This window comes from Malaclemys terrapin, chromosome 7 (genome assembly GCF_027887155.1).
Source record: "Malaclemys terrapin pileata isolate rMalTer1 chromosome 7, rMalTer1.hap1, whole genome shotgun sequence".
Taxonomy (NCBI): domain Eukaryota; kingdom Metazoa; phylum Chordata; order Testudines; family Emydidae; genus Malaclemys; species Malaclemys terrapin.
The window spans coordinates 80,902,703-81,046,881 of record NC_071511.1 but is presented as its reverse complement, the minus strand read 5'-3'; the positions used below and the strand labels follow the sequence as shown (position 1 = coordinate 81,046,881).

Here is a 144,179-nt window from a genome sequence, read left to right as displayed (position 1 = left end):
CCGCCCCCTCCCCTGCTTGAAGCCTGAAGCAGGTAAGGGAAGGGGGGAGGGAGGGAGAAGGAGGCGCGGCCCGGGCTGGCCCCCGGCGGCTCCAGCCTGGGTCGGCTCGGGCCCTGGCCGACCACCCCCGGCGCACCCCCCGGCTCCCAGCCCCGCGGCCCGGCTCCCCGACCCTGGCCCGGCCCGGCTCCCAGCCCCGGCCCGGCTCCCGGCTCCCCGACCCCGGCCCGGCTCCCAGCCCCGCGGCCCGGCTCCCAGCCCCGCGGCCCGGCTCCCAGCCCCGCGGGCCCGGCCCGGCTCCCAGCCCCGGCCCGGCTCCCGGCTCCCCGACCCCGGCCCGGCTCCCAGCCCCGCGGCCCGGCTCCCGGCTCCCCGACCCCGGCCCGGCTCCCAGCCCCGCGGCCCGGCTCCCAGCCCCGCGGCCCCGGCCCGGCTCGGCTCCCAGCCCCGCCGGCTCGGCTCCCAGCCCCGCGGGCCCGGCCCGGCTCCCAGCCCCGCGGGCCCGGCCCCGTGGGCCCGGACCGGCCCGGCACTGCGACCCTGGCCCGGCCTGGCCCCCGGCCCGGCTCCCGGCCGGGCACCATGCCCCCGGCCCCGCACAAAGAGGCCCCGGCCGAGCCTCCCGATTTTCCCGGACATGCCCGGCTTTGGGGGATTTCCCCCCGGACGGGGATTTGAGCCCCCAAAAGCCGGACATGTCCGGGAAAATCCGGACGTATGGTAACCCTAGGAACATACTACCCTTAATATCAAATTCAAACTGACACTGAAGAAGGTTCTGCAGAAGTGAATCATTGATTTTACATTCACTGTCCTCTGTGGTCACTATAGTTGAGTAACTGGGTCCTGCTGATTCACAGAGGGCCGATCCTGCTCCCATAAAAGTTAACAGCAAAACTCCTATGATTGAACCCTATGTCCTTTGGTGGGATTCAGGGCATAAATTCAGCCAGAGCTGTCCGGATTAGAGCTCTGGTAAATATTTTCAAACCCTCTAGAGCTTTATATCATGTTGGGGGGAGAGGGGGCAGTGGGATTCCAGGAAATACTTGATAAGAATTTAAGCCCTGAGTAGGATACTAAGTATCTTATTGTTATAGAAGCAAAACAATGAGAACTTTTCCTGCTTGCACATGCTGATTTTTCCACTTATACAAATACTATTAATATTCATTTAAAATATAAACCAATTATTCCCCCATACATACCATGGTACATCTAGAGATGCCCAAAAGCCACCATAGCCCACATGGCAGTTACTCTGTGTGTATTTATACATGTATTTTTATTAATTTTCCTTAGCAAACATTGGAATTTATGCTGCAGAAAATGAGGACTCAAGTTATACATGTTGGACAAGGAATCTAAAATAAAAATAACAATTCTTGTGTGATGAATAAAAGTGAACAGCTGAAAGCTGTTGCCAGCAATCACTTTAACAATCAATGCAAGAAAGTAGTGACACTAAATTAGAGTAAATTTTCAATGACAAGGTGTTCTCTGTGCCCTTGAAGTCTGTGTCAACTAAAGTTGCCTTCATGAAATTTCAATATTGTTAGGCTCTTTGGCTGTTTTACATTAAATCAGAATAACCTTAAACAATGATCAAATCTGGGTTTTCTAAGAAGCCATGTTGTGAAATAATATGTATGCTATGAAGGGGGTATTACAGTTCAGGGTAACTGCACCTGTTTCCCCCCTCCATAGTCCCTCAAGGGAATCACAGTAGACTCCAGGCTCCTCAGCCATCACCTATCTCAGATAGAGACTGTCTCTCTCTCCCTCATGGCCGGGGTCTTTCCAAGCTGCATTGTGATATCCCTAGCAAGCCAGACTGCCTAAACAGGCTAGTGTCTTCACTTTGATTTCCTCTTTGAAGGCTATAAATAACTAATTGACACCAGTCACAACTCATCACACAGCTCTTCATAAGCAAGTACATTTATTCTTAAGGTGAACGAATAAAAAAAGTTGCTTAATGCGAGCTAAAAGCTTGCCAGAAGTCATCCATCAATCTCATGGAGCACACTCCCAACTGCAGGGTAGACATACCCTGAGCTTCAGCCTGGCTGCACTAACTCCAAACTCTTGCTGTCCAAAAAAAAAAAGTGTTCTGAAGTGCTCTTCAGCAACAAGGACAGAGCTCTTAAAGTCTTAGTATCCATATAAAATATACAGAGATTCAGCACAGTGCCACCAGTAGGATTGTGAAAGCTTACCAATATCAAGGTGAGTTCAAGGTCTAGCTCTATTACTGAACAGCCAGTTTAAGTCCAAGAATCTTCACAGCTGATGCAGTTAGCACAGGTTCTATAACAGCCAAAGATCAGCATTTCCTTGTGTGTACAAAACATAACTGTACTTCTTTACTTATTAAACTGAAACTAATTGAAACAAATTCTAACTCAATTTCATTTGTTTTCCATCTTATCCCTTATAAACAATGTAGCCATTGGAGTCAGGCAGCTCACAGTTCATGATGGATATAAATTATATTGGATAGATTCACTATGATACATTTCTTCTTTCTCACAATTTTCAGTGGGAAACTTAACTTGCCCCATCTTGCATGTACCACTATTTAATTACTGTTACTTATATAACTGATTATTTTGTACTTTCTTCCACCTCATAATATTTTCAGCTTTCTTAAATAAGATCTTATTTGGATTCTCTAGGTCTGACATGGTGTTAGAATAACTTGTCATAACTGCTTATATTGGTATATCACATTATGCATTCCAGCAGGCAGGATGCACCCTCCCAACCATATGTCATCCCTGCTAACTTCAAAAGGACAGTTCACTAAAATTGTGTGGTTGGCATTGTTTATCAAAGCATACTTCCTACAGTTTACATTGTTTGTATAAAAGTACAGGAAAGAACAAGTACATTGGCATTGCCTCTTGCCATGAGTAGGAGCATGTACTGAGAAGTTCTCACTAGCATAATTCTATTAATTTTTTCTTGTTTATATTCTGAGGATTACATTGCTCTAACTACATAAGAACTGCCATAAAGGATCAGACCAGTGGTCCATCTAATACTGGCCAAATGCTTCAGACAAAGAGGCAAGAAAGCCTATGATGGACAATTATAGAATAATCTGTTCTTAGGGAAGGTTCTCTCTGAACCATTGCTGTCATTTACTGCAAGTGAGAAAATTACTAGGTGCAGGCTATCATTACCTGACCATGCAAGAGCCTTTACTAGTGACAACACAAAATAAAAAAAGATTACTCATTTGAGTAAGGGTTTGCAGAACTGGGCTCCAAATTTATTCAGAAACTAACTTCTTTTCCAATTCATCATATTAATATTTTTCCTGTAAAACATTTTTTTTTTACACTGAGCATATGGATTTTCTTGAGTTAGAATTATTTACCAATTTTATTTAATTTGATAAAGATAATTTTAAAAGTATGTTTTCTCTTTTACCATCTAAATAACCTAACATGTATACAGCATAGAGTCTGAAAACTGTAAGAACAGGACCATGTTAAGATAGACATGGTATATAGATTCAACAGTGCCATGTAAATGGGGAACAAAAATGAGCACTATTCTAATTTAAATCAATTGTTAGACATGATTCATGGGGGGGGGGAGAGAAGAGGAAACTCTCTCTAATCCTCTAAGTCCTTGAAAAGGTAATGACTCAAGCTACGTCTACATTACCGTGGTAAGTTGACCTACGCTATGCAACTCCAGCTACGTGAATAACATACCTTAAGTCAACATACCTTAAGTCAAGTTACCACAGGGTCTACACCACAGGGGGTTTCAACAGGACTTACCTTACCCTTCTCATCATGGGTAGAGTACAGGGGTCAACTGGCGAACGAGCTGCTGTAGATTTGGCGGGTCTTCATTAGACTCATTAAATCAGCCGCTGGTGGATCGATCTCAGAGCATCGATCCCAGCTGTAGTGTATACATAGCCTTAGAATTAGGAGAAGTTAACCATATATCTAGATGATGGATTTTGAATGCTAAAAAGTCTAATGTTAGTTCTTCCCATTCAAAGATATTCAGCTAAAGCAAGCCATCAGCTTTATGTGTAACTGTAACTACAGTACTTAGAAGGCAACATCTCCAAAAGTGAAAAATACACATTTTTTTTCATTGTTATATTTTGTGCACATAATTAGCAAGCAGAATGCACAAATTATAGCACTCAAGTTATTTTTAGCAAGCATTATATCCAGTCTGAGATATAATGGATATCCAATCCAAGCAGAACTCTTTACTCTCACAACCAATTCCCCCACTGAGTTGAGCAGGGCTATTCAAGATCAGGTGTTTTTATTGTTTTTTGCAAACTTTATTAGCGTTATCGAATAAAGATAAAAATTATCATTGTCCTATGATCACATTGCCCCTAGTGAGAAACCACCAGTTCCACAGAAATTTAGATCAAAAACATAATTATTCCTCCCTATATTTGCTGTGCACAGGTGGCCTTCTGCACAAATCCACACCATCGCATGAGGGCTTTTCTGGATGAGGGAGAATCATCCATCTCCACATGACCATTGTCCCCTTCTCCTAGACCCTAAGAGAGCCTCCCACATGGTTGGAGTTCCACAGCTGTGAATAACAATGAGTGGGGCCAGGTTGGGAACAAGGTGACTCATTCCTACACACACACCCCAATCAAACCTCAAGGGGGAAAAAATCCTCTTTCACCCTTTGAGATGTCACTTAAAGGGGGTTCCCTCCAGTATGACAGCCTGGCTTAAGCCCTTGCAGCCTCACTCTAATACAGCTGCACTATCAGCAAGCCATGGGAACTGAAGAGCCAACATAGAGACACAGGGCTTCCATGGCACATTTGGGCAGATCCATATCTTCTATTCCATTGCAGACCAAATCCAAGTACCACAATCATGGAATGACTCAAGGGAAATTCAAAAATCAATATATTTGAAAATGTAGAAAAACATCCAAAAATATTTTATAAATTTCAATTGGTATTCTATTGTTTAACAGTGCAATTAAAACTGCATCTTCCTCTCTCCAGAGCCTGCCGCCCATAGGTATTTCAGAGGAAAGGACTAATGATCCACAAGTTTTTGTTCATTCATGAAGCCAAGATCAATCATTCAAAATCTGATGCCCCTGCCATTTATTAAGCCTATTTATATTGCTGGGACTGAGTAGTTTTTGACAGACAATATTACTAGCTCCTTGGGGCTAGATTCATCTAAAAAATAACAGTACTACTGTATATTTTTCATTTGTTATTAAATTAAACGAATCACCCATTAAACTGTGATAGGGTGAAACAAGTAGGCTTGCACTGTGATGGCAAGCTGAAGATTATAACCCTGTCCTAGCCAGTGTGAAGCACTACAACTTCTGCCACAGTTAAACACTTGTTAGTATTACCTTCAGGAAATCCTTTTGTCTTAACAGGATAGTTAATACCAGGATTTTGCTTTCTAATTTCCACTGAGGGTGGGTATATAATGCAGAAGCAAGCTTGAGGAATATAGATGGTATGTGTTTCAAAGTATGTTTAAGATTGGAAAATTGCCTAAGTAAAATGCAACTTTCCTATTCCACAGATCTTCAATCTTTGTGTATTCTGAATGAAATTTTCTACTCTATTTTACTGACAAAAATAAGTGTTTAGTACTTATTATTCCTGTTGGCCCATGTAGCCAGTACAGCTCAGCGAGAGCAAGAGAGAGTCTTTTCTGGAATCAACAGCAATTGAATTGTTAATGAATTTCCAATTACAGAAGCTTTACCTCAGGGCACAATGAAGTGCATGACCATAAATGCATCTACAATACTCTTCATATTGCATGGGTCAAGGTTACTGGTGATTATATGCCCACTACAAGAGTTCAGCTTGACTTTCAGATCTCAACTTGAGCTTGCAAAGCTGGCAATTTAACAAAATCCAAATTTTTATCTATAAACAGAGCATATTTGCTCCGGAAGTCGAGTGACCATGAATGTGGAACCCCAGAATGCCATTTTTACAGAGGTACTTTTGAGAGTGGAACTACACTTTATTATCTGTTAAGCATTGATGGTGTGATTGATGTTGCACAAAGCGTAAAGTCCTGCCCCAAAGAACTTACAATCTACAGTCCCAATTCAGGAAAACACTTGAATACCTGCTTAATTCCATCCCGGGAGAGCACTTAAAGATATGCTTAACTTTAAGCATGTACTTCAATGCTATTGACTTCAGGTTAATCATATGCTTAAGCGTTCTCCAAAATAGGAATTTTTTTTTTTAATAGGGGCCTAAAAGATATGACAAATAAAACCAGGTTAAATGAGAAACAGAAGAGGTGTTAATGTAGGACATTATTTTCTCTCTCCTCTAAATTCGGGGTAGTGGAGGTATTTGACTAAGTTGTGTGTTAGTGTTTGTATTGGTCAGAATTTGTGGGACTCACAAAAGATGTGAGTCTCTAGGAGGGACTGAAACTTTAAATTGGCTCTGAACTTTGATTCTACAGTTTGTCCTTTAGACACTAACCTGCATGAAAACTTTACCTTTTTTTTAATTAATCTGATCCCAGTCGACTCAAGCCTTATTGTCATGTTTGAAGGAGGTGACTCCTATTACCTCCATCCATTCAGGTGTAGAAGGCCACATCACACCACTTTTAACATTCAGTTCGAGTAGAAGGTAAGTGCTACTCTGTGTATGTTAGTCAACGAATCAGCTCAAGTACAGTTAAAAATCTGAATCCCTGTGAGCATCTTTGCATTTTTTTACCATATACAATACCTTGTTAAAGGTCCCTGGTGCATATGTGAATGTATGAGAATTAGACCAACAAGTATTATAGATTAACAACATTTAAGGAAGAAAAAATCTGACACGTTATGTGGTGGTCATAACTTTGGACAATCCTAAGTGAACTCTTCAAAAAATTAATCACCATTAAAAAAATTTATCGTGATTAATCGCAGTTTTAATCGCACTGTTAAACAATAGAATACCAATTGAAATTTATAAAATATTTTTGGACGTTTTTCTACATTTTCAAATATATTGATTTCAGTTACAACACAGAATACAAAGCGTACACTGCTCACTTTATATTCTTATTTTTGATTACAAATATTTGCACTGTAAAAACAAAAGAAACAGTATTTTTCAATTCACCGCATACACGTACTGTAGTGCAATCTCTTTATTGTGAATGTGCAACTTACAAATGTAGATTTTTTTTGTTACATAACTACACTCAAAAATAAAACAATGCAAAACTTTAGAGCAGGGGTCGGCAACCTATGGCACGCATGCCAAAGACAGCACGCGAGCCGATTTTTAATGGCACGCTGCTGCCTGCTGGAGTCCCGGCAGGCAGCAGCATGCCATTAAAAATCCTGCCCAGCCCGGCCCAGCCCCCCACCTCCCCGCGGGGGCAGGGGGCAGAAGCTTGGTCCTGCCGGCTCCCCTGCCTCTTCCGGCAGTGTGCTGGGTTCCTGCCCCTCCTCTGCCTCTCCGTCCCTCCCTCCCTGTCGGCCGATCAACTGATGGCCCTTGTGAAGGAGGGAGTAGGGAAGGAGCAGAGTCAGCGTGAAGAAGCGGGGGCAGGGCCTTAGGGAAGGGGGAGTGGAATAGGGACATATCCCCTCCAGCCCCCTGCCCTGACCCCCCCTCACACAAACCCCAGCCCTCTGCCTTGAGCCCCGCAGCCCCGCACACACCCCAGGCCCGTGCCCTGAGCCCTGTACCCCGTACCCCCCTCATACACACCCAGCCATCTGCTTGACTCCTTCACACACCCCCATGACCCCAGCCCTGACTCTGGCACCCCCACACATACCCATCCCCCCCACCCCATGCACCCCCCACATCCTGACTCTTGCACCCCCCACATCCCCACCCCCACCCTGAGCACCAAACGGGAGCTCCTACACCCCCCCACACACATTCCCACCTGCACCCCTCGCACCAAATTGGAGCTACCCAGGTAAGTGCCCCACACCCAAACCTCCTGCCCCAACCCTGAGCCCCCTCCTTCATTCTAGCTCCTGGCCAGACCCTTCATCCCCAGCCCTATGCTCAGTGCACTCCCACCCTCAGCTCAGTGCATAGAGAGGAAAAGAATGGGCCAGAACCAGGGAGAAGGTAGGTACCCACTGTATGTGGACAGGGCTGGGACCCCAGATCGGCAGCGGGCTGAGCAGATCTGGCAGCCGGGATCCCAGCTGGCAGGAGCCAGTGGATGGAACCCCTGAGCGGCAGTGGGCTGAGCCATTCAGCCCACTGCCGGTCTGGGGCCCCAGCCGCTGGCCCCGCACAGCCCACTGCCAGCCTAGGTGAAGAGAACCCCAGACCAGCAGCGGGCTGAGTGGGCCAATGGCGTAAGATCAACATTTTAATTTTATTTAATTTTAAATGAAGCTTCTTAAACATTTTGAAAACCTTGTTTATTTTACAATACAACAATAGTTTAGTTCAGGGGTCCCCAATGCAGTGCCCGCGGGTGCCATGGCGCCCGCCGGGGTGTCTAAGTGCGCTCGCGTACTGGCCAGCGGATGAGCATCCACCAAAATGCCGCCGAGAAGCAGCGTCATCCAGAGGCGTTGCCACCGAAATGCCACTGATTTTTGGCAGCATTTTGGCGATGACGCTGCTTGTCGGTGGCATTTCGGAGGCGACGTCTATTGACATTGCCGCTTGTCGGCAGCATTTCGGCAGATGCTCGTCCGCTGCCACGGTCCTCCGTGGCTCGTCGTCTGGCGCCCGCCAGACAAAAAAGGTTGGGGACCACTGGTTTAGTTATATAATATATTGACTTACAGAGAGAGACCTTCTAAAAAACATTAAAATGTATTACCGGTAAGCAAAACCTTAAATTAAAGTGAATAAATGAAGACTCGGCACACCACTTCTGAAAGGCTGCCAACCCCTGCTTTAGAGCCTACAAGTCCACTCAATCCTACTTCTCGTTCAGCCAATCATTATAACAAACAAGTTTGTTTACATTTACAGGAGATAATGCTGCCCACTTCTTATTTACGTAACCAGAAAGTGAGAAAGGCATTCGCATGGGACTTTTGTAGCTAGCATTGCAAGGTATATACGTGCCAAATACGAATGTTTAGAATATGTCCCTTCACACTTCAGCCACCATTCCGGAGGACATGCTTCCATGCTGATGACTCGTTAAACTTAATTAACGCATTTTTTTGTGACTGAACTCTTTGGGGGAGAATTGTAGGTACCCTGCTGTATTTTACCCTTATTCTGCCATATATTTCATGTTATAGCAGTCCAGGATGATGACCCAACACATGTTGTTCATTTTAAGAATACTTTCACTGCAGATTTGACAAAATGCAAAGAAAGTACCAATGTGAGATTTCTAAAGATAGCTACAACACTCAACCCAAGTTTAAGAATCTGAAGTTCCTTCCAAAATCTGAGAGGGACGAGGTGTGGAGCATGCTTTCAGAAGTCTTAAAAGAGCAACACTCTGATGCAGAAACTACAGAACCCAAACCACCAGAGAGAAAAATCAAACTTCTGTTGACAGAATTTGACTCAGATGATGAAAATGAATATGCATCCGTCCGCACTGCTTTGGATCGTTATTGAGCAGAAACCATCATCAGCATGGACGCATGTTCTCTGGAATGGTGGTTGAAGCATGAAGGGACATATAAATCTTTAGCGCATCTGGTATGATGATCTTGCGACGTCAGCTACAACAGTGTTATGCAAACACCTGTTCTCACTTTCAGGTGACATTGTGAACAAGAAGCGGGCAGCATTATCTCCTGCAAATGTAAACAAACTTGTTTGTCTAAGCAATTGGCTGAACAAGAAGTAGGACTGAGTGGACTTGCAGGCTCTAACATTTTACATTGTTTTATTTTTAATGCAGTTGCTTTTGGTACATAATTCTACATTTGTAAGTTAAACTTACAGTACTTATATTAGGTGAATTGAAAAATACTATTTCTTTTGTTTTTTTACAGTGCAAATATTTGTAACCAAAAATAAATATAAAGTGCTCACTGTACACTTTGTATTCTGTTTTGTAATTGAAATCAATATATTTGAAAAACATCCAAAATATTTAAATAAATTGTATTCTATGATTGTTTAACAGTGCGATTAATCACGATTAATTTTTTAACCGCTTGACAGCCCTAAGAAGAAGCTACATGTAGCAGAGAGCACTGAAACTAGGAATTCTGCAGTGAAGAAGGCATGCGTGTGATCAAGCAGGCACAGTGCCTAGTACAGTGAGGCTCCAATCCCTGATGAGGGTCCCGAGGCCCAACTACAAGTATCAAATAATAAATTAATAAAAACAACAACAACCCTCCCTCAAGATTTAATCATGATCCCTGGCAGAATTAATACACCACTCATTTCATTATCTTCATACAAACCCCTATCACCTTTGAAATACCTGTAATCGTTTTGCGATCTGGAACCATCCTGTATAAATAGGGCACTCGCATATCTACAACTACACTTCTACAGCAGCCATTTCTAGTCTTCCTTTGGTGCCTCCTACTTTAAAAGGCTCATGAATCTCTCTAAGATGTGTTAATTAACATCTTTTAAAGAATAAACACTTACCACAAACTCTAAGTACGTTACAATTTTAAAATCACAACATACAATTATCTTCAAAGACAAAAAGCCTTCCTAGCACCAGAATGAAGTCCTTCAATTCACATGCTCTGATGTTACAGTTACAAAATATGGCCTACATTAAAAGTATTTTGCTGCCTTCAGCACAATCGCCTTCTCTTTTCCATATTCAGTCCTCTTAAGTCCCCCACACCTTGCCCAGCCACCTTCAAGAAAATCTTTTGGAATCAGGAGCATCTCACAGCATCTATAAAAGATAATCAAATCCAATCTCTGTTGAACAAGGGCAGGAAATGAGTCCTAGAATCCTAGACCCCTCTCTGAGGTTGCCCTGACTCCAGTCCCCTCCCATTTATATTGGAAAGAAAATGTTAGCTTAAGTGAATCCCACAATAGCAACTGTTGCATTGTTTCATATATAGGAGAAAGGCAGTCTCAGATAGTGCTACATGGGTCAAAACCAACACCTAATAACAGTAATTCACTTCTATTTCAGTTTTCCATTCTGACCTCATAAGTCTTCAGGCCAGAGCAATCTTGTAAAATCCCCATGTTACTTTGGTCTGACTGTTACTGAGTCTTACTTTCTCTGATATGGTTCCATTGTTTCTAACATTAGCACGTCTTCTAACACAGCTTTTACTTTAGGTTCTCTGCATAGTCCTCTTCAAAGATTATTTCTGAGCTAACTGATAAGGTTCATCTATGTAAGGCTGATCCAGTTAGCATAGGTTGAACCATCCTGGAACAAGATAAATGAACAAAAAAAATAGAGAAGCAAATGGTCTTAGGCCACATGCCTTAAAGTAGGTTTTCATGTTGTCTTTTCAAGGACAGCTGATGGAGATGATCATCAAATACAGAGGTGCTTCTCCTTCTCCCTCTCCTCTCCCCACCCCCTCTCTCACACAAACACACACACCCTTAAGCGGGCATTAAAGTTTCAGAAAGTTATCTAATAAGAATGTCAACCCCTTCACTGGATCCAGAACAATCATTGCTAGGAGGTCACAACTATTATGCTTTATAGCAGTTCTAGAGCTGGAGTATTAGGAACAATCCAAAAGGTTAGTGTGTGTTATTGCCCAAACTCAGCTATATTCACAAATGGACTTAGGCATCTAGCCGACACTTTAAGTGACTAAGTCCAACATTTAGGTGCCACTGAGATCCTCAAAACCTTCACACAACACTCAGCTGCCACCTAACCCTGTAGGCACCTTAATTTCTGCTGCTTGACATGCACAAAACTTCCTATATCCTGCCACCACTGAGATGCTTGGCCCCAGAGTGCATGCCTAAGCCCCAGCAGGATTCTCAAACTAGATGTTCCCTGCCCATCTTGCCTGAAGGGTCCAATCCTATAGGTGTGCTCAGGGCATCACTACTGGATTGGGTCTCACACCAAAACAGCTGTGGGTGAGCTGATTGGGAATTTATGGGGCTGGCTGGCTGGCTAATGCATGTGTATGTCCCATTATACCCAATACCTCAGTGGTTAGATTACTCAACTGAGATGCGAAAGTCCTAGAGTGACCAGACAGCAAGTGTGAAACATCGGGACGGGGTGGGGGATAATAGGCACCTATATAAGATAAAGTTCCAAATATCGGGACTGTCCCTATAAAATCAGGACATCTGGTCATCCTAGTCCCAGATTTGAATCCCTAGTCTGCCCAGTTTGGAGCAGGGGTTTGACTCCAGGTCTCCCACATCCTGGGTGAGTGGCCTAACCACAAGCCTTTGGGGTATTCTGGGGTGGGTTTCTCTCAATCTTTCTTGCTGAAGATGTTACACTTCCTGTAAATCATGAAATAGTCTTTGGGCCAGGGAGAACAAGAGAGATATTGATACTATAGCCCAGCGGTTAGGGCATTCCCCTGAGATGTGGGCTTCTCTGGATTGAGCCTACTGATATTAAACAATAGCATTGGTGATTTCACACTCCATTTTTCTATGGTTTTTATTTGGAATCTTTAGAACTTAAGAAAAAGCTTCAATTTCCCCATACTAGTCAATAATGATAACAATAAAACTTTATGCCAAGAAAAGAAACCAAAGCAGTCTGAAGCAAGAAGGCTCTACATGCAAGAGTACTCCCACACATTCTAAATCTATGCACAGCAACTCCTTTGACATTCCTGTGTCCCACTCCTTTGGCAGGGAAAAAATAGGTTACATATAGCCTACCAAGTTTAATTAGAAAATGTTGTCAGAGCTTGTCTTGAGGTAATGCAGACATTGCAATTCCTTCCAGAACTGAGTTTACTACTTTACAATCAATCCTGTCTCAAAAGAAAAATGGAAAACAAGAGTCTGGTTAACAATTGTTAACTAGAATCTGAATGGAATATTGAGAGATGAGTCTAGCAATCTGACTGGAGGAGGCATGGGGGGCTATTAGCAATCTAGAAGTTACCCTATAGATGCTGTACTGACTGAAGCTGCATTGCTCATAAAGAAAAAAAATCTATATGCCTGTATTTATTTATTTTTATCTTCAGTTTTTAAAAGCAATAACAAACTGGGCACTGAGCATTTCTAGAGATTGATGACTAGCTGGGGTTTGAAATATCAACTCCTCTTAGCTAGATATTAATCCCTAGAAAATGCCCTGCACCTGAAACATTATGACTTAATTAATAGTTTTTCCTCAAGAACATTTATTAGGCTGCCTCCTATTGAATATTACCCATTACAATAAGATATTTCTATAAACAAGGGATAAAGAGAGTTCAAAACCTCCAAATTTATCATTTCAAAAAAGAAACAATTGTCTAGACTATCCGTTAATAATATACAGTATATCCTTGACAAGTAGTACAGTGGCAAGTTACTTGACATCTAATCTAATATAGCACCTATATTAAACTGAAAATAAGATTGTTACAGTTTGGGGAATCTATGTACAATTTATGAATGTTGGCTGTTTTTATGAAACTGCTGTGTCATTCAGTGCCTCACTATATATGAAGTCTGCCACATATTGTCAAGGCTGTATCACATATTCCCCAGACCAGGGATAATGGACAGTTGTTAAACCTTTATGGCTCCCATTCAAGTGGGAGCACCTCAGGACAAAGACTGCTGAAGCCTAGGGAAAACAGTCTGACCAAGTCTGTTTGTAGGGCTGGCATTTAGAGAAATGGAATTTTCCCAGGAGAATAAAGAAATCACGTGTTAACACTGAGGGCAAGTCTATGCTACAAGTACTGCTTCAGCTATGGCACTGTAGCACCATAGTATAGATGCTTCCTAGATTGACAGAGGGGGGTTTTCTGTCAATGTAGGTAACCTACCTCCAGGAGTGACAGCAGCTAGGTCAACGGAAGAATTCTGTTGACCTAGCCGGGTCTACCCTGAGAGTTAATTTGGCTTAACTATGGTGCTCAGGGGTGTGAATTTTTCACACCATTTAATGCCATAGTTAGGTCAATCTAGATTAATAATCAGTTTTACTCTTGTTGGAGTAACAGTATCATACTTAAATCAGAAAATAACCCAAAAAATAAGAGCAGCCAGGAATACAAATAATAATAATAATGTTAACAGAGAAGTGTAAATAACAGGCAAGATTCTCTCCTGCACCAGGAGTTCCATTCAGCCCAGGAGAGATGAGGGCATCAGGGAGCCAGTTCCAACTCTCTGATTCTTGAGCTAACCCTAGCCCAGACACAGCTTCAAGCTGCTACTGGGCAACTCTAAGTTGTGCCACTGACATCAAGTCCTTAATGGACCAGGCATCAGTGGAGGAATGCTGCCTTCCAAGTTCAAATTCTCAACCAGTTCTCCCTATTTGTCAAATCAAATCTAGAACAGCCTCTCCTCAAGTTGCTTCTTCCACCTTCTAAGAGAACTAAACAGTAAACCAGAAGGCTCACACCTTGGGATGAAGTTCTGGGAGAAAGTAAATTTAAGAGACAGGGGAATCTGAAACATCAGCCATGAGCACGGGGGAGAGGCAACTTGACAACAGGTTCCAGCTTTTATGAGAGAGTTCTAGACAAAGGGTCTGAGCCTTGAGACTGAGCCTTGAGACATTCCCCTCTTAGAAGACTAGGGCAGGGGCTGGACTCTGTTCAGACTCCAGAGGCTTAAAATGCCCAGGGATCCAGAAGTTTGGATTTCCTTCACAACAGTTGAGTTGGTGGACAGCAGGGGGCACGTGACTGGATCTGTGACAGATTCCATACTATACAGTAAATCAAGAAAATATAAGAGTTGTTGCACCACAATCCAGAAATGGGCTGCCCTCAAGAGAGTTTATAAATAACTCTTCACTTACTTAAAAATACCTGTAACAATGACAGCATAGGTCTTGTGACTCCATTTTATAAAACCTGTGTCAGGTGGATAATTTTACAATGGCTGAATTTGACACATTGATAATTTTAGATATTGCTTTCCAAATGAACATCCTAGTTTTGTTAATTTTCTGACGCTTCAAAAATCAGTTTCCCAATCAGCCTTAATTCAGCTATTTCCTAACTTTTGAGCTCTGTACTTTGCGGTCTTAACATTCTCCTAACATAGTTATTTTGAATGTAACATATATAAAGGGTGGTGTTGAGACTACCTTAATTTTTTCCTCACTGATCCATGAATCAGAAGACTGGGATTATGCTGCACTCTTGCATGCCTTTTAACTCAGGGAAAATGCCCTTGTTCTACAAAAGTACAGAAAAATATATTTACTCCTACATAATCTTCCCTGAATTTCTGTTCTATGCATAATCCCAAAGGGAGTACAATAGCAGAAGGGTGAAGAGAAACGAAGGGGGAAAAAGTAGCTGGCTGATAACACAGGTATTAACCAGGTCAACCTACACACATTGCACTGAAGGAATCTGCTGTTTGCTGACTCTTCACATAAAGACTCTTGCCTCTGCTATATTAAATATTTTATCAGTTCTTTGTTGGCTCTTTCAAGCAAATGTGGAGGACTCTCTTAGCAGGGGTTATGGAGACTTAGTAAATATTAAATTATACCTCAGAACCCTCTAGGGTCCCATCCAGTGGTGATGAGAAAGCAGGAATACCTATTGGCAACCTCGAGGAGAAAGAATTGGAGGCACCTTAGTTCAAGCAGCAAAGCCCTTGCAGAGCTTTCTTAACTGTGCTTCTGAAGCCCAGTTTGCCAGCAAGGCTGAGAACCACTCAGTTGCAAGAAGCCTCAGTCTCTCCTTATATGAAATAATATTTGCAGGCCTATTATCAGAGGGTCTGAAGAGTCAGTACTGCCATCTCCCAGTAGCAGGCAGCTGTCAGCACAAGCACCCAAATGCCATGGCTGCAGCACTGGGAACATTCACTAATTTCTTTCACGGCTATTGTCATAATACAATTTACAGTGACTAATTCCAGTCAGTTTTCCATCAAACATTGGTGATTTTGTTGTGGAATTTATGGGCCCCTAAACCTGTATGTCCTAGATTTCTGCACACTGGCTCCTACATCTTTTACCCAAGCACTTGAGGAACTAGAAGCCATGTGACCACAGTCTGAAGATAAACAGACTTTGCTGCTCATCTTTCTTCCTTCCTTCTCTTTTCTTGTTTTCCTACCTGAGATCTGGTGAGCTCTGCCTTCCCTGTCACACCTGCCTCCTGCAGACACCTGAGCTGACTGTTCTGAGGCAGCATCTCCTCCTGTCTGTGCAGGATAAAGAAGAGGCTCAGAACTTTCTGGAAGGCTGGATTTTCGCTCTTCTTTTTCTTTCTCTCTCTTCTGTCTGTTTGCTCTTTCACTCTCCCTTGCCTGGGTGTTTTCTCCCTTCATTTTTCCTTCTCCTCTCCCTTGTGTATGTTCTCAAACATTTTCTCACACACATCTGCCTCTCCCATCTCACACTCATCAGTGCTGGTCTGGGGCTGCTCACTAGACTCAGCACAAAGCACTGAAAAGGAATCAAGCTCTCTTCCTTTGACACATTCCCTAAGACCCCTGTCCTGTCTCTCTTTCCTCTTCTCCCCATTGTTCCCCCCCAACACACACACTCTCTCACCCTTTCCCACCCCCCATATATGTACTCATTCCTACCCCACATAATACAACTGAAACATATAATACAACTGCTTTCCCATGGGCAGGAGAGCCTGGAGCTAAGCCAAGCCAGCCCTGATTACAAGATGAGTCTCATCTGAGGAGGATCACATGCTGTAATATAAAAGGCAGCAGGAAGCTGCAGCTGCAATTCTGAGAGAGAAAAAGGAAGTAGAGATAGAGCGCTCAGCTTTTCCCAGAAAGGGCTGTAAACTAACAACTTCAGGTAGAGCAGACTGACTAAGAGCCAGCTGTGGATATGGCTAAAGGACCAGAGCTAAGTATGATGGGCTGAATTATGATTTTGGGCTATGTTGAGGATTCTTTGTCTTATTTTATGATTAATGACTCTGAAGTCTGCATGAACTTTATTTGAAATTAAACCAGTCCAGAAAGGGCCACTGTGAACCACAACACAGACTGACTGGAGTGTTAAGGAGCCGGTGAAAGAGAGCTAATAAGGTCAGGCTGCCTTTAAAACCACACCCTGGGCCAGCAGGGGGCACTCAATAAGCAGCCACACCACTACAGCAACCTTCAAACTTTAGATGCCTTAGATTTGAACCCTGAATGGTGTCCCTTCCCATCAACTCAAACTGCACCAATTACACTGTACACCTCTACCCCGATATAACGTGACCCGATATAACATGAATTCGGATATAACACGGTAAAGCAGCACTCCCAGGGGGCAGGGCTGCGCACTCCGTTGGACCAAAGCAAGTTCGATATAACATGGTTTCACCTATAACGTGGTAAGATTTTTTTGGCTGCCAGGGACAGCGTTCTATTGGAATAGAGGTGTACATATGTGGCAGTTGCCCTTCTCCAATATCCACATGTCAGTGTGAGGAGCAGAGCACTGTGGTGGTAGCCTTAGCAGTATGTGACCAGCACAAAGAGCATCCCATGACTGAGGGAGAGCCCAAAGCTCTTGATTTTAGCTTCCATACATGCTCTGTTACCAATTCCATCATTACAGATTAATTCCCCTCAGCAGATTAATGTTGCTCTCTTTCTTCCCTTTCACTGCTTGTCTCTAGCCAGTCCATTTTTAAGTTATTTACCTATCTTAGGTAGTATAGTGTGTATTTAACAAGAACACCCCATCGTACCTTTTATCATCTTGTCACAAAGCTGTAAGAGGAAACAGCAAAGCAAAGTCTATTAGAGCCAGCAGCTTCTTGTTGCAGACTGAAATGTATTCAATTATTTTCCGTTCCTACTGCAAGAACCTACTGATGAGACTTATGCTCACACAGTGGGGGTCGCTGGGTGGGAGGGAAACAGACACACACACACACACACACACACACACACACACACACGTATATTTGTAAAGGCAAGTTAACAAATACCAGCATTATTTCAAGTCTGACACTCCTCCTATACAATGGGATACTTTTTTCATTTGTGCATCCACATGATGAACTTTCATCTCCCTTGCCAAGTGTCAACACACCAGTGAAATCATCTTACTTGAGGATCTATACACTTGCAATCAAAAATATTCTTACATTTTTAATCTCTCAACTTCATTCAATACATAGAAAAGTTTTCAGATAAAGTAATAAATAATATAGGATTGTGATAGGTAAATAAATTTAGATCATTTATCTAAATAATTACTATGTTAGCATGCTATTGAACACCTGTGCAACTCTGAGGTTTATGATAGCACCAAAAATCTGAGTTAGTAATGAACAGTAATAAGTATTTTTATTTATATAGCACTTTTTATCCAAAAGGAACCAAAACACTTTCATGCTTCATATATGGAGTCAGTCATTTTTCCCTCCTACTAAAAAGAAGCCTCTTTCGGGAAAGTAATCAGCAATTATTGAAAGAAAACCACAGAGAGTAGGTAGCCAGAGACTCCCGCCGGTAGGGACAGAAGAAACAGCCAAAACTATGAACTTTGGAATTCAGACATTGAGAACTGTCTACAGTTCTGACTAAACTTTCTCTGCCCTGTGCTGATTGACTGTTTGCCACAACCCTGTAGCTTTCCTCCTCCCACTCCTTCAGGCTCTTCACTTCAAATTCACTCCATCCCTGTCCGTTCACCCCTCCTTCTCCTTCATTTTTCTTTCCATTTTGCTTATCCCCTCCTAAACTCATCACACACACACACAAACATTTGCTGCCTTCACATTGTTCATGCTGCTTGTATGTTCTACCATCCCCCTCCACCCTGGGTCTGTCTTGTCTTCTTAGATTGTAACTCTCTTTGGAGCAGGAACAGTCTGCTATTCTGTTTGCACAGTGTCTAGGACAACAGGTCCTCATTTTTGGTTGGCCCTTAAGCACTATTGTAAAACTGGATTAATAATTGGTAACTGCACCAATATTTCTACACAGTGGTTCAGGAAAAAAAGCATTTTATTCAACTGGAACCACACAGGAAACTGAGGAGACAGTATATTTACTTGGTTTGGAATTTGACCAGGACACCCGTCTTAACACTTTTACTCTTAGAAAAGGAGCTGTGGGATCTTTTATTACTATGGGTTGTCAGGAGCTTAGTTTTGTCACATGAGAGACAACACTACTGTTTATGCATTTCCCCTGGGGCAATGCAAGGCTATTTCTTCAGTACTCACTCAGTGAGAAGAAAGCTACATATTCAGGGTACATCTACACTACAGGGGGGAGTCGATTTAAGATACGCAAATTCAGCTACGTGAATAGCGTAGCTGAATTCGACGTATCGCAGCCGACTTACCCCGCTGTGAGGACGGCGGCAAAATCGACTTCTGCGGATTTCTGTCGACGGCGCTTACTCCCACCTCCGCTGGTGGAGTAAGAGCGTCGATTCGGGGATCGATTGTCGCGTCCCAATGGGACGCGATAAATCGATCCCCGAGAGGTCGATTTCTACCCGCCGATTCAGGCAGGTAGTGTAGACCTAGCCTCAGTCACCACTTCCTGCAGTACCTGAGCTTCTGAAGAGGTCTAGTGCAAGGCAAACTCTACATGGTTTGTGAGATCTGGAAAGTTCACAGCCAGGTGATTAGACTGCAGACAGTATTCATCCTCCTCCTTTGCATACAACTAATTTATAAAGTAGAACTAATTTTTACACAGTTCAAATTTTAAGGGAGGTGCTGGAAAGAATATGTAGTCTATTTCTGACCAAAGGAATAAAGGATATATCAAATGTCTACATGGTGCAATGTTACCTAAAACAAAAAAACTACACAGGCAAGAATTCTAGAATTCAATTACTGTATAAGTTAAAGAGAAAAACTGAGCAAATATAGGCAGGGGCCATAGCAAACAGATTCTGCAGCCAGGGAAAACTGCATTCAATTGTTGGTAAACTATAGAATTTAGGCCTGGCCAGAGAAGCTGCTGAGATTAACTTTTTCTCTAGGTCCCTTCTCCTCCTTCACCCATCTCAGGTGTTAGAGATGCTATATTAACATGTGGTAAATAATAAATATCTACAAAAGTATCAGAAGAGAGGGAAGCACTATAGAGGAGGGGTGGAAGAGAGTAAGAATGTAGGATAGGAAAGGGAGAGTGCTATCCAAGTAGGAGGAAAGCATGCATTAAGGGAAATGTTTGCAGGAATTGTTAGACGATCAAATCCTGTCAGATCAGGGCACAGCTATAGCTTCTGCATATCAGAATAAATTCTAGTTCATATTGTCACTCTGCTTATAACGTGTTTTAAATGGTACCAAAACTACCTAGAATTTTTATTTTCTGGTAGTTTAATGAAGAACTCCAGATCGTTGTTATGGATGTGAATACTGGAGTGCAAACTTTTTGCTGGCAGGATCCCATTTTAATTGATTGACTCCGGGACCCCAGACTGCCTGGAGGGTGCCATATTACTCAACAAAATGGCATCCTCACCACAGAAAGACCTCACATGCATCCTAGTTGCAAGGCCATGCGGTATGGAGCAAAATGGCATCCTCTGCACAGTAGGGATCATTGCAACCCCATCTGATGATGGTATACCCCATTTGGGGTCATGACCCACAGTTTAGGAACTGCTACTGTAGTATTCTGAAGCCAAAAAGAGGAAGAGTTTTTGTTGGGACAAATTAAGTAGGACAAAAGAGACAGAGGAGACATGTTCCCTTTTATTTCCTCTTTTTACCTTTCGTTGAAGCTTTCTGTTGATACCTTTTTCTGTGTTCTGTTTTTTTAGCACTAAAACTTCTGTCATGGGCCAAAAGGCCTGTTCCCTGCATGAAGCTGCATCAGTCAGGATCATGTGCAACAGTGGGACAGAAAGCCAATTTGACAAAAAGTAAGCATATTTGAAAAACATAGGGGTAGAAATGAGCAAAAAAGTGTGGATTTGGCTGCAGAGATTTTTGACTTAAAACTGAAAGTGTTTTAAAATGAAAATTTTAAAGAGAAATTAAAATTGAGAAAGTGTGCCAAATTCTACAACTGTGGAGAAAGCTTGCTTCCCTCATCACAACTCACTTTTTCATTTACATCAAGTCTTCAAAAACCTTCTTTGCTGGAGAAACCTGAAGATTGTTCATGGCAAACCTAGCAAAAGTTCAGCAGGGAGAAGACCATTTTCCCTCCTCTTTGCAAAGGCACGTTTCCTTATTTTTTTGCTATGGCCCTCATTCAAGAAAGCACTGAAGCACATGCGTAAGTCCCACGGAAGTCACCATCTCACTGCACTCTGACTTCCGTGGGATGTAAGCAGGTGCTCAAGTGCTCTCTTAAATAGGAAATTCTTCCTGAATTGGGGTTCATATGCATGTGACTGTTTATACTCTTGATAGTCCCCAGTAGCAAGTCACTCCAACAACAGCTAGTGGTAGGTGACCAGATGTCCCAATTTTATAGGGACAGTCCCAATTTTGGGGTCTTTTTCTTATATAGGCTCTTATTGTCCCCCACCCCCGTTCCTATTTTTCACACTTGCTGTCTGGTCACCTTAGCTGGAGGGAAAATGCTACAGGGACCTATTGTGTCTAAGCTTCAAAAACAGACTCCAATGAGAAACTGGGAGTGGATGGGTCATTATACAAAGTAAACACTATTTCTCCATGCTAATTTTTCCCATACTGTTACTCACTGTTACTCACACCTTCTAATCAACTGTTTGAAATGGGCCATTCCGATTATCACTACAAAAGTTTTTTTTCCTCCTGCAGATAATAGCCCACCTTAATTGATTGGTCTCATTATAGTTGGTATGGCAATACCCATTTTTTCATGTTCTCTGTGTATATATATCTTCCTACTGTATTTTCCACTGCATGCATCCGATGAAGTGGGTTTTAGCCCACAATGGCTTATGCCCAAATAAATTTCTTAGTCTCTAAGGTGCCACAAGGACTCCTCATTCTTAGAGCTAAGTATAGTATGTATTAATAGCACGGAGGGGTTTTAATACAAACTTTATATGAAGTGTTCTCTCTGTGTCCCACTTATCAAGTTTTCACTTTGAAACTTTAGCTTTCTAATCTCTAGGTTAAATGCATCGGAGACCACACAGCATTTCTGTCTTGGTTGTCATTGTGAATGGAGCCTGGCAGCAGCAAGAAATATTGAAATCCCTGATGTATTTCTGTTGTTTCTTCAAGAGGGACCATCCCTTCCAGTAATGAAAAATCTTCCAAAAATAGTGCCCAGGGATGAAACCTCACTCATCATATTTCCCAAATTTGGCAGTTATGACAGTTTTATTCCAGTGTATTATTAAAGCTTAGGACTATATTTACATAATTAAACATTGATCTGCTTTTTCTCTTTGCATCTGTCACTCATTTCTGTGGAATACATTAATTCAATCTCTTCTGCATATGTGAGATTTAGTATATATCAGGTGGTGTCACTCAACTGTACAAAATTTTGTCCACTTGTGGAAACATACATGAAATGTTTTAATCATAAAGTGAATACATTGTTGGGATAAACATCAGAGTTACAGAAGGAAATTTCTGCATAAATAGCAATGCTTTGGTACATCAGTTCCCATACTATTTAGTTATACATATTCAACACTTTGAACAAAGCACAGAGTATAGACACCAGTGGTGTCTGTAGATCTGATGTAAAAAAATGCATATATCCCAAAGTAATTGTGACATTTATATTAATAAAATTAAATTTAAAAGCACCTACACGGAACAGTAGACACTTTCACTATATGCAATCAAATCCTACTAGCACAAAATAGCCTCTAGTTCCTCCTCCTTCCCTCAAATGCCCAATCCAGCTACAAATACCAGCCTCTGTTTTCAAATACCAGTTCTGAAGCCTGGGTAAAGAAATGGACTTTGAAGCTGGCTTTGATGTATATTACATACAAGCATCTATAAAGGCTTCTCAGTTAAAGGGGACTGTGTAATTCTGTGATAAGTCTTTGGCCTTGAGCCTAGTTTTTTGAGTCCATGTAAGAATCTAGAGAAAAATATTAACAGAACACAATTTTCCTTTGAAGAAAAGCACACCACTATTAAAAGCTTTTGGCAATTGTATTTGTATTATTCACAGTCTGATCCAGAAATTGACTCAAAATGAATATCAGGTGCAAGCCCTAGAACAGGCTGATACTATAAATGATCAAGTTATTGATAGAGATGGAAGAATGTATTAAAATATATTTCAAATTCCATTGAACTTCATGGTTTTAAATGTATTCAGGGACAAAACTTTTCTACAGTTTTAAGTTTTCTACCATATAAGGTTTCCTTTTAACTGTACACAGTCATGCAGTGGTTGATCCTCACAAAACTCAAAAGCACTGATTGAGTCAGAATTTGCTTCTTTCAGTGTCAGTTATTTGAGGTTTTCCAGTTAGTTCCAGAAGGGTGAGGTACCATCATTTTAGGATTCTCAAATATTATCAGGAGGAAAACTGTACCCAGAACAGGGTAGCAGCAAGAGGAGTCCTGTGATGCTTTCCAGGGGTGCCCATGACTAGGAGCTGATCCACATCAGGCACAGACTCCACCAGCCCCTGGTAAGCACTACTGTCCAGGTCTCCGCAGGCCTCGCTCTCTCTGTACAGATTAATGATAGACACACACCAACCGCTTCATCCTCCAGAGTGCTCTGTTTCACCGAACACTCAGAACTCTCGGGGCTTGGCTTCACTACCGCGCTAAATTGGCATCTCGATGCAGCGGCATCGATTTAGCAGGACTGGTGAAGACTCGAAAAGTCAACATAGCAGAAGTTATGTCAGCGGAAGAGCATCTCCCATTGACATAGCACAGTGTAAAAATTGTGTTAAATTGATGTAAGTTATGTCGCTCAGGGGAGTGGGTTGTTTTTTTTTTTACACTGCTGAGCGACGTAACTTACGTCGACTTAAGCAATAGCGTTGACAAGGCCTAAGGTCCTCTAAACCCAATGGAAAAGTACACACTGGCTTAGTATATTCAACTGAGGATCACCTCTCTACTTAAGACACAGCACTTAGCTATATTTATAATGAAAACAAGAATAAGTTTATCATCAAAGACAGGATTCAAATGATAATAAGTAATATTATTGGAAACATGGTTACCTATAAAACAAACACATTTTCTAGAGCCTAAACTTAATTCACAAAACCTTCCCCTGTCTCCTGCAGGATAGATTACCCCAACTCCTTTTCCCAGCATTTTCAACTAGGATGGCTGAGATCCCCTTTTCATAAGTTTAAGCCCACTGGCAACTTGTCTTCATAGACTGAAAGATGCCAGAGCATCTCTTTGCACCCCCACCTATATCAGACCTTCAATTTTTACCAGAAAAGAGGATCTCCCCATTCCCTGCTGTTTACCTCTTCCTGTTAATTTCCTTCTGAAGTCTTCACAAGGTCTTCATTAGCATTTGACTCAGTATGCTAATAGATTTCTATTCTACAACACACAATGGTCCACCACGGAGATAAGTGTCTCGTGCCTCCTATCTGGAGAAGTTTGACTCACTGCACACCTCTGAGGGACCTGCCTTTCACTAGAGGGCCTAGAGAACATAATTTTCAGCATGTATACATAACTCCTTCCATGTTTTGCATAATACCTCTCTCAAGGATTATGATGACCAGTGTGACACAGGCTTTCATGAGGGGCATTTCTTTGATGAACCCAGAGGACACCTGTGCCCTCCGCCTGCTGGTATCAAGAGATCCTGGGGTTACAGGTCACATTTCCTCTCCTGGAAGATGAGATTGAGAGAAGCAAAGCACATAAGCCCCAGTTCTGTCAAGTATTTAAGCACTTGTACATGAGCAGCCTCATTGACTTCAGTGGGACTGCTCACATGCTTAAATGATTTCCTGGATCAGGAGAAAAGAGAAGGACCTAAGAGCATTGGTGGTGGCAGCGTTAACTAATCCAAGGTACAAAGGAGAATTTGTGCCTTGGGGAATTTTTAACCTAAGCTGGTAGAAATAAGTTTAGGGGGTCTTTCATGCGTGTTCCCACATCTGTACCCTAGAGTTCAGAGTGGGGAGGGAACCCTGACAGCCTGTTTAACAACTTTTGCCTAGGCAGGGCTGTTTGGTTTTCAACAAGTAACATCATACAAGGGGAGTTGATAGCTTTACATTTCACCATGGTATTATTGACTAGCAAGTTATTAGTTTTCAAATGATACCTCACAAGGTATATTGTACAAAGATATTAGAATAGTGTGTAGGGTGCTTTGAGTCACAGAGATTGTATTGGCCCCTACAAGATTCATCAGCAAGGTTGGAAACTTTTAGAGCCATGAAACAGCACTTTGCTGCTTGAATAAATGGAGTAACCAAATGCAAAAAATCTACTTCTCTCATACGCATTGATGCTTAAAGGAGAAAGCACCAAGTGAGTCTCCCTATAACTCAGTCAAATGACAGGGAAAAAGTGACACTGCTCATCGCAATGGCAGCATCTGGTCACCTTTGGCTATTCAGAAGAGAGTCCTCCTGATGCCACACTCTCAGGGTATGTCTACACTACGAAATTAGGTTGAATTTATAGAAGCCGGTTTTATAGAAATCGGTTGTATACAGCCGATTGTGTGTGTCCCCACATAAAATGCTCTAAGTGCTCTAGTCGGCGGACCGCGGTCCACAGTACCGAGACTAGCGTCGACTTCCAGAGCATTGCACTATGGGTAGCTATCCCACAGTTCCCGCAGTCTCCGCCGCCCATTGGAATTCTGGGTTGAGATCCCAATGCCTGAATGATGCAAAACAGTGTCGCGGGGTGTTCTGGGTACATGTCGTCAGGCCCCTCTCCCTCCGTCAGAGCACCGGCAAACAATAGATTTGCGCCTTTTTACCCGGGTTACCTGTGCAGACAACATACCACGGCAAGCATGGAGCCCGCTCAGATCAGCTCACCATCACCATATGTCATCTGGGTGCCGGCAGACGTGGTACTGCATTGCTACACAGCAGCAGCACCTAACTGCCTTTTGGCAGTAGACGGTGCAGCATAACTGGTAGCCGTGGGGCTGGCAGCCGTAGGGCTGCATTGCACCAGCCCCTTGCCTTTTGGTAGAAGATGGTATTTTACGACTGGTAACCGTCGTCATTGTACTGCAGTGGCTGTTAATCATGGGCACCTGGGCAGACATGCAACTGTCTCGATGATGATGGCTATCAGTCGTAGTATGCTATTTTCTGCCAATCGCCCAGTATTGTCTGCTAAGCACCCAGAAGAGGCTGAGGGCGATCTGGGTGCTGGCAGACATGGGGCTGGCAGACGTGGAGCTGCATTGCTACACAGCAGCAGCCCCTTGCCTTTTGGTAGAAGATGGCATATTACGATTGATATCCCTCGTTGTCGTACTGCAGTGGCTATCAGTCATGCTGCACCGTCAGCTGCCAGCTTAAGATGTAAAAAATAGATTTGTTCTCTATTCATTTGCTTCCCCTCCCTCCGTGAAATCAACGGCCTGCTAAACCCAGGGTTTTCAGTTTAATCTTTGGGGTGACCATTCTGTGTGACAGTTGTTTGTGTTTCTCCCTGATGCACAGCCACCTTTCTTGATTTTAATTCCCTGTACCTGTACACCATGTCGTCACTCGGCCCTCCCTCCCTCCCTCCTTCCCTGGTCTGTCAGATACTAGTTTCGTGCCTTTTTTCAGACCAGGCGCCATAGCTAGCACTGGGATCATGGAGCCCGCTCAGATCACCGCGGCAATTATGAGCACTATGAACACCACGCACATTGTCCTGGAGTATATGCAGAGCCAGGACATGCCAAAGCGAAACCCGGACCAGTCGAGGAGGCGATTGCAGCGCGGCGACGAGAGTGATGAGGAAATTGACATGGACATAGACCTCTCACAAGGCACAGGCCCCAGCAATGTGGAAATCATGGTGTTACTGGGGCAGGTTCATGCCGTGGAACACCGATTCTGGGCACGGGAAACAAGCACAGACTGGTGGGACCGCATCGTGCTGCAGGTGTGGGACGATTCCCAGTGGCTGTGAAACTGTCACATGCGTAAGGGCACTTTCATTGAACTTTGTGACTTGCTTTCCCCTGCCCTGAAGCGCCAGAATACCAGGATGAGAGCAGCCCTCACAGTTGAGAAGCGAGTGGCGATAGCCCTGTGGAAGCTTGCAACGCCAGACAGCTACCGGTCAGTCGGGAATCAATTTGGAGTGGGCAAATCTATTGTGGGGGCTGCTGTGATCCAAGTTGCCAGGGCAATGAAAGACCTGGTGATATCAAGGGTAGTGACTCTGGGCAACGTGCAGCCAATAGTGGATGGTTTTGCTGAAATGGGATTCCCAAACTGTGGTGGGGCCATAGATGGAACCCATATCCCTATCTTGGCACCGGAGCACCAAGCCACCGAGTACATAAACCGCAAGGGGTACTTTTCAATGCTGCTGCCTGCCCTGGTGGATCACAAGGGACGTTTCACCAACATCAACGTGGGATGGCCAGGAAAAAGCTGGAGGAAGGGACTTTCTTCCCGGACCAGAAAGTAACCGTTGGGGATGTTGAAATGCCTATCGTGATCCTTGGAGACCCAGCCTACCCCTTAATGCCATGGCTCATGAAGCCGTACACAGGCAGCCTGGACAGGAGTCAGGACCTGTTCAACTACAGGCTGAGCAAGTGCCGAATGGTGGCGGAATGTGTATTTGGACATTCAAAAGCGCGCTGGCGCAGCTTACTGACTCGCTCAGACCTCAGCGAAAAGAATATCCCCATTGTTATTGCTGCTTGCTGTGCGCTCCACAATATCTGTGAGAGTAAGGGGGAGACATTTATGGCGGGGTGGGAGGTTGAGGCAAATCGCCTGGCCGCTGATTACACGCAGCCAGACACCAGGGCGGTTAGAGGAGCACAGCATGGTGCAGTGCGCATCAGAGAAGCTTTGAAAACGAGTTTTGTGACTGGCCAGGCTACGGTGTGAAACTTCTGTTTGTTTCTTCTTGATGAACCCTCCGCCCCCCCCAACCCGCTTCACTCTACTTCCCTGTAAACCAACCACCCCACCCTTCCCTCCCCACTTCGAGCACCGCTTGCAGAGGCAATAAAGTCATTGTTATTTCACATTCATGCATTCTTTATTAATTCCTCACACAACTAGGGGGATAATTGCCTAGGTAGCCCGGGATGGGTGGAGGAGGAGGGAAGGAAAAGAACACACTGCATTTTAAAACTTTAACTCTTATTGAAGGCCAGCCTTCTGATGCTTGGGCAATCATGTGGGGTGGAGTGACTGGGTGGCCGGAGGCTCCCCCACCGTGTTCTTGGGCATCTGGGTGAGGAGGCTATGGAACTTGGGGAGGAGGGCTGTTGGTTACACAGGGGCTGTAGCGGCGGTCTCTGCTCCCGCTGCCTTTCCTGCAGCTCAACCATACGCTGGAGCATATCAGTTTGATGCTCCAGCAGACGGAGCATCGACTCTTGCCTTCTGTCTGCAAGCTGACGCCACCTATCATCTTCAGCCTGCAACTTGCTCTGTTCATCCCGCGATTCAGCCCGCCACCTCTCCTCTCGTTCATATTGTGCTTTTCTCATGTCTGACATTGACTGCCTCCATGCATTCTGCTGTGCTCTATCAGCGTGGGAGGACATCTGGAGCTCCGTGAACATATCGTCCCGCATCCTCCGTTTTCTCTTTCTAATGTTCACTAACCTCTGTGAAGGAGAAACATTTGCAGCTGGTGGAGGAGAAGGGAGAGGTGGTTAAAAAAGACACATTTTAGAGAACAATGGGTACACTCTTTCGTTACAAGGTCGCATTTTTCCTCTTGTAGTGAGGGCCTGCCGGTTTCATGTGAGAGATCACTCACGCAGTGCCAGGCAACAGATTTTGGCTTGCAGGCAGACATGGTAAGCCACAGTCTTTTGGCTTTTTTAACCTTCTTAACATGTGGGAATGGTTTCAAACAGCAGCACCCTCATTTCCCATATCAAGGATGAATTGGGTTGGCCATTTAAAATGGGTTTTCAATGTAAAAGGAGGGGCTGCGGTTTCCGGGTTAACATGCAGCACAAACCCAACTAAACCCCCTCCCCTCCACACCCAATTCTCCGGGATGATCACTTCACCCCTCCTCCCACCGTGTGTCTAACAGCGGGGAACATTTCTGTTCAGAAGAGCAGGAACGGGCACCTCTGAATGTCCCCTTAATAAAATCACCCCATTTCAACCAGGTGACCGTGAATGATATCACTCTCCTGAGGATAACAAAGAGCGATAAGGAATGGATGTTGTCTGCATGCCAGCAAACACCGGGACCATACGCTACAATGCTTTGTTATTCAATGATTCCAGACTACGTGCTACTGGCCTGGCGTGGTAAAGTGTCCTACCATGGCGGACGGGATAAGGCAGCCCTCCCCAGAAACCTTTTGCAAAGGCTTTAGGAGTACATGAAGGAGAGCTTTCTGGAGATGTCCCTGGAGGATTTCCGCTCCATCCCCATACACATTAACAGACTTTTCCAGTAGCTGTACTGGCCGCGATTGCCAGGGCAAATTAATCATTAATCATTAAACACGTTTGCTTTTAAACCATGTGCAATATTTACAAAGGTACACTCACCAGAGGTCCCCTGTGTGCCCTCAGGGTCTTGGGTGAGTTCGGGGGTTACTGGTTCCAGGTCCAGGGTGACAAACATATCCTGGCTGTTGGGGAAAATGGTTTCTCCGCTTCCTTGCTGCTGTGAGCTACCCACATTACCTCCATCCTCATCTTCCTCGTTTCCCGAACCCTCTTCCCTGTGTGTTTCTCCAGTGAGGGAGTCATAGCACATGGTTGGGGTAGAGGTGGCTGCAGCCCCTAGAATGGCATGCAGCTCCGCGTAGAAGCGGCAAGTTTGCGGCTCTGCCCCGGACCTTCCATTTGCTTCTCTGGCTTTGTGGTAGGCTTGCCGTAGCTCCTTAATTTTCACGCGGCACTGCTGTGTGTCCCTGTTATGGCCTCTATCCTTCATGGCCTTGGAGACCTTTTCTAATACTTTGCCATTTCTTTTACTGCTACGGAGTTCAGCTAGCACTGATTCATCTCCCCATATGGCGAGCAGATCCCGTACCTCCCGTTCAGTCCATGCTGGAGCTCTTTTGCGATCCTGGGATTCCATCACGGTTACCTGTGCTGATGAGCTCTGCGTGGTCACCTGTGCTCTCCACGCTGGGCAAACAGGAAATGAAATTCAAACGTTCGCGGGGCTTTTCCTGTCTACCTGGTCAGTGCATCTGAGTTGAGAGTGCTGTCCAGAGCGGTCACAATGAAGCACTGTGGGATACCTCCCGGAGGCCAATAACGTCCAATTCTGTCCACACTACCCCAATTCCAACCCGCAAAGGCCGATTTTATCGCTAATCCCCTCATCGGAGGTGGTGTAAAGAAACCGGTTTAAAGGGCCCTTTAAGTCAAAAGAAAGGGCTTCGTCGTGTGAACGTGTCCAGGCTTAATTCGATTTAACGCTGCTAACGTCGACCTAAACTCGTAGTGTAGACCAGGCCTCAGAAGTTTGAAAATATTTAGCATTCTTATTCTCAGAATGCTGGAGTAATGCTGCACCATTCTGTCAACACAGTGACTGAGCCTGTCACTAGAAAAAAAAAAGTTACCCAAGCTGCCTTCAAATTCATCACAATATTGTCTGACACTTTCAGGATCCTGAACTTCTCCATGGCAGAGTCTTTTTTTCCTTTGTCAATTATTGCACTGAAATATTTAGGTCATCTAGTAAATGGTTAGCTCAAGCCTCTCCCTGAAGTTCAATTTTTGTTAACAGGATGCAGATCAAGTTAGTGTGCAAGTAACAGTGAGGCTCTGAAAGCTTTAAGACTGACTTGCAAACATCACAGAATGTGGGGGTATGTATATTCTTACTTTGGCACTAGTGAAGAATGATCCTCAAGGGGTTCAATTTCACCCAGTTGTTCAGATTTTTAAACAGATCTGGACCATAGAGATTTTGATGAGAAACTGGGCTGAAAGTCTGATAGCAATGGCATTTCTCCTATGATTGCTGATACCATATTTCTTGCTTCCAGCTGAGCCACAAGTGTTGTATACCACTAGAGTGTCCATTTTTGAGGGATTTTGATTATGATATTTCTGATCTTACTCAGAAGCAGAAAGGCCAGTGAAAGTGAAAAGTAATAAAAATATTCTGAACCTTTTCAGATCTGAGGTTTAGATTTAGCTCAAGTTTTGGGCAAAGGATCACTTGCCACCAGAATACTTTCCCCAACACTATTCTTGGACTCAAAACAGTGATGGGCAGCATGGTGTGGAATACCTATGACTGTAGAGACCTGGAATTGCATGTGCTTATCTAACGCTATGGTACAGCTTGTATGCTCTCCAAAAGGTTTAGGGTAAGATTGATAGAATGTTTCATAGCTGGCTAAACATCCCCTTTCGTATGATGTTAGGGCGATCCACAAATGGAAGGCTCCATTCACATGCATAGTGTGTTCCAGTGTTTTTAAGTGCTAATATTTACATTGGGTCTGTACATTAGAGGTCTAGTTACAGCACCACTCTCTTGGGATTCCCTCTGAAACCTATTTTCCACTCAGCTTCTCTAGAACTCAGTTTGACTCCAGACTGTCACTGAGATCTTTATTTGGCATACACCAACACTACACTTAGTTGATTAGATGCGCGGGATAGGTGGATGTAAGGTACAATCACAGCTCCAAAGTTACACAGACACCCTCTACCTGTGTATTCATTGCACATTTTGTTGCAATTACTATACAATGCATTACACATTTTTGGATTGGATTGGTTATTTTGCAGGAACCAATCCCTGTGCAGCATGCACTGTCCATACATTGTCCATGTTCGACCTACTCTTTACCTCATCTGTCTTTTTAGTTTCTTCACAAATATAGGAAGCTACTACAGGTAGTATTCATTTCAGCTACAGCATAGCTTTTCTGCCTAAACCACATCAACAACTACTAGATCAGGGCTCTTTGAATGAGTGTCCCTTATAGGCCATGCCAGACCATGCCCCTTTTTTAGGGAATTCTTTTCTTATTTATATACCGCGTATGTGATTTTTCTATGTAAACACATACAAATCATACAAAACACATGCAAATACTTAAATGAAGTGTTTATTTGGATGAAATAGCTAAAACTTCAAAAATATCCAAATTCATATTTAAATTCAGAGACGTTTGGGAGCTGAAAACAGAAACTTGTATTTACTATTTTACTAGAAATTATGATCCCATTTAAACACAATCAATAATATAAAGCTTACCCTAGGCGGTTTATCAGCTGATACATAAAAAATATTCTCTTTTCACATTTTCACTTGCCCATATTCATTTTGTTCTGTTTCTATAACTATAAATTGAAGAATTACTTTTGTCTGGATACAAAAGAATGTCTCCTAAGAGACAGTTACATTTTCTGAAGTTTTCTCTCTTTAATCCCTATCAGGATTTTTTTTGTAAATGCACATCCTGAAATCCTGACTAGTAAGTGAGAGATTTGTTATGCTTGACATTTGAGATACATGTTTTGCCTTTTGTTTTGGAGCTTGCTTTAAAGGGCAGTGAACATCAAACCTAATCTGACTTCTAATGACTCTAGTAAACACGTCTGAATGAATAAATGCCAAAACATTTAAAATACAGTGTTAAATGTACTTGTTTCTGTACAGAAAGACAGGCAAAACTACAGCACTAGTCAGACATTGCAATTTATAGACAAAGGTGACATTTTATATTTATTTAAATAGTCTTGTCTTGACAATCTACTTGTCTTTGTAAGGCCATTTTTCTCTCCAAATGTTATCTTTGTTCACAGCTGTATGGTATGCATTGCAGACATTTGGAACAAAATCAGTATCTTTCACGTTCAAGAAAATAAATGTTAAGGAATGGCTCATTTTACTTCACATACCTGTTACAGGTGCAGTGAAATTTTACAGGCATATGCCAGAGGAATATTATACCTTATCAGGTATAATATGATGATAATTCCAGATCAGTTGTTAAGGAAACTCACTGGATACACATTTTAAAATTTTCCCTGAAGGGAGAAGGGGAAGGAGGAGGGAGTCAGACAATCTGGGTGAATCCTTTCAAGTGGAAACAGAGTCCCAGTCTCATCTGGTGAGTGGATTGAAGACTTGCTTACGGATTGAGTTGTCACTCCCAGGGAGTAAATAGAAAGTCTAGATGTGCCTTTAGACAGTTGACCCAGGTTGCCAAGGAATAATATCTCCAGTTTTTAAAGCAGCAGTTGGAGGAAAACAAAATCTATTTAATTAGTTTTGAACAGGACAAGTTATTATAAGTGGGTCTGGTATCACTGGTCCAGACAAAGCATGACAACCTAACTCCATTTGTTCAAGCAGCAGAGTGCTGTGTCATGGATCTAAAAGTTTCCAACCTTGCTGATGATGTAAAGCTATCAACTCCCCTTGTATGATGTTACTTGCTGAAAACCAAACAGCCCTGCCTAGGCAAAAGTTGTTAAACAGGTTGTCAGGGTTCCCTCCCCACTCTGAACTCTAGGGTACAGACGTGGGGACCCTCATGAAAGACCCACTAAGCTTATTTCTACCAGCTTAGGTTAAAAACTCCCCAAGGCACAAATTCTCCCTTGTACCTTGGATTAGGTAACGCTGCCACCACCACCAAGTGATTAGACAAAACTCAGGGAAAGGACCACTTGGAGTTCCTACTTTCCCTTAATATTCCCCCAAGCCCTACACCCCCTTTCCTAGGGAGGCTTGAGAATAAACAAGATGAGCACAAACCAACTTGGGGTTTTTTTAGACCACTAAAAAAAAAACAATCAGATTAAAAAAAAACAGAACTTTATTAGAAAGAAAAAAGTTAAAAGAAGCGCCTCTGTAAAATTAGAATGGAAGATAATCTCACAGAGCAGTCAGATTCAAAACAGATTTCCCTCTGGGCAAAACTTTAAAGTTACAAAAAGAAAACCAGGAATACATCTCCCTCTCAGTACAGAGAAAATCACAAGCCAAAATAAAAGTAAGCTAACGCATTACCTTGCTAGTACTTACTAATCCTAATGGAGCTGGATTGCTTGATTTCTTGATCTGTCTCTGGCAAGCACCCAGAACAGACAAAGAACAGACAAAACAAAGCCTCCCCCCCCCTACATTTGAAAGTATCTTGTCCCCTTATTGGTCCTTTGATCAGGTGCCAACTAGGTTACCTGAGCTTCTTAACCGTTTACAGATAAAGCGATTTTGTGCCTTTGGCAAGGAGGGATTTTATAGTACTGTATACAGGAAGGTTGTTACCCCTCCCTTTATATTTATGACATGGGCCTATCCTAAACAAAGGAATGTGTGTTTACCTCAGTTTGCACAAACAGTTATCAGAACCATCAAGACAGCAGGAGAAGAAGATTACAGGAAACCAAACAATTTGCATTTTAGCAAACAGAGGCATGTGGGAGGGAGCATGGAGCCTCCTTCACCACCCGACTCTATGTTGCCTGTCTCACTGATTGAATAAACTTTACTTTGAGGAATAAGCTTCAGAAGAATCCATTTCAAAGATTCACTGGACTATAAATTAAAAAAAAAAAGAGGCAGAAAACTTCAAGTTCTCTCTTTCATATTGCTGAAAGACAGATGGTCAGAAAAGTTATCTTGAACAAAGCCTTGAACTGAACCTTGCTAGATTGTTTTAGACTTTTAAATGCATGTTTTCACTTCATTTGTTTGAAACCATTTCCAACTTTCTCTTATACTTGAGCTCACTTAATATCTGGTCTTCTTTTGTTAATAAACTTGTTTTACTGTTAATCTAAACCAACAGTGCTGTGTTTGTACTAAAACAAATGTCAGCTCCAGTTAATGTGGCAAGCTGGGGGGTTTTGTCTCCTTAAAGGAGCAAATGGATTGTATTGCTCTGAGTTGAAACAGGACTGGACATTGCAGAGCACACGGTCTGGGGAAGTTCAAGACTGGGAACATGTTGGAGGCACCTGGTATCATTAACCAAGTCTAGTAAAGACAAAAGTGTGACTGTGATAATTGTTAGCAAGATAGTTGGATTCAACCACCTTGAATCAGAGCTGTACAGCACACAGAACATGAAGTGCACGCTGGCTGTATGTCCCCAGCAGGGAGCCACAAGTAGCAGAAGCATGTTGGGGCACTCGGAATTATAATACAAGTGGTGACACAACCTCTCACTGGTCCAAATTTCACCCAAGAATGTGACAGCCACATGATGGAATTTATCTTTTCAGTTTGCTTTATAAAAACCTATGAAATTATACACAAATCCTGTTAAAACAATGTCATAAAGGTAGTAAAGTCAAGCACTTAAAAGTTAGGAAAATGCCTGAGTTAAGGTTGCCTGTGCAACCTTAATTCAGCCCCTTGTACCATCATGAATGCACAGTCTTTACACCATTTCATGTTATTTTCCCTCCCTCTCCCAGGTCCCTACTATATTTAGGATATGTCTGTACAGTAACTCCTCACTTAAAGTCATCCCGGTTAACGTTGTTTCATTGTTACGTTGCTGATCAATTAGGGAACATGCTTGTTTAAAGTTGTGCAGTACTCCCTTATGACATTGTTTGGCAGCTGCCTGCTTTGTCCACTGCTTGCAGAGAGAGCAGCCCGTTGGAGCTAGCTGGTGGGGGCTTGGAACCAGCGTGGACCAGCAGCCCCCCTATCAGCTCCCCGCTCCCCTAAGTTCCCTGTGCGGCAGCCGCCCAGCAGGCTATCAATTGCCAGCAGTTCAGATGTCCCTCCCCACACTGCCATGTGCTGCTCCCGCCCTCTGCCTTGGAGCAGCTCCCTGGAGCCTCCTGCTTGCTGTGCAGGGGGGGAGAGAATGCGGCTAATGTCAGGGTGTCCCCCTCCCCCCTGCTCCTGCACTCCACTTACCCCATCTCCATGGGGGGAAAGGGGAATGACAGGACAGGGCTCAGGACAGAGGGAGCTTCCTGGGAGCAGCTGCTGTCTCAACTTGCTGATCTACTTAAAAAGGCAGTGTACTTAGAGTGGGGTCAGCCTATTTAAAGGGGCAATCTCTCTCTCTCACACAGGGTATGTGTCTCTGTCTCTGTCTGCCATGCTGTCTCCCCTCCCTCCATTCGTGCTGCCTTGTAGAGTGTGAGGCTACATTAACAGCAATGAATTAACCCTTGAGGGCTCAGCCAATTGATAGTTCATCATTTAGCAGTAAGCCATTCCCTGGGAAATATCCCACCCTCTTCCACTCTCTGACTTCACCACCTCAACCAACCTCAATCATCATCGCTGTGCACAGCATTAAATTATATATGTCTGGCGAAAAAAATTTCCCTGGAACCTAACCCCTCCCCGACCCATTTACATCAATTCTTATGGGGAAATTGGATTTATTTAACATCATTTCACTTAAAGTCGCATTTTTCAGGAACATAACTACAACGTTAAGTGAGGAGTTACTGTACTTTGGACATACTTGGGGCAGCTAGTCCCTCCCACCACTCATGCCACCGTGACTACATTTCTATTTTTAGCAAGCTCTCTCAATCAGAGCTCCTTGAGCTGGAAACATATCTTTAGTGCACAGCTCGGACAGCACTCACTCAATGAGCGACTATTCAATATTTTGTTTTCTCCTCATTCAGTGTGGCACCCACTAATTCTATCTTCAGAGCAGGATTTAAATTATGTCCTCATAGGCTTTTCTATGGTGCTCATCACTATAGGTTCCCCTGTGAGGTGAGAGACTATTATCCTCATGTTACAAATGGGGAGCTGAGGCACAGAGTATCCATTAATTCTGGGTGCTTGAGATACCTGGGACCTGATTTTTTTCTGTGTACTTTATACGTACAAAGTGCTATATAATGCTAAGCACAGCTCCCAAGGATTTCAGCTGCCATGGTGAGTGTTTAACACTTCTGCAAATCTGGACCCAGGGTTTCAGGTTGGACATCTCGAAAATTCAGAACACAACCCGAACTAATTGTAAGTGACTTGTCCAGCATGTCACAGGATCTCTGTGGCACAAGTAGAGAAGAGTCAGTTCTCCAGGGTGACATTCAAGTGTTTTAACCATAAGACCCTGCTTTCTCTTCCTGCAGTCTCCTAACTTATTCACTACTTATCTTCCAACTTCTGCAACAAATGAGGCAGGGGTCCTACAGACAATATCCTCCTTCGCTACAGAGCCCTGATTCATCCGCAGAGAAGGTTCACATTGTGCATTGAATGAGGCAGGGGTCTTGGAGAGAAAAGGGTTTATCATGTAATTATAGACTGTATCATAATGCGTACTTGAAAGGGGGCTGAATTTAGCATGCACAGACCTGAGGAAATGGAGCCATGTACCCTGTATTATCTTTACCATATTATGTAAAGTGCTAGAAAGCTCAGCCCTGCAATCTTTATTCAGGCAAAAAACTCTCATGAAAGTCAAATCAGCATTTTGTGTAAGAAAGAACTTCAGGAATGGGCCACTCATGAAGGAAATTGGACATTAAGAAACCAGATCTAAAGTCCATTGAAGTCAAGACTCCCACTAACTTCAATGGACTTTGAGTCAAGCCCTATATCTGCAGAGAGCTGTGAAATGGAGTTTAACAATGGAGATGTATGAAAGAGTTGTATTATAGTTTTCTCAGCAAGGGCATTAATCTTGTCTGTTTCCTCCCCCTCTTTAGCAGGCTTATACTTAGGCCAACAGCCTATGCTTTCTCAGGGTGCTATAATGCATTTTATAGCCACCTGACAGGTAGGGCATAAGATCAACATCTTGTGAGCTATTCTCCTGTGCTAGGACAAGAACATCTTGTCCTCAGTGTTCTGTCTCTGATAACCTTAGTCCTCTCATTCAGTGGGCTATTATACAGGTTGTTACCATTTAAGACACCAGGCTGGCTACTACAGCATTAATGAAACAATACCACCAGTGAAGAGGAAATCATAAAAGAATCTAGAGTGACCCCACACAGCACAATTTATTGGATAACAACTAGAATTGGCAAAAGCTATTTTACAAGAAACTTTTTAGTTCATTTTAAACAAAGCTTTGCTGCAAGGACATTTCCAGCTGTTTCAGTCAGACACAGGAATAAAATAAAAGGGACAATGGAGAACATAGGTCAGGAGGGTAATAGAGGGCTAGATTGTGGCATTCAGCTACAGCCCTGAGTAAGAGGCTCAGAAAACTCACAATAATTCCTAGGGCACTGATCTTGCATAGGAGATGGAGGGGACCTAGCTTTAGTAAATTAACTAGAAATTTGATGAAATTTTTTCATTAGAAAATGCTGATTCCTCCAAAAATATTTGTACTTACGTTGCAACTGTGATTCTCAGATGTGTTGTTTACATAGATACCATTCTAGATGCTCCATAATCTTTTTGAATAGCAACATCCATTGTTGCTGTGCCAGCACCCTAATGTGCCCTCACAACCACTGTAGCAGAGGGTGTAAGGGGCAGGGTGGCCTCAACCACAACTTAGTTCCTTTGGCAATAAGAATCCCAAGTGGATAAGACTCCAAATTGGTGGGCAGGTTATGCAATCTGCATGAGTAACACATCTCAAAAGAACCTCAGTTGCTGTAGGGTAAGTAAGCATTCTTTCTTTGAGTGATTATCCGCACAGATTCCACACTAAATGACTGACAAACAGTTCTCAAACATGGAGGTGGAAGTAAGAGTTCTACTTAAAGAGTGACTGCAGGACATCCCTATCACAGCTGGCACCCAATCTGGAAGGTAAGTAAGTATGAACAGAACTCAAGATATACCTACATATTTCAGATAAAGGTATCTTACTCAAGCAAACAGAGAGGCTGCCTGAGGCCTAGTTCAGTGGGCTCTAATGGGACCCTTTCATAAGCAGAATGTGAGCAGTCTAACCTAGCGGACAGAGTGGGAGTCTAGAGCCAGACCAGGCCTGGCTACCAGAACTTGAGAGCCCAAGGTAGGCCAGAGGGCAACTGGGAGTCAAGTGTCATGAGGGAGGCCAGGTCAGGATACTAAGAAGTAAAAAATCAGGCAGCACAGGGAAAGCCAGTTGCACAAATGACTTCCTGGACCCCTGCTTGGTTTACATAGAAGTAAAGAAGAGGAGGTTACTCACCCTGTGCAGTAACTGACATTCTTCGAGATGAGTGTCCCTGTGGGTGCTCCACTCCAGGTGTTGGTGCGTCCCTGCGCCTTCGCTCAGAGATTTTTTGCAGCAGTACTTGTACTGGCCACGCATGCGCAGAGGCTGCCCCCGCTGTGAGTCTAGGATAATAGTACGCATGCGTGGCCAATCTCCTCAGTTCCTTCTCTACAACGGAGGCTACCCCAACTCCGAAGTAGAGGGGAGGAGGGTGGGTAGTGGAGCACCCACAGGGATACTCATCTCGAAGAACGTCAGTTACTGCACAGGGTGAGTAACCTCCTCTTCTTCTTCGAGAGATGTCCCTGTGGGTGCTCCACTCCAGGTGACTTAAAAGCCGTGTGTCTCAAGGAGGTAGGAACTTCGGATCTGATAGGAATGACGTAGATAGTACCACCCTGCCCAAGCGTATATCAGATAGAGGGCCCTGAATAAGGGCATAGTGTTTAACAAATGTGTGTTCAGAGGACCAAGTGGCTGCTTTACAGATATCAGCCAGGGGAATTTTGTGTAAGAATGCAACAGAGGCAGCCAGAGATCTCGTGGAGTGCGTTCTGAGGCCGTCTGGAGGTGTAACCTTCTTCATCTGATAGCACAGCCGGATGCATTGAGAAATCCAGCTTGAAAGTCTCTGGGTAGAAATAGGGGTACCTTTGGAGCGCTCCACGATGGAGACAAAAAGTCTGGAAGAATTTCTAAAAGGTTGGTTCTATCCAAATAGAAGGACAAGGCCCTGCGTACATCTAGTGTATGCATTGAGGCTTCGAACGAGTTCACGTGTGGTTTCGGAAAAAAGGTCGGTAGGTGTATTGGCTCATTAATGTGGAATGACGAGTGTACGTTTGGAAGAAATTTGGGGTGTAACCTGAGGATAACCTTGTCTTTGAAAAATAGTGTATATGGTGGGTCTGCCATAAGAGCTGCTATTTCTCCTGCCTGTCTGGCAGATGTAATTGCCACTAAAAATGCTGTTTTCATCGAGAGGTGTAAAAGGGAGCACATGGCTAGTGGTTCAAATGGTTGTTGAGTTAGGCAAGATAGTACTAGATGAAGGTCCCACGGGGTGGTAGGTGGTGTAATGTCTGGGTATAGGGTTTGGAGTCCCTTGAGGAAGCGCTTGGTGATAGGATGAGCAAATACAGAAGTATCATCAATTTTGTCATGAAAAGTTGTAATAGCAGCTAAATGGACCCTGATGGAGCTGAAAGAAAGGCCGGATTGCTTAAGGTCCAATAGGTAGTCAAGTATGAGCGGAAGAGATGCTGACGTGGGACCAAGTTGTTTAGCTGAACACCAGTGTGTGAATCGTTTCCACTTACGTAGATAGGTGGTGTGAGTAGATTGTGTTCTGCTATGTAGGAGCACTCTTTGAACTTGTTCAGAGCAATCTAGTTCGCTTTGGGAGAACCATGTAGGAACCATGCTTTGAGATGAAGCCTGGACAGGTTGGGGTGGAGAAAGCGGCCATGTTGTTGTGATAGGAGGTTCGGGATGAGAAGCAAGGGGATTGGTGGTCAAATCGACATTTTGGTGAGAAACGGAAACCACGGCTGTCTGGGCCATGACGGGGCAATTAGGATCACCTTGGCCCAATCTGTTCATATTTTTATCAGGACCCTGTTGAGAACCGGTATCGGGGGGAATGCATAGAGTAAGTTTTGATGCCATGGGATCATGAATGCGTCTCCCAGGGAATGTTTGCCTAGTCCTGCTCTGGAGCAAAAATTGGGACATTTCTTGTTTTTTGCGGTTGCAAAGAGGTCTATTGTTGGGTAGCCCCAAATGCGGAATACATTGTGAATGGTGTGCTCGTTTATTTCCCATTCGTGATCCCAGGGGAAACGTCTGCTTAGTTCGTCCGCTGTGGTATTCATCACTCCGGGAAGATAGGCCGCTGATACCCGGATGTTGTTCGCAATGCACCAGTTCCAGAGTTTCATAGCCTCTGTGCACAGCGAATGGGATCCAGCTCCTCCCTGCCTGTTCACATAGAACATGCATGCAATATTGTCTGTCATTATGCGTACATGTTGATTCTTAATTAGTGGCAGGAAGTGACGGCACGCATTGCGAATGGCTCGAAGTTCTAGGACATTTATATGGAGAGAGGTCTCGGTTGAAGACCAAATTCCCTGGACTGTGTGGTGAGACATGTGTGCACCCCAGCCTGTCAGAGATGCATCGGTCATCAGTATGAGGGATGGAGCCTGCTGAAGAAAGGGGACTCCAGATCAGAGGTTGGAGTGAATTGTCCACCACTGTAGGGAATCTTTGACTCGGACAGGTATATGGAGAGTCTTGTTTAGAGGGTGCACATTCGGTCTGTACACCGTGGCCAACCACGCTTGGGAGCACCTCATGTATAGGCGTGCATTTTGGACGACAGAGGTGCACGAGGCCATGTGACCTAGTATTTGTAGGCAGTCTCGGACAGTCACCTGGGGACAGTTGCAAATCCTTGTGGCCAGTCGGTTTATAGAGTTGAAGCGGTCTGGTGGGAGAGATGCCAACCCCATCCGGGAGTCGAGGTATGCCCCTATGAACTCCAGATGTTGGGTGGGGTATAATGTGGATTTGTTTTTGTTTATTTGCAGGTCTAAAGATAGGAAACAGTCGATGGTAAGTCGTATGGATCGGAGAGCTTCGTCGAACGTTGAAGCTTTGAGGAGGTAATCGTCTAGGTAAGGAAATATTACGACCCCTTGTTTTCTGAGGTAGGCTGTAACTACGGCTAGGATCTTGAAAAAAACACGGGGGGGCCGTGGACAGTCCGAAGGGGAGAACCCTGTATTGGAAATGTGTGGAGCCGAGAGTAAAACGTAGGAAACATCTGTGGGACGGGTGTATAGTCACATGAAAATAGGCATCCCGTAGGTCGAGGGCTGAAAACCAGTCACTCTGCTCCAACGCCGGGATTATAGTGGTGAGAGTTACCATCTTGAACTTTTGCTTTTTGACAAATTTGTTGAGCTGCCTGTGGTCGAGGATTGGTCGCCATCCCCCATTTTTATTCTCTGTTAAGAAATAATGGGAGTAAAAACCCTTCCCTCTGTGTCGTTCTGGCACAGTTTCTACTGCTCCCAGTTGAAGAAGATGCTGCACTTCTTGGAAGAGTAATCGCTCGTGAGATGGGTCCCTGAAGAGGGATGGGGAGGGTGGGTGGGTGGGAGGGAGGGAGAGAAAGGGGATGGTGTGTCCAATTGTAACTAGCTCTATGACCCACTTGTCGGATGTAATTTTCTACCATTGATGAGAGAATGGTCGTAGGCGGTGTCCAAAGATAGGTATGCCGGCTGAAGTAGGAACGCTGTTTTCTAAACCCTCGACCAATGCTTCAAATCTGCCTATTAGTTGGAGGGGGTTGCGGCACCCTGTAGAATTAGGACAATGACGCTGGAATCTTGGTCTTTGGCGTTGTTGTTGCTGTTGTTGCTCCTGTGGTCTTTAGGAGTGTTGTGTAAATGCAGGGTAGCGTGGACGTTGATAAGGTTGGTATCTATATTGTTGCCTTCTGGTCGCAGGTGGCTGGAGACCTAGGGACTGGAGGGTTGCCCTTGCGTCCTTCATTGAATGAAGCACATCGTTCATGGTGGAGGCAAAAAGTTTTTCCCTGTCAAAGGGAAGATCTTCAATGGTGCTCTGAGCCTCTCAAGGAAAGAAAGAGGAGGAGAGCCATGAACCCCATTGCATGACCACTGCTGTGGCGGTCGACCTTGCTGCAGTGTTAGCTACATCGAGGGCCGCTTGAAGAGCGATACGTGATATGGTTTGTCCTTCGGAGACCAGAGCTGTGAATTGTTGTTTCTTCTGTTCTGGGATGTCATCAATAAAATCCATGAATTTATTATAGTTTTTGTGGTCATATTTTGCAAGGACTGCAGTATAATTAGCTATGCGAAATTGTAGCATCGAGGATGCATATACTTTACGACCAAAGATGTCCAGGCATTTACTGTCCTTGTTGGCTGGAGTGGAGCGGGAGTACTGTTGTTTGGCCCTCTGGTTCACTGCATCTACTACCAGTGAGTTTGGCGCCGGATGGGTAAAAAGGAATTCAGAGCCCTTTGAAGGGATGAAGTACTTCCTGTCCGCTTGTTTACAGGTAGGTAGGCTTGTGGCTGGAGTCTGCCAGATGGATTTAGCGGGTTCTAAAAGGGCTAAGTTGATTGGCAATGCCACTCTAGAGGAAGAAGAGGGCTGTAAGATGTCTGTTAGCTCATGCTGTTGTTCAGTGACTTCCTCCAAGTTAATTCTCAAGTCACTGGCAGCTCTTTTAAAGAGGTCTTGGAATTTTGCATAGTCATCCAACGGTGTTGGAGGAAGGGGAAGTAAGGGTTCCTTGGGCGTTACGTCCGGTTCTGCTGGAATAGGAGCAGGACTCAGTTGCTCCTGGAAGTGTGACGGTGCTGCCTGGTATCTTGTGTCACTGGCAGGTCCGTCAGGTGGCGGTGCTAGACCGGTGTTGCACCTGGTCGAGGTGCCGTAGCACACGTGTTCTCGAGGGTACGATGCCCATGGTGCCCAACATTGCCATAGTGATGGGTAGAGCCTAGGTGGTGCCATCCAGGGGTTCACTCCCCATGGGGCAGGATCCTGAGAATAGGCTGAGGTAGTTTTTTTGTAACCTCTGTTGATTGGGGTCTGGGAGTCTTGATATGGAGAAAAAACTGCCTGTGGATCAGTTTCCTCCTCACTGGAGGAAGGTTGTTCAGATCCTGACTCAGGCATTGGAGAAAAACAGGCATTTATCAGGGGAGACTGCAGACTAGGTGATACCAATAGATCTGTTGTCTGAGTGAATTGACAAGGTGAGGCTCCTGCATGAGGTGAAAACTGTGGAGGAGGAGGTTGCCATGAGGGAACATTCCTCTGAGCAGGGGTTTTGCCTTTGATCTCCCTGTCAGTCTGTGCCGCGGTTGCCGGTGCTGTGGTCGGTGCCAGGGGGGCAACATCAGCCTGCAGAAGGTCAGACAGGGCGGGAAATATCGGCACCGCGTCCGTCGCCATAAACGAGGCAGGCAACTGAAAGCCTGAAGCCTCGGCACCGGAGCCTCGCGCTGCCGCTGCAGCCTGAGGCAGCTTTCGTGCGGTGCCTGAGGAGCCCGGCTCTTCAAAAGTGCTGAGGCGAGGAAGCATGGGCAGGGAAACTGTTGACCTGCCTGAAGAACTCATGTGCCTCACCAACTTCTTTGTTGGAGAGGGCTGCCCCTTTTTTGTAGATTTCTTCAGTTTTTTTGAAGCAGGGGGGCTGTGGCGGGCAGCAGAGCCGGAGTTGGCGCCTGGGTCTGAAACTGACCCGATAGACTTTTGCAGGAGGAGCAGTTTCAGTTTAAGCTCCCTATCCTTCCGTGCCCTGGAACTGAGGGTACATCTACACTACAGGGGGGAGTCGATTTAAGATACGCAAATTCAGCTACGTGAATAGCGTAGCTGAATTCGACGTATCGCAGCCGACTTACCCCGTTGTGAGGACGGCGGCAAAATCGACTTCTGCCGCTTTTTGTCGGCGGCGCTTACTACCACCTCTGCTGGTGGAGTTAGAGCGCCGATTCGGGGATCGATTGTCGCGTCCCGACGGGACGCGATAAATCGATCCCCGAGAGGTCGATTTCTACCCGCCGATTCAGGCGGGTAGTATAGACCAGACCTGAGTTTGGTACAGTGGGCACATTTTTGGGGAATGTGGGTTTCCCCCAAGCACTTTATACATTGAGAGTGGCCATCAGAGAGCGGGATAGCATCCTTACAGGTAGAGCAGCGCTTAAAGTCTGTAGAGCCAGGCATAGTAGAAGCGGCTGCGGCTGAGAGAAATTTTTTTTTTATAACAGATAAAAGAACTAATGAACTACACTAACAAGAACTGACAACAAACTAACTACTAGAAGAGGGAATTGTAGCAAGAGTGAGGGATTTCCTAACGAGTCTGCTGAGCTCCGTCTCAGGCCAGGGACGGTAGAGAAGGAACTGAGGAGATTGGCCACACATGCGTACTATTATCCTAGACTCACAGCGGGGGCAGCCACTGCGCATGCATGGCCAGTACGAGTACTGCTGCGAAAAATCTCCGAGCGAAGGCGCAGGGACGCACCAACACCTGAATTGGAGCACCCACAGGGACATCTCTCGAAGAAGAACGAATCAGATCCCAGGACTGGAGTCCTCTTCCGAAGTTGAGCTTTGAGTTCTGGTGACTGTTACCCAGGGCCGGTGCAACCATTTAGGCAAACTAGGCAGCCGCCTAGGGCACCTAGTGGTTGGGGGCACCTAAAAGCCCACTCAGGCGAGAAGGTGGAGTGGAGGTGAGCTGGGGCAGGGGGGGGACGCGGGGAGGGCCGCCCGCAGTAACGGGGGAGGGGCGCACAGGGAAACCATTCCCCGCCCCAGATCACCTCCACTCTGCCTCCTCCGCTGAGCACAAAGCCCCGGCTCTAAGTCTTCTCCAGTCGGCGCCGCAAGCCTGCGAGGGGAGGAGAAGTAGAGCAGCGCTGGTGTGCTCAGTGGAGGAGGCAGAGCTGAGGTGAGCTGGGGCGGGCTCCCCTAGCAGGGTTAGCTTCCGTGGCAGGAGGGTCTCCCCAGGCGGTGTTAGCTGCCGCAGAGAGGGGCTCCCCGGGAGGGGTTAGCTTCCGAGGGGGGAGTGGAGTCTCCCTACGTGGGGTTAGCTTCCGCAGCGGGGCTCTCCCCAGGCGGGGTTAGCTGCCGTGGAGGCGGGCTCCCTGGGTGAAGTTAGCTGCCATGGTGGGGGGGGCTCCCTGGGTGGGGGGCTGGGTTAGCTGCCACGGGGGGGCGGAGATAGCTGCGTGAGAGGGGGTGCACAAGGTGAGGCGAAACTTCCTTGCACTGGCCCTGCTGTTACCAGATTACTGGGTGGCAGGTTGAAACATATTGGCTCCTAAGAGTCTTCTGGACTAGAGTTTGGAGACCTGTGGGACACCCTCTGAACAGTGTTGGACTGGAATTTTGCGGTGGCTCCTATGGAACACTTGTACATTTTTCCAATGGCTCCCGGGTGCACTCCTCAGAGCCATATCCCTCCCCGTTTATAAACTGGGGAGGCTGTGATACTCTGTTCAGAGTCCAGGACCTTGTAAAACACATAGTCCTCACAACCTTGAACCTGTCCAGGACGAGGCGGCGGCAGCTGGGTCCTGCATGAGAAATGGATTTTCATATCAGGTTTCAGAAGTGATACCTGAAACTTTGGGTCAATCTTCAGAGATTAGGGTAATTGCAGTTCAAAGGGACTAGGTTGATCTGTTGCTGGATCTTAGGAACTGAAAGTCCAGCGTATGAGTGGGTCTGTATATGGAGGTGCTCTGCGCAGAGCCATATTTTTCCCCACTGAATAGGTGAGACCTTGCTGTTGATGCTGATCCACGTACTGTTTGTAGTCTATTCTGGCCTTTTCAAAGTGTTTCCTCACCTTTTTCCTGGGTCTGGTGAATCTGCCCCACTAGGTCTCAGGCAGACAGCTTCAGAGAGAACATGGGTAGTTGTGGGTGGAAGCTATAGCTGTTTTTTTTAAAAAGGGGGTGAGGGGTTGACCTATGGATGTATGGTCTGCATTCTTATATGCAAATTACCCGTAAGGGAGAAATGAGAACCAATCATCCTGGTGATGATTGACATATCATTGTAGATACTGCTTGAGGAGCTGGTTGGTCCTTTCCATTTGGCCGTTGGACTGGGGATGATAAGTGGAGGAAAGGCATGTGCAGACCCCCATACCAGAATTGAGCCATGATGTGGGACTGCTGATCAGAGATAATGCACTCAGAAGGCCATGGGGATGGACTTCATGGCTAATCCATAGCTGGGCCATTTCCCCAACATGGGAAGAGGAGGCCTGTACAGGGAATGAAGTGGTTCAATACAGTCAGAATTGTTGTAAATTTGTTGGACTCTGGTAATTCTACAATGAAGTCTGTGGTGATGGCTGCCCAGGAATGAGATAGGGTGCTCAAGGGCTGGAGGTGACCACAGGTTTTGTGGTGTGGAAACAAACATTGCAGAAGGCACTGAATGACTATTATTTGGCATAACCTGGGCCACCAAACAGATAGGGATATTAGTCATTGGGTCTTAAAGTATGCCAAATATCCTGCTAGGCAAGGGTCATGGTACAGTTGCCAGGCCACAATTCTTCTAGGACCTTAGGAAATAGATGCAGTCCCTTGTGTATGTGATCCCATCTCAGGAGTGATCTGTAGTTACTTGTTGATAATAGCTTCTTCAACAGGAAGAAATATTGAGGCAGAGTGAATCACTGCAAGTATACCCTAGTGAAGAGCTGTGCTGATAAAGTTACAGGGCTTGAGAATGAGGGTTGGTTCCTGGCTGAGGCCTCATGGGTTGGTACCATTCCCAAAGACAGGGCTTCAGCCTGGCCATTTTTGATTCCAGAGCAGTGGGATGATTAAATCAAATTGGGAGAAACTACTTCCCACCAGAACAGTCACTGGTTTAATGTTTTCATGCTATGCAGGCACTCCAGTTTGTGATCAATGAATACCTGGACTGGGTGGTGAGCTGCTGCCAGATAAAGACCGCGTTTTCATAATGGCAGTGCTATCACCAGAGTTCTTTATCTAGTATTTCATAGTTGAACTCTGCTGGGGTGAGCTTCCTCAAATAATAAGTGCATGGGTGTAATACTTGTTCGGGTCCAAGACAGGGGGAAAGGACAGCCCCAAATTGCCAAACTGGAGGCATCAGCTTCTACCATGAAAGCTTGTGACACATCTGGGTGAGCCAATATGGGCAGAGTGGTGAAGATAAGTTTCAGCTGACTGAACACATAGTGGCCCTCAGGAGACCAATGGACTTAGACATTTTTCCAGGGGACAGCAGTGAGGGGCTCAATTTGGTACAAAAAATAGGGATGAATAGTCAAAAATGAGTTAACCCAGGAAGCATTGCAGGTCACATACCAAGTGGGGAATCTACCAGCCTTGGATGGCTTGGACTTTGCGCAGGTCCAGCTGGATTCCTTCTGGAAATAAGAAAGTCCAAGAACTCCATGGAGGCCTGCTGGAAGGCACATTTTTTGAGAATGCTGCCCTAATTGTGCCAGGACCATTTGGACAGCAGCATTATGCTGTACAGAGTTGTGAGAGAAGACCAGTATATCATCCAGGTAAACTACTATGTATTTGTTCAATATGTCTTAGAACACATCATTTATAAAATGTTGGAAGGTGGACATGGCATTGGTCAGCCTGAAGGGCATTACCAGATATTCAGACTGGTCCTACCAGGTTTGGAAGGCAGACATCTGCTCTTCCCCTTCCTTGATTGCTTGTACACACCTCCCCACAGAGGACCAATGTAGTGAATATACAGGGAGCCCACACATGATCCAGCAACTTAGGAATCGGGGTTAGCAAATACCGGTTCCTGCTAGTTATTTGATTCAATGTGAAGTGGTCAAGGCAGAGCTGCAGATCACCATCTTTCTTCTTGACAAAAAAAAAAGAAAAAAAAGACTGGTGCACTGCACAGCAAGGTCAACTTGTGGATGAACCCTTGGGCCATGTTCTCATGGAAGTATTATCAGAGTGCTGTCAGCGCAAGTTCTGACATACCATTTGAATGAATTTATGCTATTTTTTGCTCCTGGTTGCAGCTCTATTAGCCAGAGATAGTCCCATTGTGGAGGCAGGGTTTCTGCACTCATCTGCTCAAAAACCATCAGGGTAGTCTTAGTATTTTGAGGGGAGTTCTGATGTTGCTTTGATGAAGGGTTCAGTCTGGCTGCCTGCCCCCACCTGAGCCTTTTGAAATTCAGTCACTGAGACAAAAATCTACCAATTTCCAACAGTGCTGCCAACAAAACTCCTATGAGAAACAGATTTCCTGTGTTTACCACCAAATGAGCAAATTGTGAAAGATCAGCCAGGAGATATGGCATTTCAGGGGAAGTGCAGAGAGTGAATCATGCTGAATTGTGATGTTTCTTAGTGTCCCTGAATCATGGCCACTAGGGGAGTGGTTTCCTCTTTTACTGGACAAGAGGGCAAAGGGGAAACTTCAATAGTCTCATGAGGTCATTGTAGGGGAATTTGCAGGATACAGGCTGCTACTGTGTATATGAAGCAGTCGGTTGTGCCTGAGTCAATCAGGCCTGTTAGGATGGGAATTCACCAGGTTGCCCCAGGTACGTGCAACTGGACCAGCACCTGCAAGAGGGAATCAGGTAGAGCTCAGGGTGTGTTCCAGTGCAGACCAAGGTGCAGGGGGGTTCTTTTCTTCCAGGGTCCAGGTCAGTCTCCCTTAATGTACCTGAGCCAGCTCATTTCCCAGGTCCCCAGGGCAGATAGAGACAGAGTGACTCAATACACCATAGCAGAAGCAAAGATTATGCTAGCAGCAGCATTCCTTCTCTACGGGGTGAGCTATTGACAGCCCATATTTTCTTGCATCAATTCAGCAGAAAGTATTGATGACAAAGTAACAGTATGTGGTTAAGATAATTTCAGGATCCCCCCCCCCCCCCTTTTCTCCTCCTTCCCATAACCAGTTGTCTATATGGATGGCGAGATCCACTAGGGCATCCAGATTCATAGGCATCTCCATCCAAGGCCAATTCATCTTTAATTTCTTCCTGCAGACCCCCCCCCCCCAGACCAAATATAGCTGTGCTACCAAGCTCCAAGCTGTTTTGCCCATGAAGCAATGGACATGCACTACGTTGGAGGCTATGGTACCCTGCCCCTGGTGGAGCTTTCTTAGGGCATTCTGCCATTCGAGATTGGTGCACCTCATCAAATAGCACTGAGATGGCTTGGAGGATGATCCACCCCCCCCCCAGTGGGACAGAACTGGGCTGTCCAACTTCAAGGGAGAGGCCAAGTCTAATGCTTCTCCAGACAGCAGGCTGATAATCAGGCTCACCTTTGTACAATAAATAGAACAGGACTGAGGATGCATCATGAACAGGAAGTAGCATTGGTTTATAAAACTTAAGCATTGCTGGGGTTATAAACCAAATTGTTTGAGCAGATGTGTCAGGAAACAGGGCTTCATGGCCTTAGGGTGGCCAGGTATTCAGTTTTCAGCCAGAAAGTCCAGTCAAAAAGGGGACCTGACAGTGTTTGGTCAGATATACTGACTGGACACCACAGGCAGAGAAGGTACTAGGTTGTCACCTGTGCCAGCCCCTACTCAGCCAGGGCTGCCTACCTGCCTCGGGCAGCTGCAGCTCCCAGCTGTAGCTCTGCGGGCTAGTCCCTCCCAACCCGGGTAGGGTTGGGATGGGTAGAGAAGGGAAAAGCAGCGAGCAATGAGAGGAGGGGGACAGACAAGCAAATGGGAAGCAGGGCCTTAAGGGAAAGAGGTGGGCAGGGGAGGTTTCGGTATTCCAGCTGGAGTGTCCGTTTTCTAAATATTACAAAGTTGGCAACCCTACAGCCTACCTAGAGTGCAGCATTTTCTCCAAGGTGAGCTGGAAGACCCAGGCCTTCAGGGCTTGTTTGTCCACCTGAAGGTAGGCAGCCCCCTCGAGCATGTCTGGTGTTTCCAAAGGCAGCAGTTGGGTTGCTAGGTCTATTCTGGAACACCAGGCTCACTCCTGTGGCCTACGTATCTGTGCAAACTATCACAACAAAGATGTGAGTAGTCTTACCTAATGTTCAGAGTAGGAGTCAGAAGCCAGGAGACAGGCTCGGTCTGGATACCAGGAAACCAGAATCAGAGACTAGGCAGACCAAGAATCGGGGTAGGCTGCACTAACAGCATCAGGCCAGTAGAGTGAGTGCAGCCTATGGGCTGTCAGTCACGGTGTCCACTGTGTGACCTGTGCAGGTCTGCCCATGTGCAGACAGGATTCCTGGCCTTAGAAGCATGGGACTCCAGGTCCTGTTGTGGTTGTGACTCATGTGAGGGTTACTAGTCGTACTCTGCCCAGCAACAGTTTGATATGTACACCTCTACCTCGATATAACGCTGTCCTCGGGAGCCAAAAAATCTTACCATGTTATAGGTGAAACCGTGTTATATTGAACTTGCTTTGATCTACCGGAGTGTGCAGCCCCACCCCACCGGAGCACTGCTTTACCGCGTTATATCCAAATTTGTGTTATATCGGGTGGCGTTATATTGAGGTAGTGGTGTAATTATCAGTTCTTCGGCAAGCATGCAACATACAGGGTGTGTGTGTGTGTGTGTGTGTGTGTGTGTGTGTTTGCCCGACCACAGCTCCAGTGCTTATGGGTTTACTTTCATTTCGCTAATAAAAGTTTATTTAAAATACTTATCCAAATTTTGTATTGGACCAGACAGGTAGCAGGAGGAATCTGCAAAGCGCCACTATTGCCTCAAAAGGAAAAGGCTTATCAGTGCCCAACATCAGGAGGCAGGCAAAGGTTACCACAAGCCAGAGGGCAAACCAAGAGTCAGTATACTAGGAGGTCAGAATCAGGCAGCAGGAAGAGATAGCACAGGAACAGCACTCCTAAGCAGGCAAAAACCCACTTATTTGGATGGGTTCTCGTTCCTCTGGTTGGTTTAAATAGAAGCAGGGAACCTATCAGGACCTGGGGAGTTTCACCAACCAATCACTCCTTAATCTTCTCTTTAAGAAATAGCAGTCCTTGAATCTATTCCTATAAGGCATAGTTTCTAATCCTTTAATCATTCTTGTGGCTCTTTTCTGAACTTTCTCCACTTTGTCAACATCCTTCTTGAATTGTTAACACGGAGACTGAACACAGTATTCCTGTGGTGGTCATTCCAGTGCCAAAGACAGAGGTAAAATAATCTTCCTACTCCTATTTGAGATTCCCCTGCTTATACAGCTCAGGATCACATTAGCCCTTTTGGACACAGTGTCCCATTGGGAGCTCATGATTCCCAAGTCCTTTTCAGAATCTTGCTTCCCAGAATAGAGTTTCCCATCCTATAAGTAGAACCTAAATTCTTTTTTCCTAGATGTATGATTTTACAGCATGTTATTTGCTTGTGCCCAACTTACTAAATTATTCAAATTGCTGTGTACCAGTGAGCTGTCCTCTTAATCATTTACTGCTTCCTTGATGTGTGTGACACCAGCAAATTTTACCAGTAGTGATTGTGTTTTCTTCCAGGTCACTGATAAAAGTATTAGATATCAGTTCTTGGTCCTATGCTCCCAATGGGACCCAGCTAGAAACATACCTGCTTGAAGATTTCTTATTTTCTAGAAGAAGGATTCATGTCTCAGGGAGACCGGTAGGGCCAGGACTGAAACACATATTGAGGTGGAGGACACATGACAGTAATACTATCATGATGATTCTTTGAGAATTCCTATCTTCTTTCTGTGTCCTCTGATGGATTCCTCTCTAGATTTCCTACTGAATTCTTGTTGAGCCATCCAGGGTGGAACGTGAAGGTGGAAAGGTGAAGAACATCGTCTGGGGAGGAAGAAGAGTAGACTTCATCCATAGGTGAAGAAGTCCTGTCCAGAGTTCCAAGTGTAAGAGAAGGGATGGGTACTAAATCAGGTTGAGGCAGGGGAACGGATGGCATGAAACTCACATCTCAAACACTCCAATAAAGGATACTCCATTATTTGATCTATGAGTAGATCAACCAGTACTGTGAAAGGCTTCAGTACCTTTCAATATTTGCTGCCACAATGTTCATCAGTAGTGTGAAAGTTTTGATCAGTACTGGGATGAAGAGGTCGGTGCTGAAGGTTTTGGCACTGAAGGCAATGCCAACAAGCATGGCACCATGATGGACAGTCCTTGAAGCCTGACTTGGATTCCACCACCACCATCATAAGAAGTACACCCCTCTATGGGAGGAAGGGGAGAGAAGATGACTTACCCGTAAGAATCCACCTTTTGTTATATAGAGATAGTGATAGGGTGTACAGAGGTACCCACATGAGTCATAGAATCATAGAAGATTAGAGTTGTAAGAGACCTCATGAGGTCATCTAGTCCAACCCCCTGCTCGAAGCAGGACCAACACCAACTAAATCATCCCAGCCAGGGCTTTGTCAAGCCGGGCCTTAAAAACCTCTAAGGATGGAGATTCCCCAACCTCCCGAGGTAACCCATTCCAGTGCTTCACCAACCTCCTAGTGAAATAGTTTTTCCTAATATCCATTGCAACATGAGACCATTGCTCCTTGTTCTGTCATCAGCCACCACTGAAAACAGCTTAGCTCCATCCTCTTTGGAACCCCCCCTTCAGGTAGTTGAAGGCTGCTATCAAATCCCCCCCTCACTCTTCTCTTCTGCAGACTAAACAAGCCCAGTTCCCTCAGTCTCTCCTCATAGTCATGTGCCCCGGCCCCCTAATCATTTTCATTGCGCTCTGCTGGACTCTCTCCAATTTTTCCACTGCCTCTGTAGTGGGGGGCCAAAACTGGACATACTCCAGATGTGGCCTCACCAGTGCTGAATAGAGGGAAATAATCACTTCCCTCGATCTGCTGGCAATGCTCCTACTAAGGCAGCCCTGTATGCCATTAGCCTTCTTAGCAGCAAGGGCACACTATTGAATCACATCCAGCTTCTCGTCCACTGTAATCCCCAGATCCTTTTCTGCAGAAATGCTGCTTAGACAATTGGTCCCCAGCTTGTAGCAGTGCATGGAATTCTTCCTGCCTAAGTGCAGGACTCTGCACTTGTCCTTGTTGAACCTCATCAGATTTCTTTTGGACCAGTCCAACTTGTCTAAGTCACTCTGGACCCTATCCCTACCCTCCAACATATCTACCTCTCCCCCCAGCTTAGTGTCATCTGTGAACTTGCTGAGGGTGCAATCCATCCCATCATCCAGATCATTAATGAAGATGTTGAACAAAACCAGCCCCAAGACCGAGCCCTGGGGCACTCCGCTTGATACCAGCTGCCAACCAGACATCGAGCAGTTTAGCCCGACAATCTAGCCAACTTTCTATCCACCTTATAGTCTATTCATCCAATCCATACTTCTTTAACTTGCTGGCAAGAATACTGTGAGAGACCATATCAAAAGCTTTGCTAAAGTCAAGGTATAGCATGTCCACTGCTTTTCCCATATTCACAGAGCCAGTTATCTCATCACAGAAGGTTATCAGGTTGGTCAGGCATGACTTGCCATCAGTGAATCTATGTTAACTGTTCCTGATCACTTTCCTCTCCAAGTGCTTCAAAATGGATTCCTTGAGGACCTGCTCCATGATTTTTCCAGGGACTGAGGTGAGGCTGACTAGTCTGTAGTTCTCCAGATTCTCCTTCTTCCCTTTTTTAAAGATGGACTCTATATTTGTCTTTTTCCAATTGTTCGGGACCTCCCCAGATTGCTACCAGTTTTCAAAGATAATGGCCAATGGCTCTGCAATCACATCAGCCAACTCCCTCAGATGCACTAGATCTGGGCTCATGGCCTTGTGCATATCCAGGTTTTCTAAATAGTCTTTAACATGTTCTTTCACCACTGAGGGCTGCTCGCCTCCTTCCCAAACTGTGCTGCCCAGTGCAGCAGTCTGGGAGCTGACCTTGTCTGTGAAGACAGAGGCAAAAAAAGCATTGAGTACTTCAGCTTTTTCCACATCATCTATCACAAGGTTGCCTCCCCCATTCAGTAAGGGTCCCACACTTTCTCTGACCTTCTTCTTGTTTTTAACATACCTGTAGAAACCGTCCTTGTTACCCTTCACACCTCTTGCTAGCTGCACCTCCAATTGTGCTTTGGCCTTCCTGATTACACCCTTGCATGCTCGAGCATTATCTTTATACTCCTCCCTAGTCATCTGTCCAAGTTTCCACTTCTTGTAAACTCCCTTTTTGTGTTTAAGCTCACCAAAGATTTCTCTGTTAAGCCAAGCTGGTCGCCTGCCATATTTGCTATTCTTTCTGCACATCGGGATGGTTTGTTCCTGCACCCTCAATAAGACTTCTTTAAAATATAGCCAGCTCTCCTGGACTCCTTTCCCCCTCAAGACTCAACTGTGTTCATGGGCTGCCTTGGGCCCAATCAGCCATGCCAGTGTCAGGCGTTAAGAGAAGAGCTAAGAAGCTGCTGCCTGGCTGGGGGCAGGAGAGCAGACCTTGAGTTCTCACTGTGGGACAGAATCAGTGCCTCTCTGAGGGAAGGAGCAAGTTTGTATCTTGGTTTGTTTTGGATACCCTGAAAGGGGTGGAACAGTTACATTTCCTAGCCAGAGAGCTGAGTCACCACAAGCCAGAAGGTGATGGATGCTGGGCAGACTACCAAGAGGGAAACAGAAGCAGAGCCACTACTTCACCATGCCACACCATAAGGAGGATACAGTACTACATATGTATATATATTAGCAAATGGGCAAAGAAGACATACAAAACTAATTCTAGCTTCACTAACAATGAAAATGTTCTAATTTGTATTATGAAGCTTCTACCGCATTGTTGTTTCCTATTGTTTGCTGGTGTTAGTTGTCAAATAAGGGAACTTACTCCTTTCAACTATTGCAATACAATTTCAGTATCCATTTCTATAGTCAGAATATAAGTTTTTAGTAGCATTTACCTTTTTCCCATGAGAATGAAGCCCAAATGCAATCTGAAATCCTAACAAAAAATTCCTGGTTTCTGTCCACACTTTAAAAGTCAAAAACAATTAGCTTTCATCCTGCTAAACCAGCTACTGTGTATCATTTGATACAATATTTAATACAAAGATCAATCTCCAGCACTTATCTGAGTTAGGAGAGAATGGCTGACTATTAAAAAGAACCCTAATACTAACTAAAAAAATAACAGTAATAATTTTCAAAATGCAACTGTTGGCAGAACTCAGGATGAGAAAGTTGTCAGACAGTATTCAACTAAATACTTGTATTACTTTTGCTAACCCCACTAAAGATAGTTATGGGATTCTTAATACCCCACATTGCTGCACACATGCAGGAATGGAAGTGTTTAAGTCAGATCAAGACTAGACCTTTTTGAGGAATGAAAACATCCTGACAATCTAGAAAGAATATTTCTGCAGAAAAGTACTGTATATCACACACACACAAAACAGGTATGGCCAAACAACAGACCACATTAATTGAGTTTTAAATATCCTCTTTCTACACAAGCAGTGCAGTTGACAGGGATATACTGTATAAAATTGTCCACAGTTGTTATATTCTCACCAAACTCTTCTGCAAATAGTTTAATGCATGTTAGGGCTACAGTTAGGTCTATTGCAGGCTGCAAGGACCCAGATCTTCAGCACATGTTAATTGGCAGTTATGTTTTGGAGGTACACTGATTTACACAAGCTAGGATCTAGTCGTTTATTTTTAGATAAAGTAAATGTTGGCAGATGTAACTGCTTAAGGGAAAAGAGACTGAAATTATACAGTATTAAAAGTGTGCAGGATCTATACAGGCTAATTAATATGCAACACATTAGGTGCACTAAAGGCATGTGATTCTGAAGTGCACCATTACCCCACCATGTAGACAAGTCCTTAGTCTTTAATCGCCATTATGTTTTAAAGAGTCCTGTATTACAATAATTTAATATTTTTCTGGTTATCTAAATCTTATTCAATGTTTTTCTCTAACATACATTTTGTCAAAGTTCAAAATTCTTAGTTATACCAATTCACAAAGTCAAATGGACATAATGTTTTGATGTGTTAAATATAAAGATTATTTCCTTAACACCTTAATTTTTATCCAGTTAGAACAAATAAAAATTCAATGAATGTTTCTAGTATTGTGCCAATGCTGAAAAGATTTACCAAAAAAAAAAAACCCCTGAGTATAGAGATAGTGCTGTGCATTCAGAAGTGAGCAATGGAATGTTATTAAAATTACTGGAAACGTGTTACTCTCCACTCAACAGGAGTTGCCAAGTCCTTAAATATACACAATGTTGGGCTTAAAAAAAAAGTTTCACACCAACATTAAAAAAATTTGCAATATGCAAAGCCAATCTGGAGAAAGGGAATTAAACACACTTTCTGATATTTTAGCCCTTGCTGCCACCTGCAGCTCTCATAAAAAACTGTGTTCTCTCATTAAAAGTTTTCATTTCAGAGCCCTAGACACCACAAATTGAGGAACTGTTTCAAGCACACTAACTATAAACTCTCCATTACAGAACTGTGATAACAACTTAAATAAAGCTATTGCCATGACTGTTAGTTCCAATGTAAGTGTTGTACCTCATTTAATATCCACATTACACAGGGGAATACAAGAGGCCAGACTCTGTTCTCATTTACTTCACTGTATATCAGGAGTAATACTACTGAAGGCAATGGTGATAGAATAGTATAATACCAGTGTTTTGTTAAAGCCAACTGTCTTACCAGGAATCTCACAATATTTATTGTTTTTCTAAAAGCCCCAGTTCATGGAATCACATGATTAAAAGAGAATCTCAGCTTTCATTTTTAAGTAATCTTGTGATTACAAGGAAAAGCTTGAAAATCTGAATGCTACGCTCTAGGCTCAAAACCTAGAAGGCAAATAAAGAGAACCCAAAATGTATCATTTTTAAGATCTCTTGATTTTTAAGCCAAGAGTTATGAACAGTTGTGGTCAGTAATACATCTCATACTTAGCCCTGTAGATTGTTGTTGACAGCACATTTTTACAAAGCAGGCTATGAAGGATAACCTACACTGCATGCGGTGCATTTGATCTAGATCTTCAGCTAACTGGCCTGAGTAAGCAGTCTGTGGGGTGTGCCCACTGTCTTCTCCTCAGTACTCTGGCCCTTTATATTCATTTTCTGAAGGGAACTTGCCCAGGGTCATTCCACATCTGGACAGTTATCAGAATACACCTAGATTCTACTTCGCATCACAGCAAGCCTAACAGCCCCTTGCTTTGGTCAGCAGCAGGACTAGAACCTGGCACCAGACCTGTGCAGTTTCCATTGTGGCTGGGAGGCTCCTGGGTTCAGCTGCTCCCCAAATTACTCCTGTCATTGAATATTAAGCCTGATTTGAGGAGCAGAGAAGATATGCTAATCTGAATAACTATGGTTATGGCTACTCTAAGCAGGATTTACCAGGTTGGTCCTTCAGGACTCCAACCATAGAGACCCATCGAGGAGGCCTCTACCCAAAAAGATGTAGTCCCGAACATTGTTTATTCACCTAGCAGGTTGCAACTCCAGAGGGTCACAGAAAGTAATGGGAGTTGGATAGAACAGAAAATTGTATTACTATTTAAATCAAAGAAAGTCTGACTTCTCTATACCCCACACACTCTTATCCTTCAAGGTTCTCCGTCAACCTCTCAAAACATCCACACAAATAAATTGTATAGGCTTATCAGGAGTATAGTTTTTACTCTTATTTTTATAGCAAGTGTAAACAGGTCACAAGAGTGTTTTGACTTTGAATAAGAGATTGACAATCTGAGAAGGCTGAAAAACACTGGTCTATCTAGCACATCATCCCACAGTTAGCCATAGCTTGGAGCTACGGCTAGAGCACCATCTCTCACCCATGCCTGGGAGCAATAACCAGGGAAAAGTAGATACAGCCCATCAAACCAGGGTGCAACCAGAGCTAGACACCCACCAAGGGACCAGTCTCCCTGTCAGACCACCCCTCACAGACCAAAGAAAGGAGCAACTGGCACTAGGGGCTAGCAATCCCACCCCAGCCTTCCACACACTCCAAGGTTGGAGCAACCACTGTCAGAGATGAGAATGTGAGTAGTAATTCCTACCGGCTACAGCTGGAGTCAGGAATCAGTACCAGAGTCAGAGCCACGGGTCAAAGCCAAGAATCAGGTATCAGAGCCCAGGGCCAGGATCAGAGCCAAAGACAAAAGTCAGGAATTGGAGCTGAAGGTCAGAAACCAGGTTACCTGGAGCAAAGCAAGGGTAAGGCCAAGGCAGGAGCAGGACTAAGAACAAGCAGACACAAGGGCTACCACAGCCATAGGCAAATGTTTAGAGTAGCTACTACATTGCTGCTGCTGGGCTTAAAACCTGATCTCCTGACACTTCTAACCAATCAGGCAGTATAGCCTGTCAGGCAACCTACTACAGACCAGCTGCGCTTATTAAATTGCCCAGAAATTGGCTTTGCTGCACAGCCTGCTTCCAGACTGACTCTGCTGCAAGCCCTGATTCCTGACACCCATCAAACAGCACCCAAAGTTTCCTGAAGAACAAAGTCAGGGAGATGGCCCAAAAAGCCTGCCAGAAGCATAGCAAATCTTATATTCCTGAAGCTCATGCCACACTGTAGCCTTGGCAGGTTTAAGTTCAGCAATCAGAATATTTGCTGTTGTTTATGTAAATAAGGCAGTACATCTTCAGATTTGCAAATTAGGGTTTTGAGTCATTTGCATAAAATCTCCACATTTTTATGCCTTCAGCTTTGACAGGCATTCCTGGGACCTTCATGCTACAGCACAGATCATTACCACTTTACAGAGCATGAATAATATCAGAAAAAGGTTATCTGTTAACAACTTATGTGTCCATGTAATCCATTCATTGCTTTATGGACAAGCAGTCAGTTCAGCATACAAATCCATATAATATTCCTGTATGCTACAATTTCCATTTTGATTGTTGACATGTGAAAAACTATATATTACCACACACCTCTTCTATGATTACACACATACAGCTGCTGAAAAGCACAAGTTACTCCAGCTAAAGTCAGCATCAATGCAAGCTCAAAATGTTTCATTCTGATCCACACTCTGGAATTATATATTCCAGTTTAGTGTTTTGTTTTGTATTTTTTAAAGATTCCACTAACTTTTCCTCATACCTCTTTCAACACAGGTAACAAAGATCTCCAGATCTTCTTTTTTATTGTTTTGCAACAGAGCAGCATAGAATCTGAGCCCAAGAAGAGAAGATGCTGTCAGGTTTTCAAACACATAAATAACATGACATTTCAGAAATATGCAGTGCATATTTATTTATATTAATATGTCATTAATATTCTGGCATTTGGAATCATATTTAATAAAGCATTTTGAAATGGAGTTAATTCCTGTTTTCCCCAACTACTGTCTATTTTTTATTAAAATCACCACCACTCTCCTACTTCTCTAGATCAGAAGGTAGACAAGCAACTTTATCAAGATTTGATGCTGTATCTCAAATCAGCGTTACTCTGTGCTATATCTGAAATGCAAGCTAGAAATCTGGCTGTGTCACACTGGAAGCATGTCACCATAGTCCAGAGGTGGCCAAACTACGGCCCGCAGGACCATCCTGTCCAGCCCCCAAGCTCTGGCCTGGGAGGCTAGTCCCGGCCCCTTCCCTGTTGTCCCCCCACACCTGTGGCCTCAGCTCGCTCACTCCGTCGCCGGTGCAATGCTCTGGGCAGCAGGGCTGTGAGTTCCTGGGGCAGCGCAGCTGCAGAGCCCGGCCTGACCCAGAATGGAGGCAGGGGTCCTGGAGGGGCAGTCAGGGATAGGGGGAGGGGTTGGATGTGGCGGCAGAGGGCACTCAGGGGCAGGGGTTCCGGGGACAGTCAGGGGACAGGGAGAAGGGGTGGTTGGATAGGGCAGGGGTCCCAGGGCGGGGGCCATCAGGAATGAGAGGAGGGGTTGGATGGGACGGCGGAGGTCCAGGGGCAGTCAGGGGACAGGAAGGGGAGGTGGATGGGGCAGGGGTCCCGGGGGCCGTCAGGGAATGGGGGGAGAGGGGGGGGTGGATGGGGCAGGAGTCCCGAGGGGGAGGGGCCACGACCTCCTCCCCTAACTGGCCCTCCATACAATTTACAAAACCTGGATGCAGCCCTCAGCCCAAAACGTTTGCCCGCCCCTGATTTAGTGTATGATGGTAGTGTCCAAAGACTCCGGCTATGATCAGGGCCCTACTGTCCTAGACACTGTACAAACACAGTGAGAGACAATGCCTGCCCCAAAAATCTTACAGCACACCTCCCAAAAGTTCTGGATTTCCCCCAAAACCTCCTGTTCCAGTTAAAGCAGGGCATTTCCCACATTCATGGATATCTGGGGGGGCAGTTTTCCTCAGGTCCCCCATTTGAGAGGGCCAACAGATCAAGTGGCATTGCAACCTGGCACACAGGGTCTCAGTGCCACTCTGGTTTGGTCTGGCCACCCCTCTATCTCCATTTACAGAAGGGTGGCCAGGTCAAACCTGAGTGGTACTGCTTCCTGTTTTAACCACTTGAAATGCTGGGAAGTATGTTACAGTCTAAATAGGTAAGACGGATTGGGGGAGGCGGGGCAGGGAAGGAATAGAAGCTTGCCAAAGGTCACAAAACAAAGAAAAGAATAGAACCCAAGTCTCTAGTACTCCAGTCCCATGCCCAACCACTGGACCATTGTGCTTCTCTAATGCTTAGCCAGTTATCTAGATGTTGCAATCAAATCTAGCTTCAAAAAGACTCTATGTTTGTTGCCCTGTATTAGAAATAATTAGGGAAACAACGTTCTTAAAATATAATGCCTTTACAGGCTGCTAAGATGAATTCACTTTGGGCCAATGGTGCACCAGCACTGGGGCTCCCCTACTATGAGCTGAAATCACAAAAGAGCTAAAGTTATTAAGAGCTGAGATCACTGAGTGCTGTGTTAACTAGTGGGGGAGCCTGAAGCTATATTGCTAAGCAGCTGGCGGAGCAATTTGTGGGGATGACTAGAGGAGCAGCGAGTGGCGCGGGGCTGGTTGGAGTGGCCCAAGGAACGGTGAGCGGAGCTGTTTGCGGGGATGGCTGGAGCAGCTCACGCGGAGCGGAGCAGCCTGTAGAGCAGAGCAGTTCGTGGGATGGCAGAAAGTGGACTGGCTCGTGGTGAAGGCTGTGGCGGAACCCCACAGAGAGATGTCCGGCCGGCCTTGGATCACGTAAGGTGCCCTTTAACACTCTGCGTGCCCCCCTTTTACTCTGGGGCTGCACTGACCAGGGACAGAGACTTTGGGGTTTGCTGGACTTTGGGGACTTTGGGTGGTTGCTGGACCCAAGAGACTTTGGGGGTGTTGGACTTTGGGGACTCTGGGTGATTTTGGGGTTGCTGGATTCAAGAACCAAAGGGAAAGGACACAGCCCAATTTGCTGGGGTGGGTTTTTTGCTCATGGTTTGTGTTATGAATCCTGTTTGTGGTGTTTTTCCAATTTAATGCTGATGTCGTTTACCTCATGTTATTAAACATTTTCTGCTACACTCAGATTCTGTGCTTGCGAGAGGGGAAGTATTGCCTCTTAGAGGCGCCCAGGGGGGTGGTATGTAATTGTCCCAGGTCACTGGTTGGGGGATCGAGCCAGTTTTGCATTGCGTTATTGAAACGGAACCCCTAGATACAGAACCTGGCTCTGGTTGCTGCCAATTTAGATGGGCAGAAGGGTTACATAAGCAAAGGAAGGAGTGAGAGTAGCAGAACAAGGACAATGGACTTCAGAAAAAAGCAGACTTTAACCAACTCAGAGAACTGGAAGGTAAGGTAAGGTCCCATGGGAAGCAAATCTAAAGGGAAAAAAAGAGTTCAAGGGAGCTGGCAGTTTCTCACAGAGACAATATTAAAGGAACAACATCAAACTATCCTGAGGCAAAAGAAAGATAGGAAGAACAGTAAGATGCTAATATGGCTGTATCAGGAGGTTTTAATGACCTGAAAATCCAAAGGGAATCCTACAAAAAGTAGAAACATGGACAAATTGCTAAGGATGTACAAAAGAATGGCACAAGCAGGTAGGTACAAAATCAGAAAGGCTAAGATACAAAACAGTTATACCTAGCAAGTGACGTAAAAGGCAATAAGAAGAGGTTCTATAACTACATTAGGAAGAAGAGAAAGATGAAGGAAAGTATAGCAATTTTAAAAATTACAAAAGAAGAAGTATGTGTAAGTCCTGAAAGGGTGGACTGCAGTTAGAACTTTACAAATTACATTTGCAGCAACGTCTAGCATAATTCTGACAAGAAAGCAGATTTTCAAGTTAAGAGCACATAAAGTCTGGTGGTTTTTGGAAACTTAGTGCCATCCAGTGCATCAAGATGAACACTACATGATGTATACAAAGATGCTAGTAGAAGGAAAATTAGAGAGACAAGGTGGGTGAGGTAATATCTTTTATTGGACCAACTTCTGCTGGTCAAAGAGAAAAGCTTTTGAGCTTACACAAAGCCCTTCTTCAAGTCTGGGAAATGTACCCAGAGCACCACAGCTAAATACAAGGTAGCACAGATTGTTTAGCATAAGTAGTTACTAGTTACATACTTCAAGGGATCATTCAAGATGAAGTGGCCTGTTAATGCCCGGTAAGTCATAGGGGGTAAAGGAAAGGGAGGGGAAGGACAGCTGGGGAGGGAGGTTGTTAGAGGAAAAGTAATTTTTCTGGCAAGTATTGTGTACTTGCTAATGAATTGTCACTAGTGGAAAACTTATGGTTTTTATCAGAATATCACAGAGTAGGGAATTTTTTTAAAAAGGTTTCTTTATTATGACAACACTGGCTAAAATACAAATTGGAAGAAGTCAGACACATTTCAGTAGGTTTTTTTTAAATGTTTGTTTTAGAGGTGATATGATAAGATCCCTGATATGGTAGGAAGACAAATTGATGAATGATAAGATTATACAGCAGAAGACGAATAAGTCTTTCAGATAATTCATATAATTTTATCAACCATGTTTGTATGCCAGAAATAGAATGTGTGGGGGAAATCAATTTACCTCATTTTAAATAAAAGTTAGCATAATGTTGAATCTGTGTCCAGAACAGGCTGACAAGAAATAACTGTAGGTTTTTTTCCTTCCTATTTGTAAGAGGCTGAGAATAAATGGAAAAAATATCAGTGAATTACTCATAACTTCATTACTTTTTAAAAATAATTGCTAGAGCATTTTAGCTGCAAAGAAAAGGACAAAAATAAGGATGAAAGTAATCTTCAAATGCTCTAGTAATTCTATGTGATTCATTATTTTGGGAATAAACTAGCAAAGCCCATTTTCTCTACATAGACTGAATCCAAGTACCATTTAAATCAATGGCAAAACTCCTCTTTGACTTCACTGGGAGCAAGATCAGGCCCACTATAAAATGACAAAAGAAAGTGTAAGGCCTGCTATTCCTCTTTCCCAGTTCCTTAAAGAATTTCCAGTTAGCTGAAAATGTTGGATGTAATTGCAATTGGCTAATAGTTAAACTTGCACCAAGGCTTTGAGGGTTTTGCTATTCATTCATTTAAGAGGATTCTGCTGTTTTAAGTAACTTATTGTAATTTGGTAAATGGAGGATACATTTTTAACAGATCTATTCTTACATAATATCCATTTTTATTGCATTTTACTTTTTGCGTTCTTGATGTTTATTCTTTTAATTCAGTGTTCATTTTCGATGTTTTCAATGTATTTCTGGATGGATTTTGGTTCGGTGCATGGAAAATATAATTTTAACTTTCTATTCCTTTACCAGGAATCCAATCACTGTGACCTCTGTGTACTTGTTCCACTACTCAGCATGTACTATGAACCAGAAATTCTGAAATGAAAATCAGATTTGGAAAAGGATTATACTGAAAAAAATGCTTATGTTTGTATCTCAGAAGCAACAAAAGCTTTTTTCTGAAAGATGAGGAGACTTCTCCTGATGGGAAGAAAGAAAAAGGTAATCGTGTACTGTAATGAGAAGGATGAAGAACATGAATCAAGCTCTTCTCAGATGAAGGCATATACAAGTTATTATAACTGTGAATCACACAGTAGGTGAAGCTGTAAGCCAAGAATGGCAAGGAATGTGAAGTGAGAAGAGAACAGTGATTTCATATTGAAAGCAGCAAAACAAAAGTAAAAACCAAGCCTATCCAAACCACAAAGTTTCTGAAAGCCATGTTTCAAACTCTTTGACTTTTATTTACAAATCCCATAACATGATCCTTTCATGGGTTTATATTGTAGAATGTCTTATTGTCTAGCTGAAAGTATTCATCAAAATCTCCGATATAATTTATTGTTGTAACCTGAAGTAGCAAGTCGATCATCAAACACTATTGCAAAAATATTCTGCTCTCATTTCCAGATATAAAGTCAATGAATTTAAATTCAGATTAATCATTTCAAATACTACAGTGACAGCAACCATGTAAATACCTGGATAGATAGAGAGACAGACATGTTTTGTCAGTCCATGGACTTCTTAGATACAAGCTTAATTGTGATCTCAGATATTCAGATATATTGCCATATTTATGCACAAAGGCAATTTTACTCAGCACAAAGCTAATGAGCTTTGATATTCATGAGAAACAAGTTCATAATATATGTATCATGCTGTTTGTCATTACCCCAGTCTACCACCATATTTTCAAATTGGAAAAAACTGTACGCAGGCTCATAGGTTCTTTCATAATAAAGGTTTTACATTCACCATGGGAAACTGGTATTTTTCACTTAGCACATTTATGTCATGCCATACATAAATGAAAAAGAACTGTCTCACTATAGTGGCACAACAATGTGATGCACCTGTGAAAAAGGCTAATATTCTGGGATGTGTTAACAGGAATGTCATGTGTAAGACATAGAAGATAATTGTCATGCTCTATTAGGCATTGATGAGGCCTCAGCTAGAGTACTGTGTCCAATTCTGGGCACCCCAGTTTAGAAAAAATGTGGACAAATTAGAGGAAGTCCAGAGAAGAGCAACAAAAATGATAAAATGTTTAGAAAACCTGACCTGTGAAGAAAGACGAAAAGAAGACTCGGGGGGACACACCTCATAACAGTCTTCAAATATGACTGTTATTAAAAGGTTTAAATTTAAATTAAATTAAATTTAAATTAAATTAATGGAGATATCCCATCTCCTAGAACTGGAAGGGACCTTGAAAGGTCATTGAGTCCAGCCCCCTGCCTTCACTAGCAGGACTAAGTACTGATTTTGCCCCAGATCCCTAAGTGGCCCCCACTGTAGAATAGAATATTAGGGTTGGAAGGGACCTCAGGAGGTTATCTAGTCCAACCCCCTGCTCAAAGCAGGACCAATCCCCAGACAGATTTTTACACCAGTTCCCTAAATGGCCCCCTCAAGGATTGAACTCACAACCCTGGGTTTAGCAGGCCAATGCTCAAACCACTGAGCTATCCCTCCCCCCAGGTTGGTGGTCAATTGCTCTCCATGTCCACTTAGTGTAAGACAAGAAATAATGGGCTTAATCTACAGCAAGGGAGCTTTAGGTTAGATATTAGGAAAAACTTTCTGACTATAAGGGTGGTTAAGCTTTGGAATAGGGTTCCAAGGGAGTTGTGGAACCCCCATCATTGGAGGTTTTTTAAAACAGATTAGACGAACACCTGTCAGGGGTGGTCTAAGTTTACTTTGTCCTGCCTCAGTGCAGGGAGCTGTACTTGATGACTTCTCGAGGTCCCTTCCAGCCCTACATTTCTATGATTCGGAGATACATACATACAAACAATATTTTTAGTTGGAAAACCACTATCAATTCATCAATCCATATTTCAGCTAAAGGAACATGAACTGCTGAAGCAAAACTTGCTCTTCAAAAACACCAAACTTGTTTCTTTTTTTGTTGGAAAATGAACACTAACAAAAACAGAACTCCCCTTATAGACTTGGGGTCACACACATGAAGTGACACGATAACCCAACGTTTCCACACACTTATTTAGTTTTCCTGCCCTCTCTAAGATGCCTTATCATTGGATGAAGAATGAACCAGAAAGGCCTTATGTTCAGCTTGGAGGGAGGGATAGCTCAGTGGTTTGAGCATTAGCCTGCTAAACCCAGGGTTGTGAATTCAATCCTTGAGGGGGCCATTTAGGGAACTGGTGTAAAAATCTGTCTGGGGATTGGTCCTGCTTTGAGCAGGGGGTTGGACTAGATAACCTCCTGAGGTCCCTTCCAACCCTAATATTCTATTCTACACTTGACTGACAAAATCCTGAGAACCAAAAACCTTGAAAAGGTCTTAAATTTGGCTTTTAACATTCTGACAAATCAAGTTCTACACTGGGTCAATATCCAAAAACCTTCCCATTCCCATCATCTAGCTCGTGGGCCACAGAATCTTCTAAGGTGCAAAGTGCTTCATCAGCTATTGCACAGCTCATTATTACAACTAATTGAAACAAAGAATTTCCCTTTTGTGGAAAATTTCAACATTTCAAAATTTCCAACAGAACAGAAATTCCATACAATTTTCATTTTGGAAATAATGACACATAGTGCTTCTGAAACAAAATATGTTCTCTGAAATCCCAGTAATTTCTGTTACATGATTGTTTCCAGGACCTCCATTTGGATTCTGAAGAACTGAAAACATAACAACTTTCTCATGGCCCAAACAGACACTGCTGGCCAAAAGAATCTTATCTCACATACACAGAGCTCATGAGTGGCATGAGTGTGGACAATCACTTAAAAGAGGACAATAAGATTCCCTAAATACTCTCAATTAATCTTCAATCAATTTCACCAGTTTATTCTTCAATCAGATTGGGGAGAATGTACCCTGTTTCCCCGAAAATAAGACATCCTCCGAAAATAAGGCCTACTTACAGTTTTGCCTCTCGTTGTAATATAAGGCATCCCCCCGATAATAAGACCTCCCCGATAATAAGGCATCCACCGATAATAAGGCATTTTTCATTTCTGAAAAATAAGACATCCCCTGAAAATAAGACCTAGCGCATCTTTGGGAGCAAAAATTAATATAAGACACTGTCTTATTTTCGGGGAAACAGGGTAATAGGGTTGTATATGGAGAAAGATGCTATTAAACATTTTTTTTCCCACAAATAAAACTAGCATTTCTTGAAAGCAAATTTCTTCCTTTGCTGATGGTGTTCACAAATATAATTTTATGGCTAATAATATAACCATAAATTATACTCTATAGTATTCACTTTCAGCAGCTCAAGGTTGGAGATAAAGAAAACATCCATGAAATTTCAGAAAGTTAATAGCCTCCTCTTCTAAAAGGTCAGTTGTTTTCTTCTTCTTGCTGAAGAATGTCTAAAGAGGCCCAGCAACTTCCTGCTGAGGCCAATCAAGTTTTCCACTACTGCACCCTTGGTACTGTAACTGACCCCAGTGCAGAGTATGGCTGAGAGTGTTGTGGTACTCTAGGCCCTAGGTATCTGGTAGCATGCTTGGTGTACCACAGCCTTGGAGGCAAGTGCTGTTGACGCTCCAAGCGCTACACTTTTCAGGCTCCAGCCCTCTGCTAGTTTCCAAGAACACTCACACACTTGAAGTAACCAAGAGTGTTTCTTTACTAGAGTTGCCATAAATAAGATATGCAAACGACCTAGGCAACATTGTTTTAAGTAACAGCACAAAAAAGAAACAACACTCTTTAACTCGGCTACTAAAGGCAACCCAGTGCAGGGCTGGGAAGGTCAGAGTACAATTGCACCTCTTCCACAATGTCCTCCTGCCTGCAAGCCACTACTTTGTATCCTATTGTAGCTACTGCTGGCCACCTGCAAGCAACAGGATGTGTCTCTGGTCAGCTTTCCTGGCTGCCTGCTATACAGCACTCTCTCCATAGCCTGCTTCCAGGCTGTGCCTCCAGCCTCGCTCCTCAGCCTGGTCAACTCTGACCTAAGGATATTAATTCTCATTCCTGTGATTAAGGGTTTGTGGAGCCCACTACTGGCCGGAAGTTAAACTGGGTGGGAAAAGTGCCCAGAAATGACCTTGCAGGTTACAATACAGAACTGCAGTATCTGGCATATCTCAAGACTTAAAAGCTTTTATTATGTTGGTTCCATTGTCTCAGGGGGCCACATTGATAACATATCCAGCAATTGCCATTTATCAAGCATGACCAGAAGTGTCTCCAGAATAAATATGCCCATGAGTTTGCTATCAAAATCCGTGGTGTGCAGCACAACTGTGTTTCTTATTAACTCGTTGTCTGCCATGATATTGCTTCATGTCCACATATCCACAGTAAGATCCCAATCAAAGAACTTAAGACCCTGCTTCACTTTAAGGATCTGAATAAAAGTCAGTGGGGCTATTCAAATGCTTAAAGTTAAGCACATGCAAGGCACTTTGTGAGATTGGGGCTTATAGGAGCAGAATTCCATGCTTTTAAAATCTAATTTATTTGCTTCCAAACGTTTTCACACATCTAAGACATAACGGGGGGGGGGGGGGAAGGGGGCTTTGGGACTGGAACAGGTAATGAGGGTCTAATAGTTTGATGTGCTTTCCCAAACACAAATCTTCAGCAATTGACATTGACTACTGAACAAACTTAGCATTGAGGACAGTCCCTCTTTGGGTTTATTAATTGTGAAAATAAATTTACCAAGGACTCCTTTGGGCAGCATATTTGTGTGTAGTCTGTTCTTAGTGATGTACTTATCTTGAGTTGGATTACTCTTCTAAAGATTCAGTGCTCTTATATTACGGTTACATTTCAGGCAACCTGATCACCACATGTCCTCATAGCAGTTGTGGCAGAATCTGATACTGGGTTGCCACATAAGCTTGTAGTTTTGCATTCGTGTAGTCAGCATTTGCTAGATAGGAGGACCACAACAGAGAAAATCTGCTATATTATAGTCTGCTTTTTTCCCCTCATGTCATAATATGCTAATCATGTAATAATACGCCAAAAATGTCACTGTTTTTTCTAGGCCATTAATCAACTTGTCAAAAATTGTAGTGTGGAATATTGCAATAATTATTTCAGATAATGTAAAACTGGATAAATTTCCTTATGCAAGTCAGAAAATGAAGTGAAGCTAATTAACTGTAACTGGTGAATTGTGTATTTGATGGAGCCAAAGACTGGTTGCTCTTGTGAAGGAGAGAAGAAGGTCAAAACACACACTTGACAGCCATGCTACCATCATTTAGAAGATGTTGGATGTTGGCCCAATTCTCTTCTAAATGATGGTAGCATGGCTGTCAAGTGTGTGTTTTGACCTTCTTCTCTCCTTCACAAGAGCAACCAGTCTTTGGCTCCATCAAATACACAATGTAAACCACAGACCTTATTCCAAAGCTCCTTCCTCTTCTGCAAAAGCCACCAAAAACTTCTCTGGGTCTCATAATCCTCCACTGCAAGCCCCTGACTCTCACCGAGCCTCTCCAAATATTATAAGAAACTAAATGTTTAGCATTTATTTTGTAGGTATGAAAATATTGTATATCAAACCATCATTAAACCAAAATATTACAAAAAAATCAATAACTAGGATCAAAGGTTTAACAACTAAAACTCATATCACATATGTATCCTGGCCATGGATTAAACCTAACCCTAGAAATGAAAGGCAAATGTGTTAAATAGAGTGCTGTGAAATATTATGGGCATTGTACAGGTAGAACTATCTATTTTGTTACTGAATGTACCCATTATAGCCTAATATTGCATTGATTTCAATGGAAAGGTAATGGACAACTGGTAGCACTACCGGTGAGATAGAATACCAGCTGTGAAAAGTTCTTGAATAACTTGCTGAGTATCTGAATGCTAAGAGCAACATGTATAGTTTTATTTTTAATAGAGTTTCATTCACATTCATTCTCCCCATTGTATGGACTCCATAAGTCAATACACTGTAAATCTAGAGAGGCTTTGTGAAATCAAGGCATTTGAAAGATATTTTAAAAGATAGTAGGCAAATGGCCCTTTGCTATAACTAATGTGCCAGTTAGCGTAGAGGAATAATGGGTAGCATTTAAAATAGAATGTTTGTGGCAGGGTACATGTGCAGAAAAAATGACTGTATGTTCAATGGATGGTCTCAAATGGATCCATGGTATGATGCAGAATGTTTACCAGTACAAGTGGGGCAATTAATACTCTTCACAATTACCCATGAAATAAAACATATGAATGCCAAAGTAAATGTTTTTAAAAGTTCAGAATAAACCATTTACTTAATTTAATAAAACTAAACTAAGCATACGTAGTCTTTGAAGTACCACACTTGAGCTTGCCTAGCTAGCTGCTAGTATCTGAAGAATAGTTGTAGGTAGTCACCTGAAAGAACCAACCTGACAAAGTGTCTGTGAGGTGTTTCATTAATTTACCTTCTGAAAAGTGACTCCTTACATTTGCACCAAGTCTTTTCCTGTTGCATTCCAGGATCACAAGATGAGTGTGACAGAGAATGAGAATTTTATATAGTTCTTTCCCTGCAGTGTACTTAGCCCTTTAGTCCCCAAAAACCAATTTAGTAGCTTCTCAGGAACAGCTTAGAGATAAGAATTACAGTACTCTTTCTATTTTCAGGACCAGCATTCTTTAGCCATCTCTGCAACTGCACCTCCAAGCTAATTTGTCTACCCAGCAAATGTCTTCCATCTCCCCTTTTGGCATGCAGCTACAACTTCTCTCCTAAGAGAACACCTACAGCAGTGATTTGAGATTTGGTTAGAGAAAAGGGGTAAGCTTTGAAAACCAGGCTGCAGGTACAGATTCTGGGGCTAATATTTCCCAATTCAAATTCATATAGTGCATGAATCCACTGATAGTGCAGGTATCTGGAATTATGCAGGTAAGGTTTTGAGAAAAATATAGATATAATTACCAGTGATGTTGTAGTGGCATACCATGCATATTCTCTTGCAATTTATGATAGGACTTTCAGCATTCAGTTCAGGCAGGTTTGGGCATAAGACATGTGCTATTTTTACTTTGAGGACTCAGTTGATAAGTGGAGTATAGAAATCACAGAGTGTTCTCTAAACTTTCAACTGCTGCTCCTTCAGATCATCATATTTGGGGCTGCATTCTTGGTGAACGTTATTGTCCAACCATTATTCTACAGTACAAAATAGACTGCTTAGCCTAGCACTACTGCTACAGTGCTATCATTTTCAAATCCCTCTGTTCAAGTCCTGGGCTAGGATTTTGTAAATGTTTCCTACCCAGAAACTACAGTGACAGTCATTCTAATGGGGGAGTCACGGTGCAATGAAGTTGGAGGACCACTGATATATTGCAATTCCCACAAGGTGCAATCCATTACAAGTCTAGGAGAAAGGAGAGAATCATCAGCCACCGTACTAGAAAATACTGTTCGGATGATGACGGGCATACAGTGAAAAATGAGCCACTTATAAAATCTTGGGATTGTTGAATACTGGCTTAATAGATGGGAGAACAAGACTAGCACTCTGGAGTATAGATAAGATTTACCAAAGGCCACAGTGATGTGGGGTGGGGGGGGAGAAGGGAGACAGGAAGCTAAACTCTGCCCCACCCGCCCTTATTTTAATCCCTGTTTACAATGAAGTTGCTGGACAGCCTACTGAAAAGTTATAAAATGCTAAATTTAAAGAAGAATAAATACTTGAAAATAGAGTGTTATTGTAATGTTAGTATTGGCTTTTTAGGGAGAAGGGGCAGATTTTGTTGCCTTTCCTGGGACAATGGATTCTGTAAAACCCATTTTTCAGTCAGTGACCCAGGTGGAATATCATTTGTCCAACAAATTGCCCCCTGGATTTGATTTCTCCTGTGATAAATTCTCTGCTGATTTACAATATAATTTCACGTTGTATTATTATTATATGGCCTGTATTCTGCAGGACGTCAGACTTAGGTGAAACCTCATAAATAATCGAATATAACTGGAATTATATAGGGTACGAATTGGTGGAGAATTTAGTTCCAGTAACATAATTATCTTTAGATGATCAGATCCCCATTAAAAACAAACAATCTCTCCCCCCCATCCAATTTAGTGACTATGTGATAGGTCAAAGAACTCCATCTGTAGGGCCATTCTGTTGTTTTGTGCTGTTCTATGCTCATTTCTGTTAGCAGAAATGAGCACGTCTTTTGGGGGGGGAGTAAAGTCAAGTGATATTCAAACTGCTAGATGAAATGGACAAAGATGCATGAACAGTACTGCAGGGCACAGAAGTGAAGCTTAATTGAACATTTGGAGCATGGAACACATTAATTTCCCTGCTTTTTCTTTTTTCTACTGGTTATTATCCATTTAATTAGCATCAACTAGTTTCGTAATTTCATGTGGTATCCTTGTTTTGTTTTCACTTCTCTCATGGACACACTAATTTGTTTATGATTATAGTATAAAAGCACTGTGCTATTTTGTGCTAGTATATCGATCAAATATATTTTAATTTTGTTATTGAAATATAATTAAAAAGATGAGGGGAAAAAAGCAGACTATAATATAGCAGATTTTCTCTGTTGTGGTCCTCCTATCTAGCATATTATGACATTTTTGGCGTATTATTACATGCATAGCATATTATTGTAAAAGTGATAATGTAGTCTTTTGTGAAGCAATTTCTTATATTATAAATACTTTGTGGTATGCATGCTATAAATCCTGTGCAAATTTAATTATTTGTAATTAGTTGTGTGTTTGTAAAACTAACAGTTTAATCATGTTTAATTAGACACATTGTAATGGAAACATTTGATAGCTGCATGTTGTCTTGTTAAATTGATGAAGAACACCTGGAGTGTGCAATTAGTTCCACCACTAACAAATTAACTTTAACTAAAATCTGCTATTAATAATTATTCCCCTTCCTTCCTGGTTGATCACTTGGCGGAGGATCATAACAAATATCCAGTTTACAGCCAATGTAGGTAGAAGTCAAACCAGGGAGAAGTCCTTGAGGATACATTTTCATGTACTTCCTCAGCACTGGGAATTCTTTCATGGCATTTTCAACTAGTAGTCTTAGGCTTTGGCAGCTATTTTGATAAATATCTTGAAAGAGCAGGGTTTCTTCTATACAAATTGTCTGTCAAAACAAAAACTAACAAAATAGTCATATATGATGTTAAGATTTTGTCATGGTTAATTTTAGTAAAAGTCATGGACTGGTTGTGGGCAATAAATAAAAATTCATGGGAGCTGTGACTTCTCTGTGACATTTACTAAAAAGAATGGGGAGAAAAGGTGGAGGAGGGGGAGGAATGACAGCTGGAGCCCCACAGGGAAGGGCTGACAGCCCCAGCCCCACCAGCACAGCCCCGGCTCCAGCTCCTGCTGTAAACAGAGGGAAAGGGGTGCGAAGCCCCAGCTCCGGCCCCAGCTGAAGCCGTGGGGAGGGAGTGCACAGCCCCAATTCCATTACTGGCTGAAGCTGCGGGGAGGGAGTGCCAATTCCATCACCGGCTGAAGCCACAGCAGGCAGGGGGACCCCCACAGCTCCCCTCCGCAGCAGGAGACAGGGAGATCCCTGGAGCCCCTAGCTGCCACGGGGGGGGAGGCAGCAGAACCCATGCAGCTCCCCACTGTGGCAGCAGCAGGGGCATTCCTACAGTTCCCCACCACTGGAGAGGGGATAGGGAGACCCGGGCAGCACCCCATCACTGCAGGAGGGGGCAGGGGGACCCTGAAGCTCTGAGTTCCCATGGGTGGTGGGGGCCCCAGAGCTCCCAGCCACCCACAGCTGCCCAGTCCCTTCCCATTTTATCGTGGATATTTTTAGTAAAAGTCAGGGACAGGTGACAGGCTTCTGTGAATTTCCGTTTACTGCCCATGACCTCTCCCTAACTTTTACTAAAAATATCCATGACAAAATCTTAGCCTTATATACGGTACATCTCTAGCCTTAGTGGAAATTACTACTGTAACCGTGACTCTGAGCCAATGGATACTTATCCCTGTCATGTGACATTAACATTTTGTAACCCTGACTCATGTTAGGTGACTGGGGAACAGGAAATATGGCCAATGCCTTCCCAGCACTGTGTTCCACATCCTTATTACAACTACAGCCCATCTTGTTCACCTCTTCCAGTCACAAGGAAAAGAGAGAAAAAGAGGACAAGAGCCTCTTCTCTTATTTTACTATACGAATTTAAAAAAAAAATTATCTGCTGCACTTTGGGGCAGGAAGTGCCTTCCAGTGTCAAATGCTGCTAAGAGGACACTGGGGGATTCCTGCACCCAATCAGTCCTTGTTCAATTAATAGTTACCTTCCTTATCTTCTCTCATCCTTCTACCGCCCATTTGTACTAAATAAAATTGAAGGAGGAACACCTCAGCCTAATGCTGAGTTCTCTTTGACTACACTGCATTTATAATCTGTCTGCCAGGAATCATTACTCTGGCTCCATGATCCCTTTAAGGATTTTCCCTGTCTGATTTGACAGTTAGCTAGGGAATACAAGCCCATGTCTAGGGTATTGGGGCCGTTCAGTATAATTTTAGACATTGTTCACTATATATAGCATGAACTTCTAAAAAAAAAAAATCAGCCCGAAGTAGACACATAACATGGAAAATTTCAGCCCAAACAATCAAGTTTCCCAAAGTCATAAGCAACTGAAAACTGGGTCTTAAAATGGAAACTGTCAGACAACCCTAACTATAAGCACATTACTACCTGTACTGCCTAGAACACAGAGCACATATGGAGATATAAAGTTTGTCTGTTTCCCTGGACTGGGACTAGGCTGCTACATAAGAATGATACCAGAATGATGTCACTGAGAAGAACCTGGTCTGAGAGATCTGTGACGAAGGTGGAAGGAAACTGAAGCTAGACAAATTTAGACTAAAAATAAGAGTTTTAAAAAACAAACAGTGATAGCAATTAAGTATTGGAACAACTTATGAAAAGTGGTGGCAGATTGTCTATCACTGAAAATTTTTAAATTAAAACTGTATTGTGATTGAAGCGGATCAGATAGGTTATAAGGTTCTGAATACTGTACGTGTTGCTCTGTATTCATCATAGAATCATAGATACGTAGAGCTGAAAGAGACCTCAAAAGGTCATCTAGTCCAGCCTCCTGCACTTAAGCAAGACCAAGTACACCTACACTATCCCAGACAGGTGTTTGTCTAACTTGTTCTTGAAACCTTCCAGTCATGGGATTCCATAACCTCCCTTTGGTCACCTAGCCCAGTGCTTAATTACTCTTAAGAGTTAGGAAATTTTTCCTAATGCCTAACCTAAATCTCTCTTGCTGAAGATTAAACTCATTATTTCTTGTCCTACTTGAGTGGAAATAGAGAGCAATTGATCACTATTCTCTTTATAACAGCCTGTGACTGGGGTCCCAGTGGGGGTCAGTCGTGGTCACCCAATTAGGGTGAACTGCAAAGAATGGGGCAATCCCCAAAAAGCTGGTGGATATTCCAATACTTAGGTTTCTCAGAAGTCCAAACAACACAGTTCCCTTAAAGTGATCCAGCCTCAGGCCTCCTTCCAGGTACCTAAGTCAAATATGATGATTTCTGAAAATCTTATTTCATCATATAAAAGAAAAGTTTCTACCAATCCCAAAGAATTGGACACATTACCTCCCAGGTTAATGAATGTTTCAGATCTTACCCAAATACACGCTACAGCCAATTCTTACTAACTAAACTAAAATTTATTAAAGAACAGAGAGAGAGTATGGTTAAAAGATCAATAGACATACAGACATGAGTTCAATTAATTGAGGTTCAGATTCATAGCAGAGATGGTGAGCTTTGTAGTTGCAAAGATTCTTTCAGATATAGTTCATAGGTTATAGTCCAATGTCCAAATATCATATTCAGGGAGTACCAGCATAACTGGGACCTCAGTCTTGTGACTCAAACTTCCCCTCATGAAGCCTAAGCAAATCTGAGATGACAGAATCAGGACCCAAGGGTCTTTTTATACAGTGTTCTAGCATCCACTTGACCACACAGTCCTGGTTAAACAATAGGCTTTTGATGTAACCAGTTGCTTTCTAAACACCACCAGTAATTAGTTACACAAATTAACATAGGGCAATTTATCCATTAAGCAGTCTATGACCAACTTCAAAGACACAGATAGACAATGGCATTATTTTACCCAAGATTCATCTAAATGTTAATATTCCCTTTTGATCTCTGAATTAGTAGCTATAGTGACAGACAAGAACTGTCTGTTTACATGGGTAGCATTTAAGATACACACAATTAGTATTACTTCTAACTTCTAACAATATAGGTTTGCATTTCAAAGTTCTAGCCTACTTAGCACAAATGGTTCTCTTTACCATTCGCATACCTTTCTAACATGACTTTAAAGGTGGGCTTTGGGTCATTCATCCTGCTAGCTGTTTAACCCTTTCTGGCCATGAGTTATATTTGGTATAAGATTTGCTGCATTATATAGCAGTGATCGCAACAATGGTTTGCATGGTTATATTTTAATTAGACAATGTCACACAGCCCTTAACATATTTAAAGACCGTTATAGGGTCCCCTCTCAGTTTTCTTTTTTACAGACTGAACATGCCCAGATTTTTTAACCCTGTCCTCATAGGTCAGGTTTTCTAAACATATCATTTTTATTGCTCTCCCTGGACTCTTTCCAGTTTCTCCACATCTTTCCCAAAGAGTGGCACTCAGAACTGGACACAGTACCCCAGCTGAGGCCTCACCAGTGCAGAGCAATACAGTACAATGACCTCTTGTGTCTTACATACAATACTCTGGTTACTAAACCTCACAGTATTAGACTTTTTGCAACTGCATCACATTGTTCATTCATATTCAATTTCTGATCCATTGTGACCCCCAATCCTTTTTAGCAATATTACTACTTAGTCATTTATTTGCCATTTTGTAGTTGCACATTTGATTTTTCCTTCCTAAGTACAGTACTTTGCTCTTGTTTTTATTGAATTTCATCCTATTGACTTCAGATCAGTTCTCCAGTTTATCAAAGTCATTTTGAATTCTAATCCTGTCCTCCAAAGTGCTTGTAATCCCTCTCATCTTGCGGTCATGCACAAATTTTATAAGCAAACTCTGCACTCCATTATTCAACTCTTTCTTACTACTATGTGACCCAGAACAGACCTCTGAAGGATACATCCTCCCAGTTTGACAGAAAGCCATTGATAAATACTCTTTGAGTGTGTTTTTTTAACCAGCTGTTCATCCACCTTGTAGTCATTTCATCTAGACCACATTTTGCAAATTTACTTAGGAGAATTTCATGTGGGACAGTCTCAAAAGCCTTACTAAAATCAAGATAAATCATATCTACTGCTTCTCCCTAGCCACTAGGCCAGTAACCCTGTCAAAGAAGGAAATTGGGGTAATTTTGCATGATTTGTTCTTGACAAAACCATGCTAGCTAGTCCTGATAATTTTATTGTCCTCCAGGTGCTTACATATTGACTGTTTAATAATTTGTTCTAGAATCTTTGCAGGTATTGAAGTTAGGCTAACTGGGTTCTCTTTGTTCCCCTTTTTAAAGATAGATATTATGTTTGCCCTTCTCCAGACTTCTGGAACCTCACCCATCCTCCATGAGTTTGCAAAGATAATCACTAACCATTCTGAGATTGCTTCAGCTAGTTCTTTAAGTTCCCTAGGATGAATTTCTTCAGGCCCTGATGACCTATGAATACATCTATCTCATCTAAAAATGTTCTTTTAGTTATTGTTTCCTTGTTCTGGCTTGTGTTCCTTCTCCCTTATTGTTAATATTGGGTGAAATATCTGGACACAACAATTTTTTTAGTGAAATCTGGTGCAAAGTAGCCTTCTTAGTGTCATCTGTTATTACTTCTTCCCTTCTAAGTAGCTGACCTACACTGTCCTTCATTTTTTTCCTGTTCCTAACATATTTATTGAACTTATTATTATTGTCGTTTACATCTCTTGCTAGTTGTAGCTCACTTTGTGCCTTAGGCCTGGTCCCCACTAAGCCCCCACTTCGGACTAAGGTACGCAAATTCAGCTACGTTAATAACGTAGCTGAATTCAAAGTACCTTAGTCCGAACTTACCGCGGGTCCAGACGCGGCAGGAAGGCTCCCCCGTCGATGCCGCGTACTCCTCTCGGTGAGCTGGAGTACCGGCATCGACGGCGAGCACTTCCGGGATCGATTTATCGCGTCTTAACCAGACGCGATAAATCGATCCCAGAACATCAATTGCCTGCTGCTGGACCCTCCGGTAAGTGAAGACGTACCCTTAGCCTTTCTGATTTTATCTCTACATGCTTCCACTATTATTTTGCACTCATTCATAGCACGTTGTCCACGTTTCCACTTTTTGTATGATTCTTTTTTGATATCCAGATAATTAAAATGTTCCTGATACAGCCATATTGGCCTCTTACTGTTCTTATCTTTCCTTCACAATAGGATAGTTTGCTTCTTTGCCTTTAATATTGTCTCTGAGAAACTGCCAGCTCTCCTGAACCCCTTTTTCCCTTAGAATTTCTTCCAATGGGATCTTGTCTACCAGTTCTCTGACCCTATCAAAGTCATCCTTTAAATCCATTGTCCTTATTCTGGTACTATCACTCCATTCTTTCCTTAGAATCATGAAATAGACGTGTTTCATGATCATTTTCACCCAAGCTCCCTTCCACCTTCAGACTCAGAACCAAGTCTCTCTGTTAGTCAGAATGAAGTCTAAAATGGCTGCCCTCCCAGTTACTTCCTCCACCTTCTGAAAGAAGTTGTCCCTAACACATTACAAAACTTTATTGGACATTTTGTGCTTTGCCCCATTACTACTAGACTCCCATTATTGCTGTGAATCTTAAAATATGATAATGGTACTAACACTGTATGTGACCAGGTGAGTGAGAGAAGTTATTTCATATTCAGTTATAAGACTTTCGTTTGTGATTGCATTAATCTAAGTTGTATTGGAATAAGTGGAACATTTATTAGATGCCCTATAATGCTTGAAATCAATGGGAAGGCAACACAATGGCTTCCCAGATAAAAATACCTAGCTGCACACAACAGAGAGACACTGGGGGCAAGTTGTTAGCTTCAAAAATCCTTTATCTTGTCTCCAACTTCCTGTAAACCCAATAGGGTAATGTTAGGAACTACCAGACCAAAGGTCAACAAACCATTTAAATATGTTTTGATTCCTGGAATGGGGTTTCATTTGTGAGCAGCTGTCTAGGGAGAAAGGCTGGCATAGACAGGCTCTGAGGCGTAATCTGAAGGAATTTCCCCTCCCCACATCAGATCCAGACAATGGTAAGCCTTACACAACAACCAGATGTGTATAGTATTCTTTATTGTTTTTAAGGTATGTTTTCTCTGAAATGCTTTTGTTCTAAATAAATACTTTGCTTTAAGGAAGCTGCTTGGTCATCAATTACCACTCTCATTACCCCAGAAGGAACAGAATTTCAGGATCTGAGCCCAAGTCAAACCTGCTAAGGTGGTCATAATTGATGCATGGGACAACCATCCAGTACCAGGTCTAAAAATAGGAGAAACAAATAAGAAAGAGATGATGACCTGATGCCAGAGGTGCATAGGGAGAAACCCGCTGGCACGTAAGGTGCATTTTGTCTGGTAACTGTGACACGGATGTTCTTCTAAAAGATATGGTCTAGTTCAAACAGGAATTAATTCCTGTCCTATGGCCTGTGTTATGAAGGTGATCAGCACAGAGGAGCACAATGGTCCCTTCTGGCCTTACAATTTATGAAGATAAAAATTAAAAGATGGGGATACTTCTTCCTTCCTGGCAGGATATGAGATGGAACAAGAAGGGTGAAAAGTAATCTTGAAAAATGCTAAGGAATTCATCGTAATATTGCCCTATGCGGGCACATGACATGAGTAAAGGGAAATTCAAGAAAAATAAAGAGGAGACTTGGGAAGAGAAATGAAAACTTAAAATCAGACATAGCTATTTTTTCAAGAGCCTGCTGGCACCAGGCATGAGTTTAAGGAGATTGCACTGTAGCCAATTGATAGATTCACTCATGGTGTGGAGAAGAAGGCTTCATTGACCACTGAAATATGTTCTGGGATGAGAAGAGAATGTTTGGTTTAGAGTGATGGTCTCCACTTAAACACAAAGGGAACTATTTTCCTGGATTCTAAACCGTCAACACTGATTAGGCAAGCTTTAAATGGAAGGGAAGAGGCAGAGGAGGAGATTTCACAAGCATGGTAGTGTATTTCCACTACACAAAGTATGAGGTTGAAGGGGATTGTTCTGTCACAGGAAAGGATGACTAGTTCTGTAAGAACATTTGTGTACTGAATTATCTATACACAAGTGAGTAGTATGGGAAATAAGAACTAAAAGTGGTACTAAAAGATAAGGATTTTGATCTAATGGGCATAACTAAACTTTTTTTTTTTCTTTTTTAAACTCCGCTCTCTTTATTCTCAAATAGCTTGGAAAGAAAAAGTAACAGATGGAGAACAGTTATACAATGAGTAAAAAATGTATCAGGACATTCCCAAACAAGCTTTCTTCTCCTCTTAAAAACAACAGAAAAAACAGTTGCTCTAAATTAAGGTGCTCTAACTCCCTAAGGCCAAACATATGAAATTACCACAGCTTTGAAAGGAGATCTATTCAGAAAAGCAGTTATTTGACTGTTGGGTTCCTTTAGGAACTTTAAGCTCCCGAAGCAGTAATTGTGCTAATCCAGTAGAAAATAATGACAAAGCTGCAGACAATCCCTCTATTGAAATACCCAAAATGAAAAACAGCAAATATTAAAATAAACTGCCTTTTCATCTAGCCATGGGGAAAAAAACAGCAAGGTGGTGAAGCATCTACTATAACAAGGTGTTAAACCTAACACCGTTAAATGCAAGGATACAAACATCAAAGGGAAAGGATGTAAAGAGATTACATGATGTGTGTGTGATGTTACACTCCATATTCTTCATAGAAATATTATGATAGAAATATTGCATAACGAATATTTTTATGCAAGATGGGTCATATGAGGTATCATTGAAAAGGCTATGATCTACTAAATGTGGTTATCCAATTTGTATGCCTATATCATTTCTATATCTGGAGTTAGGCATATTGACTGTGTAACAATTACAACTTCTTGCATCTGAAGAAGTGAGGTTCTTACCCACGAAAGCTTATGCTCCCAATACTTCTGTTAGTCTCAAAGGTGCCACAGGACCCTCTGTTGCTAATTACAACTGTGTGTGTACTTGGGGGAACACCAACCAGACAGTAGGCAATCAGCCTGAATGAGTCGTTTAAGAAGGACAATAGAACTTTGAAGTTCTCCCACCTTCTTGGGATGTTGCTTTGACACTGCAGAGTCATCTGATGATGTCACCTGGTACGGAGTACCACCTTGGACACTGCTGGTATTTTTCCACTGGAAACAAAGCATTACTGCCTTGTATAAATTCTATTTAAGACTGGGAAATAAGTCAATCAGGGCTCTTCTCCATTGGCTCCCTGCCCAAGAAGGAAGAAGGAAGGTGCTGAAAGCACCTGAAGAGACAAAGGAACTAAGCTGCGGAAAGGCAAGGGCTGAGTCCAGGCTAAGACAGGGTTCTAGTCTATAAAGAGAAATAACTGGAAATTTAAGGTGCAGAAACTCTGCAATCTGCTAAAAACAACATTTAGGGTGAGAAATTACATTTTGTAACCTGTTTCTTTAGTGAATTAAGCTTAGGTTGCGTGTTTTGTTTTATTTGCTCAGTAATCTGCTTTGTTCTGTTTGCTCTCACTTATAATCACTTAAAATTTACCTTTTTTAGTAAATAAACTTATTTCTTGTTTATTCCAAAACCCGTCCTGTGCAATTCATATCGGGGAGGGGGGGGAGGGGGAGGAAGGCAAAAAGCTGTGCATAACTCCCTCCACATTGAGAGAGGGGGCGATTTTTATGAGTTTGCATTGTACAGATCTCACTATACAGTGCAAGACAATATTACCTTGGGGTTTACACTCCAGATGGTGTGTGCGCACCGGAGTGTTGGCCATTCCCCTAGCTGAATCCTCCTACACAGAGCTGATTTCAGTCTGTATCTGCAGCTGGGTGTGGTCTTACCTCTGCTGGAAAGGAGATTGAGAGCCTGGCACTGCAATCCAGTGCAAGGGAAACCCAAGCTGGTAGGACTGGCAGGCTCAGTGGGAACCCAACACATCCGGTGGCACCCCAAAAGGGCGGTCCAAGCCGTCAGAGCATGTATGCATGCATATCTATTCAAACTTTGGCCCCCATATTTCCCTCTGTTCTGGGTTTATGATGGGAAGGAAAGAAGCAAAAATTCCTGCCAAAAGAGGCCTAAATTCACGGAAGGGATTGCAGCTGCAAAATATGACTCCAAAGAGATGCAGAGTCAGAGGATGAATCTTTTTTGTGGTCTGTATTATTACAGAGATACTTGCTGATAGTTGCAAATAAATTACCAAAATAATTGCAAATGTCAGGATTACATTGTGTTAATTTTGATGAATAAAATAAGCAGAATTATAAAATATTGTGCACAGAATTTTTATTTTTTTGGCACAGAATTCCCCAGGAATAGACTTTTACAAACTGTTACATGTACAAAAATCTTAGTAAATGCTGAGCAGGATACATTCCAAATTTTAAAAAAATTGGGAGATATAAGCACATTTTAAATACAATTTATTTTTATTACCTGTTTTCTACAAGAACTGGAATAAAAGGATGTGGAAAATTAATTATTGAGGCTGATACATTAAACATCTGGCAGAAGGGGGACATGAGACATTCACCATAGATTGATGTATTTATGGAGAGCCTCTCTCAATGTGTTACTTCTGCTTCTAAGAAAACGATACATTTTAAGATTCAATTTTTATTACCAAAAAAAATAAGAATCAACAGAGCTTTTCATAATAAAAAGTTCTAAATTGATAGAAACATGAACTCCTCTTTACCATTTCCTTGATGATGTAATTATCCTTTGAAGAGGGATCCTCAGTTGTTGAACATTAAAGGAAGGTAAGAGACTACCAGAAGGTATTCAGGAACACTTTCACCAGCTGAGTTCTAAAGCCCACAAAAATGGAATATAAGGCAACTAAATATATATAAGAAAATAAGAATTGTGTGTTTTGTGTTATTTTGAACTTTGGCACAGAACTTAAATGCACATATACAGACGTTTTATGCAATTTAAAATCATAACTTTCTCTGCAAACTGTATTTTGTGATTTTAAATAATTTTATACAAATTAAGGATTCAATCATGCCATTTATAACATACAGATGGACTGTTGTACCCCCTACAGACTTCACTGGGGTTCCACAGGGGCAGAGCAGTCTACCCAGGTGTTATAACTTGCAGGCTCATAGTTTAAATATGAAAATTATGTCAAAATGCAGTGGCTTTTCCTTAAGCTTTTCCTACCAGATTCATTTAATAAAAGGACTAACGTCCAAATGATAGGAAATATCCTTATAAGAGCATGACAAATTTACATGTAAAAGAAACACTAATTTTATATTTATAATTTTTTAAATGTAATTACAATACTGTTTTGGCAAACCAATCATAACAACTATGATATCCCTACTCAAAAATAAATATTTTAATTGGTAAGTGAAATCTACTGAACTTATTTTTCTATTGCAGATATTTCCAATTCTAATTGAATATAACATTTTTTGATTATATATCATATTTGATACATTTTTGATAATTTTTTTCTAGTTCTGCAATTATAGCTAGCACTTAACTACTGGTTAATTGCATCTTTTGAATTAATATTTCAATAAAATGTTCAGTACTAATTTACTCCCTCTTTTAAATATACCTCTTGTCTGCAAAAACCTCATATTATTCTTTCCAATGTTGCAATTTTTCATGTTAAATTTCTTTGTTGTTCAACTGGGTCTTATAAACAAACCTGCTGTATCCGACATTAAAGTTAATTTACTTCCCTTTGAAATTTCCTGATCAATTTGATTGAGTTTCTCACATTATTAATGTTACTGTTAAGGAAATAATCTATACAAATCTTTGGTCTTTTTGTATTATGAGTTATACAGTAGTTTAAAGCAAATGAAAAAAGAAAAAAAATCTGTTGAGTACATTAGCATGCACAGGATATAATTATTTCTAACAATTACAAAATACCTGAATATAGTAGGCTGCCCTGCAACCTTCCAATCAGAAAATATCTTTTAAAAAACACTTATAACATACTACCTCAATTTCATCATTATATTTCAATTCACAGCTAGCAGTTACATCTTACAAAATAAAATAATGGAATATTACTTTTTTTTATTATTAAAACCTGTATCTTCTGTGTCCAGAGTGTGGTTAATTAAGTCATTAAATTAATGCAAGGATTTGCCATCTCTCTTTTCACAAATTTTGGCAAACTTTTTCCATTTTCTCAGTTGCGCTCCATATAAAAATAAACTGTTCAACATACTGGAAGTGGCATTATACTTTATGCCCCTTGACATTTCCATTCTGGTTTCTCACTGGCTCCACACCTCCACTATGAAAGCACTTTACCAAAAGATGCTTGACTTTTCATCAGAAAGATGTTTTTTGAAATTAAGTGTTTTCTTCTAATTGGTTTACCTGTTAAACAGATGAAATATAAATTATTAAAACAATTTAAAGTATCTTATTTTTGCTGATGTTCACAAATTAATGTCAAAGGGGGAAAATCAGCATTTATTCAGTTGATCAAAATTCAAAAATGAAGTGAAATTAAAAAAACAAACTGCACAAATATGTGTTTAAGAGACTGTGTTTCAATTTCTTTTCATTTCAACTGAAATCAGTACTACCAAATATTAAACTATATTAAGTATATATGGACTTTTAATTTTTTAAAACTCATTCATTCTTTAGTACAATAATTAACATAACTAACAAAACTCATTAATTTGTTAGTGTGTTAAGGACACTTAGTATTCTTTTGTTTCCAAGCTACCTGTGTTGACTTCATAGGATTACCTTTGTTGTTGTCATTAGATATCCTACTATTCATATTCATCTGAGTAAGACGACATATGCAAAATCTTTGAATGTGTTACACATTCTATATCATGAGATAATTAAATTTTGAGTCTTCACAGTAAAGTTTGTGTCACCATACAGGATTGGAGGGGGAAAAATTGTAGTTTCTACAGTATAACAGTGATAGACTGATGCTTGCTGCATCCTTTGAAGAGACTTTATGCAAATTCCAGCAATTTGCATGAAGTCACTGTACTGTTAATTGTAGTAATAGATTTCAGCTAAAAACTAAAGCTACAGTATATCTTTTCAAATTGTCCTGGTTGTATTTTTGAAACTACCATTGTTGACCATTAATCAGACAAAACTAAGTCACTTTTCAGTTTCAAAAGTTTTATTAGGCATTCATCTACTAGAGGAAAGTGTTCCAAATACTTCTAACAATGGAGGAGAAATAAATAAGGGATTAAACACTCTCCTCAAATATCATGCACTGTTTTCTTAAATGTTATATTCTAGTAAGGGACTTGACATAAATAGAAAGGGTACAATGCAATACATAAGAGTGACTTAATTGCCTTACTGCCCGAAGTACAAGTTATGTTATCTACAGTATCACCTATGACTATTTCAGGTTGTTTTTTTTAAATTATGTTCAACAATAACAAAAATGCACTGTGGCTTATGTGCTGTATCATATACACAGGTGAAAATGAGTGCAAAAAAAATTATTTTAAAGCTTTCTTCTTTGACATACAAACAATTGTAAAACTCTATTTAACAAATACAGAGCAAGGATGTTACGAATAAAGAAAAAACAGAAATTTAAGATTAACGTCCAAGTTGAATAACTTAGAAATGTGTGCTACAGTGTGACTTGCGTAAGATGTATGGAAACTGCTTTAATAAAAAACTAGATTAAAAAAAGTTTTTTACTCTGCCTTTTTGTTTTTAAGTATTTGGTATACAGGACCCTGAAGGTCTTCAATGCTCTCTGCAATTGGCTTATTAAGAGTTTCCGGAAGAAGAAGAGTCAAGAATCCGGCTGATACTCCACTGATTCCAAACACCATGAATGGTACAGATGGGTTAAGAGTTTTCTGAAATTAAAAATCAGTGATAAAAACCCCAAATTAATTCATGCCCCAGGATATTTCTAAAAATATTGCAGCATTATTTGTTCATGTTTCATATATATATATATATTATATTTCAATTAATTATACACAAAAACAAGTTATATCAAAAGGTCTGTTCTTCACAGCATTCACGTATGTAATATCTATTAACAACAATGGTAATTATTTAGATATACATTACGAAAAGAATGGATCAAAAACTCACTATACAAACAATTATTCATATCAAAATCTCCATTATGAATGTTTGCAAGTCAAAAAGCATTCAGGTACTAAACTAGGTATCAATACAAAATTTGTTTACAAAGACAGCAGCAGCAGATAAATACTAGGTAACTCACTTAATGTAAAAGATAGAAGCAAATTAACATTTTTTCTCAAAGGAATGACGTTTTATAAAAAGATATTCTATTTTGTAAATACAAAAAAAAAAACCCAAAACACCCTCTCTCATTAGTTAAGTCTGGAATTTGAGTATATCAATATAATTAAATAGAGCTTAAATATACATTTGCAGAGGTATATATAAGTATTCCTTGAAAAAGATCTACCTGCCATGTCAGAATCATGAAAGCAATTCTGAGATTATTCCAATAAATTAGAAGTCTTGGGGGGGGGGAGGGGGAAGTGTCAGTAATTAACATGAAAAAAAAAAGTTTACTTACCATGGATGGCACAAATGGAGCCAAAACACCACCAAATCTGCAAGTCATTGAACAGACACCCAAGCCAGCATTTCTGTTCCAAAGGGGGAAAAAGAGAATGTGTAATTTCAAAACATAATATGATTAGGGGCAAGATTAGAAAGGCAAAGGCACAAAATGAGCTCAAACTAGCTACGGGAATAAAAGGAAACAAGAAGACTTTTTATCAATACATTAGAAGCAAGAGGAAGACCAAAGACAGGGTAGGCCCACTGCTTAGTGAAGAGGGAGAAACAGTAACAGGAAACTTGGAAATGGCAGAGATGCTTAATGACTTCTTTGTTTCGGTCTTCACCGAGAAGTCTGAAGGAATGCCTAACATAGTGAATGCTAATGGGAAGGGGGTAGGTTTAGCGGATAAAATAAAAAAAGAACAAGTTAAAAATCACTTAGAAAAGTTAGATGCCTGCAAGTCACCCGGGCCTGATGAAATGCATCCTAGAATACTCAAGGAGCTAATAGAGGAGGTATCTGAGCCTCTAGCTATTATCTTTGGAAAGTCATGGGAGACGGGAGAGATTCCAGAAGACTGGAAAAGGGCAAATATAGTGCCCATCTATAAAAAGGGAACTAAAAACAACCCAGGTAACTACAGACCAGTTAGTTTAACTTCTGTGCCAGGGAAGATAATGGAGCAAGTAATTAAGGAAATCATCTGCCAACACTTGGAAGGTGGTAAGGTGATAGGGAATAGCCAGCATGGATTTGTGAAGAACAAATCATGTCAAACCAATCTGATAGCTTTCTTTGATAGGATAACGAGCCTTGTGGATAAGGGTGAAGCGGTGGATGTGGTATACCTAGACTTTAGTAAGGCATTTGATACGGTCTCGCATGATATTCTTATCGATAAACTAGGCAAATACAAATTAGATGGGGCTACTATAAGGTGGGTGCATAACTGGCTGGATAATCGTACTCAGAGAGTTGTTATTAATGGTTCCCAATCCTGCTGGAAAGGCGTAACGAGTGGGGTACCGCAGGGGTCTGTTTTGGGACCGGCTCTGTTCAATATCTTCATCAACGACTTAGATATTGGCATAGAAAGTACGCTTATTAAGTTTGCGGATGATACCAAACTGGGAGGGATTGCAACTACTTTGGAGGACAGGGTCATAATTCAAAATGATCTGGACAAATTGGAGAAATGGTCTGAGTTAAACAGGATGAAGTTTAACAAAGACAAATGCAAAGTGCTCCACTTAGGAAGGAAAAATCAATTTCACACATACAGAATGGGAAAAGACTGTCTAGGAAGGAGTACGGCAGAAAGGGATCTAGGGGTTATAGTGGACCACAAGCTAAATATGAGTCAACAGTGTGATGCTGTTGCAAACAAAGCAAACATGATTCTGGGATGCATTAACAGGTGTGTTGTGAGCAAGACACGAGAAGTCATTCTTCCGCTCTACTCTGCTCTGGTTAGGCCTCAGCTGGAGTATTGTGTCCAGTTCTGGGCGCCGCATTTTAAAAAAGATGTGGAGAAACTGGAAAGGGTCCAAAGAAGAGCAACAAGAATGATTAAAGGTCTTGAGAACATGACCTATGAAGGAAGGCTGAAAGAATTGGGTTTGTTTAGTTTGGAAAAGAGAAGACTGAGAGGGGACATGATAGCAGTTTTCAGGTATATAAAAGGGTGTCATAAGGAGGAGGGAGAGAACTTGTTCACCTTAGCCTCTAAGGATAGAACCAGAAACAATGGGTTTAAACTGCAGCAAGGGAGGTCTAGATTGGACATTAGGAAAAAGTTCCTAACTGTCAGGGTGGTTAAACACTGGAACAAATTGCCTAGGGAGGTTGTGGAATCTCCGTCTCTGGAGATATTTAAGGGTAGGTTAGATAAATGTCTACTAGGGATGGTCTAGGCAGTATTTGGTCCTGCCATGCGGGCAGGGGACTGGACTCGATGACCTCTCGAGGTCCCTTCCAGTCCTAGAATCTATGAATCTATGAATCTATGAATCTAGAACGAGCCCTTAACAAGCAATTCTATTCTCAGATATCATCCAAGCTTTACTGTACTTTTTCAAATGAAATGTATACAAATACTTTTTTAAAATGTCAATCCATCACTTGGGAGAGCCTGACAATGTTTTTGTTTTGTTTGGGGGGGGGGAGAGGGGAAATCAGTCTATTAATGTAATTAATATAAGTCCAGCAGGTAAGTCAACCTGTGTAACAGTAAAAATTACTATAACCAGCCAATGAAGAAAATATCCCATCTTGTTATACCAATAGAATAAAAACCAGCAGGATCTTATTAAGAGGGATAAGGCAAAGATGCCACATTTATTGTAAATATAATGATAAAGCAAAAGATAAAAGTAAACAATGTTGTTTGACTACTTATTCCTATCACTACCTATTCCTTATACACACACACACACACACACTTATATATATATATTAATTCACACAATCATTCATTTAAGTTCTGTATAGGTGTTATAGTTACCAGCCTAGAAGTTGCTCATGCCAAGTTACTGGCCAGGTATCTTGGTCATGAGGATGGAGCCGAGTCTGTGTCAGGTGCACCTGATGCTCCTGGAGGTTGGCAGCAGAACCAGAGACTCAAAATCCTCAGTCTTGAGAGTCCATTCTTATAGGAATTAATTCCTATGTTAGTCTATGGGAGCTGTTTCATCCTGCTGTTGCTGATTCTATCAGCGGATGGCACATTCCTGGGCACATTCCTGGTGGTTCCACACTGTCCAAAGTTTGTGTTTCTCATCCTTCCAGGTGATGGGGTGGATCCCAGTTTACCCTCCAGGGATTCTGGTGGTCCACTTTACACATTCTTCGGCCGATGGATACTCCCTTTCTAGGCTGGCACCTCCCTAACCATTCATGTACATCAAGCATTCATCAACATATATTTCATATCTTAACCATATTTTAATTTACTGTCTCCACCATTTTCGGGGTGTGTGCTAATTCATTTGAGACTCCCAGCCCTTTAATCACAGAGGGTGGGGGTCTGTTCCTAGGAGCCCTTGCTGTTACAATGAAGTGAAAGTCACTTAATGGCTTATAGCGTTTGTTTACATTGTATCGATTACTTCAAGAACAAAGTCAATTAACTTGTTTGTAAGTTTTACATAGTGATAAAGTATCTTTCACAGGACAGATACAATCAATGGTTTCTACAGACAGTAGCTTACAAGTTTTAACAGAAGACCCAAGAGATTTTTGTACTTGGTGAAACAGTTGGATTTTAAAGTGTGGAGGGCAAATTATTGGGGGGTCACTGTTACTTGGCGGAATCACTGTTAGTACCTTCTTTAATATCCCTACAATCTATCTCCCAAGGATATCCATGCCAAAAACCCCATCCTCTGATGCAATCCAGTACTTCCCCAAAAGTCTGAATAAACAGATAGGCTTTACATTATGCCCTACAAGTCAATAAATGTTGGCTACTCTGGACTGGGCTACAGAATGAATTCTAAAGTTGACAGGAACCTCATGGAGAATGATCTAGCAACTCCCTCCTTTATAAACTGAGTAAGCTGCAGCTTAAGGGCCTCTACTGCAATATCTCACAGGGAGAATGGCAGTCTCTGAAACAGGCAAGGTCCTAAGTCATTTAAGTCTTTATTGATCAAAAAGAAAACAAAGTCCACAAAGAAGCCAGTGGCCTGTCAGTTCAGATCCTTGAGCACTAGTGTATCATGCTCCTAGAGAAATACACCAGCTACCAACTGTGCTGCTACATTCCACTTAGTTTTCAAATTAATTTTAAAAGGTACAACATCATACAGAGTGGACTGTAATAAGACATGGATAAATGTAGAAAGGTCCACCTCAGAAATAAATGGTTGCAACTTCCTGATCAAATGCAAATTCTTTCTGGGCCACTGCAACTATATGACTGCCTAACAGCAGCTGGGAGGTCTATTAATACCACTGGTTGTGAACCTGAGTGACAGAGAATAGACACGCGTGATATTATCTTAAACACATCTTTCAGTTGCTTCTCCCAACCTATCATCACTTCAGTCATATCCGGTCTGAGCTTCAGCCTGGTTGTCCTCATTTCCCTAATCTCAACCACAACCTGGCTAAATCACCGAACCACAGCTAATGGATTAAACAAGACAAATATAGAATTAGAGATAGGTCACCAACATACCAAAATGACTGAGGTCCATGTCTTTTCCTCACTAACTTCTAAAAGCTCTTTACCCATGTTGAGCAAAACAGATGACTGCATAGACCCCTGTGGAAGCCCACACAAGAGTAACTTCTCTACTATCTGGCATTCTCGCAAAAGGAAAATAAGGAAGTCACTCAGAATCTCTGCATCTACCCCTCTCATGTTTGCAGAAAAGCCAATAATTCCCCAGACAATGATACTGCAAGCAGCTGGCACATCTAACAGCAGCAGTGTGGACATCTGATCTTTGGCCATTGCCAGGAGGAGTTCTGCCAACAAAACTCAGGGCAAACCCATGTCTCCTCCCAGAATTACATGGGTCAAAAATTTTTAATTCTATCTTTTATCAGGTATGGTTAATATTCTCCCAACCCCTCTAGATTACCACCAGCTCCAAACATCTCCTTTCTCCGATAGAATCCATACAAAGAACAACCAGTTAACATATCGAAAAAAAATTCATAGTAAAATGAACCTTCCCTCTCTTTTCCATAAAACCTAGGTCTCTCAAATCCAGAATGTTAATGGATTTTCTAACAATAATGGGGGAGAACACGGTGTTCTAAATGCAAAATACTTATTTTCATCTACATACAAAAGAAGTATGAGTTAATTAAAAAATTAGTACTTAATTAACCTAATCCAAAAGTCAACAACATGTTGCTCATGTAAAACACTGTCACTACAACTCAGAGAACTGAATCCATTAGCATTCCAGAATGATTTAGAGAATATTTTCTAACATGGTACATTTTGCTCTGGCTGACTAGAACCTCCACTACCTCAATAATGTATCTACTACAGGAACTATCAAAACTGAAATGAAGGATTATGGTTAATAAAGTATAGAAAGCCCATTCCAAAGCAAACCATGGGAAAAAAAGGCAAGTGTGTTTTGAAATACAAACATATCTACCATCCTTCTCCTCCATTGTTGACATACACATTTTATGACACCTTTCAGACCATTGTGAAAGCAAGTCTTCAGATGCCGTCTCAGACAGTCTAAGGGCCTAATTCTGAGATCAGTGTAATTACAGAGTAACTACACTGTAGTCAACAGAATTACACTGGTGTAAAACCAGTGTGAAATCAGAATCAGGCCCTAAATGTTGTTCTAATTAGAGATCATCTAAAATTCACCTGCCAAGTTTATTGTTTTAGTTCTACTATATCGTTTATACATTAGGATTGTGGAAGCACCATATACAGCTTCTCACACTCAAAAGTGGTGGTAAGCTTATTATATCCAATTTATCTATCATATAGGTAGAATTTAGTGGCAGGTAACTGAAAACCAGAAGAATATTTAACATTTCAGTTCAGTGGATAGAAAAATTCATCAAGCAAAAAGGAAATCTACTCCCCACATACTTAAAATTGAGGATTTGCAAATGCTTGAGTTTCATATACAAACAAGTATTGATAATATACAGTTGTCTATGTGGTTGCATTAGGGTGAATGACAATCCTTCCAAAGGATTTTAAAAAAATGTTAATACATTAACTCTTATTGGTCCAACTTCTATTGGTGAAATAGATAAGCTTTCAAGCTTACACAGAGCTCTTCTTCAGGTCTGGAAAAAGCTCTGTGTAAGCTTGAAAGCTTATCTTTTTTACCACCTGAGAGTCTACAGTACATTACTATTGATGAGACTGAGATCTCACTGCAAACATTCTGTTCACAGTATGTATTCTTAAAGGGTAAAGTGCTAAAACATATTCTGAATAACCAGAGTACTCATTTTCTGAAAACAGTATACCCTATATTTTATTAGGCTATGAAGAATCACTGACTGATATGGTTATGAAGAGTAAAAGATCAACGGAAAATGCTTTCTTATCAGCAAACACCACAAACAGTCCAGGGGTGTTCCTGAATGATTTTGTCCTGTTAAGGTAGTACCTATGCCCTTATTACAACTAGTGTATGTAGCTTAGTTTCCCCAGGGTTGAGTGAGGCTTTGGGAAGAAAACTAGGAGATTTATAAACTGGTTCATATGAACTTTAAACAACTTTGGGCAAGAGGTCTGAGAGCAATCCTGTCCTTAGAAAATCATGTATAGGGAGGACCTGACATAAGGGCCTGAATCTCCCATACCCTTCAAGCTGAAGTAGTGGCTCCAAAAAAGTCAGTCTTCACTGACAGGTGTTATAGTGAACAGGTTGCTAAGGGCTCAAAGTAGAGGACCCATCAACCTCAATAATGCTGTACTGAGGTCCCAAAAGGGAGGAGACTACTGAACTAGAGGAAAACCATGAATAAAAGCCTTTTAGGAATCTAGCCATTGGAGGATGAGAAAATACAGTGAGGACAGCCCTGCAGAGGAGGGTGATATAAAGATATTGCTATTAGATGCAAAGATTGTTTTAGAGCTAGTAAATAGTCCAAATAGTGTTGAGAAGGGAGCCAGTTGGTCCTGAGATGTCCAAATAGAAAAACCTTTTCCACTTCAGCTTTCTAAGTCAGTCCAGATGAGATTTTCCTGCTTGGGAGCAGAATGTTCTTTACTTTAGCTCAATAAGTTGTTTCAGTGGATATAGGCCAGTCACATCTAGGCTGTCAGACCTATGATGGATTTGGATGTAGAATGACTGGTATTCTGCAAGACTATGTCAGACAGAGCAGAGAAGGTGACTGGGGCTGCACAGAGAGGCTGGTGAGGAAGGCTGCCATCTTACAATAATCTGCTGTGGTCATCTTCCTCAGATCAGCTCACAAGCAGACTATGGGTAGACGTGGATCACTTGTCTCTAAATGCGTGGCTATCTCTGGCAAGCACTTGATGAACACCTTCAGTGCTATAGAAAGACCAGAGGACAGGCCCTGCACTAGTAGTGAAACGTTCCCACCAGGAATCTGAGGTACATTCTGTGAGCTGGATGTTGAGACATTGAAGGTACAGAGTAGGACTTCAAACCTCTTTCTTCTTTTGAATGAGAAAATAATGGGGAATAAAAATCAGAATCTCATTATTGAGGATCCTGACGAGGGACAGGGAAGGTGGGTGGGCATGGTGGTAGAGAGATTTTAGAACATATACAGTACCGATTGTTAACAAATCTCATGGTATTCCCAGTCTGGGTGTCCAAAAAAAAGGCAGTTGCCAAACGTGATGAGGGGGTATCAAGGTAGTGATCTTCAAAAAGTTCTGCTAGGCTCTCAACAGAGGTGTAGAAACTGCTGTTCAGAGGATGTCAAGTGTGCTGTAACTCAGGAAGAGATATCTATGTTGCAACCTCTTTTTCCCTCAGTGGCTCTGATGCCTTCTGTGGATTAAAATGATGTCCCTGTCCCCCATACTATCTGAAGGAAGTTTTAGGTCTGGCTTGCTTTCTCCTTGGATAGAGTATACAAGCTCAGCGAAAATGCAAAAGTAGCTCAAGTCCTTTAATGACTGAAGGGCTTTATCAGTTTTTGACTTGAAGAGATTGTGGCCCTCAAACAGAAGACCTGCTATGGTGGTTTGGACCTCGGTAGGTATTCCTGATGACTGGAGCTAGAAGGATCTTTGCATCACCTCGGACAGCTCCCCCCAACCACCACCCCTGCCAGGCTCTCAGCTCCCAGCTCTCTGCCACAGCCGGGCGGCTGCCTTCAGGCTCCCCGCTCCCCGCTCAGAGCCCGGCAGCTGCACTGGAGTCCAGGAGCCACCCAGACTTCAGGCATGGAGCTCACAGTGGTAATTACTGCAGTGGTTTTAAGTCAACGTACGTTTCTAGTGTAGACATGCCCTAGTCTCCTCAGGAACGCAGCTACCAAAGACATACGTTTTGTGAAAACTTGAGGAGCTGCCAACAGGCTAAAAGGCAGCACAGTGGATTGGTAATGTGAGTGTTTCACTGTGAACCTGAGCAACTTCTGTAACCTTAAAATATTGCCTCATGAAAGTAAGTGTATCTTAAGTCAAGCAAAGCATACTAGTCCCCGTGTCTGGATGGGGCAGGCATTGATGCAGAGACAGAAGGAGGAGATTGTCTACACCTATAATCCCTACTCTTCTTTCTCCACAGGTCCTGCTGAAGAGTAGGGCCAGAGTAATGGTGGGTCTGCTGCATGGGCAGGGAGGCTAGGCCCCCCCCCCCATCACCTCCATCTGCAGCTCCCCCCCAGTGGCCGGAGCCCCGAACACATCCCCTCCCACTGAATAGGAATGCCTTGAATGTGGTCTGGAAACTGGGAAGGGGGATGCCACAGATTCCAAAAAGGCCACTGGACAGGTTTAGGATCCCAGTGACCTCCTGGCCACCCACTCGATAGTGCTCCAGCTGAAGGATCCCTGGCAGGGTAAGTAGTGCCTCAGTGGGGAATAGTGAGAGCAGCTGTGAGGTTGGGAAATGTAGGATTCAACCTCCGATTCAGAGCAGGACAACTCTCCTTCCATTGACCTACGGTGCCAGTGACTGGTGCCGAGTTGGAAAAGGAAGCAATGTAGCAAGTGTTGCAGGCTTCCCCTTTGAAGGTACTGAAGGATGAGCCATACGAGGCAGTCAGGGCTGACCTGGCACAGAGTCCTGCAGCAATATTGTTGCAGCTCCGAGGTCTGCCGGTACCGAGAGCACAGACTCTTGTTCCGTTGGCAATATCAGTTTTGAAAAGCTCAAGAGATCTCTGGCAGCCACAAATGTCTCCAGTGTAATCAGTACCAAGAGGTTGGCAGTACAGTGCGGTGCTGCAGATGTGGAAGGTGATCCCTCAGGCTCCAGCCTCAACAGTTCCTGCCTCAGTCCTGGAGTCAATGGTCCCTGTTTCTGCATTGCCAGAGAAGAGACGTGCTTGAACTTTGGCAGCACTTTACTCTTAACTGCACTTCTAGCAGATTTCAGTCCCAGAGAGCTACTCTCAGCGGTCTACTTGGAGGCCTTATGCCTCTTCTTAGGCATAAGGGGATGGTGAGCAGTGGCTGGACTCAGGCAAGCAGGAAATGCATTCTTCACTGAAGCCAAAGCACTCAGTGCAGAGTCCAACTGACCTGGCTTTGATGGAGGTCTCAAGCCTGCCTCCATAAGAAAAACTTTAGTCTATTTTCATGGCCCTTTTTTGTGTGAGGCTTAAAATTTCTGCAGATCTGGCAGCGATGCCAAACACAAACTTCCTCCAAACACTTCAAGTAGCCTAGGTGTGGGATGCTCATAGGCAGTGGCTTAGTGCAGGAAACAACAGGGCTTGAAGTCCAGTGTCTGAGGCATCCCACTGTACTGGATATTGGATGAAATCATCAGGTGTGGTAACATTTAATCTAACTACACTAATAACTAACTAATAACTTTAATAATGCTATAAAACCATTTACAATAAAATCTAGAAAGAGCTTACTGAGAACCCTTGCAAAGGCAAGTCCGGGTGGTAAGAAGAAACTCAAGGGGCTTGAAGTCAGCTGGGCCTTTATATTGGTGACCGGAGGGGTGTGACAGCTTGAGCCACCCCAACAGGTTTCACTGAGGGAAAAATTTCCAACAACTGTAAGCGGAGCACACAAACACTGAGTGGAATGCATCTGTGCAATCACTCAAAGAGCTTCTGTTGCATGAACTACTTTGAGATTTTGAAATTTGGCTGAATTTCAAATCTGAACAAAACCCAAATTATTCAAAATTCTCTGAAGGAAAATTCCAGAAAAAATTGTTTTGGATTGAAACATTTTGTTTTAGCTTTGACTTTTTATTACTATATATATTATCTTCTAATTTATAATTCAAAAAATAAAAACAAAGTAATTTCTAAACAAAAGTTGATCTTTTTGGTTTTACTCAAAATTTCTGTGAAAATAATAAAATTTCAAAGTTTCAATTTTGACTGAGCTGTATTTTCCATCAGAAAATGTTGATAAAACGCTTTTATAACCAGATCTATTAATACCTATCTATGAAAAATTAGTATAAACTAGTATATATTTTTATTTTGTATAAAGCCAAGAATCAAACTAAAAGTTACAGTAACACAACCCTTGCAGTGTCCGTGTGCTTCTCTGTGACTCTGTTACAGAATCACAGAGAAGCACACGGAAACTGCAAGGGTTCACAGGTGGTAAGAAGGATCTAAGTGACGATTGGCCCTGCCTCCACACATTATGACCTGGGAGTGGGGAGGTGAAGAAAAATCTAGGGTTGGGGTGCGGCTGCAACAGACACTGCTGGCCAAAAGAATCATCTTGCATTTGCCTGGGGTGCTTGTGCACCCCAATAGTAGAAGCGATATGAACAATCATTTGAAGAAGAAATAAGTGTTCTTAGTGGGTACTGTAGCTTTGTGTTGGTTCTAGTAAACTATATTCCTGGAGTCATTTTCTGCCATTGTTTCTATTACAGGATTAGTCTCTGGACCAGCAGGCAATTCACTTCTGGTTTATTTGGTTCCCCACTCTCCTCCCCCACCCCTATATTTTCTGGATGTTAGGAAGCATATTAAGTGTCTATTGCACTAAATAGGTGTTAACTGAAATTAAAACCTGCATGTATTTTACTAGTAATAAAATTGAAGAAACGGATTGTACTATGACATTTCAGGTTTCCTCTTTTTTAATTTTTGTTTTTGAACAAAATATTTAATTTAACAACATACAGCATAGTTACACTTCAGTATAAAATGGGGAAAAGAATACTGAAGATGTCTGCAAAACTGCATAATACCACAAGGTGGTGCTAAAGTTCTGTTTTCAAATTAACCATCTGGCACAAAAATTGAAGTACTAGTGTGACATTTTTCTTGTATAAAATAATGAAAATATTTGAAACTAATTAAAATATCAAGAATATATAAACAGATATAATCACTAACCTGTAAGTGAAAACATTTTTAGTATGGGTCCTGCGATGCAATAACATACTCTTTTATAAAATGTAATCAAATTTCAAGAATGAAGATAGTTTAGAAAAATGGTACTCTTCCTCGCTCCACCCCTGCTCTCCACCTCTCCAAACATAACATATGGTTATTTTTGTTCCAGAAGTAAGTGTACAGATTCTCCAGGGGAACAGTGCTGTACCTGATTAACTCTCCTCTCCCCTCCCGCCCCATCACAAATTACTTATTTCAATTACAATTGAGTATTGGTATAATTTTCAGTAGATATGCGCTGTTGCATACCTGGCAATAGCAGCAATATGACTTATGAAATAAAATGTTTAAACCATATGATCACTGTGAAACAAACAAAAGCCAAGAAATTAAAAAACTTCTCACTCCAGGCTTAACTCACACAATTCAGACTCAGGGAGAATGATAAGTACAGGACGAGGAGGCAAACATTAAAAATACACAAAATTTTTGTAACAAAACCCAAATTCAACTAGTTTTTAGGTGAGTTAGTTATAAACCTAAAACTTGGCCCAGGTTTTCAAACACATGGATTTGTTTCATGTAAAGCTCCTCCCATGGTCTGTGACAGAAACTTCAAAATCCTGAAGAGTCAGAGTGTGCAGTTCTCCTTCAGTTGTGATATTTATAAGCTGAGAATTACTAGGAACCTTTAGTGCTAAGTGCAGTTCAAGGTGTTGGTGACCATTTTTAAAAGCTCTGACTCTCCCATGACCACCCTCAACTATGCTCCTACTGTAGTTCCTAGTTTATAACTCTCCAAGAGCATCAGTAGTCTTCCTTAATGGAGGGCCTCAGGCTATGGAATTTGCTCCCACTGACTGTCCCCTAGAGCTCTAGATTTGTATATTTCAAAGCAGAACAGCATCTCTTGGGTGTGCAGCCAGCTCTAATGAGCTGCAGGGAATTCCATAGCTATATAGCTTGGAACAGCAATGACAGCATAGCAGGCAGAGGCTCAGCCAAAGGGGTTTTAGCTACCCACGATCTCCTGACCTCTACAGCTAATGAAGTCATCAAACTGATTTTTACTATTTGAACTCTGAACATTATTGTCTGGTGTTTGGTCCAACCTCTTCCAACCCCTCTCTCTCACATTCCTTCCACTAACAGCCTCACTTTCCTTGTCTGCTGCTCCTTCCTTTCCCATTTCCTTCTGCGTCCCTACCCCCTTTCTTACTATTTACTCATCTCCTACTGCTATTTCTCCCTGCCTAATAAAGAAAAATGAATAAAAGGAAAAAGAAAAGGAACTAACAAGCAGTGTGCCTAACATAGTCCTGTGACTTTGCTTATACATGGTTGCCCCTCACCTCTTTTCTCCTTACTTATTGTTTTATTGTCCTTTCTAACTGTAAGCTTTCTGGAGAAGGTATCACATCTTCCTTTGTGTTTGTTTACACAGCAGCAAGCACAACAGGGCCCAAATTCTGACCAGCATTTTTGGGGCACTACTCCCATATAAATGATAATATTTTGGCAGCATGGGAAAGAGAGGGAGAACAGGGCTTCAGCCCCAGGCAGTGGGGTTCAGCTTCAGCCCCTGGCCTCAGCAAGTCTAAGCCAGCCCTGGTGACCCCATTAAAATGAGGTCTCAACTCACTTTGAGGTCCAGACCCACAGTTTGAGAACTACTGGACTAGATGATCATGATGGTCCCAGCCTTAAAGTCTATGAATCTAAATGTTAACAATTAATGCATTAATACAAATTTAAACAAATCATTAGCCAGAAGTTATATTTCCTATGCCAAAAATTATTCAAATTTTCAATTACCTCACTACTGTTGGGTAGAGTTCAGAAGTATAAATATACACTATGTTGAAGGCAGCACTGACAGTCAATTTTCCACACAAGGCTAACAGAGCTGGACTGAAGAAAAAACCTTTGGAAGAGAGAAAATAAATAAATGTGAATATAAAGAAATATGTACACTTCTCTGGTTTTTTTGTACTAAGTTGAACACATGGTCTTTTTCAAGAGACTTAAATACAAGTATAGCATTTACTCTTTGCTACTAAAGTTTGTTCTTCCAGCGTAAAAGCTATCTATCCTGTCACTTACCTTCCTATCCCAGTTCAGGAGGATATTTGGAATTAAAGACCTCTTTTCTGTAGAAAAAAAATTCCCCACAGTTCACTAATTAAGTGTAGACCTTTTTAAAAAAAATTATTTTAAGCCATTTGTAAATGGGTTTTGCATAGTAATATTTTTTATAAATTTATTGTCTGACCTGTATGATCATAAATTGATGCCTAACTGATGTACTCAAATTTATGATGCTACTGCACCACATATACAGGACTTCATCACACTCACAGATGTCTTTCTGACAACTAAAATCCTTGCCTCCAGAGAAAACACATTCTGTTTTGTGACTAAGATGTATATTTCTGACCAAGAAGTCTCTCCCAATGCTTTTTGGGAAACCCAAGGTTACTAGCAATAGTAATGACATGAGAGAGGGAGAGAAAAAAAAGAAAAGGTGGGATTTTTTAAGGTAAAAATTAAATAAAAACATGAATGTATTATGAAATACAAAATTATGGACTATGTGACTGAATTCATAAGCCTATTCAATCTAAAGGCATACATGGTCTAAAAGGAAAAGTTTGAAATTCTGTAAGTAAAAACAAGAACATTGTAATTGATACCCTAGTCCACTAACTAGATAGGCCTACTACTTCCTTGTATTATTCCTTAGATAATGACACACTTTTACCAACTTATTTGCCTTTCACTAAACACACACTCAATCAATGCTATATTCACTGGAGAAGAGTACAGATCTTTTAAAATCTGAAAGAATTAAGTTTAACTCTCCTGTTACCATGATTTTACTTCCACCATTTTGATGAAACAAACTGTGACACAAACTCATTTGTAAAAAGATGTTTTGGGTAGAAATCTGGATCTTCAATTTTACTTGCTAGAAAAGAAGGAAAAAAGTCAGATTTATGTTCCAAGACCTGTATTTCAGATTCTTCCTCCAATTCTGGGTTCAACTTATTTGGATCAAGTCATGTTGGCTAAGTATTGGAAAAGATAGTTTCTCAATTTTTGTCCTTGTATGATTCCAATTCTTTTTAACTGGATCAAGCCAGATTTCTACTTGAACTGAAATACTAGTTTCATCAGCATATACACTGGAACTCTGAAACTTCCTTCAATTGCTTTTCCAAGTTTCATGTCTTCCTGCAGAAATCTTTGTAATGTAAAGGGGATACAAAGGTTATTCAAAAAATCTTCCACGTGCTCAATGCAAATGTCAACATACATCTACTAGCTGGATGCAAACGCAGGAACCCAGTCTTCCTGATAATTCCACTGAGTGTCACTGGGAAACTGGGGCATCAATTTTCTTTTTTTCAATCAACAAATCATGAAGCTGAGGGTGTTTGCAGCACCTTTTTAAATTCCACAGTGCATTTTAGAACTTCAATTATTACTGCTTTTTCAGTGAGGCTTAAATGATGTGCTGAACAGCCATACATTAGACATTTACGATTATTATACCTGAGGTGTTATCATGTTATTCCTGAGGCAAAAGACAAAAGACTCACTTTCCGTATTTCTCTTTGCATTCCTGGATGGCATCGTTAGCAACTCTAGCACAATATTCCATGGCCTTTTTTTCAGAAGTAGAATCAATAGTATTAAACACAGTTTCTCCTGAATGGATGTTGATAACCATCAGTGAGGCAATTCTAATTTTTAATCAGCAATTTCACATCAAGTGTCAACATGAAACCTTTCAGTTCTTCCATTATTTCTTCGCCTGAAGCATCTAGTAGTGGCCCTGTGAATTTAAATCTGTCTGGAGGAATATATCCAAAGGAAAGTTCTTCAAATATTTTTGATAATGGGTAATTTTGTGCTACTATTTTGGGCAGAATTTTGTGAAAATGATGTTAGAAAATAAGAAAGTTCCAAATTTCTTATCAAACTCAAATCTTTGCCATTCAGTTATTTTTTATGGTATAATCACCAATTGGTTGATCTTTGCCATTTTTTGTGTGTCAGAGATGACCAGAGATTGCTCATAAATGAAGTTGATATTAAGCAGCTGCTGGAGCACTTGGAATAGGGAATGGTCACCATGACTATGCTTTTATGATAATGGCATCAAAAAAGTTGCACATGAAGGGTCATCATAAAGATTAATGTTTTACTCTTCCACTTCGGTAGGCAAAGTTTTATTCAATGGCACTTTCCATCTTGAAGAACCCAAATATATGTTTATATTTTACTGCAGAAGAACTATCCATGCAGGAAAGTGTAGCCCTCAAAGTCCCTATTACACAGATTAAAATTCTGTCTGGCACTCACAGTCAAACACTAGAAAAAGTCCCAGGATATGATTAATTCAATATGAATTGCTTTTTTAAAAAATTTCTCTCCCAGATACACAAAATAACTTTCAAATTCAACGGACCATTGACATCAATGGAAGAGCTGCACAAGTTAAAAGAACATTCATGTTGTGTACTACCACGCAAATCTAAGTAAATAATTTTCTCCTGTTGGAACTTGCTACCTTTGTTCACCAGAGTCCATTACGAGAGACAAAAATGGAGGAAGCTGCTCCTACCTCTTAGAATTATTTTTGAAACCAAACAAAATTATAGCTTAGTTTGCCCCACTTTCCAACTCAGAGTCCCTATGAATGAATGTCTTAATCCTAAAAGAATGGGAAGGAGGGGTGGATGTGGGACTATAAGAAAGTTCTAATTGTGTTTTAAATTTAAAAAATAAGTTTTTAAATTGACCAATAGACAGCATCTTTAATGGCTGAAAAGTTGTAATTTGTCTTATTCCACATGTGAAATGATTTGGATCTATTTTGGTTGATAAACAAGTTGAGCTATCTAGAAATCAAGATAGATTTCTGATAGATGAGGGCATGCAGTGCATGTGTTTAGTACTTAATTATAATTTTAAATCCACTATAATAAAATCAAGATTTTTTTGTTAAATATTCAAGGAATGCAGACTCGGGCTAATAAAAATTGCTTTGTTCTAATAACTACAAGGTCAGATTAGAGAGGGAATAATCCTCACTTCATGCTGGGAACTGAATCAGACTGTATGATGCTGGGAGCTGAATGGTTTAACGGACTACAATCATTCTGGGCCAAGAACCAATTTTCCTCAGACCAGGCTAGAAACTGACACACATGGTAACTTTATCAATTACCCACAACACCAAAACTCCAAATGGAGTAGGTTTTATGAAATTCAGCAGTGCTTCAGCAATCATTACTCTGTGCTAGTGCACTATCTTTAAAGATGTTTTTTTACTCTTGCTTTGACACATGGATGAACATCACGCTGTTTTTAAAAAAACATCAGAAAAAGTAAAAAATTAATTTGGATTGAAAGGGACTGAAATGAAAGTCAGTCCATCACATAAAATAGCAGAAACTACTATTTATTTCTGCCTGTATGCCAAATATAGATACACTTCTACCCCGATATAACACGAATTCGGATATAACGCGGTAAAGCAGCACTCCCAGGGGGCGGGGCTGTGCACTCCGGTGGATCAAAGCAAGTTCGATATAACACAGTTTCACCTATAATGCAGTAAGATTTTTGGGCTCTGAGGACAGTGTTATATCGGGGCAGTGGTGTATAACTTTTTCTTAAATCAGTGTATTTTAAAAAGTGGTTAGAATTCAGTGTCTATTGAAAGCTGATATTTGGGGCTGCAGCCCCACATTAGCAGAATAAGCTACCTGTTCCACTGAAACTGACACCAATGTTATATGGTTTTAATAAATGTTTGATCCTTCACTTGCTCACGGGTATAATATAAATTGAGGTTGCAATTGCTCAATGCAGTTTAATATTTCAGACTGAGTGCTCTTACATTCTATTACTATTGTACTGAAGTGTGTTATGGTAATATAGTATATCTTATCCTCCTCAAGCACTCATAGAATCATAGAATCATAGAATATCTGGGTTGGAAGGGACCTCAAGAGATCATCTAGTCCAACCCCCTGCTCAAATGAGATGTGTATCTCATGAGGCTATCCCATTGAGAAAAGTTTTACATTAAAAAGGGGGGGGAAATGCTTACTTGTAATTCTGTTTCTCTGAAGATATAATTCCAAAAAGATTTCCACTCCTAAGCCTTAGGTCATTACCACAAGCCTGGAAGAACTCCCTCAGCGCTTAAATAATTTTGACCCTTGAGGCTCGCAGTAGCAGGATAGAGAGAGAGTCAGGTCCCCTACTGGCTGTTGCATGCTGGATATAAATGCTTCCCGTTGAACATTTCAGTCAGTTCCTTTGGTTTCACAAGATGTGAAACTCCCAGGATGGTCATCCAATTCAAAATGGTTAATTAGGACTCAAAATAAGTCCCACCCCCAAAACACAAAAACTAAGTGCAAACACTGAGGCACCTTAAAAAGGGACTAATCCCCAAACTCTGGGGGAGTTATGGTTACTCAGTAAGAATCCCTTTGTAATGGCATCTCCAGAGAGCAAGACTTACACATAAGTAATTCTTTCTTCTCTAAAGACCTTATCCACCATGATTCTTACTCCTAAACAGTAGGAAGCGGGGTGAATGTCCCAAAAGAAAAAAATAGGTAAGGTTGATACATGCAGCAACGACGTGGCTATTGCCAATAGCGAGAACAAGAAGCAGCCTTAGCTTTAATTACAACTGAGTTCAGCACTTTGATGACAACTACCTATCTGGTCTTAGTCAGGGGAAGGATCTACACCAGCATGGAAGGCGTTAGCACTGAGTCCTGGAGCTCAAAAGCTGTGGCTAGCTCAGGCTTACACTTTGAGAATTTACCCTTTGCAGTACTCTGGTCTGGCCTTGGGCTAGACTTACAGGAATCCCTAGGATGCCTTAAAGAGGGATTTCAGGCACTCCAATATCTTTTTCAGTACACTGGGTAACATCAGCAGGCAAATTTGACATACCCACATATCAAGGTTAACTCCTAGGCAAATGACGTATTGAATACAGTTATGCAAACTGGACACAATCGTGTTGCACTAATATTCATATGTTCACAGAATTTAAAACTACAATCTCTTTCTAGTTTCCATTCTTATATTATTTTCCATTCAGTACAAACTAAAAATTCATATAGACAATGACTTGTTTATATTGCTCTATATTCTATACACTGAAATGTAAGTACAATATTTATATTCCAATTGATTTTTTTTACAATTATATGGTAAAATGAGAAAGTAAGCAATTTTTCAGTAATTACTTGCTGTGACACTTTTATATTTTTATGTCTGATTTTGTAAGCAAGTAGTTTTTAAGTGAGATGTAAATCAGGCTCCTGAAAGGGGTACAGTTGTCTGAAAAGGTTGGGAGCCTCTGCCGAACAGTATCTCAATAGTAACACTACTATTTTGTAACATTAAGTAAAATAAAATGTACATATGAGTAGATAGCTCAAGATTCTACAATGAATCTGGTAGGATTTTTTAAAAACTACTGTAATAATTGTGAAAATACTGTTTGTCACAACTTTATTCAATAGTTTGTACCATGTCCAGTTCTAATGCAATCAAAATATCTCCAAAATATACAGAGACTTTACTAGCCCCCTACTATTTCCTAACCGATTAGTTGAGTTTAATTGTAAAACAGTTATCTGTAGATAGACTAACTCAAGTTTCAGTACATACTCACCAGAATTTTCTGGTAAAATCATGGTAAATATACATGCAAACCCTGCAAATATCAGAAAATAAGTTGTAGTTTTACGTCTTCCAGACCTAAAAGGAAAAAGAGCACATGGTTAGATAAGGTTAAAATCTAAGCTCATCAAGACAGAAAACTTGCCTTTTTGTAATTGTCTGTGAAAAGCCAAGGGCTGTAATAATAATAATTATAGACATATTGTACCATGTTTCAGACAGTGGTTTCAGTTATGTAATTACATATTTTTTTAAATTACGGTGCATTAGTATTCACAGAAACTGTTTTCTAGCAAAATGTTTGATTTTTTTCTCTAAAAAGTTTAAGTGAATTCATGATTCATCAAAAATGTCAACTTCTGCAACAAATGAGCGAGGGGGTCCTATAAACAACAGCCTCATTCACTACACAGCCTTGATTCATTCTGTGAGCACAATCCATTCTGTGCAAAGAATGAGGCTGGGATCCTGTGGAAAATATAATACATGCTCGAGTAATTAAGAGATTATTTAATAATGCATACACACAAGGGAACTGAATTAAGGCTGGATAGGCAACCTTCATTCTGGCCTTTCTAACCCGCGTGCTTGATTGTGCAACCTTAATATTCTTTTACATAGTTTTTGTTGTAATATAAAGTAAAAAGTATAAAATACATTTTATATTTAAATCTTGACAAGAATACATACGACTCCACAAAGGCTATTTCCACAACTGTTTACTTTGGAATAAAAGTGAAGTGGACCTGACTGAGAAGAACCAGCCAACAGTCACATTTGCAGTATTATATTATATACAATTGATATTTACTTACAAGGGATTACAAATATATTTGATTCTCAGTCAGTAAGTTAGAAAATCACTGATAGTTCAGCTGAAAAGTTAAATATATTTCTAGAATAGGGAACGTGCTTTTTACTCAGTTTATACTGTAAAATATATTAGCTATATCTATATATTTCTCTTAGCAGCAGAATTCTGGATTATTTACAATCAACATAGAATATTTGCATTAAAATGATCCTTTTCACCCTTTTGAAACAAAATGTAAGAATTTCTTAATGCATTGTAGATTAAGGCTTATACCAAACTTCAGGCTACCTGGCTTGTTACAGATAATATCTTTTAAACTTTTATAACTACATACATCACTATGCCCGCATAATAATGGATAAAAAAAAAAGTTCTCAAATACAGATGAATATATTCTCAATAAATTGCACAGGTTTCAGTGCAATATGTATGATTTTAGCCTTACAATATAGACATAAAACTAGAAAGTTACTATGCTTACCAGGATTTCTCAATAAAAAACATGCAGAGAGGAAATGCAGGAACTTCTATAAGGCCATAAAGAGCTACATTTAGATACAGATTTCCTCCTAATTCACCAGCATTGAATGTTAGGCCATAGTATACAAGGCTGCAGACATACCTGAAAACATCCATAAAGTTTGATTAGTTTTGATAATAAGCATTTAAAGCTAAGATCTTCAGTTAAAATGTATTTAAATATGTACTGGTAGTACAAAGAGAATTATTTCACACACAGCATTATGGATCCCATTCAAAGAAAGAAAAGATACCACTGATCCTACTTAAAGTCACAAAAAAACCCGATCTTCTTGCCAAAGTATCACCATAAATTAATATTACATATATATATATACACACACACACACACACACAACAACCTGTGGAGATTTGACATTCCATAAGTATTTTTAAAAATTGTTTAATAGACTGAATAGATGTTAACTTCTATTCTATTAAATATATAGCTACGTTTTCTATACATCAGACAAGTACATGAAAGTAGAACAGACTGTCCAGCCTCACAAAAATAATTCATGTAACAAATATAAAAAGGTTAATAAAGTATATTGTCCAGCTAGGAGCAAAGTTTCATTCTCATGGATCAAATATATTACCTCTTTTGACCCAAGCAGTTTGCCAAATTTGGGGTGTTGCAGGTTGTTTCAGTTAGAAGTTTATGATGGAGTCAAGTATTTTCTTTGATGCTGTCACTGTGCCTCAGTGGGTCACAGCTGAGAATGCCAAATTCAGGACTAACTGCTGAGAAATAGGGCAGACTCATCCCAAACTGGTGGTCATTCTATCATTAGATTATACCAAACCAGTAACAAAAGTAAACTTTTGGAACAGACTGCTGGCTTGTAAAGTCTCTCTGGTAACTTCTGTTGTTCGATGTTTGGCTGCATGTGTGTTCTCACTGTGTGCTATCCCAGCTCTGCGCGGATAGTTGGCACAGCAGACTTGACTGAACTGTTCAATAAGCACAGACCCGTTCATAGTGAAGGAACATGGGCAGGTTTATTGTTAATGAAGCACAGTTCTAATGTCCTGGCTCAATGGTTACAGGCATGGGCGGTGGGTATCATAGGCTGGAGGAGGCTGGGCCTCCCCAAACAGCCAGGTGTGGGCCTGCCCATGCTCTGCCCCCAGCTCCCCCATGCAGTGGCCCTGGCTCAGGCAGCTCAGCCTGCCCTCTTGGCACTCCTGGGCTGGGGGGAGGGGGGTTAGCCTGGGGCAGCCGCTGGTGGCCATGGGGAGGGGCCTCTGGGCTCCGGCAGGGGGCAGGGCCAAGGGCAGAAAGGGCGGGGTTGGAAGCTAGCCTCCCCCAGCCGGCAGTCCATGTGCCGTCTATGGTTACAGGTACACTAACTCATGTTTGCCCGTTGCAATGGAGTGGCTCAGTTAACAGCAGAACTTCCCATTATCCCCTAGGCCAGCCAAAGACACTCCCTCTGAGATACCTCTTTATACACCGATACAAACAAGTTACGTATTGCCCCTCTGACATGGTTAGGTGACACTCTCTGGCGTATTTAGGTGACACTCATTACCTTGTACATGTTGGTTCAATCAAAACATCTCTATCCATTATATTGGCATCCTGATCTTATCTTTAAGATGGATCAGCATGTTCCTATTATCGTTGGGGAATGTGTTGGAATTGAGGTGTTCTGGTACCACCTTTCTGGAATGTGTTTGCATGTGTGTTCTGTACCTAGAACTTCTTAGTAATGTGTGTTTCTGAAATATCAACGCTGTTCTTGCCAGATTCTGTGAGCAAGGCCTGTCTCTTGCTCACAACCTGACTTTGCTTTATAGCAGCAAAGCTTTGACCACTACTTTAAACCAGGCCTCATACCAGGGCTTATGTCTCAGGCTCTCTTCCTACTACAACTTCCAAAACTTTTTGTTGTAAATCCACAGTCCAGAGAATCAGAGCAGGTAAGAAGCAAAATGGAGATCTCAGGGGTATTTTATATCCTCTGCCACATGCCTGGAAATTTATTGTCTCAAACAAAGCTCACAGCCCAGTTTGTGGAAAGTTACTGACACAAGATGGAGTCCAGGGTCACAAGAGCATATTACGTGTCCTTACATGGCTTGATGACTCACATGGGATAGCCATTGGCCCCTTGGAGGCTGGGACATCTGCAGGAAGAGCTATCTGGGCGGAATGAGTTTCTTCTATGGTCCATTGTGAGAGCTAAATGTCATTGATGAGCCATCAATACATAGCTGTTTGGTCCTGATGTAAATCTCATCTGGTGGGTGTTACCCAGGAATACAGCACATATGTATGATGCCAGTACATAGCCAATATTTATGACTTTATATGAATGTATCTTTTTTTTACCTGAACAGGATAATCGTACTTAGCAAATCATAACTTTTCCATTGACACCTCACGTGACATACTTTGTACAAGATATGTTGCAATTGTATAACAGTGGCAATATCAATGATACAAATGGCCATATTCAATCATTCAGCATTACAGATGCAATCTTGTTTATTTATAAAGAATGTACAAAGTCCTCTTTGCCACAAACACAGGAGGAACCCAAAAACAGGAGATAGGCGTGAGACTGAAAGCAAAGTAATTCTTTTGCCGGCACCAAACCCAGAAACCCTACTTTTGCTAGGCTTCTCTCAAAGTCACAAACCATGGTTGTCCAGGCTGTGCGTGTCTCTCTTCCTGTATTACTGCACATGGCGAGTAATCTTTACTTCATTGAGTGATGTTCCTATGGGTGCTCAACTGTATAGTTGTGCCCCTAGTTGGAAGGCTGGGGCTTCGGAGTGGCCCAATGAATCCGCAGTGGCGTTCTGGTGTCCAGGGAAGTATGCAGCTGAGATGGTGATGCCGTGCTGGGTGACGGGTTGGATCACAGAAACCCCCTTGGGAGCTGCCACCCGATGTGCAAAGACTACCCCTGCTTCTGTTTTCCCTGCCAGCTCAGGACTCCGGCACCCTGTCTTGCTGAGCCAGACACTCCTGTTTGGCTCCAGACACAGATCCAGGGTCTGAATCACTTGTCCCAAAGCTGCAAGTTTACCTGAAAACAGCTCACAGGAGTGTGCTTGTCTTTAGCACTCAGATGCCCAACTCCCAATGGGGTCTAAACCCAGATAAATCCGTTTTACTCTGCATAAAGCTTATGCAGGGCAAACTCATAAATTGTTCGCCCTCTATAACACTGATAGAGAGATATGCACAGTTGTTTGCTCCCCCAGGTATTAATACATACTCTGAGTGAATTACTAAATAGAAAGCGATTTTATTAAATACAGACAGTAGGATTTAAGTGGTTCAAAGTAGTAACAGACAGAACAAAGTAAGTCACAAGCAAAATAAAATAAAATGCGCAAATCTATGCCTAATCAAACTGAATACAGATAATCTCACCCTCAGAGATGCTTCAGTAAGTTTTTCTCAGACTGGACACCTTCCAGGCCTGGGCACAATTCTTTCCCCTGGTGCAGCTCTTGTTGCAGCTCAGGTGATAGCTAGGGGATTCTTCATGATGGCTCCTCTCCCTCTCTGTTCTCTTCCCCCCTTTATATATCTTTTGCATAAGGCGGGAACTCTTTGTCTCTCTGGGTTTCCACCCCCACCTCACTGGAAAAGCACCAGGTTAAAGATGGATTCCAGTTCAGGTGACATGATCACATGTCACTGCAAGACTTCATTACTCACTTGCCAGCACACACATATACAGAAAGACTCACAGGTAAATACAAGTTTCAGAGTAACAGCCGTGTTAGTCTGTATCCGCAAAAAGAAGAACAGGAGTACTTGTGGCACCTTAGAGACTAACAAATTTATTAGAGCATAAGCTTTCGTGGACTACAGCCCACTTCTTCGGATGCATATAGAATGGAACATATAATGAGGAGATATATATACACACATACAGAGAGCATAAACAGGTGGGAGTTGTCTTACTAACTCTGAGAGGCCAATTAATTAAGAGAAAAAAAAAAAAAAAAAACTTTTGCATTCTTAATCTTTCCCTGTTTGCTGTATAGGATGCTGATCAGGTGGTTTCGCAGTTTCTTTGAGAGTGTGTGACACAGTCTCTCAGCATAGTCTGTGTGATATGTAGATTGTAATGGATTTTTTACCTTTAGGTAAATACAGCCATCTGCAGACAATGGGAGTCATCAAGATTCCAAACCATCATTAATGGTCCACACTTTACACAATTACAATAGGCCCTCAGAGTTACATTTTATATTTCTAGTTTTGGATACAAGAGTGGTACATTTATACAAATCAGATGATCATACTCAGTAGATTATAAGCTTTGTAATGATACCTTACAAGAGACCTTTTGCATGAAGCATATCCCAGTTACGTTACATTCACTTATTACCGTATTTTCTCTAAAACCATCTCAGTTACATTATATTGACTTATTATCAAGTTTTTATAAAACCATATAGACTGCACAACGTCACACAGGAGATAGGCGTGAGGCTGAAAGCAAAGCAATTCTTTTGCCAGCACCAAACCCAGAAACCCTACTTTTGCTAGGGTTCTCTCAAAGTCACAAACCATGGTTGTCCAGGCTGTGCGTGTGTCTCTCTTCCTGTATTACTGCACATGGCGAGTAATCTTTACTTCATTGAGTGATATTCCTATGGGTGCTCAACTGTATAGTTGTGCCCCTAGTTGGAAGGCTGGGGCTTCGGAGTGGCCCAATGAGTCCGCAGTGGCGTTCTGGTGTCCAGGGAAGTATGCAGCTGAGATGGTGATGCCGTGCTGGATACACCAATTCTATAACTTTAGTGCCTCCAAGCATAGAGAATGAGACCTCGCTCCACCTTGCCTGTTGACGTAGAACATGCAGGCAATATTGTCTGTCATGACTCTGATAGTGCAATGTGTGATCAGTGGGAGAAAATGTAGGCAGGCATTGCAGACTGCTCGTAACTCTAGGAGGTTGATATGTAGAGTGAATTTGGTTAAGGACCATCTGTCCTGCACTGTATGAGTGTGAGGTGCGCTCTCCAACAGATTAAGGAGTCAGTTGTTAGTATCATGGACAGTGCTGGTTAAAGGAAAGGGACCCCAACACGGATGTTTTGGGGCTGTGTCCACCAGAGTAGTGAGTCCTTGACCTTCATAGGCATGGACAGAAGTTTGTGAAGGCCGTGTCTGTGAGGAACATAGACTGTACATAGCCACACCTGGAGATAACACGTGTAACTGTGTATACTTTACTACGAATGTGGCAGCTGCCATATGGCTAAGTACCTGGACACATGTCCTGGCTGAGATCTGGGGATAGGTTCTCACCATCTGTGAAATAGGAGGAAGGCTCTGGGTTGTTTGGCATCCAATTGTGCTCTGATAAACTCCAGTTGTTGCACTGGTGTTAGCATAGATTTCTCCAAGTTTATGCGAAGGCTGGGGCTCAAGAAAAAGTCCATTGTCATTCAGGCGGCATGAAGGGCGTCAGTTTCGGATGAGGCCTTGAAGAGACAGTCATCTAAGTATGGAAATATTACGACGCCCTCTTTGCATAGGTAGGCAGCCACTACCTCAAGGACTTTGGAGAATGAGGGGCTGTGCAGAGTCTGAAGGGCAGTACTTTCTATAGTGATCAGTTCTCATGATGAATCAGAGGAACCGTCTGTGGACAGGGTGTATTATGATCCGAAAATACGCGTCTTGGAGGTCGAGGGCTAAGAACCAGTCCCCCTGTTCCAGTGCTGAGATAATGGTGGAGAGAGTAACCATCTTGAAGTGTTGCAGTTTGTCGCACTTGTTTAGGTTTCAAAGGTCTAGGATCAGTCTCCACCCGTTGGATTTCTTTTGGATCAGAAAATAATGGGAGTAAAAAACCTTCCCTCTATGGGACCAGCTCTATGGCTCCCTGTTGCAGAAGGTGGTTTATTTCTTCTCATGGAATGCGTTCGTGATAATGGTCCCTGAAGAGGGAAGGGGAGGGAAGGAGGGAGGGTGGCTGGGTGGGTTAGATAGGAATGGGATGGAGTAGCCTTCCTTGATGATCTCTAGAACACATCTGTCTGAGGTAATCAGCATCCATGATGGAAAGAAACGGGCCAGACGGTCGCCAAACTGGCAGGATGTTGGAGATGACTGTTGTGATTAGAGCAGGTTTCTTGGGGCCTTGACCACACCTTCAAAATTGTTGTTTGGCCAAAAGTGTGAGAGAGATAGCTCCTTGAGGAGGAGTCATATGTCTGCATTTGGTAGGGGGCTTCGGTCAACTTGTTGGGTGTCCTACTGTCAATGGGGAATGTACTGCGGTGATTGGGATCACGGGGAAGGTTGGTATTTCCCTGGTCATCTCTTCAGTATTTCATGCCAAGAGAACAGAGTGTTGCTCGCACATCCTTAAAGAATTCAGCTGTACACTCAGCAAATAATTTGGGGCCCTCAAAGGGTAGGTCCTCAACGGTGGTTTGTACCTCCTTAGGGAGGCTAGAGAGGTGCAGTCATGACACCCATCTCATGACTACGGCAGTCGCAATAGAACTGGCAGCGGTATCCATGGAGTCCAAGGAGGCTTGTAAAGCTGTATGGGCCAAGTTGTATGGGTAAAGCTGTATGTCCTTTGGATACAATGCCTGGAGTTGCTCCTTTTTGTCATCAGGAAGGTCTTGGCACAGTTCCTATATTTTGGAATAACTGAGATAACTGTATTTGGCCATAAGAGCCTCATAGTTCGATATTTGGAACTGGAGCATAGTGGATGAACAAGCCTTGCAACCAAATAGGGCCAATCACTTCCAATCCCTTTCATAATCATGGGGATTGAATGACGTTTTGCGAACGCCCGGTCTAGACAGTGGGCTGGAATCACAAATGTAATTTAATCTAAATAGAGGTTGGTATTGTTGTCCCTTTTCATGCACAGCATTGACCACTAAGGAATTTGAAGTCAGACGAGAAAAAAGAAAATTCCATGTCCTTTGCGAGAATGTAATATTTTTTGTCTACCCACTTGCAGGTAGGCAGGATGTACGCTGGGGTCTGCCATAGCGCCTTGGTGGGGTCGAGAAGGGCCTCACTGACAGGGAGGGCTATTTTGGAGGATGAAAATGCATGCAGGATGTTGAGCAGTTTGTGCTGTTGTTCTTTCACTTCCTCAAAAGGAATCTGGAAAGAGTCTGCTATCATGCCAAACAACTTCTGGAAGTGTTTAAAGTCATCAGCTGACGCAGGGAGTAGAGGCATGATAGCCTCATCAGGGGAAGAAGAGAAGAAACAGTGGCAGCAGAACTTCCTCCGCCAGTTCTTCTTCCTCATCAGCTATGGAGAGAGGCTCAGTCTCTGGTAGTCAAGAGACCAATGGAGATGGCGAACCTATAGGCCTTCAGCTTTGCTCTATGAGAGGCTTCCCAAACTATGCTTTATACATGGCCCAAGGATCCCAGTATGGCCAATGTGGAGGGAGTGACACATGGGGTTGCATCCATGGTAGTCCATATCAGGGCCCTGGTCCAATTGTGGATAGTAAGGACATGTAGAGGACACCTTTTTTGCCTGTCAAGAGTATGAGGGCGGGACAATGTACTCCTCCTCCTCTTCCTTGCTGGGAAAGGGCAGTGCTGTCCTCAGAGAGGAAAGAGAGCAACGCTGTGATTCCAGAGAAGAGGACAGAAGTGGAGGGAGGTTGTCTGAGTAGTGGTAACTGAGGCAGATCAGATACAAGCAGATACTTGGGGTATCTGAACCCTTGGAGGTGGGCGGGGGGGGGTGTATCAGTGCCAAGGGAGAGGTTCATTCTCTTGAGCAGCCAGTAGATGGAGCTGAGCACTTGCTCAACGCTGAGGATTTGCTCGGTGCTGAAGACTTGCTCAGTGCTGGTGGTTTCATCAGTGCCATGGTGCTCAAAGTTGATCTGGTTGGCGTGGTCAGCACCGTTCTTGAAGGTCTCATGTCCTGTCTATGTTGCTGACAGCTGTAGGTCTGCCTGCTTAGGGTCTTTAGATCTGTGCTTAGCTCTAGCACTGGAGATACTTGGATGGTCCCTGGAGCTATGTCCCCTTTCTGAGGATGTCGAAACAACTGACCTGGCAGGGAGTGGCGTTCTGGTGGGCAGAGCCTCAGATGGTGATGAGGGAACCTGTTTCTTCCCGTCAGCACAGGTGTGACGGGTTGGATCACAGAAACCCCCTTGGGAGCTGCCACCCGATGTGCAAAGACTACCCCTGCTTCTGTTTTCCCTGCCAGCTCAGGACTCCAGCATCCTGTCTTGCTGAGCCAGACACTCCTGTTTGGCTCCAGACACAGATCCAGGGTCTGAATCACTTGTCCCAAAGCTGCAAGTTTACCTGAAAACAGCTCACAGTAGAGTGCTTGTCTTTAGCACTCAGATGCCCAACTCCCAGTGGGGTCTAAACCCAGATAAATCCGTTTTACCCTGCATAAAGCTTATGCAGGGCAAACTCATAAATTGTTCGCCCTCTATAACACTGATAGAGAGATATGCACAGTTGTTTGCTCCCCCAGGTATTAATACATACTCTGAGTGAATTACTAAATAGAAAGTGATTTTATTAAATACAGACAGTAGGATTTAAGTGGTTCAAAGTAGTAACAGACAGAACAAAGTAAGTCACCAAGCAAAATAAAATAAAATGCGCAGATCTATGCCTAATCAAACTGAATACAGATAATTTCCTCACCAGTTCCAGAGTGCTCCCTTTTACAGGCTAAGCTCCTTTTAGCCTGGGTCCAGCAATCACTCACACCCCCTGTAGTTACTGTCCTTTGTTTCAGTCTCCTTCAAGTATCCTGGGGGGGGTGGAGAGGCTCCTTCTTTAGCCAGCTGAAGACAAAATGGAGGGGTCTCCCACAGGTTTAAATAGACTCTCTCTTGTGGGTGGAGACCCCCCTCCTCCCTCCTATGCAAAGTCCAGCTCCAGGATGGAGTTTTGGAGTCACCTGGGCAAGTCACATGCCCCTGCATGACTCAGTCTTTGCAGGCCGATGCCATTGTCCACATGGCATCTTGCATGTCTCCGGGAAGACTTCTCATGTGGATTGGAGCATTCCAAGATGCATTGTTCCCTAAGTGTCTCCTGATCAGGTACTTAACCTGGCGAATTCCTTCCTAAAGAAGCTGACCAAATGCCTCACAAAGCTTACTTAGAAATCAAGCAAGCATACAGCCCATATTCTTAAGCTCGAGTAGAAAATGATATATATATGTACAAATTGGATGAATAGATATAGTAGATCATAACCCTTACGGAGATATGTTACATGGCACAGGCAGCACAAAACATATTCCAGCTATGTCATACATACATTTATAAGCACCCCCTCCCCATAAAGCCTTATGGGGTACACTGTCACAACAGGAAGGGAAGATTTTCTTTTAGAAGGACATGGCAAATCAGGGCCAGTGAATGACCTAGCGGAATGTGAGAGCTCCCCGGGGGGAAGTGTCTGGGCCAGGGTCTGATGCTGGACGCAATGATCTCTCCATGAGAAGTCGTAACCAAACGTCCCGGTCTTTTCTGGACCTGGCAGTCAGGTTGTGTCAAGGAGTATACTTTTGCGACATATTATGTATATATGGAGAGGATGAGAAAGGAAAGAACTACTGAACTACACTAAAACTAACAGGTAAGGCACTATCTAACAGGTCAAAATGAGAAGCAGGCTCTGTTGCAGATTCCATAAGAACAGCCATACTGGGTCAGACCAAAGTATCTAGCCCAGTATCCTGTCTTCTGACAGTGGTCAATGTCAGGTACCCCAGAGGGAATGAACAGAGCAGATAATCATCAAGTGATCCATCCCCATCCCAGACTCAAGGTGGTAGAGAAGGAACTAGGCAGTGGTCAGACTGCACAGCGCTATATCTAAAGGTAATAAAGAAATCCAGACTAATTTTTTTTGACATACTGAAGACTTACAAAAACATAAACTATTATTTAGTCATAGGTCAGAAGGTTAGTAATAGGTGTTCCCGATCAGCTTAAACAAAGTTAGAGCTCTTCCTGTGACTTATTGTTGCTCTGGTCAAGGGCCTTTATTTTCAGATGTGTGATCTCCTCTCCCATTATGGGCCCATTTTTGAAACTGTGCTTCATGCAATCAAGGGCGCTAAGCCCAGTGCATATGTTACCAACAGTGCACCCACATTTGATATTTTAAAAAAAAAAAAAAAAAAGTGTGCACCTGCATTTTGTCAAGTCCTGTAGTAATTACAGCAGTAATTAGAAGATAAAGGGGTAAGAAACTAACAGCAGAAATGCAAGAGACCTACAGGCCTACATCAAACAGCTTAAGCATTTAACATAAGCATAAGGCCTTAGGGAGCCTGAGTAGGAATAGTTGCTCAATAAGTTAGCATAAGTAAGTAAACTAACAACGAGTCACAAGATGGCATAAGACTTTATTTATTGTTTTGTAATAATCACAAGTGTTACAAACTGCTGGTAGGTAACTGCAAGAAGGCAGTTTATACCAGTTTAAAGTATTTTTGGAGGAGAACGTTAGCAGATGCTCAACCGCAGGTAACCATAGTAATCCAATTGATATTAATCAGCTTTGCTTAATTAATATACTAACCTATAGGATAATGACATCCCAATATTACCAGGGTGAGAAAGTTAAGATATGGTAAAGGAGGGAAGAGTTATGCATAAGGACCATCAAGGCCTATAAAACATCTGGTCTTAGGTACAGCCATTGGAGTGCTTCATCAGCATGCCAGAGTTGGACTGAGATCGGTCTCAACTTTTAGAGCTCTCCTCAAGGATAGAGTGAGTATATACCTGTAATGGTGCCAGTCGCACTGACAGTGTTATATTATATAACTACACTTGTTTGGATGGTTTTACTTATCAGACTAATTGTAATAATAAAACATTCACAGTTGCAGAACATCTTCCCTGAGTACTGTTGTCACTGCCGTGCCTTATAGGCAGTAATTCTGACAAGAACCTATTAGCATGCTAATTGGGTAAACTAAATCAATAATCTAATCAATAATTAATTAATAGATCAGGCAACATGTGAAAGCTAATGACTAGATGGCGTGCCCATACTTTGCCCCCACTGACATCTACATCGGTCTATATTTAGCTCTTTGTTTCATTTTTACACCTACATTTTGACAATTCATATATTTAGTATATATTCAGTCAGAATGTAAGATGGAAACAATTTTTATTAATTTCTGCATTAGCATTTAATTTTGTTACCGTTTTGTTGTCTCCAGCTAATGTCTTATTAGTCTTTGGAACAGTTTCCAGATAATACAACTTGATCAAAGGCATTATAATATAATACCAGCACAATTTTTCAGAAAACCAATGCCTGGAATTACTAACAGAAAAACTCAAAATTTTACTTTGAGAAAGCTATTATTAAATGAAGGGAAGAAATTGAAAATCTTAATCAGTTTCTCACCTTTGACTAATTCTTGCCATCTCAGCACACTTCCTTTTTATTACTTACCAGATATACATCAAGATGATAGTTCGCCATCGAAGGACTGGGTGTTTTACTAGGTTTAGGACACCGGATGCTGAGTCATTCTTTTTCATTGTTCCTGCACATGGTTTCAATTTTATAGCCAACCTTTCTTTTCCATTACCACAGGCCAGGTATTGAAGCACATCCTCTGCTTCTGCAGTATTCCCCTGGGAATACAGCCATCTTGGTGACTCTGGAAGCATACTACCAAAGAAAGATACAATAGTGAAAGTTCAGTCCTACTAACAAAGTACTGTATTAATTTTCTTTCTCTGCAAAACCCCTCAAGTATCATCTTGTAAAGCAACTGTATATTACATCCAAACATTTGAGATCATCTAACTTATAGTACAAGCAAGTTAAAACCCAGATATTTTCTCAGCCAGTTTGTATCAGGTGCCCAAATTCTTTTAAAACCATGTAAAATATTGTGGACAAAATGCTATGACGTCCAAGTATTTTAAAAATGTAATTTAAAGCGAAATCTTGACCTCTGCTGAAATGCCCAAAGCAGAATTTTGTCCTTTTATGTTAAAGACTGTCTTAACTCTTCACCCCCTAACAAATAGCCACATACTCATACCCAAGGAAAATACCCTCACTTGGTAATTACCTTGACGCTATACCTCAGTACCAATTAATCTCCAGTCACAAAAAAATTTGGAACTTTAGTTCCACAGTAACATCAAAATGTTTAAAGCCAACTCCAAAACAGTAAAAATCATAATGAAAAATAGTAATATTGAATTCTTAAAACGTATCACTAATTCAAACAAACAAAAAAGCTAGAGCAGAAAATTAGGCCTTGTTGTATTTGATTATAATCAACATGATCTATTTCACATTTGCTGGTCTAGCAAATAAAATAATGTTTCAAAAATTCTCTGCTCTTCAAAGTCAATATATCTAAAGATAATAAAGAAATCCAGACTAATTTTTTTTTCCTGGCATACTGAAGACTTACAAAAACAAACACGCTTGCCACAAGACAAAAGCATACAAGATATATGCATAAACAGTATAACTTAATATTTACTAGGGTTACTATACGTCCGGATTTTCCCGGACATGTCCGGCTTTTTGGGCTCCAAATCCCCGTCCGGGGGGAAATCCCAAAAAGCCGGACGTGTCCGGGAAAATCGGACATGCGGTGCCGGGCTGGCGGAGCGGGGCCTGGCCGGGCCGGGGGCTCGGGGGGCCTGGCTGGGGGCTCGGCCGGCGATGCCGGGCCGGGGGCTCGGGGGGCCTGGCTGGGGGCTCGGGGGCTCGGCCGGCGGTGCTGGGCCGGGGGCTCGGCCGGCGGTGCCGGGCCAGGCCGGGGGTTCGGGGGATGGGTCGGGGGCCGGGCTGGGGACCTGCGGTGCCGGGGGTGGGCCGCGCCTCCTCCCCCCACACCTCCCCTTACCTGCTTCAGGCTTCCCGCGACTCAAATGTTCGCGGGAAGCAGGGGAGGGGGCGGAGACTTTGGGGAGGGGGCGGAGTTGGGGCGGGGCTGGGGGCGGGGCTGGGGCCCCGTGGAGTGTCCTCCTTTCGGAGGCACTAAATATGGTAACCCTAATATTTACTTATTTTGTATTTTAATATTTATTTAATTGCTGATTTAAATGATAACAAGCCTCCTAGATATTGTTTGGCAAGTGAGGAATCAACTTCTACAACAGAAAATTCACTTAAAGACACCATAAGCTAGTATTTCTAGAAGAGACAGACCAAAGCTGAACTGATTTAGTCAATATGACAAAAGCAACATTAATAAACTAGGCTTTAATATTATACTGGCACTAAAATAATACCGAATTGCTCCTTGTCTTAACAGGGTCTACCCAATTTAAATATGTGGAGTATTATTTATTATTGCAGCCTAGCTCATGCTGTAGATGGGGACCTGAAATGTGCAAATGGACCAGAAGTCACCTCCATTCCCCCCCACACACACATTTAAAAAAAAAAGGACAAAGGTTTTCCTATTGTACCTCTGACTGACAAAAGTTTTACCAACTAAAGTGCAGTGTAGACATAGACTAAGTAATTTATCTTTCACTTTTGCTCTAGATGTTACATTCTGTGTCTCAGAACATGAGTTCTACAGACGGATTCTAGGTAGCACTGCTTGCAGATTTAAGGATCTTATTTTCTTCACTGGGAAAACAGTTCTAAAATAGTTTTAAAATAGCAAATCAATTAAATCTGATACTCAATAAATCAAATTTTTTTTTGCAATAGTACAACAGTCTATAGTATACAGACTATAGACTATTGTACTATTGCAAAAAAAAAAAAAAAACCACTAACCCAGGAACCTAACCTTGCAACAAAGCCAGATGCCAACTCTGTCCACATATCTATTCAAGTGACATCATCATAGGACCTAATCACATCAGCCACACCATCAGGGGTTCATTCACCTGCACATCTACCAATGTGATATATGCCATCATGTGCCAGCAATGCCCCTCTGCCATGTACATTGGCCAAACCGGACAGTCTCTGCGCAAAAGAATAAATGGACACAAATCTGACATCAAGAATCATAACATTCAAAAACTAGTAGGAGAACACTTCAACCTCTCTGGCCACTCAGTAACAGATTTAAAGGTGGCAATCTTGCAACAAAAGAGCTTCAAAAACAGACTCCAATGAGAAACTGCTGAACTTGAATTAATATGCAAACCAGATACCATCAATTTAGGCTTGAATAGAGATTGGAAATGGCTGAGCCGTTACACACATTGAATCTATTTCCCCATGTTAAGTATCCGCACACCTTCTTGTCATTATCACTACAAAAGTTTTTTTTCTCATGCTGATAATTGCTCATCTTAATTAATTAGCCTATTAGAGTTGGTTGGGCAACTCCCACCTTTTCATGTTCTCTGTATGTGTGTGTATATATATCTCCTTACTATATGTTCCCTTCTATGCAGCCAATGAAGTGGGCTGAAGCCCACGAAAGCTTAAGCTCAAATAAATTTGCTAGTCTCTAAGATGCCACAAGTACTCCCTGTTCTTTTTGTGGATACAGACTAACACGGCTGCTACTCTGAATCCTACTTCACTTAATACACAAATCAGAAAGAAGAGGTTAAAAGATTTCTGTGTACCAACACTAATCAAATGGGGACATATTTAACGACATTAAGGCAAAGCTTCTAGCTTCTAATGTTTCTGTTTCAAGGAGGTTAACATCTCTACCTACATGATAAGGACACGGAGGGTAGGCTTCTTTTGGCACCTTTTCTTCAAAGTCAAGTAAAATCTCAAAGCCTTTGTTTTATTAGTGAAAATATCTGCCAAAAAAACTCTTCTACCTTTGACCTCATATATGCACTAATCTTGTCTTGCTCGGAGTATAAAACATTTGAAAAAAATCAACCATACTTCCATTGCTCTATCTTTCAATGACAAAATAAGGTATTTTTGTTAAACTGCTACACATTTTATTCTTACACACATAACAAATTTGAACTACTTACAAAGAAAGAAGAAAGAAGAAAACCCCTGGAGAATTTGATACAAATGCGAGGAAGCGCCATTCTCGTATGTAGTAACCCAGGAAGGCATAAACTGCTATGCCGACTGCAAATGTTAAATTTGTTAGCGAGCCTGAAAATAAAAACAAAAAAAAGCTACTACATCAAACAATGACAAAAGCCCACTCAGATGCCTCAAATTTCTATGCAGTGAAATACACTAAGTGTATATTCTTCCTACAGTACATAAAGACTTTGCAACATTCTTGTGCAGTTGTGATATTGCTTTGAGTTCATTTGAATAAGTTAACTGATTCTGACAGTATATGGATTATGTATATGTATTTACAGAATTTTAATATTTAATTGTTTTTGGGAGGCAATCAAAGCAAAGTTCAATGTAAAAATTGTATAGAGAAGCTGAGGTGGGAGAGGAAGTGAAAGGATATAACTTAGAGAATTTTTTCACTTGACCAGAGCTCGGAGAGCCAGGAAGCGATGAAACTGATTTAATTGGATGCATGATGACAATCTGGAGTGGTCGTGAGCCAGACAAATTGGAAGAGAGCTCTAAAACTGGAAGGGTAGTTAGTATTGTATAGAAAAGCAATAAACTTGAGTGATACTAGGGTAAACTTACCAAACCTTTCTGAAGAACAGATATCTATAAAAGGTGTTATGGAAAATATGTAGTCAATGTCAATCACAAAAGCCTAAGAGCAAACTTTTTCAGTCAATTATGTGAGATATAGTACTAAACTGGAAGTTCTCAAACTGTGGTCGATGGAGCCTTGGCCACTGCTGGCAGCTAGAAGCTCTTCTTTAGCACCGCTATCAGGAGCATTATTCATTAGCTCCCCCTCCCTACCAGCCATTGATCTGTTCTTCACTACCCCCTACTCAACAGCTGAAAGGTACTAAAACAACAAAGCACCTGAAATGGCAAGCAGCAGGGAGCGGAGCATCTCTTCAGCCCATCAGGGGCCAGCCCTGTAGGGGGAAAGACTGGGAGAGCTGAGATAGACAAACGGGAGGCAGACAGAGACAACATGAGTGGAAATGTAAAGACAAACAAACGGGAAGGACAATTGGGGGGGAGGGGGGAAATCAGTAATTGAAAAAACAGGAAGATAGAACAAGAGAAAAACCTACTCCCTCATTCCCAGAAGGCAAGAAAATATAAAGAAACAAGAAAAAAAAGAGTCTGTAAAGACTGAAGAAATAAAAGGGGAAAACAGGCTCACAGCCATCACAGTTAAAACATTTAGGGCCAAATTCTACCCTCAGTTACTCCAATGCAAATTCACTAAAGTTAGAGTTTCTCTACATTTACAACAGTGTGATGGAGAGCTGAATCTCAACTTTTATTATTAAATGTACGTTAAATACTCGCACTGTCAGAGCAGAGAGACATTTTTAAAATATTGGATTCAGTACAAATATGAAAAAAGCACCAGGTATATGCTATCTTATTTTTGTGGGACAGGAGAAATGAACTACTTTAAAAAAACGGTGATGGGGTAAGAGGGAAGAGTTCTTGCCATCATAAATATTTTCTCAAAAACACTGGTGGTGAAATTGGGAAGTTGGGGGCAAAAGGAGGTTTCTGGAAAAAAATTTGTAATGCAAAATAGTCCACAGATTGTTTTGGGAATCATTATGCTAATCTTGAAATATCACCACTACCCTGTTGTTAATTACACTGGCCCCAATCCTGCAGTCCTTATTCAAGCAAAATTTTGCTTGAATCCTTGGCATTTTGGGTGGAATATTGTATTTATTTGTCTCATTATAGTCTTTAATATGTACTAAAATAACTTCATACATTTAAAATTATTTCTAAAATTGCAAGAATTTATGAAAAAGAAAGTTTTGTGTAAGATATTAGCATCATTTTTAAATCTTACCTGTTAATGCCCAGTAAGACTTTCCTACATATTCTTGCGTCAAGACAAAAGACACTAGAGACATTCCACCATTCATAATCCCAACAATGAAGCGTGACATCGCAAAAATTTCATAACTTGGAGCGAATGCTGTGACATATCCAAAAATGACATCAAAGAACAGACCTGAACAAAACAGAGTATAAAAATCCAGTCTATCAGTCTTCTCAAATAGTGTAAATTCAGAAAAGAGAGAAGGAAGGAAAGACCAGGACTGAATTACTTACCGTAACTAGTGGTCTAAAGATAGTATCTCTGTAGAGTCAACATCTCGGGTAACATGAGGATTCCAAGGGGCTCCAAATTGTTAGTATCTATTACCTCATCTCCAAGTCACACACCTGAGGTTTGTAATACCAAGAATGGAGATCCACAAGAGGAAACTTACCTTTAGACCAGTGTTTCCCAAACTTGGGAGCCGCTTGTTTAGGGAAAGCCCCTGGCGGGCCAGGCCAGTTTGTTTACCTGCCGCATCCGCAGGTCCAGCCAATCACGGCTCCCACGGGCCGCGGTTCACTGCTCCAGGCCAATGGGAGCTGCTGGAAGTGGCGGCCAGTATGTCCCCTGGCCCGCGCCGCTTCCAGCAGCTCCCATTGGCCCGGAGCAGCGAACCTCGGCCACTGGGAGCCGCGATTGGCCGGACCTGCGGATGCAGCAGGTAAGCAAACTGGCCCGGCCCGCCAGGGGCTTTCCCTAAATAAGCAGCGTCCCAAGTTTGAGAAACACTGCTTTAGACAATACTACAATTCAACACTAGACCCTTCAACTAGAAGTACAATTGCAAAATATATGACCATGACATGAGTTATCAATTGTAATCCGAAGATTAAGTCTCGATCAATTAACTCACAACAACATTCCTACCAGTCGGAGCTACCGGTAACTAGATAATCTGATTGGTTGATAGCAATTCAGAGATAGCATAATAATCATGTAACTTCACAGTGTTCTAAAATATACTTTAAATTAATGAAGAAAATGGTTTAAGAAAATTACCATCTGCAGAAAATGACGATTACACAACTAAATTTCTTCCTTCAAAATTAAGTACAACCATTGACCTACAATCTTCAGTTTTGAACTTTAGAGCTAAAGGGATGCTTCATAAAACAATTTAGAAATCAGGAAATTGAGCTCATAGGTAACAATGGGCACAACTGTTTTATTTTATACAAAGGTTAAAAATGCAAAGAGCAACTGTTATTTAAGAAAATAAAAGTGTGCCTCAAGAAACTTTTAATGCCAGCTGGCAAAGGGGCACAGAGGTAGTTCATAGAGGTTACAGGTAGCTCCCGAGTCTAGCATGTATAGTCTAGTTCTCCAAAGAGAGCCATGTGAGGTCTCTACTAAAAGCTTATGTCAATCCTGAGCCTCATAATCACAGAGAGATGTACATATGAATGACATCAATGGAGCTGTGTTATATGTACTGAAAATATGTTTTAAAGTCTATCACCAACCAGAGACGAAAACAGGTTTTCTTCCAGACAGCAGGTAAGATGTGTGTATCTCTGTCAAAACGTAAGTTAAGCATTGTAAGCCAACATAATGAAATCCCAGTTTACATACGGAGTCAAGAGGAAAGGCAGCACACCAGAGAATAAACTACAGCGGGTCATCCTGACTCTGGGGTACAAACAATGAACTTGGGGAAATACAAGAAGAAAGCAAGGAAGACACCACTTTATCCTGCACCCATGAAGTAATCGAGCAGAACGATTACATTCATGAAAACGGGGTCTCAAGTAGGCTTGGTTGAAAACACTGCAAAGGACATGTTGGGTGAGAAACTTATTTAGATTGGAAGTTAGCCTGTTAAGTTAAATTTAGTCTCTAGGAATCATGTTATGATTTTGTTTCACATGTAACCCTTCTATTTCCATTATCCTTACTCACTTGCTCTTAAATCTTGATCTTTGATAATAAACTTACCATTGTTTTCGCTATAAATATATCTCAGTGCTATGGTATTATACAAGGTGCTGATCCTGAGTTGAAACAAACAAGTTAGTGTGTACATTGTCCCCTTGGGGACAGCAAGCCTGGTATTTCTGAGAGTGTTCAGAGGATAAGGGGCTGGACACTTCTGGGGAATGCTTTGAAGGGGCTCAGGGACTGAGTTACACCTATTGTTAACTGGGTAGGCACAGTAAGGGCTGACATAACAGATTGGAGGTGTCAGGGAGCTGACACCCATTTAAAGCATAAGCAAGTCTCCCTCTCACTGGAGGCAGGAAGATGATAAGGTGACTCATAGCTCTGGTACTCTGAGAATTATCACAACAAGGTTTTATGGTAATAATATACGAGTTAAGGAGATATAACTAAGTTTCTGGAGAAGGAGAAACTGTGAAAAAGCAAGATGGAATTAAAAAACTCATGATAAAAGAACTATGATAAAGAAACTACTGATAAGGTTTCTTTAGAGCATATGGAAGCACTGTAGTATGTGTCTGATCAATCTTGAAAAATATCAGACCAGGGCATAAACTTTCCTTATTACTCAAAATGGCTTGGATACTATCCTTTATCCAAATAGAGTCCCTGATGCCATGTGGTCTTGTGCTACACAAAGGGGTCCTAGAAACAAAAGTAATCTTTTCTGAGAAAAGCAGAAGCAGCCGAGGATTTCAACGGGACTGACTGAGAAATATTATAGGGATGGTAAAATACTACCTCCGTTGTGAGGTTGCAAGGGAGTGTGGCTGAAATTGACTTTCAAAAAACTTGAGAAGTGAATTCCAGTGGGATGAAACTGTGCAGTTTAGACTACACATTAATATATTTTGATGTCTTGCCCTGAGAAGTTAAAAGCTTCTACAGAGACTTAGTCCCAGTACTACTAACTGTATCTATATGATCTCCTTTAGTTTAAGTAGTAAGATTAGTGATTTGGGATCCAAATGTTCAAATCACAGCAGGGCTGGATTTCTCACACACTGGCAACAGTCTCTCTTGAGGAGCTCAAATCACTTTAAAAGCACTAGAGGGACAAGGTGGATAAGGTAATATCTTTCATTGGATCAACTTTTGTTGATAAGAGAGAAAAACTTTCAAGCTTACAGAGAGCTATTCTTCAGGTTTAAAATAAGAACACAATGACAACAGGAAGAAAATATATTGTATTATGTGCTGGAGAAAGACTTTTTAGTTTTAGACATCTGAAATTAATTGGTCTACGTGTTGCAAATTCTACAAGAAATTGTAACATATTTTCTCATCTTTTTATGGATGCGTGATGATTTGTGAAAACCCATAGCACCACCTCTCCTTAGAATAGACAATAATTACTGGAAGGCTGGAGAATGTAAGTCAAGTTGCATTATAGCTGGCTAAGAAGTAGTAAATTCAAAATCTTATGCCGAGTCTCAAACATGAAGAAAACTCTGGAAGTTTAACATATTGTGTTATACAATATAGCCAATTTCAGAAAACTTTTGAACCAGAAAATAGATTGCCAAATAGTACAGAAAAACAAAACAGATAGACCACAAGTTCAAATGGATTTTTTTAAACCACAGCTGATGGAACACCACAATCAACACAAAACAATACAAGCTTTCTTCACAAATACTCTTGCCTCAGAAATATTCTTGTCCCCATCCAGGAAATAAACTTTTAATTGAAAAGTATGATGAAATGCACATGCTGTGTACTCCGAATGGAAAAATATTAAATGCTCTTATTCTGGCCCTCATTTCCTTCAGATCCAGATATTATGTCCAAATTGAAAAAGTGTAAGCAACAATGATTTTACTTTTATCTTACCTGACATGTACACTGGTTTCCTGCCCAATTTATCAGACAATGGTCCAAAAAATATATTTCCGATAAGCAGTCCAGCAAAATACAAGGATGATGCCAGGTTTACTTTATAGGCTTCGTGTCTGATTAAGTACCACTGTTGAAAATAAAGGAATCTGTAGTTTAAAAACAGTAATAGATTCATTGCCTTCTTGAAAATACTGAAGAACACTTAATACTTTTACAACTATGGAATATCTCATACCATTTATTCTGTATTCTGGCCTTGTGTTATGTTCACCTGAGTTTTGTTTAAAGCTCCATGGCAGATTATGGCCCAACAACTTTTTAAATGTACATACTTCTGTCAAGAAGTTTCATTACAATATATTTCTCATGCTATGTTTCAATGTTATATGTTCAAGCAAAATAGAAATGCATCACAATAAACGTTGGCCCATCAACAGCAACACAGTCAACGTTATTAGAAATCGGAGATACTTAATTTTTAATAACATGAACTGGAAATCTTCAGACTTGTTTCTGAAGCACAGGCTTACAATAGTAATATGCTATTAAAGCCATTTTGGTAGCTTAAAATTGAAAGATAGCAAAAAATGTTTATCAGGAACAAAGCAATATAAAATATGCTTTACTTGACTATTATCTTGCCCTGAACAGTGTTTCTCAGACCACCAGAGCTCCATGGAGCCCTTTTTGGTAGTCTGCAGAATAAAACACTGAAAACTAAACAGAGAGGGATCAAGGGATTGCACGGGAAGGTGGTGTAAGAGAATCGTTCCTCATGAGAAGAAGTTTGAGAACCATTAACTCACATTACTCTATTTTGTAAATGCAGAACAGAATTTATTTCTCCTTGCTTTGCACAAAAGGAGACTCTTTGGGTGAGATGGTACTGCAATATACAAGCTGTACAAAATATCAGCCACTTTTGAGATTTCCTGTTAGCACACCAGGTACGCACAACAGATTGTGTTAAAGAAGGAGCTTGACTTCCTAACTTACATTTTTGTGTGAATTTACTTCAATTATTAATTTTAAAGATACATTTAAAAACAAAAATACAAAGCAAAAACCAACATATAAATACTTGATAGGTCATGATTACGCTTATGAAGTCAGACAGACAATAGGGTAAATTCACATTTGGACATTGTATATACACAATCTGGTTATTTGTTCAAAAATCATTTTGTATCAAAGAAGTCCTAACTACTTACAGCTATTAAATGGCCTACATCCGGAGTTCTCAACCTATAGTTGGTGACACCCTGGAAGATCACCAAAAAAGTTTTAGGGAGCTTGTAAATTACCCTTTCTCCCTATTTTTCCCTTGCATTTAATATATACATATATATAGTCTCTAGCCCTTGAAGTTGCAGAGATAACCTTGAAAATGTGCACCAAGCATAAATTGAAGCAGTGATACCAGCCTGAATCTACAAACAGCCTGCAAGAGCAACTCTGAAAGGTACGAGCTGCCCCTTCCATCAATTCTGTAGCCACAGAATTTGACTTTTTTCCCCACAATATGCCATGGAATTCAGCATTTCATTGTTTTGTTTTAGTCAGAGCTCAATATTTTGGTTTGGGCCCCCTGCCCTGCTGCTAGCTGTTGCCTCTGCATTCTCAGCTTTCCCACTCAGGGGAAGATATTTGGATTATACTGCACGCCTCCTGCACTGTTCCATAGAGCCAAACAGCAAGGCAGACATGACTACCCTCCATTTCTTCCCTCTTCTATGAAATTGGCTCTTTCAGCCAGAATTTCCTCTCTGATAGCCTCTGACCAAAATGCACATCAGAATACTTCAAAAGGGTGGCTGCAGTATCTGACAGAGGATTCAGGGGCATATACATAGCCACTAGAATGAGAGGACACCGCCATTTGAAGGCTAAACATACATCTTTCCAAAACAATCTCCTGGATTCTTCAATCAAAAGTTTACAAAATGAGGTGACCTTCATTAAATAGCAATGGTGTAAACATGAAAGCCCTTCAAGAATCATACTTGGTGTTATCACAAATAACAAATGCCTCAAAGTCTCATAACTAAGGAACCACTGATTGTTCCCTTAGTCTCAGATATTAGAATCAGTTGCTGCCAGGCCAATCAAAGCACTCCGCCCTCTTCAATATCAGTCAGCAAGATGACAAATTAATGACATGCTGCAGATGTTTGGAAACAGATGTTAGAAGCCAGCAGTTCTCAACACAGCTGAATGAAACTTTCAATATTTGTCCAGTCTGAGCAGCATGGACTTCCTGTTTTGCTGTCTACTGAGAGGATGCACCAAAAAGGAAAAATATCTTTGAAGCTTTCCTGCAGTACTTGTAGTTGGGACTGATTGGTATCGCTGTACTTGATATTCAACACTGATGATGCCAGAGATATGATAAACCACACTGGCTTTATATCTGGGATAGCATACCAAGCCATTGGGACACGTTGATCAATTCAAGGGGAAGCTTTTGACAGCAAAGAGAATGGCAACAGAACTGAAAACAGGTACTTGGAAGAGGCTGTTAAAGTTATGAACTTTACAACCTTTATCTATATTATGTGAAGAAATGAGCACTCAACATGAGCAACTCCTCTTCCACAAAGAAGTTGGTTGGTTTTTACTCTGAAGTTTTGAATTTCTAGTCTGAGCTCAGAGAAGCCTTTTTTTCCCTTGTTTAATTTGGCTCTGCCCTTGCTGAATAATTCACAGATCAGCATTCAATTATTCTGAATACTTCTTTCCAGGAATGGACCATGACATGGGTTCTCAAACTGGGAATTCCAAAATCCTGGAGTTGGGGTGGCAGGCTGGGGATTCATAATTCCTGGGAGGTTGCAACCACCTTGTACTTCTCTTATTGCTAAATGGGAAGAGGCGCCCTGGGTTAAATGTTGCCATACCAGGTCAAGTTTGAGAACCACAGGCCTACATGAAGTGTGCTGGCACATTCAGCCCAGGTCATAATGATCTGGTGTCCACATACCTAAAACCACTACCACAATTAGCACAAGCTGACATTGTGGTTGTCAGTCTCTCTAGAGAGGTCAAACTAAACAGGTATGGAAGTGAACTATCCTCTCCATCCCTAGATGTGGCCTCTTCAGGTCACAGTTAGAGAAAATTGAAGGGGAGTATGGGGAAGCATGAGTATCATACAAGATGCATGACATCTGACAGTCTGAGAAAATAACTATGGAAACCCAGGATGACATTTTCACACATACATATTTCATATCTGAACTTTAAGGAGATTGAGCAACTACTGCAAATTCACAATAAAATATTCCATAGCCCATCTTCAAAGGATCCTCACAACCAAGTCCTAGCATCTTTTTCAAAACAAAATTACACACACACAGTTACTATTGCTCATGTATATAATATGGAAAATAAATAAAATGAGAAGATCTCTAAAAAATATATAGATAACCATCCCATTAATTTCAAGAAAATTAGAGATATTTTAAATATTATCAATTAATATTATACATTATTTAATGGTAACAGTTCAGCACTATTTTTTCCAAGTGAGTTGGCAAAATTCATAAAATGATCTGATCGTGACAAAATGTAGAAAAAAATAGAAATAATTAAAAGTCAAAAGCTGAAAAACAAAAGTATATGATAATAATGGCAAAGATCAAGTCTTATTTTATATTGTAAAAACATACTATCAAAACATTAAGAAATGCATTTGAAATCCAAAAATCTGTAATCAATCAAGTAATTATAAATGATATATGTTTAACTGACTACTAGATGACAATTACTGTAGTTAAGTACAAAGCCTGAGAAAAACTAAAATACTGCCAAATCTTATTTACTGGGTAACAAATTATTGGGCCAACCATGCAAAACGTTGACAGCCCTTCAACTCCCATTGACAGTAGGCTCTTTATGTTTACACTGAGAACAGATTATGTAGTCCTTACTACAGGAGCTCTGCTTGAGGAAAGACAACAGAGTTTAACATTGGTTAAGTGATTAACAAAATGTCAAATGCAATGCATAATGACCACATTTTAACAGCTGGACCTCATATTTCAAACTGTGGCTAGAAAGTTTTGGATTTGAAATACATGATGAAGTCCTTGATATGTAGGTGAAACATCAGTACAAAAATACATTAAGCTATATCCAGGCATGTTTATCCAAGAAGAATGGGTCTGAGCTACAGGAGCCATTGCCTTGATAGTAAAATTTAAATGCAGAGGATCAAAACTTGCATTGTAAATGATGGGATAGCAAATCTAATTATGGCAGAGAAAATATCTTCACTTACATATCCCTAATTCAGATATTCAACTTTTGGGGTGAAAACTAATTTTCTGTAGTTTCTCACCTTTACTCTCAGAACATTTTGAGACAGTTTGCAGAAAGAGGGGAAAATATGTTTACACCAATTAGTTTTCAGACAATTCTTGTGTGTAAATGTATAAGTCAAAACAGCTTCTTTTTAAAACTTGAGAACTTACCAGGGACTTGGTCCTCAGTAAGAACAAATGCTTTTAACATGTTTAAAAGTAATGTAGTTTAGAAATAATGAAGTTATAAATGTCAAAGTGTCATGTGCAGTATTGTACATGAATTTTCAGTTGTGATTTTAAACAATGCACAATGCTCCAAATAATCATTTGCATATGTGTGTCTTAAGCATCACATATTTTATTATGTCATCTTCAAAATCAGACAGATGCCCATTTAAATGGGAACAGAGTACAATAAGAAGGATGGGAAATCTCTTGCGTCTCTTCTCATGTCCTGCAAGTCTTGTAAGTAGAGATGTCCTAATTTCTTTTTTTACATTAATTTTCTTTAATTTAAAAAAAATAAAGCATATATAGTTATTAGAGCAATGGTATAATTTTATATACAGAAAAGTCAGGAAAATTTAAGTTGTAGATCCACAAAACAATCTTAATTCAGCCACACTATATAATATATTTAATGCACAGTAAAGAGTATATCAACTCAAATAAGACAGAGGTATTGCTGAAGGAAAAGGGCTAAACTTGGAGGAATATCTAGGAAATGCAACCTCAATCTTCATTAATGACATCTTCCAAGTGAATGTCAAGACAGTCTGAAAATGCAAGACATTTAACTTTTCATGGACATAGCATCAGTAGCCAGAAACATCTTGTTTCACCTTCTACTACCCAGGAGACTGTCTCCTTTTTCCCCAAAGGCAGACTTGATCACAGAAATCCCTGGTTTGTCACCTCAGTGCTAGACTTCCGCAGCATGCTATAGCTTGATGTGATGCTCAAACTACAGATTGCTCACGGCTCACAGCATACATGCTAAACAAAGCAGGGTTGGTAAAAATAGATGATTTTTTGAAAAAATACAAAAACAAACAGATTTTTTAGATTTCGTTATTTAAATTATAACTTTTTCTTTTTTTAAATGAACCTGTTTATAAGTAGTTTAGGCCTTAACATATTTTACATTAAATTCAGCTTTCATTTTAATCTCTTACATTTAAATAAAAATAAATATGCTAAATCCATGAGCCTCTATCAAAACCTTTGAGTTAAAGGCCGCTTTTCTATATAAAGAAAGAATCGGGGAAAAACATCCAATTTTTGAGGTCAAAGTTTATAAATATGGCACAATACATTATGTACTGTATTAAGGTCTTGATCCTGTGGGGGACCCAAGGGCAAGAGACTGGCTAAGTCATCACAGGTGTTGGGATCCAGCCTCTGACTCCAAGAGACACTATCATATATCTCATCAGGATCATCCATTTAGCCCACCTGGGTGGTCTCATACTCCTATTTTATAGCTTCTCCCTACCTGAGGTCTGATTGTGTTAGTTCTCGAATTATGAATATTTATGACTCCATCCACCATAGAAACTTACTCTCCAGCTCATGGAAAAACACTGAATTTCCGTATCCAAAACACTGAAAGTTGTTTTGTTTAATAAATATAAATTTTATATGCTGTTTTGTGTATTTAATTAAATTCCATTTACTATCCTAATGCAGCTTGGCACAAATCATGAGCAAAATGTTAATTATATAGTATTTATCATTCAACATTTTCTAACACACTAAAAATGTACAATTAACAAAAATCTAAAATTATTCAGCTATATAATTGCTTAAATAAATGTATATAGTTATAGTGTACCCTTCTAGGTAGCAAAAAAATGTACCGAATCTAGTATAAAGGCTCTATATAGTTGTAAATCTACATGTTTTAATGTTATATCAACCAATGAGAGTGCACCTTTCTTTAGAAAATAACTGATGTACAAATGGCAAAGTTGATTAAAACTGATGACATAAATTGAGGTTTTCCGCTTGGTGATTTACATCTTATACTGTATGCAGTGTTGTTGAGTCATGTCAGCCCCAGAATATTAGAGAGAAGGTGGGTGAGGTGATTTTTTTATTGGAAGAATTTCTGTTGGTGAAGAAAAGCTTTCAGGCTTATGCAGAGCTCTTCTTAACGTCTGGGAAACGTAGGCTATGTCTACACTGCGCACCTTACAATGATGCGGCTGAACCACTGCAGCCATGCCGTTGTAAGGTAAGCAGTGTAGCCGCTCTTTGTTTCCGGGTCTCCCAGCGACAAAATAAAACCACCCCCAATGTGGGGCAGTAGCTTTGTTACTGGGAGAACACCGCCAGCCAATGAAGCGCTGTCCACACTGATGCTTTTCGTCCACACTCCTGAGCAATGCAGTTTTACAAAACTAACATCTGTTGTAGGCAATGCTATGTTGATGGGAGGGCTTCTCCCATCAACATAGCTACTGCCTCTCATGGAGGTGGATTACTACACTGAGGGGAGAAGGTCTCCCCTCAATGTAGTAGCATCTTCAATGAAGCGCTGCAGCTGCACCACTGCTGCGTTTTAAGCATAGACCTGACCTCAAGTGTCACAGCTAAATACAAGATGGAATAGATTGTTTAGCACACATAGTTAACACATATTTCAAGGGACAATTCAAGGTGAAGTGGCTCATTAGAGCTCATCATCAGAAGCAAACTCTTCACAGATACTCTGAAGTTTCCTAAAGAAAAGCTCTGTGTAAGCTCAAAAACTTGTCTCTCTCATCAACAGAAGTTGTTCCAATACAAGATATTACCTCAGCCACCTCATCTCTCTAAGAACATATACTGTCATGCTCCAAACTGACTGTCAGTACACTTCTTAGCATAGTTCAAGTTGCTAGATCTTGTTTTCAAAGCCCTGAAAATGCCATGAACAAGCCACCTCAAGGCACTATCTCTCACAGGGAGAGACCTCAGCAATGGAATCAATTACCATAGAAGGTGAGTCCAGCTCTTGCAGCCTTCTGATTGTGATGCAAGGCTCACCTCTTTCAGAAGAAATTCCCTTAATAGCCAAACAATAACATAACTCCAGCAAGTGAGCATACAGCAAACAAGCTATATCCAGACACTTTTATATGGCTCAAAATACTGAGGAGGGCAAATACCAGGCCAGAAGAATCATGTCCATAATTTTCAATGTATGTAATGATGCCAAGATACCACCGTGATGGAAACTTTAGAAATGCATTTTCTAATAAGATATTTAAAATACCACCACATACTGGAATACAAAATACAAATGAACAAAGCTATGGTTCTTATTGCAACCATTTGCAACTTTCTGATTTCTGTACTCTTAAATAACTACCCTGATGTTGTATTGACATAGATTTTGCATTTAGGTGATCTTTCAGGTGTTTTTTTTAATCTAATACAATTAATTCTGAGTCATCCTACCAACCATTATCTGAAAGAATTATGCATTAGGCTGTTATGTGTATAGTAATACAGTACATATGGAACCACCAAAACTATGTAGTCTGAACAATCTCAAGGATTTTCTTCAAAACTGTTGTAGAGTCATTCAGTTTTCAACATGGATTACTTGATATGCAATCAATCATCTTTTCCTTTTCATAATTATTAATAATAGTTATTTCTCAGTTCAAATTTGGTATGTTTTATTTATTTATTATTATTATATTGTAAAAAAGATGGGGAAGGAAAAGTTAGGGAAAATGGAACATATACCTACAGAAACATCTGTAGTCAATTGCAGGTACATTACAAATTTCAATAAGCAATTTATTTAAAAATTAAAAAATAGTTAATCATAATGCTAAAAATAGATATGCTTTTAAAGTTTTCTACATTCTCCTGAAATTCCAGTAGCATTCCAAAAAGTCAGGCTTATCTAATGTTTTTAAATTTTTGAGACTCTGTTTCTTAGTCCTGAAGGTAGCTCTGCATTAGTGTTGAATTAATAAAAATCTCTAAATATATTAAGAATATTGAGGGTCCTTTATTATTCTAGACTGGAGAATCATATTTATCTTCAAATATTTCTGCCAGAAAGATTTCCACCTATTGCTCGTCCACATGATGTTTTTCTTTTGCTTTACATACCCACATATTATATACACATTTTAATTTGCTGGAAAAACTCTTAAAATACCACCACATTAATGAATTTCTTACATGTAGGTTCATATTCTCTGTGGTGGCTTTGCAGATCACTGATATAGAAAGATTACTTAACATATATAAATTTAAAAAAAATTAGAAAAAAAAAATTCTGATACCAAATCCCAGTTAAATCTGCTTATTACCTTACAGAGAACTAAGAAAGAAGTGTTCTGTTTGAATTAGAAGATGACTACTTGTTAAAGTTTATCAGTCATATGTTCTAAAATAGTCTTCCTTTGTTTTATTCTATTCTTCAGTGCTTTTTGTAGTCTTCTCGAAGCTTGAATATAAAATTGTGATGGTCTTCACTCATGGGGAGCATTGTCTAATGGTCAGGGCTTAAGCCCTTCAAAATGTGGAGGGAGTTGGGGGGGGGGGGCAGGCCCTCCCACTACACCAGGTTCCAGGCCAGGACCCTGTGAGGGTTATCAAAAGTCTGACAGCCAGGAGTGCTTAAGGCTGCCCTCCCTGGGCCACTTCCTACCACCCCACAGTTGTCCAAAGTTTGCGGTCTCTAGTGAGGAGATGCACAGCGGGTCAGTTCACCGCTTGGCACCTCCTTGTGGCCGTGCGTGGCAGCTCCCTCTTTCTCAGGACGGTGGCTGCCTCCTCCTGTGGCTTGGCCCTCAGACAGGTCAGTTCCAAGTCTCTCCTCTGCTGGGGTAGTCCATAAACAAAACAAGGAGAATTGGCACAAACAAACTAAGGCCCCCCCGGGGGGGGGGTGCAGAATGCTTCCCTCTCAGGTTCTATCAGGGAGGGACCTTTGGGCAGTTGTTGTAGGGAGAGATCCTGCCTTTCCTCAGCTCTGTTCACAGGAGCTGCAAGTCTTCTCTATTCCCTGATCTGCCCCTAAGTGTGCTGTTTTGCTCCCAGGTGTGGTGGGGCGGGGCTGGCCTTATTGCATTCTTTTTGCTCACATTTTCAATATAATTCTGCTTTTAAGCTCAGAGGGGATGGACATATTGAAAAACTACCACAACAGTCACAAAATCTGTCACACAGACCTGAGTCAATGTTGCATCATTTCTCCAATTGCATCTAGTCCTTAAACCCTTCCAGACAAACATTACATGGCCAGATTTTGGGACAGCAGTAAGGGAGGAGAAACAGATTAATAGTTTCTCTAGATCAGCAATTCCCAGACTTTATCTGTTCACATACCAATTCTTAAAAAATTGTTGTGAAGTGAATGGATGGCACATCACACTCACGTACCACAGTTTGAAAACCCCTGGCCTAGATCACATTCCCTAGCAAGTTAACTGAAAATTGCCCATGGCAATCAATCAGCATAACTCATTTCTACTAGAAGCCAGGCAACCCTCTCAAAAAAATGTTTAATACAGGCAGGGATGTTCCTAAGACAGCTATATTTCCTGGGTGATGGGGACCCAGGAAGTAACACAAAGAACACCTAGCTTTGAACAAATGTAACAAAACACGTAAAACTAGAGGGCGAAGTGCTATGTCCAGTCCCCAGGATGCAAACCCTGGTTCAGTCCACCCCGTCCCCTCAAGATGGCATGGATATTTTGGGAAATCCAAAAAAGTCGTGTGAACTTAGTTTTCAGAATAATTTTAATCCGCCTATAGGGAAATCTATGGGAGGACATGATGCAGCTATAGTCAAGATTTATTACACTGAATAATAAAAAGCAGAACAAAAAATGAATTCCAATTCATTAGCGCTTCCTGAGTCATTAGTATTTCTTCAGAGGCTGAATTCATTCTCAGTAGGAAACTGACTGTATAGTGGGCTGATGTAAGATTTCAAACATGTAATTAAATGGTGTAAGTTGCAATAAGTTGTCCCCTTTAGTGAAGGGCTCAACAAGATGAAAAAAAATTCCTAAAAATCATGAAATTAAGACTATAAAGCGAATTTAACCCAAAATATTTCACTCAGAAGAATACTGAATTTATGCTAAGTAAAGTCAAAGATAATAGTATGCATAATTTGAACAATTAGACCTGATTACAGATTTAAGAAAACTGAAGAAAATAGTAATAAAGCAGAGACATGTGGGTTCTGGTAAGATCAAAAGTGAGATGACTGGCCCAAGTGACCTTTTTATCATCAGCAATTCCTATGTCCTCACGTACAGAAGAATTACAATTTGTGAAAGCAACATATTTAACTAAGTCTTCTTCAGGCTTCACAAGAGAGAATCCTGCACTGATGATAAAGGAATAAACCAGAAACACAGAAAAGAATCGTTAAGAAATAACATAAAACAAAGTACTTGCCTCAGTTGCTATAGATGTGAAGTTATCTGCAAACTGAACATGTCTGGCAAGCTCCTCTGTGCTATCAGGAATTTCTCCCTGGTCAATATGATACTCTGGCACAGCCCCCACTAATACAATAAGCATAGACTGACAGGCCACATATACCTAAAAAGAAGAGAGAAACAATTGTTTAGGATAAACAATTTACATGATATTTTGCCCTTGTTTATCATAAATATTTTAACCTCTTCATTGAACTAATATTTAAAACTTGAGCTACAGTAGTTCTCCTAATTCAAAATCACAACAGCTCAGCTCAGTCAGTGTATTTATTGTCTTTGGGTCCCTAGACAGGAACACATAAGCCAGGGCATTTTGGAGGGACAGCAGTCATGTCATAGTTAAGATTTTCAGTGGGTTTCTATTAACATTTTGATTTTGCAACCCTCCCCCAAATTTCAAAATTCTTCAAAGTTCTTATTTGCTGCTTTGTAGCAAGAACACAGAAAGGAGTTTATAAACTACCGTACTTTACTAGGGACTTCTAGCTGATCTAGCTCCCAAGGCCAAAATGTAATTCAATTAAAGTTTGTTTCCAAGAGTTACTAACACTTTATATAGTATAAGGAATATCAATTCCAGCAACAAATCAGTACAGCAAACCAATAGAGTTAGAAACCTCTAGCTTTTCTCCTTGCAGAGACTGAACCTGATCACTATAGAGGTTAGATCGGGGTGGGCAAATGCATCTCGTTTACAGTTAAAATACGGCTCCAACCCCCTCCCCCATTCTCCACCTAACAGACTGGGAGGGAGCGGGAGCTTGGGGATTCTGCCCAGTGGCAGTGTGGTGGGGCTAAGGGCTTCTGTCAGAGACAACTGGTGCCTGCTGAGAGTGGGGGAGCACAATTTAAAGGATCCCCCAACAGCTGGAGTCATACTCCTAAGCCCCCAGGCATGCCCCTCCTTACCTCAACAGCCCCTCTCTGCAGCTCCCAGGTATTAGCTCCCAGGTATTAGCTCCACGTGGAAAATCAGTGGCAAACAGCTGGAGCTGCCACTTTAGCTCCAGGGGGAGAGGCAGCAGCAAAAGCAGTGGCTCTCCCTGAATCTCCCAGCTGTTTGTCACAGCCTCTCCCCACAGCTGCAGCTCCCAGATTACTGGCTCCAGCAGCACAATATGACTGAGTGGGGCCAGCAAAATCTGGGAGGGTACGTGCCGGGACTCAGGGCTTCAGCAGGAGTGGGGCTGAAGCCCCAAGACTCCCCGTCCCCACAGGGCTAAAGCTTGACCACTCTGCAGGTGCCTCTTACAGTGACAGGGCTGAAGCCCCAAAGCCCCCTCCCTGCAGGGTTGAAGCCCCAAGCCCCAGCAGGGACACCCCATGGGGCAGAATCCCCAGCAGGTGTCCCCCGGCTCTCGAACTTCTGTAGATTGTTGTATGCAATTCAGAGGGTCTGTAAGTTTGGCCACCCCTGGGCTACATAGTAGAAAAAGAAAGTTTTCCATCAAAAGGCTCATGAGGCTCCCCTTCCTGCAGGCCTCAGGAGGTCCACAGTAAGTTTGAATGCCTTGTACGAGAAGTGCAATCTTAGTTCTGTGTTTCTAACTTTTTTTTTTCCTTTAAACCAACTTTCGTGAAAAATAATATATACCCAAACCTTAACCGCTTTTTGATGCTCTACTGTCTATGGAAGGAACTCAACTCTGGAGCTAGTTTCCCCCGACAGGTCCAGCAGGGCCCAATATATCTTGTCTTGCATCTTGATTTGGGGATGGATCTGCTTATATTTGGATTAGCCAATTTTGTTGTTGAAAACAATGTTTACACATGCCTACTCATAAATATGATAGATGCAGTTTTAGAAATAAACAAAATAAGTATGCTGTACTCAGGAATGAAATAAAATTATACATTTTTTCCTAATGCTTGAGATTTTAACAAACCAAGTAAGAGAAGTGTTCAATTAAAAGGTCTTATTTAAAGAAACATTTAAGACACACTATTCACTGAAAAACTGATTTTAATATTACCTCTTCAGTTTTAAAGTATTTATATTTCACTTCTGTCTTTTTTAAGTGGCACTCTTTTTTTTTTTTTTTTAAACAGTTTGCATATGAACCATGCCCAACTTTCTCAAAAATGAGTACCTAATGTTAGTCAATAATTAGGTCAATGGAAGTTATTGGGAATTTTTGGATCTTCTGAAAAACCAGATGAGCTAGAGACAGCTGCCTGGCATCAGCCCCCAAGACTTATGGGCAGAACAAAAATTTAAGTGCTTCTTGAGCCAAAGACAATCAGTTCTGAAGAAGTTAGAAAAGAACAGTGAGGACTGACGAAATACTACAATAAGCATGCCAAACTGTTCAATTACAAATGCAAGAGAATGTTAGATTTCAAACTGAAAGCAGGTAGGGTGACCAGACGTCCCGATTTTATCGGGACTGTCCCGATATTTGCTTGTTTGTCCCGTGTCCCGACCGATGTGCGGTCAGGACACTGGACAAACAAGCAATTTTGCCCTCCCGGAAGGGCTCTTGCCCCCCCCCGACTCCGCCCCCTCCATCCCCCATTGGCTCCCTCCCCAAATCCCCGCCCTGGCCCCACCTCTTCCCCATGCACGTGGCATTCCTCCTCCCTCCCAGGCTTGCTTGCTCCAGACGTTTTAATCTGGCCCTCAAACTCCAGCCAAGAAGCGGGGTCAGGGGCTTGCCCTGCTCTGTGCAGCTCCCAGAGCAGTGGCATGTCCCCCCCTCTAGCTCCTACACGTAGGGGCAGCCAAGGGGCTCCGCACGCTGCTCCCGCCCCAAGTGCCACCCTCGCAGCTCCTATTGGCCGGGAACCGCAGCCAATGAGAACTGCAGGGGTGGCGCCTGCGTACAGGTCAGCACACAGAGCCGCCTGGTCACGGCTCCGCATAGGAGCCAGAGGGAGGCCATGCTGCTGCTTCTGGGAGCTGCTTGAGGTAAGTGTCGCCTGGAGCCAGCACCCCTGACCCACTCCACCACCTCAACCCCCTGCCCCAGCCCCGATCCCCCTCCCGTCCTTCGAACCCCTCGGTCCCAGTCCGAAGCACCCTCCTGCACCTCCAACCCCTCATCTCCAGCCCCACCCGAGAGCCCGCATCCCCAGCCAGAGCCCTCACCCCTCCCACACCCCAGCCCCCAATGTTGCATGCATTCATGGCCCACCATACAATTTCCATACCCAGATGTGGCCCTTGGGCCAAAAAGTTTTCCCACCCCTGTCCTAAATCATCTGCCATCCTTGAGACTCATTCCTACTGGAAGAACCAAAAACCATCCATCTAAAACTATGGAAGATGCTACCTCTTATCTCTAGATGAAATCTAGAAAAATCATAGTGTTTTCTTGATGTGAGAAGTTTACATATGCCCCCAAATACCCCACCACATCTCTGACAATGAAAAATGCCAGGAGCAGCAAACATAGGGTCCGTCTAGCAGCTCCATCTTAGATCACTGCAGAAGAAAACGCGAAGAACAAGTGGTCTTGTGATCAGAAAGACACTGGTGGTTTGTTTTCTTTGCATTTGATTTTTTTAAAAACATAAGATTTAGAATCAGTAAACTCCAACACCTTCATCTATCTCATGTGAGTGGAGCCATAAAAGATCAGCAGCTTTTCCAACACCATCCATGCTTTTTTGTTACAGTGTAGCTACAAGGAAATCTTCCTGGGGTTAATCTTGAAAGGCCAATTGTAAACTTCAGCTATAGAAAAATGTAGCAATTATTCTCCACAATCCTACAGCATATTTAAGTACTATCCCAATTTTACAATAGGGAAAAATTATATGTAAAGAGCTTAAGAGACTTGCCCAAGGTCATACAGCAGGTCACTGACAGAGACAAGAAGAGACCCCAGGAGTTCTTGACTTGCTGTACTATTACTCCTAACCCTCAGTGCATATCAACATATTCACAGGCTGAAATATAAAATTTACTACCAAAGATTATTTGTATACTGACTCATGCACATCCAGGCTTCCACCTTATATTAAAATAACACATGTAAATGTTGCCATCCTAGCCTTCCAAAGTCCAAGGGAACTTCTTCAGAAGATAAATAACCAATGACAACATCCGCTTAAAAGGATAAAGACTGGTTTGCACTACAGGGGACGTATGACCAAGGAACAGTCTAGTTTAATATTCAATAACCTTCTTGCCTAACGATATAAAACTATTCTGAAATAAATTTCATTTAACATCTATTTTTATAGTACAGTATCCACGTGATTTCTTTTGGGAACACTACTCAGATAACCTGGACTCTACGTTAATTATGTGAGAGCCAGAGAGAGCTTCTGTTTGTTTGCTATTCCAAGCATTCCAGGAGGTTATAAACCGAGGCCAGCATCAAGATTACAGCAGGGTTCCTCCGTGCCAGTAACCCAGAAAGAAACCCAACCCCGCGGCTGCGAGAGGAAATTCCCTCCACTCCCCCGCCAGCCACGCTGCGCTGATCCGCTCCCGCTGGCCGGGGGGACGCAGCGCAGCCACTCAGGCTCCAGTATGACACCCCCGCCCCCCGCACGGGGCTCACGGAGGGTTTAAAACGCGCAGCCAGCGGCGCGGACAGACACGTTTGCGGAGCTAAGGCCAAGAGGATCCTGCGCCCTGTCCCCCTCCCCGGCCCACGCGTGTCCTCAGGCAGCCGCCACCGTCCCTCTCGTGTCCCATGAAATCGCTCCCCGCACCACAGCGCCACGCCGCCCCCTGGCACCCTGCCTCCCCCACCCCCCGCGCAGCGAATGCGGGCAGGTCACCGCCGGGGACCGGGGCAGGCCGGGCTGAGCAGCTGCGCGCCCCCCGCCTCCTCCCACCTGCAGCAGCACCAGGAAGGCGGTGAGGCGCTTCTGGCTCCGGCCGAACTCCCCCACCGAGCCGAACGCCTCGTCCAGCTCCATGGCCCCGCGGCATCCCCGCCACCAGGCGCGACCGCGGCGCCCTCTGGCGGCAGGAAAAGCCTCAGCGCGCAGGGGAGGGAAGGGAAGAGGCGGTGAGCGCGGCCCTGCCAGTCACCAACGGTCTCCCCCTGCGCGAGGCTGAAGCGCCGCCCCCCGGGTGGGTGGGAGCGTCCGCCCAGCGGCTCAGGCGAGGAAGTTGTATCTCCCTCGGGCCGGGCCCGGTGGGAGGCAGCGTGTGCGGAGAGTAACCAGATAGCGTGAAAAAACGGGGTGGGGTAATAGGTGCCTTAGAGTGACCAGATGTCCCGATTTTATAGGGACAGTCCCAATTTTGGGGTTTTTTTCTTATATAGGCTCCTATTACCC

At 41.9% G+C, this 144,179-nt stretch overlaps 1 protein-coding gene across 2 annotated transcripts; it reads right to left on the bottom strand.

Annotated features, from left to right (window-relative positions):
* Window positions 1-83,695: 83,695 nt before the first annotated feature.
* Window positions 83,696-143,908, bottom strand: LOC128840874 (solute carrier family 22 member 15-like). 2 transcript variants are annotated; one of them, XM_054035399.1, is made up of 12 exons: window positions 143,730-143,908; window positions 138,895-139,041; window positions 128,162-128,294; window positions 124,355-124,519; window positions 122,451-122,580; window positions 118,960-119,181; window positions 107,485-107,625; window positions 106,182-106,267; window positions 100,280-100,388; window positions 87,491-87,563; window positions 86,623-86,786; window positions 83,696-85,302 (listed from the first exon to the last, which is right to left on the bottom strand). In XM_054035399.1, the coding sequence occupies exons 1-12, from the start codon at window positions 143,811-143,813 to the stop codon at window positions 85,299-85,301; spliced, it is 1,458 nt and encodes a 485-aa protein (XP_053891374.1). In that variant the 5' UTR covers window positions 143,814-143,908; the 3' UTR covers window positions 83,696-85,298. The 2 variants fall into 2 exon arrangements, with proteins under 2 accessions (XP_053891374.1, XP_053891373.1); XM_054035398.1 differs by having other exon boundaries at window positions 86,628-86,786; window positions 143,730-143,907.
* Between the last annotated feature and the right edge of the window lie 271 nt (window positions 143,909-144,179).

Bases quoted from the DNA above. Each gene is read 5' to 3' on its own strand.
- LOC128840874 (XM_054035398.1), bottom strand. From the start codon at position 143,813: ATGGAGCTGGACGAGGCGTTCGGCTCGGTGGGGGAGTTCGGCCGGAGC. The intron at 122,581-124,354 runs GTAAGATTTAAA...TTTTATTTTCAG, and splicing joins GTCTTACTGGGCATTAACAG to GCTCGCTAACAAATTTAACA. The intron at 87,564-100,279 runs GTAATTGAAAAT...CCTTTGGAACAG, and splicing joins CTCTACCCAACAGTAGTGAG to AAATGCTGGCTTGGGTGTCT.